Here is a 122167-nt window from a genome sequence, read left to right as displayed (position 1 = left end):
AAATTTATTTTTTTAATTTTTTTTTACGCTCATATACAGTACATGTGCGATAAATAGTTTCTGTATAAACCTGCCTTATTTCCACGATATTTTTAGAAAAATAATATCCAAGTAATTTTCGCACGCAAAATATTCAAAAAACAATAAACGCATTAATGCAAAAATCAGTTTTACAGGCAACTGGACAATCGCGGAATAAAAAAAGGAAGGTTAACATAAGATTAAACTAACGAAAACCAAAATTGAAGTGGTGGAGAGATATGACGTGCTTTCGTATCGATGACGTAATACACGTAAGTGAGGAGCGAACGAAAAACACCAAGTTGAATTAATTAAGTCGGAAAAAACAAAGTGCGCATTATAATCGAGAAAATGCGAGTAAGTTTATTAATCTTTAAAATATTGGTATTAAATCTGTCTTATAAAAACACGACGACTCCTGTAAATCGAGTTATCCGATAAGAATAAAATACAATACCAATATAGCTCTATCGTTGACAGTGGCGTAGCGAACAGAACTGGCGCCCGGGGCACGACACTTTTTTGGTACTCCCCTCCCCCTCCAGAAACACGTATAGTTTGTATTTGGGCGCCCCTCTGCGAGTGGCACTCGGGTGCATGATACACCCCCTTGCCCCCCTCGCTACGCCACTGATCGTTGAAAAAATTCGGTTATTTTTGCTCGGCTCGAGTTTTGCTTAGTAAAAATGGCTAAAAAAATGCGCAAAATACGTCCGGAAATCCGGTATTACAGCGCCACCCGTCTAAAAGACCACTTTTTAAGAAACCGTAGGTGGTCTCCATAGACAGGTTTTACTGTATTTCAGTAAAAAAATTTGTTTACTTTTGGTGAAAAAAGTAACGCGGGTTTCCCAAAAGATTCGATAACAGCTTTACTGTAGTGGGATAATATGTTCTCGTTTTAATTCAAGAGGTTGTACTGTACGTGCTGGTGTTCAAGAGGTTTAAAAGGATACTGTTGTTTGTGTTCCGAAATTAGAGATGTAACGCACTTACATCTCTAATTATTCTCTGACATTTTAAATTTACGAAGAGTAGCGAAAAGTTTTACAGTAATCATCAAGGATAAAATTATATTTGATCTATCGATCTCACTGTCTTGTTCGTAAGATAATTTTCATTTTTGGCAGCCTTACTTACCGCTACTTAGTAGAATCTTAATCAAATTAATGGAAGGACATTCTTTCAGATCTTTAGCTTTCTCATTACATTATCTAAAAAAAAAAACCTTTCCTTACGAAAGTGTTCAATAATATCTTTATAAAGTCAACACTTATTACAGAAAGGTTACATTTCTTCTAAGTTTTATATAATGAAAACAGAAAAAAGTTATAATATTTCTCCAAAATAAAACTAGAAGTTAGATTTTTTTTCAACCTTTGTTAAAATGAGGTTTTAATAGCTTTGTTAAGAGGTCTGAATAGAAATATCATATCATCATTATTATAAGAATCAATACTAACAAAAGTTCTCATCTCAAAGATGTCAACATCATAAGGTCGATTAATATAATTATACTGTTTGTGTAATACATATATATATATATATATAACCTATCGAATCATTCTTCTTCAAAAGAATCAAAATCAATACATATTTTTCCAGAAAGAACTTCTAAATGTATAAATATTACATTATTTTATTATATTAATAAATTATAAGCGAAACAAATTACAAATGCCGTAAAAACATTAGTGTTTATACTTTTAAATTTGGTTAATTGTATTGTATCTAGCCGCGATCTTAGCCGCTAGGCTGGCCCGAGGCTCCGAAATTGGAAAAAATAAAGCAATTTCACCGTTGCAAATGTATATTGTAATTTATTAAATAATACTTTTATAACTACAATTAAACGTTATTAGTTTATGACATGGTAAAATTATATAGACAGCCCCAATCTACTGTGCCTAGAGGCCCGGACGGTCTTAATTCGCCGCTGGCTTTACGTATTATTGTATAATACGTGGTTTTATATTGTATAATGATGCTCATAGACGGCAATTCAGTTCTTCCATCTGTGATTACATAAATAGGAAGCATAAGTTACTAGTGCATCATTTCAAACTTAGAAGAAGAGAGTCCCACGAATTTGAATGTAAATTTTATAGTTTTGTTATTTTATATTCGACATAAAAACTATTATTATTTAAATCAATGTTATGCATCATATTTCAGTGAACTGTTGACATATATACGTATATATACCCGACTACAGTCGATACATGAATATACATCGGTGGCTCGTTCCCAGACTATTAAAGAGCTAAAGATGAAAATTAGAAGTGAAAGAATATGGCAAATTTAACGCATTTTAATCATATATATATATATATATATATAGATTTTTTCGGTTGAAAATATTGATAAATATCACGTGTAAATACTTCTTGTAAAAGTTCCCATTTATATAACGTTTCCTAGCATATTTCAAGGACACGTCGGTTCGTAGTTAATGATTTAAACACCCGAAAAGTCAATAAAAGCTAAATTCAGGCGTCTGATAATGTTTTTAAGTGTCTATTGCTGGTATTATTAATAATTTGATAATTTATCAATGTGTCTATTTTGATATAAATAAAAATTCTAGAATTAGGTTTGTATCTAAATGCCAGCATAAACAGAAAATTCTAGATATCTAAATTTTTGAACTTTTCAGTTCTTTCTCATAACGTCGCCATTACCTTACGAATTTATAGGGAGATACGAATATTTACAATTAAAATATTTACTAGAATATATTAAATTATTTTGCATAAAATATTATAAGTTTAATATTTTCTCCCAACAAAAAGTATTTAAAAAAAAACAACTCGAAAAAATCGATGTTTATGATGCGTAGTAATACATACAGCTTAAAAATAAATCCCAACCGCATCGATTATTAAATAATATTTTAAAGACGTTTCCGGAAGAAATAAGTGGAAAATTAAACGGAATTCTTTATTTAATTAATTAATTCTGGAGTAAAGAGCGAATTGTACCTTGTATCGAAGAATAATTTTGGTACTACTTTACGACGCGGAACGATAAATAGAATGACTGTAGAAATAATTCGGTAGAGCAGTCGACATTTGAAACGGCGCTGGGATCGAAAGCAGACGATCGAGAAAGTGAAAAAATGAAAACGGGAATAAAATCTGTAATTATAATTCGTAAAAATAAACATTTACGTTCGAGTATTTTTAAACGATATCCGCAAAAAATGATTAATTAGTGACAATTTATAAAAACAAACAAAAAAAAAAAAAAATGGCTACAAAACGGAAACCTTCTCCCGCCAAGCAACAACGATTGACTGTAAGTTTTTTCTATTTCTTTCTTAATATAAATTGCCATTTTATATTTATTTCATATAGTCATATATATATATAATATTTATTTGTGTATGTAGCGCTTGTATACTTACGTACAGTTTAAACAGTGTATTATTAATACATGCGATATACACATACGCGTATGACACATGTATATAATTTTGTATATTATAAATTAGGTTATTAAGTAACGTAGTCATACCTTTGTCCCATTTTTTCTTACGTTAATAGAATACGGGTCATTCAATTTCAAAATGTTTAACCTTGTATTGTTTAACCTATTTGCATTGTATTAAATTAATAAAGTATTTAATACAAACAGCGAATATCGACGATGGTTTTCCCCGATTAACTCGTCTATATTGAGAGAAAGATTCGTTTTCGGGGGATGCCGTAGTCGTTTTTATTATTGTAAATTTACAAAATCTGTGGGTATATTAAATACCCGGAATTTTTATCTTATCTCGTTGTGTTTCTCATATATTATAAAGTATAAGTCGTGTAGTGAGTTAAAATTCTTCTATCGATTTCATGTATCGTTTGTATTAATCGCAACGATGCAGTGCAACGATAAATTATATCGCGGTCGGATTTTCGCATAAAATTCGTTAAATATAGCTCGCGCCAACGTCATAATTGGCAATTGTTTTTTTTTAATTTTTCGATCGTAAAAAACGTTTCCCCCATTTCCGTTTAATTTCTGAGAATTTACGGTTAAACAAATTGAGATTCTATACGATTAATGTCAACACAGACTATATTTGTAATACGATCTCTTTATTAACAGGTTGTTTTAAGAATCCGTCCAATATTCTCTCACGAAATAAACAATGGAGCCGGACACATTGCTCATAAGGTGGACGAGAAGGTAATTAATTTCGATGTATGATGATTTCGTAGTGGAAATTTAACAGACACACCCTTTCGACCTTGTAATTTCTCCTAACATTCTATTCCCGAATTAAAAAAAAAAGGTCCAGTTTTCATAATTTGATGAAATTAATTGCAATTAGTAATCTTTTAAATTGTTCAACTTTACCATTTATAAATGGGTGTTTATTTTTAATTATTATTATTATTATTATTATTTTTATTTTTATTTTTATTTTTAAGCTGATAATTCAATAGCTCAAAATGTTTTAATAAATGATTTTTAAAAGATATTTTATTCATTATTGCAGAAAGGGAAAAAACATAAATATTACCTTTGTTTTCTCGTGAATTTTTTATATTTCATGGTATTTAATTTTAATGTAACAAAGTACAAGCATTAAATATGAAATGTAGCCGATTAACGGATACACTCACGTGGATTATTATGTCAAGGATAAAAGCTATATATTATTTTTTTAATTCAATAAATTGATGGCAAAATGTTAATGGAACCACGAAATCTATCGAATGTAATTAAATATCTTAAGGGAAATTTCGGTAAATTACTCCTGTAAATGGTAATTAATTAATTTTTCTTTATATATATATTTAATTATATTATTTTTCTGAATTGGAAGATTGAACTAAAAGTGGTACATTTTAAAATATTATTCCGGAAGTGATTACAGATCTAGCCATGTCGTGATTCGCTAACATGAAGCACTGTCTTTATGGTTTATAGTGGGAGCATTATAATCGACCGACCCGTTTATCTCAATTAAAAATTATTTAATTTTTATCCATAATTGTTACGTTTTTATAGCGAATTGTTTTATATACGTATATATTCGAGTGTTTAAAAATGATATCCAAGTAGTTTTTCTTTATTTGAACGTTAAGTTTAGTCGTTTGTTTATTTGCTACTATGACGACATCGATCAGCACTGTTATCATAATTCTATATTATCGCGAGGGAGGAGAAAGAATTTCTTCTTTTTGAATACATAACTAATAAGCCTGTTATTTTCATTTTAAGCTTTTAAACTAAATTATGTATAGCTGTGACAGTTTTTAATAAATAATAAACAAGCATTTATACAGGTAATGAATCTCTAAAATAAAATGGTGTACAGTTTTCGTAATAATAAAATTTATAAATGTGTAGTTTCAAGAAGTTTTATGATTGGAATTAAATAGATTCATTCCTATTATCTATAGAAGATGCACTTTAAATTGAATAGTTTTAATAATAGCTTTCTATTTTATTTCTATGCATGAACGTAAAATCAGGCATTCAGGAAAGACAGCATTATATTCAAATCAAATACGCTACGCCGTTTGAAGAGGTATGTAAACAATACCAGCTGTTAGTTTAAAATGGGAAATAGTCCATTACACATTTATCAGTGAAATAAAAGTGAATAAGATATCAAAACAAAATGACAAAAAGCCATCGATGTTATTGCAACAACTAAAGATATAAAGGACGTACTTAAACATCTGTCAAAGAGCAAAAAAATATTTCCAGCGTCGCACCAGTGTGTGCATATGGTACCGTATACGCTCGTTAAAATAACCGATACTTAAATATCTATTCACGAACAAAAGAGTAATTCATTTTTTTTTGTATCAACTTCTGCAATGTGTCTTTATCCTTTACAGAGATTGTTCTTTACGCTATATCGTCTTAAATCGATTCCTTTCGGTTTAGTGCCGGTACGAGCCAGCACCACACGCATACACTGGTGCAATGTTGGAAAGATCTCTTTTGCCATTGGACAAATGTTTAAGCGGGTACCCCGCATAAGTGGTTACATTACGAGAATAATTTTCGTTTAATTGGACATTAGAAATATAGTGGTATTTACCAAGGATATCGCGAAATCTATCGGACCGTCGTTTCCCGTTTGTCACTCACGCTACCGATCAGGCTCACCTGTAATAGACATAACTGTGGATGGTTACATAGCCTTAGCATTTTTCGTTAGAAATGCAAGAGAAGGGGACAGCACCAAATTTACCCTAGCGGTTGAATTTGAAGTAAAATGTTTTCCCGAAAATCAAAACCGCATACTCTAGCAGTATTTACATCAAATTTAATTGAGATTTGTTCAATATTGTAGTTCTTCCTGCAGAGAACTCTCAATCTGCTCTTCAGTTACGGTTACTCTGTATATATTATGAACCAAGTGATTAATGCCCGGGCATTATGAATAATGATTAAAATGGCTGCGCGGCCTGATAAATATTGACTGATGAAAAACTTCTGGAATATCATTTTTTGGGATAAATTATATAAAATATTAAATATTTTTTAAGTTTATTTATTTGAGCAATTAAAATTTTGATGACATTCGGAATTATACAATTTTTATTCTTTTTAATTTGCATCTATTAGATTTGCAACCACTTCTGCAGCGGCATAGCCTCGTACTCTAGAAATTGGTGACATTCTTGCACATTCTATAAGCAAAATTTCTGCACCCGGTACATCTTCAACAGAAATAAAGTATTCTTTACAATTAGTAAATTGGTTTCTGGAATATAATAGGTTGAATATGCCATGTTTGGTTCCAGTTTGTAAAGGTTTTTATCTTTAACCGCAACAACGACTCGTAAAGTATTTTTTCATCATTGCAATATTTAAACTTCATCAGTTACATTACTATGTGAGGGTGACATTATCAAAAAAATCTCTTATAATGTTATCTTGAACAGCGCTTGATCCTCCAGAGTTTGCGCAACTTTGACTTTCTTTATCCTCGTTAGTTTTAAAATGATTCTGTAAATCTTCCTTCATATTAACTTTGTTCAACGATTTGTCAAGTGTAAAATTCTTCAGTCCAACTATTATCTTTGCTCTAAACACGGCCTCATAGGATTGCAGTTTATACTAATATGATATACTCGATTTTTCATCAGTAGTACAAAAAGTAATCCTTCCGAACCATTTGTTAGTCTCCAACCAAAAACTAAGCATATTCTTTATACTGAACCCTGATTTTGTGAATTCCTGGGCTTTCCACGCACCATTTTTAACTCGGTCCACGTACTGCGCAGTTCTTCGATGAAAATTATTGGAATTCTATGCCATTATCGCTTTGTAGAATACTCGGTGCACCGAAAATTGTAAAAATGTCTGAAAGATCATTGGCTACGTCTTAAGTCCTTTTGGTTTTTAATGGTCGTACTTGAACGAATTTCGTGAGGGTCTTGGTACACGAGTATAGATTTATATTGCTCGGATGATCATTCCTCACTTTGCCCGACATTTTTGCGTGTGTTAACAATAAGACGAACTGAACTTATTAATGATTGTTCACGAGCAACATTCTAAAAAATAACCTATTTTTAAGGCTTGCATAACCTATTTAAAGATCGAGATATTTTCTCTTTGTTTTGCACGCAGAAAAGATGTTCCACTCACAATACGTCTCCGTCCTTACTTTTCTGTTTTAGCTAACTGTAACTAGGATGCATTCTGCAATTTACAAAATATTTTGAAGGTAAAGTTTTTTAGTGGCGAACGAAGCTTTAACTATTTTAAATTTGATACGGTAGTCAATTTATACCACCGATTTATGAGGTTATAGACCGTTTGATTGATCTATTTATGTAATGTTTACGTGGTTGCTAGGAGCATTGAAATGAATGGCAAGCGGAAAGCGTTTTGATGTAAAAACATAAATATTTATTTAGTTATCGAATAACGAATTTTAATTGTCACGTACCAAATGAACAACAAATACAATGCAAACGTATCACGATTATAAAACAAAACGTAGTAATAATTGCTGTTTAATTTATTAATGAAGCGAGAAGGAAAAATCGTTTTCTTCCTTTTCCGTCTAAAATGCAAATTAATTATTTAACGTTTAAAATCCGAATTAATTTGGTTAACGATGTAAATTCGGATTTAAGAAGTGTAGCGTGTTATACTAATGGTTAAAATTTGGCGGGCGGATATATTTCTGCGAAGATCTAAGAGTATTGGCTTGTTTCCCAGCGGATATCAACCTACAGGCAACTACAAACTCGTATACCCGACTACTAAATTCTCTTTTAGTGTGTTTTCTAGTATGTTTAAGCAGAATCACCGACTATAAAAATTTAGAAACACTCGCGATATTTTACGCTTAACAAATTAAATGTTTGTAAGTTTACTTTTACAACTTGTTGTCTTAGAAATCCGAAAATATACGGTATACAAATACATTAATAATATCGTATAATCAAACTTTTATACGTAAAGATCTATAAAAATTTATTATTAATGTAGTTACCTAATAACAAAGTTCAAAATATCGATTACTAAATATCTTAAAAGTACAGGAACGTAAATAGAAAGAGTAGGAGTGTACAGTACACGTCTTTAAGACGTTTCGATAAAAAAAGTAAAAGCTAATTTTATAAACGATACTGCTTTAATCACGATAAAATCATTTTATTAATTTTTTAAACATTCGGGTAGTCGACTTCGAAACAAATTTCGGTTAATGTTACCTTAGGTGCCAAGATGGCGGCTCGTCTCCGATTCCAGCAAGGAAACAGTGGGACGCACATTCTAACCTAACCTAACCTAACCTATTCTAATAAATTACCATAATAATTAGCAACCAAATTATTAGAATAGGTTAGGTTAGAACGTGCATCCCACTGTTTCCTCGTTGGAATCAGAGCCGCCATCTTGGCACCTAAGGTAACGTTAACCCAAACTTTATATTGCCGAAAGCGATATATTTTTTTAAAAATTTCATTTACATTATATATCAATTCAATTTCGTTGTATTCATTGTGTACAGATTTTTATGATAGTAATTTTAAATCCAATGGTGCATGCAGATGCACGCTGATAAATTAACACGCCCGAGGGTTTCATTTTACATTTATTGTAAGAAATAGTTTTTCGTGTCTACGGCCGTAAAAGTAGCACGATTGGGTCACATCCGATTATTATTTGCCAGATTTTATTGAACAATAACGGGTTTTTTCGTACACGCTGTAATTTACAATGTTAAATATAGTATTGGAATAAGCTTTGTAACGAATCGTTGTAATTTTTTATTATTAAACGTTTGATCTAGTTTGAATATTTAATCGATAAAATAGAAAATTTCACTGTATAGAATAATAATACGCGTTATTAAATGGAATTATTAATGTAATATATATTTTGTAACATTAGATGGTTGTGTTAATGGATCCTCACGCCGGTGATGCCACGGATATTCTTCGAGCAAAAAGGATTCAAGATAAAAAGTATCTTTTCGATTGGGCGTTTGACGACAAAGCTACACAGGTAAATTTATATTTAAAGTAATCTAAATAATAAAAAGAAGAGCTGCTTGTAAGTTTCGAAAGAATTAAAAACAATTTGAAGTATTCTGATAAGTAAATAATTCACGCATTTTATCGTAGCATTCTCACTGAACCGTGTAGGAACTTTGTGACTGTTCGTGCGTTGCCGTATCTATGGTGATGTCCTTTGACGTCTAACCAAAATATTACACGTTTTACTAATCGTTTCGAAAGAAAAATCTTGTTTACGTAAAAGGCACTTTGTTAAAGTTATTTTTAGCCAATTCGTTATTATATAGAGACGTGTCGTAATCGACAAACCTAATTAATTAAATTCTATCAAATTAGAGTAGATCTTATATTTTAAATAACTTCTGTATTTATTTATATATATAATTGAAACGAGTAGATTCAAAATTAATATTCGGATACTAAATTTTTTTTTTCTATAACAAAAATACTTTTGTATATTAGAATACTACCGAAGCCATCGTTCAATTAATAATTTTAGAATTCCGATTGTTAATAGCAATTACACTAGTCGTAATCTCTTTCTTTTGTTCCTTTTTATTGTTAAAACATATTTTAATATTGTAAAATACCATCGCTTTATATAATAAATTTCATTATAAATTAAGGTTCTAATTAAAGTTATTTTTGTTTTGTTACATTTATTTTAGAAAGTTTTTTCTTTTTTTTTTTATACGGTTTCCAGCCATTGCGTGTCTAGAAATTCTAAGGTCAAGATTAATGATTTTCTCTTTAGTACAACACGTAAGGTGTTGTGGAAAAAATTCTCCAAGCTTCAATCGTCCGTGACTGTTATTTCTTTCTGTATATCTTATTCAGCACGATTCGTGTAGTCGTTTTTAAACGATATTTTTAAAGGTTCTTCAATGAATCTTTCTATGCAAAAAGTAATCAATTTTAAAATGCAATATACTAATTTGAAACGTATCTGCACGGTAAGGAGAATTGCGGGTTCACCTCCCGATCCGTGCTTCCAGAAATTTTAAATTATAATTATTAAAATTATCCTGCCTACATCCTACCTCTTACTCGAATTATTTTATATTTAATTATTAAATTTACGGCCCGATAATACGTTAGATCGTTGAAGAGTTTGGTAAATATAGAAGGGAATATTTTATAGCGTTATTGTGTTTATCTAGCTATTACCGTTTCAAATTATCTTGTAAGCAAAACGTGAATTTTAATGTTGAATCTATTAAACATAATAATGCTCTTAAAAAAATAAATTATAAAAATTCTTTCGTATCTTAAATACATTTTGAAAGTAGGAATGTAATGTTACAATAATGTTTAATTTTTTTTTTTTTTTCAATGCGAGAAGGCTAATACATATTATGTTAATTAGGAATTAGTATATGAAAAAACTACAAGAGAGCTCGTTGAAAGCGTTTTAGATGGATATAACGGTACAGTTTTTGCGTATGGTGCAACAGGTACGTCAGTTTTTATCATTTAAAATCAAAGTTTATGTGGTTAATGTTACCTATGGTTCCAAAATGGCGGCTCGTCTCCGATTCCAGCAAATAGAAGAAAGGAAACAGTGGGGACGCACGTTCTAACCTAACCTAACCAAACCTATTCTAATAAATTACCATATTTATTACCAATAAAATTATTAGAATAGGTTAGGTTAGAACGTGAGTCCCCACTGTTTTCTTTCTTCTATTTGCTGGAATCGGAGACGAGCCGCCATTTTGAAACCGTAGGTAACATTAACCGTTTATGTTACATTAAAGCAGTTGATTAATTATTTAAAGGTTCCGGCAAAACTTATACTATGGTTGGTACGGGCGAAGATCCGGGAATAATGGTATTTGCGTTACAGGATCTGTTTTATTATCTCGAAAACGATAGAAACAAGAACACTTACGAAGTAGCAATGTCTTATTTAGAGGTAAGCTTTAATTACATTTAATCACTTACTTTTAGATAATCGTACAGTAAGTATATAAATTTCTTTTTACAGATTTATAACGAAAATATTAGGGATTTGTTGGTGCCAAATTCGGGACATTTAGAATTAAGAGAAGATTCCAAAGGTAATCATCAAGTAGTAGGACTATCAGAAGTTTTAATTAATAATTCGGAAGAGGTACGTTTTAAATTTAATTAAATAAATTTTCATTATTCTAATAAACATTAATTAATTACGACGAAATATATTGCATTAGGTAATGGAATATTTAACAAAAGGTAATCGACAAAGAACTCAAGAACCGACTTGTGCCAACGAAACATCGTCTAGATCCCACGCTTTATTAGTCGTACAGGTAACGAAGAAAAGTCAAGTGCACGATATGGCTCAAGAAATCAAAACTGGAAAATTGTATATGGTAGATTTGGCTGGTTCTGAACGAGCATCGCAGACGCAAGTAAGTAGTACACAAAGTTACGAATAATACATCTTTATTTTACTCTAAGGATAAAATTCTCGCATAAAAGATAATGTAGGCCTATTTTTCTATAAAAATGAAGAGATCTCTTAATAATACGTGTTATTGTTATTTCATTCGACAGACACGACGAATTTTGTTTTAAAATAACAATAAACATTGCTATTAACTATCAGATGGCGCTAGTAGTCAATGCAGTTCTTTCTGAAATCGTATAAAAATCTATCAGATTATTTTTTATCGATGAAAATAAATATATTTTTATTTAAATCGATGTAATTACAGCACTTATTTTAAATTTGGCATCCTTATTTATAAAATTGCTGTAGTAATTTAGAAGTACTAATGTTAACTCTTATTCATCCGGCATTAATGAAAATTATTATCGAACCAAACCTTTTCAATTGTAACTTAAAATTCGTTTGATGTAATTCTTTTGTTTTTTAAATCGTTCATTCAAGTAGTTTACATTTAATTTTCTGAAGATTTTAGTACGCGACACCGGAAACATTTTTCACAACCCGAAAATGCTTTCAAAATTTGATACATCTCTTGCAAATAGTATCGACAATACAGTACTGACACGCAGCAAAACGGGGTTCTTCACTTACCGTTCTTACAAAATGGTGACATAATGGTGACGTAAACAATACCGGATTTATGTCGTTTTGCAATTTGCAAGTTGGATGCGGCATAATTTATACCTTTGCAACAATGACGTACGCTTCTGGGATTCTACTGTACCAAAATGGACCGAAAACGAAGCAGAAAAAGGTGCTAACGAAATATCTAGCCTTCGGACGTGTCGAGAACCTCTGAAATAGCGACACTACTATCAGTTTCGAAGAATACATCAAGGTCCTGCGGAAATGTGGAATGGTTCACAAGCTTATGCCAACTTCCCCAGTTACGCTTCCGAGCAGCTCGCCCGTACCGACAAATCTATTGTATCGAAATTTTTCAAGAAAGCGGCCAATAAAGCACTGAAGTGAAGGAACACTTCAAAACGTCCGATATGCGGGTGATTCTGATCACAGACGGTTGACTGTGAGGTAACGTACACGAGAAATGCTCCGAAAGACGTTATAGAAATTTATATTAGACTAACACTGCTCCTTTGTTTGTTTTGTTTGTTATAAACAAACAGAATACAAACCCAAGCAAAGATATCTTCATTTGAAGAAAGATAATATCATTATCCTCGCGATTCTTCGTACAATACTACCGATAATAATACTTTTTAAGACGTTAGTATTATATCTATCACGCTGTCATTTTTCTGTGAATTAAGTTGTCATCATTGAAACTAGTAAATAATTAAGTATCTAAGGAAATGTATTTCATAATACTTAATTATTTACTAATCTTTTACTGCCGATTCACACCGTCTTTGCGTTTATTGCGTATCGGCCTGCTTTGTTCTCTACAGTCGGAAATCAATCGCGAAGGGGAAAACGCATAAAACACACGAAAAATTGTGAAATAATCGTTAGTTTAGTGTTATTGCTTAGTCTAGCCAAGTATTATCGAGTTAGTCGGGAAAACAACGAATAACACACAGCGAAAATTTCCAAAGCGGCATATATCCAGCGGAATAAATCCGAAACGAAATATATCAGAATTAAAAAAAATAAAAGTATTTTATTGGCATAACTTAGACTATTCAACATAAGTATATTTATTATAATTCTTTTGATTAATCTTTAGAGGAGAATAAACGTATTGTTGCGAGAAAAATCAATATTTTTTTTATAAATTGAAATCGTACAAGTCACGTTTTCTACCGAGCCCTCCAAATATAGTGTTTGTATGCAGACCTTCTGAATAAAAATCATTCGTAGGTTAATGTTACCTATGGTTCCGAAATGGCGGCTCGTCTCTGATTCCAGGGAACAGAAGAAAGAAAACTGTGGCGACGCACGTTCTAACTTAACCTAACCTAACCTATTCTAATAAATTGCCATAATTATTACAAACAAAATTATTAGAATAGGTTAGGTTAGGTTAAGTTAGAACGTGCGTCTCCACTGTTTTCTTTCTTCTGTTTCCTCGAATCAGAGACGAGCCGCCATTTTGGAACCATAGGTAACATTAACCCATTTGTATTTTATTATTACTAAAATTTTATGCAATGGAAGAATCCTATCGTCCATTAGAACATGTTGAACTTCGATTTGTGAGAATCAGTTCACCCGAACTTTTTATTTTGTTGTTGTTTTACTGGTATTAATGCCAATGAGTGGTGTCATTTTTATAAAGTAGAATAAGAAACTAAACTGTATTAATTTACTTACATATTAATTATATTTTAAACAGAATACGGGAAAAAGATTAGTGGAAGGAGCCCACATCAATAAGTCACTTTTAGCTTTAGGAAATTGCATTAACGCTTTAGGTAAGTTGTAAATGTTCTTCTCTATTTCAAATTATATTTGTCTATAAAGTCGTGACGATTATTTTTGGATAAAACTTTATTTTTAAGTGTAATTCTACAGTATTTATTTAGTATTCTGAAGAACGTTTACTCGGTAGAGGATATAAACTTAAATACTAGCTTCTTTTTACTACGATTGGCCTAGAAAGAAAATTTGAATGTTTAAGTTTAAAATTATGTTTAATATATTGTAAATTTATAGGTTACTAGGAGGCTTCGCCCTCCCGGTCGCCGTTGGCGGCCCAACTCTTCGATCGCTCTCCCACTTTTTCCAATATAGATTATTTGTAAAAATATTTCTATAAAATGTGTACGTTCGTCTGTCTATTCCCAAGTGAAGATTCGGTAATATAAAATAAGTTTGGATCCGTTTCGAATTGTATCTCCACACTCAAACTAATTGGAAAACCTCGGTTTTTATTCGAATCACATTAAAAAAATACTCCCCTTTCACATTATCTCCATCAAAATAGAACGTAGAACAGCTTTCAGATTCTAGAACAAAAAGCTATTTTTTTTTTTTTCGTATCGATCAAATATCACTTATCTGTCACGAATTTAACTCTCTCCTCGCCTCGTGGGTGAGAAAATTTCCAAAAAAATCCCTTCTTAATACGCATTCTCGTGGCGTACCCTGTACCAAATTTCAACTTTCAACTCCTTAACTAAACTAAAAATATAGTAAATAGACGAATTAGAACGTTCATTTTGCAAATAGTGGATATGTAAAATGATTGAAATCTTTCCTAGAATGAAAGATTGTATCAATGAAAAATGAAACAATTAAATTATTTCTGTTGAAACACGTTCCATCTTGATATACACGTCAATTTCGAAATATATTCAAAATAATTTCTTTTTAACGCTTAAGGCATATTCTTCTTGTTTAATTGTATTCGAGATCATAAAATGCTTTGTTATTATATTGTTTTTTTTAAAGGAAATATAGGCCCATATAAGCTCTGTTTTCTTATACCTAAAATTTATGAGCGTTATTATTTTGGAAATAGCCTTTCACTAATCTCTTTAATATGATTATTGTTTGTTTTCTGACCGATAGTTACGGATCAAAATTTCATTCGTAACAACAATTCCTTCTAAATCACTGACAAATCAATCCCAACCTCGAATTCATTTGCCTTTTATATTGCTTTGAAATATAGTTCTGAAGATAGACGTTACTTTTTTTTTAAACAAAAAACACTTTAGCTTGGTGACTTGCTACTTTAATTTATTGTCTGTCAGCCATATTGGCTGAATTAATTATGAAAAATATGGAATGTAGTGTTTTTACTGTCTCCTCACAATGTAGTATCCACTCCCCTATATCCAATATACGGACGGTACAGTACCTTGTTAGTGTGGGACGGATCTCGCGAGGAATTATTGAATTTCGTACGAATGTTATCAGCTGTTTATTATCCATAAATTTTACTGCGAAGAACGAGAGAAAGATGACAAAATTGGAATTTTAGATATTTACATTTATGGCTATCCTTAATCGTTTATCATACGTTTAACTTAATCCCTTACGTCATCTCTGCTATATGTTTTCAATCACCTTGTTACATAAATGCAGCTATAACTGCCCTTATGTGCTGCGCTTACTTATTTCCTCGCTCCCAACACTTAGTGAATAAGAAGCTACAATATATTGTTGCAGCGATGAACAGGGCAGGATACTCTTCTATCAAGTTTATTTACATCAATACTAAGGTCACTGTTTCCACCGTCTAATAAATGATTTTAGGTTATTTTATTTATTAAATGTATTTTACTTTAATAAAAATCGTTTTAACGTCTTTTCAGCTGATCGGTCCGGTCCCAGATATGTCAACTTTAGAGATAGCAAACTTACTCGTCTTCTAAAGGAGCCTTTATCGGGAAATTGCAGGACAGTCATGATTGCTCATATTAGTCCCGCATCTATTCATTACGAAGAGTCTAGAAATACACTTTTGTACGCGGATCGAGCTAAAAACATTAGCAACAAGGTATACATGTAGAAGACAATATATTAAGTATTTCGGTCGTAATTTATATATGAATAATAACGGCAATTATTTTTAAGAATTAGTAATTCTTCTGGATAATTAATAATATGTCACTACATTTGACTTAAACAAATCGTTTGTTTTTCAATAGAAAAGAGTAAAATTTTACATTATGTTCTATTTGTTTAAGTAGATAATAACGTGTATTTAATCTTGATTTAATATAAATAGTTACTTGGTTATTTAGGTACGAAGTAACGTGAACGATGTAACCTATCACGTAGCGCAATACAAAACTATAATTTCTGAACTTCGCCAAGAAATTCAAAGGCTACAAACTAAAATTGAAAAACAAGAGATTCGAGGGACTCGAGATACAAATTCTACAACGAAAGGTATAATTAAATTTTTTTAATATCAAATAAACAGCAATGCATAATTCATCGTCTTGTGCATCACCAAATGCGTAATTACCGTCTTATAAGAAAAAAATTGTTATTAATGATGCAAAACGAGTTTCGGATTATCCGTACTTTACAGATACAGAGAGATTCTAAGTTTACCCTACGGACATCGGAATACATTATCTTAGTTCTAGTATTCGTTTAACTAATGGAACAGTCAGCTGTCCAATTCTTAAGCCAATCGTAAACGTCGTCTCAAAATGTTTTTTATTATTATTTTATACGTTGTGATTCTTAATATATCGTGATAATTCACTTACTGTATACAATATATCAAAATTAGCAGCAACGTTTTTACAGAAAGACGTCTGGCATTGATATAATACCCGTACAATAGAGTCATATAATCAGTCGTCAATACACTCTTATATATGATTATACAATAAAATGCTGCACAAAACGATTGATTTTACAGTATATATATATATATATTTACGTAGATCTTGTGTTTACTCGGTATTAATATACAGTGGAATTCGGTTATTATAATCGCGGATAATGTTATCAATATGTTATGTCATAATCATCCGGTTTCAAAACACTATTAACATTAGTAAAAAGAAATCCGCCTATTATAATCAAACTTCGGCGATTGTTATCAATTATAATAGTTATTCTTGGGGACAAACGATAAGAATTATTTAAAAAATTCGTACTGCAAAAGAAAATACTTATACTGTAGATCTTTACTCGAAGTGTGCCTTTGGGGAGGGGATGAGCATCCGTGTTGTGATTTCACTACATTAATTTTGTGATCTGCTGAGTTAAAAACAACTGTTTATAAGAAATGCAGCATATATAAATGTGTACAGTTTGTGATAAATATAAACCGTAATTATTTATAATAAATTGAGTTCAAGAATGAAAATTTTTTTACCCTCCGTTTAATGTTATCACCCATAATCATTGTTATCAAAAGTTGCAAATCCGAAAATGATCATAATAAGCGAATTCCACTGTACTATCATTATTGTAAACCATTATTATACTGTAATGGTATATTAATAAACTTTTTATTATGTTCCGAAAAATTATTTTCTTTAAAATTTTCGTATTTCTATGTTTTTAATACATAATAATCTTAAAAATCATAATAAGAATCTCAACACTAGACAATATTAAATCAATATCGATAGCATATTAATCCGTGAAATATCTTGAAAACTACACGTAAATATATTATTTTCTCGTTTCTGTGTTGTGATCATCCATTGTAATTTTCAATTTAACATATTCAGAGAAGTAGATTAAGAAGAGAACAAAGTTCTTTATGGTTAATGTAACCCTTGGTGCCAAGATGGCGGCCCGTCTCAGATTCCAGCAAGGAAACAGTGGGACTCACGTTCTAACCTAACCTAACCTAACCTATTCTAATGAATTACCATAATTATTAGCAACCAAATTATTAGAATAGGTTAGGTTAGAACGTGAGTCCCACTGTTTCCTTGCTGGAATCTCAGACGAGCCGCCATCTTGGCACCAAGGGTTACATTAACCTTATTTATTTATAGTTTGATTTGGAGGAATAATTTAAAGAATCAGTCTGACAAAGAAACTAGATTTAAGGTTATGTGATTTCTAATTTAACCTAAAATATCGTATATAAATATTTTATAAGAACGTTGTCGATTGTAGAACATTTCCAAGTTATTTAAGAATCTGGGACAATGGAATAAGTTAAGTTTCGATAGTGCCAAATTTTCTCGTAAACCTGCTTTAGGAATCGAAAAGGTTATCCTTTTAGGTAATACAGATATTAATAATTCTCATACAGGCAAGGTTTTTAATGATAAAATACAATTAATTTAATGTATCGTATGATTCTATTGTCTTTATTTAGTTTTATTTGTGCTCTTATTTTTATGTAATAAAGTACTTTAATTAATATATTATGAAGGTGAAGTTAAAAAACTAAGCGACGACGAAATGAAAAAATTAAAAGAAGATTTAGTATCTAGTTTCACGCGTCAAATGGAAGTAAGGTAAAAATTATATTTATATCTATAATTAATATAATACTTTTATAAGATTATAGTAACTTTAATACGAAACATTTTCAACGCTCTAACAGGAAACACATGATGGATATTGATAACAACTTGCTTGCCTTGGGAGTAGAGTTTGATAAACTGGGAATGGTATTAAATGAGTATGTTTTAATAACCTTATCTTAAATATATTGTTGAAAGTTAGTAAAAATAAAACATAACTTTATTATGTTTTAGATGGGAAACAGAAAAAGCCAAAGGAGAGCTAATTGACAATTCGCAAATCGGTAATTCACCACTGTATTTTCGTTATTGTATTATACTTTTTAACACGCTTTTATTCAATTAATACTTTCGTACGCGAAATTACGTTTAGATAATAGTGATAATAAAAGAAATGCAAATCAACAACCACAATACGTCACACAAGCGTGGGAGGATATACAATACGTTCGTCAAGAACATGACAGATTTATCGAGTTAAGAGAAAAGGCGGAAAAAGAATTTATGAATTGCAAAGAAAGAACTTATAGATTAACCGAAGTAATTTTTTTATTACTTTATTTAAAATTGATGATCTTATTTTTGAAATTAATGTCATCTAAATCGTTTTCTTTCAGTCTCTTCCGGACAAAGCAAATTGCGAAGAGCAACGAGAACTACTTATCTTACTGACAAGAGTTCATAAACTAGAAATCGAAAGTATCCTTGAAATGCTATTTTTAGAATCATTACTGATATTTAAAAATCTCAACTTTCTTTTCTGTTCTTAATTCTAAAAATCTTTTACCTTTTTTTCGGCCTAAAAGCCTCTTTACTATGATTTAAACAAAAGTAAAACTATTTCATTAGGTCATATTTGATTGAAACATATAATTTGAAATCGATTCGCGATTATTATCGATTCTCGTTCGATAAATAAGTCCCAGAATTACTTTTTTTTTAATTTACGAAGATGGATGACCATCATCAATTTTAACCCAATACGATCTATTTATAGCATCAAATATGACTCTCGTACAGTCATGCATATTTATATAACAATTAATTTATTATGTGATGTATTTCTTAACCGATAAATACATCGTCGTAAGCAATAGACAAATTCGTATTTCTATTTTAAGGATTCAAGTGACAATGTTTATTGTCACATTTCAAAAACATAATATCAAATAATACAGTAGACCCCCCTATAACACGGTAAATAAGTTTCGTGTTATATGAATCCGTGTTGTACGAGTAACTTAAATACACGAGCCAATCACAGCCCGTGTACCGGGCTGTGATTGGCTCGTGTATTTAAGTTACTCGTACAACACGGATTCATATAACACGAAACTTATTTACCGTGTTATAGGGGGGTCTACTGTATCACAATACGTTAGTATAATAAGGATTTATATTGAATTTAAAGCCTTCGTTGAGAATCGCTATAACATTCGAAATCTCAATTTGTTTTGTAGAAATAACAATTTTATCATATATTGGCCTATATTTCATTGTACAATGCATAAGAATTTGACTTGACTTGTTAGAAATGGAAATGCAAGCAGATCAGTTATTAAGAGAACACGAACTTCGGCAAAAAGATTTGATGATTCTTAGATACGACCGGCAAAGACAGCTCTGTGATGAAATAATAACTAAACAGAGAGCTTTAATAGATGGTAAGTATATTAAATATAAAAAAAAGTATTATTCTTTTAAAATTATTATTTAAACAGTGTATATTTAACTATGCATTTTTATAATTTAATAAATGAACAAAAAATAACGCATTAATAGAGATGGTCGGGTTGTCGAAATTATCGATTATCAAATCAAATTCGTGACTGAAGATTAGTTTTGTCGGTTCGATTATAGGTTTCGAATAACGAGATTTATCTAATGATTATAGGTGATGGCGGGGTAAAAAATTGTTGACCGTATAATTTGCATGACAAACGTTTGGTCAAAATATCAAATGCTTGCTGTTGTTTTTGATTAATCTTCCTAAGTTTTTTTCTTTTATTTTTAATAGGCACTATGAAATGGTTCTGTCAATTAAGATAATACTATTTAGCTAATTTAAAATTATCCCCCAACTTTTATAAATGGTGTTGAAAAGAAAATATCCCTAAAGTTCCTATTATCTATTTGCGAATAGTGTGTGTGTGTATTTGTGGGTACGTATACCCATAACAATTAATAAAGATATTCGTATTTTGTGTATGTGCCCACGAATACCCCATGTATATTTATTAATTATACAAAATACACATAAGATGTTTTAATGAACAATTTATTATTATTATTTTAGCAATGTCAGAAGGAAAATCAAAACATGGTAAGTTTTCAAAATGAAATTTCAATTAATTATAAATAATAAATTCTTTATCTTTTATCTTAATCTTATAAGTAGATGAAACTATTTAACTTTTAACTTCAATTTCATCGATCTATTAATGTTTTAAATGGTAAATATGGTTTTTCAAGCATCAATTTTACTCAGTTTTAGTCAATATGCTGAATTTATAATTAAGCTATTTAAGAAAAGAAAAAAATCTGTGCATTTCGGATGATTAATCCGTTTTTAGAGTTTTTACAAAGCATAAATTATAAGTCTAATAAATGTTAATTTAACAAAATATAAAAGTAACGAAACAGATTACTTTTGTTAAAATAAGTTACGCTTTTTATAAAAACTCAATGTTTCTGTGTTAAATACATACAGTATACGGCAAGTTTTGCTGTATACTGTAGCGAAACAACACGAAAGCAATTCTACTATAGGCTAAATCAGCTGTGGGGGAAACTCCAGTCCTCAAACGTATGTAATCCGGCCCGTGCTCGTTTTCCAAATATGTATAATAAATGGTTTTCAAAATAATATATAATTAAGTTTACTGTAACTTTATTATTATACATCAATTCTTTTCGTGTTGCCGGATATATTATTTTCGTACAGATGACGATAACGACTCATCTGTACATTTATTATTATTGTTGCAACGTCGAATCTTTCTAAGCAGTTTTATATTTACTGATTAAGAATATTAATGTTTATGCTACAAGTAGATTGTTAATTTAAAATAAACATAAGTACAAATAATTTAAAGAACTGATTGATTTATAATTATTAAAAAACAATTGGAGAAAGATTATCACCTCCAAATGTAATTTGTAATAGAATTACAATTAAACAAAACAATTTAATTGTGAATTCTACATACTGACTGAAGCTGGAAAAACTAAATTTAATTCAACAGAAAAATGAATAAAATTATTGTAATAAAGACTTTAAAATAATTTTTGAAAACAGATCTTTATTTTATTAATTTTTTAGGTTAATGTTACCTATGGTTCCAAAATGGCGGCTCGTCTCCGATTCCAGCAAATAGAAGAAAGGAAACAGCACGTTCTAACCTAACCTAACCTATTCTAATAATTTTGTTGATAATAATTATGGTAATTTATTAGAATAGGTTAGGTTAGGTTAGAACGTGCGTCCCCACTGTTTCCTTTCTTCTATTTGCTGGAATCGGAGATGAGCAGCCATTTTGGAACCATAGGTAACATTAACCATATTTTTTTATATCTAATCAAGCGCAAACGAATCACGAATTGAAAGAACTGTATCGTATTTATCAACAAGAACTGCAAGAATTGAATAGCGGAAGAGATTCTGTAGCCAAAAATCTCGAAAGCAATTTTTTCAAGGTAGGTTTCTTGTTAAAATAGAAAACATTTTAGTCGATTTAAAATAAATGGAATCATACTTCCAGAATAATTATTTGGGAAGAAGATCTCTCGGATCCAGCGAAAGTATGATGGAGCTAAGCCATTTAGATAACATCAGCCGGAAGAGTAATAATTATCCGCCGTTTACAGAGTAAGATTTTCTATTTTTACGTGATATACGCTACGCTGATTTCATAACTTGACACGGTTCTAATTGAAATTAGCACAGAAAACGACCAGAAATAAAATTAAAATATTAAAAATAAATTTATTTTCGTGGCATTACAGTCATACTTCTGGCAGATTAATTATCTCTAACACTATTAAACGTGACAAATACTAATTAAAACGGTTAACCTACATTAAAGGTTACGAGTAATTGAATTTGCATTAAAGTATTTTCTTAACGTAGTAGCCCTTTTGTGTTTAAGTCGAATATTTATTAACGCAAGCCATACGGCGTGTCATAAAGGTCTATTACTAGTAAACCTAAACCACAATGGGATCAGACATCGTGCCCTTTTTTTTCTAAGAAAAAACTAGGATTTTTTTTGTATATTTTTCTGTATATTGAGTTTTAAATGGCAAGATTTAATTTCAACCACCCTTTTTTAAAAAGCTTAAAACATTTCCTAAAAACATGAAAATATTCTCAAAAAATTGACAAACTTCAAACATGTTTCGATTTTCTCCATTATTTATTTACAAAATCGGTTAAGTAGAATATAATTTTCCATTTATTAAGATTTTGGCTTTCTCCACATCTTTCCATCCTTTATTTTTATTTAGAACAAATTGGAATTTTTCTTATATCTTTTTAGCCGCTGCTCTTATCTTCGGCGCTTTCGATAAAACTGACAACAATACCCTTTCCTTCCGACGTTACTGTAGCATTTTCAAGAAATTGAAAAATTTCTTTGATGAAGGTTAATTGTTCGCTCACTTTCTAAAACAATTCTGGCCATCTTCTACGCTCATTACATCATCCGGGTGAAAGCTTGAAATGATTGTCTTTACGCCTCGGTAATTATCGGCATTTATCCAGGTACACCATAGGTTGGAGAGGCAGTGGGCTACCAGTCGTACGAATTCTCGTATTCTGGAATGCGCCTAGAAACTTTCTTCACTCGAGATTAATTAATTAATGTTTGTGAAACTTTGGCCAACTTTTTCACAGACACGACTTAGAAGCATTGGCTTTTATTGGATCCTCGCTGGCCATAAAATACGCGTGGCATCATTAACCGTTTTGGTAACGGTCGAGTGATTGATTAGTTTGCTGGAAAAATGGCGCTTGAATCAAAAACGCTTCCTGCTTAGTGTTAAATGCCGAATCTAGCGCTCCAACAAGGACACGGTGTTTTTATTCCCGTTAGACGGAATATCTGTGGAGAAAAACGTAATGTGATTTTACACAAAAGTCCGGTGCCCGGTAATAGTTTAAATAAGCGCGGCGATTTTCAATTATTTTTACGAATTTAAGTGTTGTTAATAATTACGTAGAAAAGTTAATTTAGAGAAGAGACGAATAAGGTCGGTGTTTTCGAAACTATTCGTTTAGATACCAAACGGACGATCGTCTTTTCGCTTTAAGTTCCAGGCCCTTCAGCGATAACGATCACCGATCCGACAGTCACTTGAGTCTGCAAAGTCACTTCAGTTCCGTTCCCGCCTCGCCCACTTCCAAACTTCCGCCGATAAATCGTAAAGAAACGTCCAACATCGCCGTAGTGGCCGCCAAGAGGAAGTCCCAACAAACGGACAAGAACAAACAAGACATTTCCGGAATGAACAGATACTTTACCTGTAAAAGGTAAGGAAGGCCATGGCTTGCGGGTATTTCCGAATAAGGTCTGACTTAAAATGTTTCAGATCCACTCGAGAGAAGCCGGTGACCAAATCTCCCGACTCCGTTTATATAAAGAAAATATTAAACGTTAATAAAAAGGTGAGACTTATTGCCCTACTGTATTTAACAATACGTTTACAAAAGGTTTCGACAATTTAAATAAACTTTTTAAATTTCCGTTTTCGTTTCAGAATCGGGGATTAAACGAAACCTTTCAAAGGAACGGTGTCTTGCCCGCCTTGAGGAAAAACAGTCCGAAACAAGGTATTTAATTACTATTAACACGGAAGACCACTCTCGTTTTTCCATTATTGTAAAAACGTTTTATTGACACGGGAAGGTTATTAATTTAAATGTTATAAAGTAGATTACGCCACCGGCAATTCGAGTGGTGCGAAACTTTCGGTGTTGAAACTGCAGTAACTTATATAAATATAAGCCGTATTTAGCGACGATAATTAATTTTAATAACTTTAATTAGTCATTTGGATTTAGCCCGCTTATCACAAATCTCCCCATCAGCCGACTTGCCAGAGTATTAGTTGTAACAGTCGTCTTTCAATCCGTAGAAATGTTACCTAAACCTCTCTCTTATTGTGACGTTTTCGTCACGAGTAATATTTTAAATATGGCGTATTGTAGTTTTTACCGGTTCGTTTTTATTAACGCGCTAAATTTAAAATCGCAACACGGTATTTCATAATTAGTTGGGCTATAAAATTTTTCTTACAGCACCGTAATAGAATAACAGAGGCGAAATCCTTCCACCTTCCCGCTTCGAAAAGTTCGGATTATCCGGCTTAACCAGTAAACCGACGATAATCGGATAAAAATTTGTCGCTATATTCTTCTACGCGGAATTTAACAAATGAAATTAAGTTGTACGTTAATTCCATTAATTTCGGTGAAATAAATCGGTAACCTGGAAAAATTTCTCGGTAAATCGCGTTTGTATCGACGAGACTTGGGTTTTAGGAGACTGAAAAAGTCTTTATCGAAACGGTTTTTATACGGCGAAACGAAGAAAGGTCGGTAATGAATAGGAAATTGCTCCGATCTTCTGTTTTGTGACCGTGTCTATCGTCTTGTTTTCGACTTTTAACTGCTTTGGGACCGGGCTCGTGCTTAAATTAACTCCCACCGCCGATTGACTAAGAAAAAAGCTTTCCGGTTTCGATTAATTCGGAGGCGAGGCGTTAGGAAGTCTGCATCGGATGGGCGCGGAAATATTTCGCGCCCATCCGATGCGCGGAATTACATCGGAGTTGGTATTTTAGGAAAAAATTTTACAAATAAACGATGGCAAAATAAGAAAACTAAATAACGAAATCGAGCCGTCTGCGCGTTTTTTCTAGCCGGCGGGTACGAAAACCGGAGGGGGTAATTACCTCATTTACTTCCTACAGCATCCGGGGACGAGTGAATTATAGAATAAGAATATTTTTTCGAACAATAACTAGTTTTTATAATTCGAATTTATGAACATTCCCGTCGGATAGACAAATGGCCGACTTACGTCATTCCTCCGATTGGTCCCGGCACATTCGGTTATTAATGCTAACGATTACACGCGAGAATACATTCGCTCGTCGGTATCAATGCCCTCGCCCATTAAGTGTAAGAGTCGACGGGCCGCTTACAATTACTTTTAATGAAGGAGTAATTATTATTCTACGATAAAAATTATTAAAGCTTATTTTCTATATTTAGAAGAAGAAGATCGACGTTCGAATATAGAAATAACGGAGAAATTAAGATCGCCGACGAAAACACGACCTAAAACGATGGAAGAAACAGTAGGGGTGCGATGATTACTTTTTACATTTAAAGAAAGAACGGTCGATACGTAAAGGGACATTATCCTCACGTCGATTTAATTGCCGTGTCATTTATACTTAAAAGATTGTGCCAAAATGACGACGACGTAAATTACTCAGATTACGTATCGGTCGACGGGCGACTAAAGAAACTATTGCTGTTGTAATATAAGGGTATTTTTTGTCTTGTTAACACCGGACGATAGATGGCATTATTCAAAAATTGAAGAAAGGAAAAGATTATTTATTTCAGAAAAAATAAACCTCAAATTCCAAGAAGAATTGTTTAAAACGAGGCTTCCTTTAGAATAAAAAAAAGTCCTTCCTTTGGTAAAAACCCAGGTGTGTTTTTCTTACTTTTATTGTAAATATAAATACGAGAAATTAATTGGAATTTTAAAACCTTAATTACGTCACAATTAAGCGGGTGGCTGACGATAGAAGTTTTAAACGTTACGTTTTATAATAAAACCCGAAAGTCCAATTGAAGTTTAGGCCGTCGTGACCGTAGACAATTAAACGTCTCTATTTATCCACGTCACTGTTTCAATGGCGCGTGGAACATATTAAAGTGTACGACCGGAGAGCAATTTTTCGACGTTTAAGGTCGACACTTTTTTTTGTCCACTCGCGCGCCGACCCGTCGACACGACACTTAATCAAACGACAGACCCGGGTGGGTCGCGCGACCGGTTTTTACAATGGCTTAAATTGTCTCCGAGAAAGTGAAATTTTCGTGGGTTAATTGCGTAATCTTTTCGTAATCTTTCGCGGCACGGACCACGCCTGGTTCGAGCGCCGTCCATTCCGATTTCGGCCTTATACCGTCGATGTTAACTCCCGCAAAAAAGTCCGAGTAAAATAACGGCGGTCGAAAGGTATATTATAATGCGGTGATGGTTTTTTCCGACGCCACCCACAAATCCCGGACCATCTATTTGGGTGGAATGACCGAAATCTTACCGGAGAAATTTTGTTTTCCTTCCGAATACGTCAGTGGTAATTAGCGTTTTTTCTCGCGGGAATCTTCCCGTTTTACTTACCCAAGGTCGTGGCAGTGCTGCTCAAGGTCGTTACCGAGCGCCGCGTGAGGAAGCCACGCGGCGCTCGGTAACGACCCTTTCCGACGGGCGCGGTCCCGGACCCGTCGGAAAGGGTGGAGGACGCTTCCGTCCTTTACAAAAAATACACCGAGAGAGCGTTAAAACACGCTTTATTGTCACCTGCCGGCTACAAACAAGGGGTTTAAAAACAATACAAAAAAGGAGGCGAAGATATTCACGTTATTATACAGAACGGACGAAAGGCGGGGCGATTCCCCCGGGGAAGGCGACGGGTGGGCGCGGAATTTCCTTCGGGTGGTAGAGAGGGAAAAATCAGAGGAATTGGAAGGGTTTCTTGAAAAAGACCCTCATGGGCTTGGCGTTGGAGACGTACTTGAGAGGGAGGCGAAGAACCTTTGACAGAGCGGGGAAGTGGCCGACGATCCCCGAGGAGACGAAGGGCGGAGTGGCGTCCAGGGCTCCGGACAGTATTCTGACGGGCTTGGCGTTGGACAGAAACTTCAGAGGAAGGTTGTAGACGGGCGAGGCCGGCGCGTAGCCCAGGAAGGGACTGATGTAGTTGGGGATCTGCAAGAACCTTCCGCCGGGTGCGGCCCGGACCGCCGCCGTCAGGGCCACCAGCAGGGCCAGGGCCAGGGCGGCCACCGGGCGAGTCGACGATCTGCGGGAGACAAAAAAAACCATTAAATTAATTATCCGCCAACGTAATTACGCGTCTGTCGGACCGACGGCTTCCGGTGGAAAAGGGTTTGGCGGAAGTCGACGGGTCCGAATACCCGGGAAATGGGGACGGACGGGAAGTTTCCGACGGAAGCCTCGAGCCGCGACCCACCTCATCCGGACGTCCGATGGTTAGCGACGATAATAAGCACGCGCCGGTGGTTAGCTTCCCCCTCGTCCCGGCCGAAATACCTCCGATTGTATTTAGCACTATTTCTTTCCGCGGTGTAAATAATTATCGGTTCCGTGCAAATTTATACCCGGTTTTTTCTCTCCTCTCGGCCTGGCCCCATCCGTTCTTCGTCCCGCCGACTTTTTTCTATTAAGATCCGTCGAGACCGGGAGGGAGAGTCTTCTCTCGGTCCCCGTTGGCCTCCCCCGGCCCCGGTAATTTAATTATCTGACGGGAGGAAAATCCATCCGCCGCCCGGGGTTCCCGGGGGCGGAGCGGGCCGGAACCCCGAGCGGCTACTCGGCTCCCCCGCCGCCCGTAAAGTCCCCCCTCGAAAACGGAGGTAGAAGGCACCCCGGCGCTTTTGTGTGGAAGAAGTAGGAGGTGGGCCGAGGAAAGAAAACCAAAGACCCCGGCCACCGCGGGGAGAGGACCGGAGGGGAAACAGGTGTGAAAGGTGACGGATCTTTCCCCAGAACTGGGCAAAACCAATTATCCCGGTCCCTTTACAACGGACCTCCCGCGGAATTGGCCCGCCAAAACGAGAACAAAACTAAAAATATTTCGCACGAGAAAACTAACGGCCGACGACGACGACGACTCTGTAATCCGGCGTAAGTTACGTCGTCCGTAATTTCCCGGACGGCTCGTCCGTCTTTACCGCGTTTTATATTCCGGATTTGGCTTTTTCCCCGCCTTTTCTGCTCGGACCTTTCCAAAAACCGCTGTAAAAGTAAAGTCGGCGGACCGATTAATTAGCGGAGGGGCGGAGGAGCTTACCTGTAGAGCATATTTCGGTCAGGGTGCGTGGCGGGACGATGGCCTACGGTTGCCGACCGGCTCGAGCATATCTGCGACGTAACGCCGGGTGGTGGCATATATCCCTTCCCGCCTCCCGGGGGGCCGACGGCCATTGGTCGCCTCTCGTGTTCTCTCTTTTCTGGTTGGTCGGTTAACGGGACGAATGCCGCGTCCTAACGAACCCGACGTCTCGTTCTTTTATAATTAATTGTTTCTTGGTCTTCTTTTTCGGCGGCGGATTAAATTTGCGGGAAGCGCGCTCCCGCCCGACCGGAAAGGCCTTCCACGCGGCAATCCGGCTCGGGCGTTTCTCCGTTTCCGTCCAGCGCTGCGGATTAATTAATTTACAGATTGGACCGTTTTCGGTTAAAGAATAAAAGTAATGGGAGCGGGGACGGCGGTAGATTTATGGCCATCGGGACGAATGGAAGGGAGAAAATCTAGTTTCTTTCAAAGGACCCCTCGTGCCGGGACACGCCTGGCAAACAACAGTTTCCTCTCTCTACTCACTAAGCCCGTAGGAATGCGGAGAATTCCCAAGGCACAAAACGTTTAGTGAAGAACCCGTCGAAGATCTTTTAATTGGAAAAATATAGGAATTTGCGGGGAAAGAAGGCGCGAATGTCAACGTCCTGGCACTCCGCAAAAACGGGACGATAAAAACGGCGGTCGGCGGCACACATCCACGGCGAAAATTACACCCCGGGACTGCCGCACCGACACTCTACTTAAAGGATTAAGAGCCGGTAGCCCCCGGTGGAGGCATGATCAAAACGGCCTTGACCCCGTGCGCCACGGGTCACTCGTGCTCGAATTCGATTTTTTAATCCCGCATCTCGCTTCCATTCTTTTTTCCCGGCCCTTCGGATCCTTACCGGCCCCAGGCGTGGCAAACGCCCTTCAAACTATATTTATTACCAGAAAATAATCCCCCGGGGAGGATTAATGCCCGGGATTAGTCCGGGTCTTACTTTCTTCGTCCTTATTAACTTTAATCTTTTCTGACCCGGCCGACCATCTTTATTATTCGTCCGACGAAATTTCTTTGACTTTTCTCGGGATAATTAGCGGATGTTTATTTCTTTTGGCCACTCGCAAGGTCAAGGACGACGGTGATATCATCGGATCTTCGTCTCGAATTTTAAACAGGTGATTCGGACTAAACCGCCGGAAACTGGCCAACTCGACTTGTACTCCGACGTTCCACTTGCCAATTAATCGACCATCTTTTCGGCGACGTACGAACGACCCTGGGCGCAAACCGGGCAGCGGAGGTGATAACCTGTAAAAATCCATTTAACACCGCCAACTGGCAATAAAATCGGCGGAACAACCGAAAACCTATCATTGCCGGGTTTATTGGTCCTGTTTCTCGATAAGAGACGCGGTGCCACCGACACCTCTTCTTTTCCTCTGCCGTTTTTCTGCCTTTTTAACACCGGCCGCCTTTTGTGTCTGGCTCGTTTTGAATTTTTCGTAACGTCGCATTCGATTTTTGGATGAGTGAAGATGAATGCGGCCGCATTTTTCTCCCCAAAGTGCGGAAACGCAAAACCAAACATTTTTCCATCTTTTCGTCTCGGGGGTCGTTCGCTTTTCTCCGGTGGGAATTGACAGATCTTTCCGAGTCGCCCGTCCAAAGTCACGCCATTGGCCAAAATTTTCCCAACTCTTTAGGATAATAACAGTGCCGACGAATCGTCCGCCGTACTTCTATCCGTCTCACCCTTTCGAAACGATTGCGCGCCCTCGTTTATCTTCCTTAATTACCCTCTCCTATAATTTAATTGTAAACTGCGCTGGAAAAATAGCTGGGCGACTTCCGGCTCTCTCGGCCTATAAATTATGTTTTTATATAAAACACGTTATAGTCATTCGATTATCTTTCATATAACAATCGGACCGAGTAAATTTATACGTTATTTTCGCCAGACAGGCTTTTGGTTTCGAACGTTAAACCTTTCTATCTGTGTGGAACATCTCGTTACACCACCGTCGAGCGATAAAGCGGGGTCTAATAGATAAACTTGTTAGCCACCGGACGATTCGAAATTTGCGTTTTACGAGGCTAGAAGATCGTCGAGTCCGATACGGGACCTCTTAACACCGCCTCGACCCGAAATAGAATCGTTTAAAAAGCGCAGAAAGAAAAAAAAAAGAAATGGAGATGAGACAATAGTTTAGTGCAATTAGGCGACGTCCCGGTATACCGGGGCAGAATAGTTTACCAGTTATGGAGGGGGGAAAAAATATATTAAAAGGTTGGAAAATAATGAAATATTTCGGGATTTCTTGTTTATCGTCCTAACGATGCGATTGTTTTCCATTTAAAAAACGGTTTTTATAAGTTATTATTATCGTCGTCGTCCCGGAACACGTACCCTTATTGTTTATGTTTTAAACACTCGGTTGGGTGTAAATTGATCCGTCTTTAAGTCCTATTGTTTAGAGTTTGGCGAAAATTACTACATTAATAAGATTCTTCTTTACCTTTCTCGGAACTTATATAGGAAGCCGATAATGGATATTGTTTCCGTACGATTAAAAAATGGAAGAAAAAGTCGTCCGAATTAATAACAAAAATGGTGTTATAAATATCGAGACCGCCACCCCACGAATTAGAGCGGTTATCTGTACGAAAATCGATACACCAGCTAGCAACGTCGTTTTTTCTCGGTCGTCCCCCCCGCCGTTAATTTTTTAAATCTACTTAATTGGAATCGTTCCGTCCTTTACTAACCTCTTAATTAAGCTCTATAGAATAAAAATTGACAATCATTTAGCAGGCTTACCTCATATTTATGCCTTTTTTTGGGTAGATGCGAGTGCCTATCGACGTGGTGGTTCGGCCGTCCTTATTTATAGCAAAAATTGAATGGGAGGCCCGAGAGGAGGTTTCGATACGCTCTACCGATGACGTAGGATTTGTTTCTGTAAATTTCTTTCTAAACGATATTCTTATTGGCTAAATCCACTTTTCGAAAGTTTCGATAAGTTAAAGGACGGGGCGCTTTTGTTTCGAATGGAACCGTCGTTTATTTTTATCCACTTAATTGTTCTCCGATAGGAAGTTCAGTGGGCCACCGTTAATTTAAATCCTGTTATAATAATTAGTTTTACCCGTACCGGAATTTACATTCTTGCTGGTTAGGTATGAAAGACACTATTTACGGGATACCTAAGGGTCGAGGTATCTTAATAAATTTAATTTAAAAAAGAACGAACACCTTAAGCATCCGGTAGGACTTCAGGAAAAAAAAAAAATCATTTTTCTGAAATGAACTGAAGCGATGATAATTTAATGATGTTTTTCGTGAAATTTTGCTAATAAGTAGGTTTACAAAGATTAATTCTTATATTAAAGCTAGTAAAATACTTTTGATTGCCACCTATATAATCAATCATTGTTGAGTCGGATTTACAAGAGCTGCGGGCAATAAAAAAAAGGGCTTCATTGTCAAGAAACGGCTTAAAATTCGGCTCCTTAAAGTATTCATCTCCGGTTTTTTAGTCGAGCAGAATTAAACTCATTCCTTTTAACATCAAAATTGTATTTGTAGAGTTTCATTAATTTAAAAAAAAAATAGCAGAAGAAAAGGGAAGTTGCATCCGAGACCTCTTAATTTAAGCATTTTAATAACTTATTAAGTCATTAAAATTCAATTATTTTTTAATGTAAATAACAATGGATTTCGAGGGCAGGATTAAATAATTAGAGTTTAATACAATACCCACCGTCTCAGTCATTTTATAAGGCTATATATATATATATATATATTATATATATACAGGTAAATCTAAGTTAGAATTCTTAGAAAAATAATTTAAAATGAACTATAATAGTTAATTTTATTCGTGCCTTTAACAAGATACTTTACTGTACTGTACGTGTGTGCTCTGTTATAATCTATTCAATTATAAAAATCTGTACAAAAATAATCCGTAAAAATATTTTTAAAAAACCGAAATCTCTTTTAAATCCTTAAAAAGTTTTATTTTTGACGATTTATGTTTAAAACATGAACTGGATTTATTTACCGCTGCATTATAAATAGCTTTCTAGCAATTCTATTAAGATGTAAATGGAAACTTCAATTTTCTTTTTTAAACCTCGATAATCTAATATTAATCATTCCAGTCGAAAACGTAATTAAAATGAAATTTTCCTAGAATTATTACCAGAGAAAGAGAGAATATTTCCAGAAGAAGAAGAAGAAAAAAAAAAAAAAAAAAGAAAAGAAACAGAGATTCAAGCGATGGCCTTGAAAACCACGTGACATATAAACCTCAATATTTGTCAGGCAGTGAACAGAGGTGGGAAATGTCAACAACCGATTCCTTTGAACGAGCAAAGTAGAATGGAACCCACCTTCGACTCGTAACGATAACTTTAACAATTAGATCGTACGTAATTCCGTAAAAGGGATTAAAAACTTTAATGGTATTGCTCTTAATCGCGTAATCGTAACCCGTTCGCGCGAAATGGAAATACGCCCTGGATAATGGGAAAAAGCAGAAACGAACAAATAAAGTATTCTCGCGTCGATGGGTTGAAAATGGAGCAAAAATGAGCGCGCGAAAGATCGTCCTGAATTATGTCGACAGTTTTCTAAAAGGAGAAACAGGGAAACCGTTTAATTCTTCCTTACAAGGACAGATCGGGTAGAGGATCGTTTCTCCCTTTCCTTATTTATGATTGACAAATAAGGTACGATGTTTACGCGACTTTCCTTAATGCATCTCGCCCTCGAAAATTCTTCCAGGTGGACGCACTCCATCCCACCTGGAGAATTTGAATTAGGAACTCGGTGGGACCGACCGTCGTACTTTCTCCTCTCGTTACATATAATTGGAACGATGACTGGAAACGTTCTTCTTCTCACTTTAATTATTACATAAATGAAGAGTAGAAAAAAAAACTAACCCCACTCCACGTTCTAGTTATTTATTTTCGTTGGTATCGATTTGAGCATCGGAGCAAGGGCCGAGGATTATTTTACAAAAGAGGAATCACCTGGCCGTAGCTTTAAGGATGAGGTGCTCCGAATGTGTCCCACATACGGCCAATATATGGAACTACACAACTTCAGACTTTCCGCCCTGATTGCCAAGAACCTTCTCGACCTTCCTGTTCCGCAGGTTTGCTTCGTAATCGATGGAATTATTGAGATTTTTGCATGAACGACTACATAATGTTCGACTTTTTCTCTCCCCCCCTCTTCGTCGTCCCCGGGTCGGTGTCGGAAAACAAAAAATTATATGTTCAATTAGGCTCGATTTTGTGTATTTTAAACGCGCCTGGATTTTACCTCCGTTTCTATAAATAAAATACCCATTACGTTTCGTTGCTCCGGGTCCGGATTTTAATTAAATATACGTCCAGTTATTAGTTTGGGGCGTTAAGAAAAATCGACGGTTCAAGCCGGGGTGACAGAAAAGGTGTGTTTACCATCGGGCGGTCCGATCGACAGACGTTTTCTTTCTTTGCTGGAAACGAAACGAAAGTTAGAATCCGATGCGAAGAACCCGTTTCTTCTTACAGATCGACAGAGGAATATCAATTAGACAGGTTCGTCGACTGGCGAGGGTGGATGTTATCCGTGTTAAAAAGGTCATCTCGTGCCACGGGTCATAATCGTATTCGAGCTCTTTTACCCACTTATTATGCGCCGACGAAAATGTGCTTATTCCGCCGGTTTTGTAAAAACAAAATGCCGTACAATTTCCAATATTTTAATTGCTCTTTACAAACGTTTTCGGCTGGACGAATCGTATTTTATGGTTCTTTAAATATTTGTAGCCGCAATCAAGATAATTTCACAGAATGTTAATGATGCATATTTAAATCAATCATTGGGTTTTTTTTCCATCCGACTGCGAATTTTCTTTTCGTCCAACCGGATTATTTTTTTTTCCCGATGCTCCGATATAATTTACGACTGTTTTTTTTCCTTTCTTCTGGTTTGGACGAGAAGGCTTTATTACAGTCGACGAGATACTCCATTAACATAAAAAACAATGTATCCGTTTTTAATGTATCGACCCCGTCTACGCTTTGTAAATAGATAACGAGCTCCTTATTGTATCCATTCCGTCGGTTTTCCGGACGAAATTCGTGTTAACGGGGTGACGAAATCTAACGAACGTCCCGTCGACGGATGCGTAGAGAAGGAAATTACGCGGGAGACGACGGGGAGGTCACGTGAAGAGGCCAATAAAAAGATGTAAATTTCACACGATTGTCTGATAGGTTGGAAGAGCGACGTGTCAAATTGTCAAAATTAAAAGAGCATGATATGTAATTTGTTAGACGAAACGGACCTGTCATTTTGTGTTCCACGTTACTTTCTGTTTCTGATTTTTTTTCTGCCGATAAAACAATCGCTGGACGTGTAGTGACCGCCGAACAGAACGTTTGATGTACACGTTTTAAGTGACGCCAGCCATAATTATCCGAGAATACGGCGTAACTATTACAATAATTTTTAGAAAAATTAAGCAAATTTCGTTGGGCGAAAAAGGGTCACGACCACCGACCGACACCATACGCGGTTACGCCGCGTTAAACATAAAAAAAGAAGCCAAGAGTGGGAGAAGAAGGCGAAAAAAAAAATATATGACACTGGCGAATAATTTTGGTGTAAACACTATTATGATGCGAACAACAGGAACGACACTCCGGGCGATAAAAATCGCTGCGTAATTAAAGTGGAGCGTAGAACCATATGACATTTTTGTTATGGATCCATATATTAATATTAGGGCTCGGTTACTAACCATGACCTTCCACTAATAGGTAGTACTTACGATATGTATCGTTAGTCATGTGGAAACGTCTTTAAGTTTTACCTTCTTCAGAAATGAGAGCACGAGATCGAGAAACGATTTTTTTTTCCTATCATTTTTTTCTAACGTTTATTACTCTTTAATCCTCCCAATCTTCACACATAAATCTATATTTTTGAAATAAAATATCTGTATGTTTGTTTCTTGCCCTGGATAAGCCATTTGCCAAGGTCGTCGTCCTACGCCGCGCATTTTGTTTTTCACACGCGCTCGTTGGCTTCTATCTATGATTAATAAAGGCTTTTTAAACTACGGTATTTTGTTTTGTTGGGTTTTTTTTTCTTTATAAAAGTTATGGAAAATTCATATTTGACTTTTTGGGAAGTTACACTTGGTTGCTTCATTGGATGGCGGTATTTGGCTTTTCAATTTTCTTCATTTTTTTTTCTATTTTTCTCCTCATTTGTCACGCTATCGTTGGGCCGAGGCACACATTTAATGTTAAATAAGGGTTGGATGCTTTTTTATATCATTTAAACTGGAGAATTACGTCTATCGATAGTTGTACACGCTTAAAATTCGGTCAAAATACGCTAAACTAGTGATAAAGCGGTTTGAAAGAATGAATAGTTTAATAAATATTAAAGTTTTTCTTGTAATTTATATTAAAAAAAAGTTGCTAAAGTATCGAAAATTGACGAGTAAGAGGGATAATTTTCCACACGATCCGAGTTCGAACGACTTAAATCACCGTATGAGAATGAGGAAGAGTAAAATGTATAGGATGCTCCAAAATTTTCGTTGGACTAAATTACATAGTACACTATATTCAACCTATTTACAAAGTGTGAAGGTTAACGAAAATCGATAGACGACCTGTCGGGCCGTTTAACCAGAGAAAATAATAATAATAATAATAATAATAAAGCAACTTTGTTATTGTAAAAGGTGGCTTTTAATTTTCTTTCTTGTGTTTTTTTCGGGAGAAAAGATTTCCCCGTTATCGAACAAAAGAAACGAATTTGTACAGTTCGATTCCAACCGAGCGAAAATTTTACATTATTTAAACGATGGCATTCAATCAATTTAAATTAATGGGCTGGCAAAATGCGCTTCTTTGTTACGAGAAATTACGTAAACGATTAAATACATACGCGGACGCTCACGTATTCGAGAATATAATCCGAACGTCATCGATTCTAATCGGATATTTCTGCTCGATTTTTCTAAGAAAGCCGAAAATCGAGATCGTTTCGTCAAATTTAATAATGGATAAAATTACCGAATGGTCTCGATAATTAATTGGCCCACGTCTATTTTTATTTCGACCAGTATTTACTTGGATAATTTCATCAAGTGGGTTAACTATCGATGAAAATAAATATGTTTTGTTAATTAAAATGGAAGTAAACGTATTGTTTTCCGTCCGGTAAGTTTTAATTTCTTCTACGAAAGAAAGAAGAATGGCGCAGGAAAAAGTCTATTTAATTGTAACGAACTTATATTTCTCTAGTAAGAAATTATGTAAAATAAATATCACCGGTTTCAATTGAGATAACGAAGATATAAACAGGACCGAGAAAGGTTTTTCCATAAAGTTGTTGAAATATTATTAAACCGCTCGTCTCTCCATCGATCAAATATTGTAATTTCGGCGCTCGAATTTTAATACCCCCGTATTTTCTAATACGAGTTTATCGCGATAAAAATCACCCGGAAATCACGAAAATGCCATTAAGAGGTGCGAAAAACTTTAAAAATAAAAGAAAAAAAAACAACGTGTAGAAACCTTTATAAATTTGATAAAGGATAAATGACTCGTTTGGTAAACCAGATTCGATAAACAATCGATAAGGATATGCTTTGTAATAATCCCGATTTTATTTCTATAAATAGGCATAGAAAATTATTTTTAAAAAGAGGGGATTTTGTCGATTGGCATTTTTTTTTTTTTTTTTTCAAAATCTCCTCAATTATTTATAATGGATATTGTGTTTTCATTGTGTTATTTAAAAAGATTATTAAAAGATTTTCCTTCAAAAATCAAGAATAAAAAAATAAATAAATATATATATAAATCCATTTGTAAAGTATCACGAACAAATTTCTCGATATTATCTGTGAAGGAAGTAGGCCTAATCGAAGACAAATGGGCTAGATAACGAAACACGAGCAAATGGCCGTTTAATTGTTTAATGACACAAAATTTATCCACGTAAACGAAGTTATTTTAAAACAACGCAAGTAAAACGTCATTAAAATGCATTTTTTTTTCCCCCACTCTTCTAACCATTACTCTGCATCAAACTAAAGTCTACTTAGTGAATAATTTACGAGACGAGTTGTGTTTAATTTGTTGACGTTTCGACTTAATACCGAATGCCTTTCTTGTTTAATTCAAAGTTAATTTTCGGACGTGACTAGTTATACAAAGCGGAGAAACTGGAAAATATAGTTATATAAAATAGGAAAATACTGAGATAATAAAGAAAGGAGAAGGGGAAAAAAAGGAAGAGGATAAAGTTAATAAATCAAGCATTAAAACTGATTTATTTTTTTTTTATGTCAGCGCATAAAGCGTGAGTTCTCGTAATTACGACTTCTTAGATAACTTTCAATATAAATTGCGTTTTCTCCGGGTATAAAGCTCGGACGTCGACTTTATATTTTGTTCTGTTTGAAATGAAACTTTTGAAAAACTAAATTTACCCGTTTTCTATATGAAAATAACGCAGATTTTTTCCGGTGTTATAACCAATTATTCCACCGAAAACGAGTGAAAAATTACATTTCGATTTATGGGTGGGAGCCAAATTGGTTAATTTTTTTCAGGTTAATGTTACCTTAGGTATACAAAATGGCGGCTCGTCTCTGACTCCAGCATACAGAAGCCAGGAAACAGTGGGGACGCACGTTTTCTAAACCTAACCTATTCTAATAATTTAGTTGCTAATAATTATGATAATTTATTAGAATTTCCTGGCTTCTGTATGCTGGAGTCAGAGACGAGCCGCCATTTTGTATACCTAAGGTAACATTAACCTTTTTTTCAGTTGGCGGTTTATTGCCTGGTTTACATTTGCGGATATTAAAGCAAACTTTTTGATCTTTTATTTGGGTAATTTTACCGAAATAAATAAGCTATTCTAATACAAATTTTATGGAGAATTTTAAGAGGTAAATAATCTGTCCGGGCAGCGATAATTCTCGTAAACTAAGTACTCGTAATAACTTTTTTCCGTCGTCGATTTTCCATCGATCTGTTAATATTTTCGATCTTTAATTAAATGCGTTATTTAATCACGGCCGCTAAACTCGTTTGTATTACAATTAACTGGTTAAACTTGGCTCGGTCGGACGACCTCTATAACCGGGCAGAATGACTCAGAATTAAGGAGTCGTTCTCGTCACTTCGTAACTCACGACTACGATTAATTTTCGTACGTCGTCTTTTATTCTCCCGTTAATCCTTCATTTCTTCTGTTTTTTAATTCGTCGGAAGTTTCATTTCCACGCCAGGAAACTCGGCGTGAGTCCGACCGAACGATGAAAAATGATTGGTTACGTTACTAGTGGAATACGTTTCGACTTTAAGTTGGTGCAGTTAATGGATAAATCGTACACCCGAAATTTCTTGGCGTAGAAAAATTGATGATAAAGGGATTTCGAAGACAGACTTTATGCATTTTTTTTTTATACCAAATTGAAGCGCATTTGTATACACTTTTACAAATACATCTTTATCCATTCGATTTCCATCATTGAAAAACTCCAAATGTAACCGGCAATTACTTATTGTGGCAATGCCGGGCTGCAATTTTTAATCATATTTTTAATTTATTTAATTTGAAATATACGCTCTCCACCTCAAACTAGCAGTGGCTTGCCCGTGTACTGTACATCTCATCCATACTTTTCCTTTTAGAGTCGTGCCGGTCATCTAACATCTTTCACGGGAAAAGTTTTGAATTGAAATAACGTGACTCCCAGTTTGCATCAGAACTTCATATATAGTTAATTGGGTCCTCCGACCCTAAAATAATAAAATGTAGTTAAAACTTCCAATGGGAATATCTCTACGTTTGTTTCCTAATTTTTAACTTAGAAATGAGCGTGAAATTCTGTATGGCGCGACGGAAAATTCCCAAAATCCTCTCTGGTCTTTGGTATTAATTAAACGCGGAATCGACGGAACTTTATCTCCCATCCCGAGAAGCCTAGCTGTCAAATGGGCAGACGTCGGCGGTGGCGCCACCCGTCGGTCGATACTAACGCGTTTTGTTAGGGACAGAAAGACGTTTAAGACGGAAAATGTTTTGTGCCCGAGAGGAAACCATTATTTTATTTATTTAAATACGCTTTGGTCCTTGGGCTATTCGTCTTCTATTCTACTTTGGTCTTTCGCGGCCGCCCTCCCATTAATATTTATCGGCCGCCGTATCTCCGAAGAGGGGAGGGAATTAATTTACTCGGCGGGTACCGAATATTTCGTGGAAAGTACCTTTCGGAATCTACCGCCAACGTATTTAAATTACGTTCAATTTGCCGCCGCCGGTCCGCGTACGGGACGGAAAAAGCGCGCTTTCTGCCCCCCGGCGTATAATTACGTAAATCGCCAAAACTTACAATTTAATAAATTTTCGGAGGAAATTAATTACGACCGCCGACGAAATCGGAGTGGTGGTTACGAAAACGGTAAATAATAACATAAACTTACGGCGGGTGGTTGTTACTTATTTACAAAAGATAAATAGAAAACGAATATACCGGGTAAGAAGTTTCGTCCAGAAGTAGTCGAATTTACATAGCGACTTTTTTTTTTAAATCTATTTTCATCGTCCGTCTCCGTGATTGATGGACCGAGTTCCTCCCACGAATCATCCATTGTCTGTCGTTTGCTAGCGACGGCCCAAGTTAGCCTCCTGGTTTTATTTTTTACTTTCTCGTTTTGACTGTTTTGCTATTTGTTCTGTCCGACTCCTGGTTCTTCGACCTTACGATTTTGTCACTTAACTTCTTTTATTGCTGCACTCGCCTCCTTTAAACTTGACTAAATTTGCTATTTTTTGGCACTAGCGTACGAAAATCTGTAACCTACCGGTTTACCCGTATGATCAGGCTCGAACGGCGGACATTCAAAAATTTTCATCGACGTATCTTCTCGTAGCCTTAGCGAGGTTGAGGCCGAAGTTTTAAACGCGAAAACGTGTACGTCGGACGTTTGGCGCCGTTTTCCTGTAATCCTAGAAGTTTGACAATGGCGTTTGGAAAGTCATGTTTGACATTCCAAACGCCATTGTCAAACTTATAGGCTTACAGGAAAGCGGCGCTGAACGTCCGACGTACACGTTTTCGCGTTTAAAAGTTCGGCCTCAACCTCGCTCTTATCTCAGACTCAGACGTTTAATCCAACCCATCTTGTTGGACCCCGGTATTTAATAGATGAAACTTCGTACGGGGAAGGCAAGACAATTTCAGACTTTTCACCTTTTCTGTTGTTGTTTTAATCGGACTCGGGCCTAAGTAATAAGGAATAATTCTTAACGGCATCCTAACGAAATGGACGTTTCGAAGATGGCCAAAATGCCGAACCGACGCGTTTCCAACGAAAAAACAACGCTCAAACCTAAGTTTTTCTTTAAAAGAATTCGTAATATACCCGAGATTTAAATCTTTCGTTTGTTCCTACAAATTGCGGGAAGATACCACTTTCGAGAAAATGAGAGATAATCTAATAACGGCATTTTAACGTTCCGAAATTTTTGGTGAATGTCTGTACAAATACCCTTTACGAATTCAGATATTTAATTCGAATAAAAGTGACTAATTAATGTACTTTGCTTAGGTAAGTGGCCGATGCAAACGGAACTTCGCCTATTAGTACGTTACTTTTTCGGAAGGTGTCAATGCGACTAAAGATAATTAAGCGTAAAGAAACTAAAATGGCCCCTGCAAGCGGTCCTTCTTCGGTAAGATATAAAAATGTTGGAGTGAATACAAATCGATGGAACAGTTTTGTTCCATCACTTCTATACTTTCAAATCTTATAATACAATCGAGGTGGATCGATAATAATAATAAGCGCAGAGTCCAAACGGTTAGGAGTCGAAAGTTGAAATTTGGTACACAGAGTACCCACACTAAGAAGGAATCTTTGGAAATTCCCCAGGAGGGGGAGAGGGAGAGGGTTGATGTTTAAACTAAACAATAACTATGCAAATATGTATTGTTACCGGTTTAATTTCATCTTTTCCGATACGTTTAGGCTTGCTGGTAACTTTTCGGCGATAACAAAACCGAGTTTTTTAAAGGAACAAAATTTGTAAGATATCGGTCATTTCGAAAATGTATTATTTTGTATCCGAATCCAATAATACACGCACGCATAATTTCAGGTTTAATCTAAATCCTCGAAACAAATTTCACTGGTATAAGGTTTCGATCGATCGTTCCTCCATCCAATAGGCCTATTTCCAACAAATTGTTAAATTTAAATTCGGTAGTCTTTACGACACCCACCCGGTTTACCAGTGGTATAAATGCCTCGGTCGTTTCTACATCCAACTATATACTTAAAACCCGAAATTATGACCCGGTTTAACGAAGACATTGCCGAAAGCCGGTAAGCGGGAAATGTACCGTATTTTAATTGGTAGGAAACATCATTACACAATCCACGATAATTTAAGAGAGATTGGCTTACTTGTCGTACGTCGAGAAAATATTAATACTACTTTTCTTCATAAAAAATCTATTTCCTTTCTTCCAATTCGCTTTTATCGGAAAGAATCCCCTACTATTTTAAAATACAGCACGTAAGACATTTCATTAAATCGCAAACCGAAAGCCGACTGGACACCGAGCGGCCTTTCGTACCCGTTGGGCCAATAACGTTTAAGTTACATAAATGTGCGGAAATATCGTCCGAGCAAAAGTTACCAATCGATTTTTAACTTAAAAGTTTCTTTTTGTAAATTAACACCAACCGCCGTACACGTATACATTATTCTAAAAATAGAAGACTTTTAATCACAGATCGATTCAGTGTTTAGAGTATATTCTATTTATAATGCTACGTAAGCGTTGAAAATATGCGCGTATAATTTAATACGTTTATCATTATTAGAGAGAGACTCTCCCAATTGTATGCGTATTTCGTTTTCGTTTTTTCTCGCCTTTCGATTATAAAAAGCGTTTCTTTCCACTTCTCGTAACGTATCTAAACGTAAACGGCTATTTCTTCCCGCTTGATGATCGATTACGCGTAGATTTTCATTGATTTATAACCAGCGCTTACCTTTACAAGATGGCGTCGTGGGTAAGGAAAGCAGACGACGATTACAAAAAGACCCGGATGTAAACAACAGGTTGGCGTTATCGATCGGTACTTTAACTCGATTGGTCGATAAAATGGCGAATATATATATATTTTTTTAAAATTAAAATTAGGGCGAATTACTGGGATTTTAAAAAGTTATAATTTGATTATGGTCATTATTGAAAGTTAACGCCCCATACGCAACAGCCGGACGCGTGTATTTTCGTCTTCCGCAACATCCACGTTGATTTAAAACGCGATCGGCGATTCGTTCCCTCATTTTAATTGCCCACTTAAGTCGATTTTTGGTGTTCTCGTCAGGCACGTTCGCTAGCCAAAGCCAAAGGGTTCCGCCTAGCCAATTCGGTTCCAAAATGGGTTTTTCTGTCGCAAAAATTGCCTAGTGCGGGGGGGCACGCGTGCCATAGATTGGCCACGTGTACCGCCTTGGCAATCCACTCGCAGCCTAATGTGTTCCTAAAATTCTTTAGAAATATGCAGGTTTCTATTTTAATAATGCGTTAAACCCACGGTTATTTATCGTTAAAATTTGGAGTATTTTCCCATTGGAATTTTACTTTTTTCAAGAAATTAAAGAATAGTTCGATCGACTGCATTGTTTTAACGAAATACTTCAAACAATTTGATCTTTCTTTGTTTAAACAATTTAAATAGTGTTAAAAACTTTATTCTAATTATTAAATGTCGCTTAGGTATTAAAACAAAGCTATTTCAGTTATCGGGTTGCAATTTTCAAAAATTGTATTCGTACGGTCCAACGTCACAATAAATGCAAAATTCGGTATTATAAATTACCTCGAGCGCTTAATTTTTCGCAAAAAATATCGAATTTCACTTAATTTTTTTTAAAATGGGTCTTAGTCGATAAACGAATACGAAGAGTGATGGGTCTGAGAAAAGTAAAATGGCGCGGGGCAAATTAAATGCCGAAATGACTTAATTTGGCGATTAATTTGTCAAAATGGCGGTCTCCCGACGGAGAACTTTCGGTTTGAATTAACGTTCGATTAGATTTTCTAATCGCGTTAACGATAACCACGTTAACTTAACGTTTAAACCATCGAATATAGAATTTAATCAAAAATTTAAATTAGCCTAACGAAATTTAATTATTTAACGACGAATACAACTCCTCGCTTCTCTCCCAAACGTTATTATAAAAACTGGAAGTTTTTAAGGCACGGGTAGACGTAAACGTGAAAAAATATAAAAATTGAAGTCGTATTAAAAGATTTCTTTATTGTTTAATTTAAAACGTAATATCAAAAGTGCCGTATTTAATTAATTTCTAAGGACAAACATTTTTTTTTTGCCGTCGAAAGGATTCTCGAAAATTGATACGGGGTTTAAAAAGGCATGGTTTAAACACGCGACGGATGTGGGATATCGACGGAGTGAGGAAGAGGATAAAGAAGTGTAAATATACACTCAAAATTTTATTGAAGATGATTTGGTGTCAACTTTTACACACCACTGTTAAGAGAAATCATCAATGATTGTCGTGTGAGCTCAAAAATATAATCGTACGTTTACACAAAAAGTATCCGTGGCTAGCAGTTTTCTTCTGTTAAAACTCGAAATAAAACACAAAAGAATTATAGGCCAACCCGCATCCTTCGTCCGAGATAATCTTTTAAAACCCAACTTTGTATTCTTAGACGAATTTCAAGGAAAAAAGACAACGCTGCTAAGAAGCCGGAGACGGCAACCCAATTAACTTTTTTTTGCATTTTAGAAATTTTTTTCGATTATGTGCGTCGAGACAGTTTCTTCAAACGGTCGAGTGCAGATTATTGTGCTTAAAAAAGTTTTCTTTTGTATTTTTAAGAATTCGAACTGACGATCCATTCTTGTACTCTCTGTTCTTTAACGTCTTTAGCGTCCTCCTGTTCTTTAGGCGGATCCAAAGACGGATACTCTAATTTCGTGGCTCCTCTCTGGATGCTGGCATCAACCACCTGTCGTTTAGGTATTTGTTAACTTCCGTAATGGGATATCGCTTGGAAGGTTTGGGATCCATCATTCTTCTGAACATCCTCAGCAATCTCTGACTGAATTTCTTAAAGTCTTTGGGAATTCTCGTCGATTTCCTCTTTTGCCACTGGACGAATTCCCTAAACCGAGGGTCGGTGATGTCCGCTTTGTCCCAGGGAAATTTGCAAGACAGAGCTATGAATATCATCATGGCCATTTGCCACACGTCGGATCCCACTTCCACGTGATAACCCTCTAAGTGGACGGTTTCCCAAATTTCTGGAGGACACGTGGGAAGAGATCGCGTGCGCTTCTTGACTAGCGTTCCCGCTCTTCTCGTCAGACCGAAATCTGTCAGTTTAACGCGCGTAAAGTCCTGTGTGAAGAGCAGCACGTTCTCCGCCCTCATGTCGCGATGGACTAATTCTTTGCTGTGCATGAATTCCAGGGCGGAGCATATTTGTTTCACTACGGTTTTCAGATCTTTTTCCTCCATGCCTCCGTTTTCTTCGATGGCCTGCAGCAGATCGCCGTGCGGTGCCACTTCTTGGGCGAAATAGTAATATTCGCTCGTCTCGAAAGACACGTCGTACGTGTCCAGGATGTTGCGATGCGGGGACAGGAAGTAACTGTAATGGAACTCGATCAAGAAATCTCTGACCGTGGTAATGGACTTCGGCACCCCTTTCAGGGCCACTTCTGCTCTGGTCGGACGATGACGGGCCAAGACCACCTTACCGTAATCGCCTTCGCCTATTTCTCTGACGATGTCGTAAGTGTCTTCCAGTTGGACCACTTCGAACTGCAAATCACGAATCGTATGAATGCAGCTTTGTTTGTTCGAAGACATGTCTCCTCACCCACCTTTAAATATCTGAAAATAGCATAAAGTATGCAAATTAAGTGTCGATAAACAAAGTAAAACAACTCGATTCGGGTGTTTTAACGCTAGAATTTAACAAAATGCGTTAAATCTTGTTGTTTCTGACACTCGTAACACTTAAAATACGGTTTGAATCGCTAAATTTAATCTCCAGCTTAAGATAAATAAACAAATAAGAGACATAATATATTCGAATCCGCACGAGACGTCCATGTTTACAAGAATGTCATTCATTTTTCGTCCCCCGTCGACGCTTGGATCACCTGGAAAGAATTTGCTAAATATAACTAACTTACTTCACTATAAATGGAAGTTTATCGGGAGGAATATCTTTCTAAGAAGTTCGCGCGAGGAATTAAATATAGAAACGCGGTGGAAGAGAGAAATTACGATTTGTTTTTCTTTCTTCGCCTCTCACAATGTGAAGCGAAACGGGAAATATAATTTAGTAAAGGTCTAAGCTATATATAGAGCCCGAGCAATCAATATCGTGTCATAACATAAAGATATTCGGTTGCAGCCGATGTCGAGATATAGACAAACTATTCGTTCTCTTCCTTCCGCCAGCTTCCTATCGATTGGGGATGCCTCATTTGCATAAAATCAATCATATGCTGCGTTGTGACATTTTAAAGTCCGAGTCCAAATGATGAGGAAATTGAATGACTCGAAAGAAAAATTTTTATTTTTTGATTTTTGTATCGAAAACATGTTGCTTTTCCTTGTTGACCCAATCGATTTTTACCGCAGATGAGGAAAGAAATGGCGCTGGTTGTTGACAAAATATTAGTTTTTTTCTAAATTAATATTCATTAAGAGGTGAGGGATAAAGGGGGCGAGTTTGTGTTCTATCCTGAATGTTTTTAGCATATTTTTTTCACTTTTTATAAGTGTTTACCGCTATATAATGCAATTTTTTTTAGGTCTTCCCGTGTTAATTTTATTTACTATACACACACAAAGATTCTACGGTGAAGGGGTAATATATTCCTATAGGTATATATACATATAGATAAAAGTAAACATATATTCGTATATTTTACGCCTTCACAGTAAAAATACTCGTGTATATTAAGTTAGTGCGTAAAAATAACACAGAAAAGCTTTAAAAAATCACATTCCTGCAGAAGGAATATTCGTTACAGCGTAACACGGAATTACGTTACGTAATAACGAACGGGAGAAATTACAGCATAACTAATTCGATTAATGCGAGATGCCATAATAATAAATTTGAATTAATGACGGGCAAAATATCGCGTAACATCTGGGCATTTCACATTTGAATAAATGTATTTTCGGACGGAAATAAAAACATAAAATTCTTATAAATTAAAGGGCCTTTTTACAAATTACTATTTTGATTTTATTCGTCTGTCAGACACAAATTCGTTACACATACAACACAAATTCGTTATAATAAATATATGCAGGAATATTCTTATACAGTATCTAATTTAATACAATGCAAAATATTCGTTCTATTTTTAAAATCTCTTTCGAATAATTTAAACAAATAAAAATATATTCAATTTTATTACACTTGTGGTGTGTGTTAACAGAAGGATACGCATCTCTCACGATTTTTAGAAATTAAATCACTAAAAAAATTATGTAATTTTATAAGAAAATTATACAAGATTGACTCATAAATGACGTGTAATTTTCTAGTTAATTTAACACGTGGCGTAAGCCAATTTGTTATTCCGTCTATTTTTATATGTAAATTAGATCTCGCGATAGAATTGATTGCAATTTGCCACTTTTTCACGAGATACGAAAAAAATTAAAAAAGGAAAATTACAAAAGGAAAACTTCGTGGATTTAATTAATATTAAAAACTGGAATAAATCTATAAAACTCTTTTCCACAGTTATTGATTTGCTTTCTATTTCCTAATTTACAATTAAGTTAATAATTATTGATAAAACAAAATATATTTTAGTGAATTTTTTCCATGATAAAATTCCATAAAGTAAGGACTTTATTTACTCGCAAGTACACACACACACACACACACAAAAAACCCGAAAGTTTTGTTTATTTTTGAGTAAAGTTTACTTTTTATCCTTTGTTTTCACGAAGCTTATTCATGATTTTATAAAACAGTTTTTTTTTTTAGAGTTTAAAAATAAACTTCGCGACAACAAACAGTCTTTTATTCGTGATATTTTTTTTATATTTAAAAATAAACAAAAAAGAAGTTCTTGTATAAATTTTCGAGGCAAAAATTTTATGTTTATGAAATTCTTTCGTGATTTTCTAAAATAATTTTCCGGAAAATCGTGAACGAACTTCATAAAAAATTGTTTTAACAAGATACATTTCGAAGAACTAATCTATCACCCTGCACTAATTTTAAAATATTTACCAAGAATTTTAATCTCGAAAAAAAAAACATTGAAAATTTCTTCAAAAGACATCCTTTTTCTTCTTTAGAACGAACTTTCGTAAGATTTTTCGCATTTAGATTGGAGGCGGTTTGGACAGAATTGCAGGATTTCTTCTCGACTTAGCAGAAGAGAAACAATCTAAATAAAGAAACCGCCCCAACTTAGAAATAAAAATGACCTTTGCCGGGCCAAAACGGATGATGTTCTTTTCAACAAAAGTTGGCAAATGAACTTGCCGCTCGTGTAAAGTACGACACTTACTGTCAATCACTGCGAATTCTTTTCCAATTTTGCTAAAAGGTATTAATAAATCACCCCCAGATCCATCAATCAATTAAGTATTAAGCTAAGCATAGAGGCCAAACTTAAAGGTGATAAATTACGTAAAAAAAAATCCTGGAATTATCTGGTAAAATTTTGCCTAAACTTCTGAGAGAGGAAGGAAAAGAGAGAGAGAGAGAATTTGCAACTGGTGGTAAAGAGTAGTTCGGTTCAACCTCTTAGTTTTAACCTCTATTCTATTATCAATACTGGGAAAGTTCCAAGGAGGAGACATAAAAATCTCACTTAAATTCTATCACAATAGGTAAATTGTTGGAACTCTTCCTAAATGAAACACCGCGTAGTAGATCGTTATCAAACTAAAGGAAACCCTTTAGTGAAGTAAGAGAAGAATTCCCTAAAGGTCGACTCAAAAATAAGGTAATATATCAATCGGCGGATTTATAAAACACAGGAAACTGAAGTAATTTCTTCAAAAAATGTTAAAGTGTTGGCGAATTTTTGGTAAATTATAGAAACGATTCGCATGTTGGATCATCTGAAATCAATTTATTTTCGATTAGAAGCTATACAAATGCAAACTTTTATTGGTACTTTTCAGTATTAGGCTTATATATCAGCACACAGGATTGTGACGTAAAATTTGTTTTAATAAATGAGATACGAGAGGAAGAAAAGCAGAAAAATATCGTATTATACTATCAATTTTGATTGTTTTTTTTTAAATTTACGCATTCTTTTTACGTAAATAAACTGTAAAAAATACATTCTACGTAAAATATTTTGGAAAATAAATTTAAAATTTTTTATTAACTTATAAGTTGTTTATAGAAAATGAGTTATAAACGCTTCTTTACCGCATATTTAAACCGATTAGCGATAATTATGCAAAAATTAATTCGGAAACTCACCGCACGGCGAGAAATAGCGCTTTATTCGCTACGACAGTCGATCTTTAAATACTTCTAGACAAGACAACACGTTTAATGTCGTGTTTTCCTAGACTCTGGATGTCGAAATCAAAACAAATGCCTTAAATACTATGTTAAGAGACTTTTTGTCGGCCAAATTCTGAAGTAGGTAGAGTTTAATTCCCATTTATATAGATTTCCTTAGGAAATTCGACAATTGACGAATTGTTATTACTTTGGTAAGTGTTTGACACTATGGAAGCCACCGTTGCGTGCAAGAAAAGTACGAGACTCGACTGACAACAGAACTTTGTATAATTGTAAAGATTCGTGCATAATAAATGATTTTCGTTTCTCCAACAGAAAATGGTAAACCCGACACGAATAAAGCGCAATTTCCTCACTCTTCGGCGAGTTTAGAAGTTAATAGTTCCTTCTGTCTAAATCATCGTTTAGAATTTAAAATCTTTCTTACCGAAAAGGACCAATCTTAACAATAATCCTCCCGAAATACGCACATTAATTTCGCGATCCGGCAAAAAAGATCCCCCCAGATTTTTTGACTCATGACCCATGAAACGTCGATAAATTCGGGAGGAGGGTAATTTCTGTATGTGTGGATGTTAGTGTGTGGGGAACGATTCTGTTCACCCTCTTTGAAGCTTAACTCCCTTTTTGTCGAAAGTTTCTGAAATTTTGCAGGGAGATGCTACTATTAGAGGGATTGATGCTGTTAAATTTTGGTGTTTAAAGATCGAGGGGGTGGAGAGATAATGGGAGTCGTGTGTATCTCCAATAGGATCGGACTTAATGACGATTTTACTCGTTATTAGCATTTATAATATTATATATATATATATATATATATATATAAACCTCGTCCCTACCCTCAAAATTAAGCTTTTTGCCGTTTTATAATATTTAAAAATATAAAAAGTTTTAATAATTAAATATCATAACAGATGGCGCCACTAAAATTTTAAATGTTGCTGGGAAAGTTGAGCAACTCGTTGCTGGTTTACTTATTACTAAATTATCGCGGAATCTCTCTTCGCTTTACCACATTTATTAATGCTTGTTTTGTTGTTTTATCCTACGCGAATGTTGAAGTTGTATTATGAAAGATAATTTTAAATTAATCAAACTATTAATGGGCGCAAAATACGTGATGTTTATCTTAAACATTTGCATTCTAAATGGGTTATACGTTCAAATTTCGTATAAATCAATCGGATTTTATACGGAAATAGATCGCGACGAGGTTTAAACCTTTGAAGAAAAAACGCGTAACAGTTAACTGTTACGTTTCCATTCATTCGTTGGTATGAAACTGTTACGAATCTATCTGTTCTACAGTATTATGTATATGCTTCTATTTATTTTTAAGTAAATTGAAACACCCTAAAGTTTTAGATTCATTTTCGGGAAATTTAATCGTCGTCTCCACGCGAATTTCTCATTTCCAGCAACGATAGGGAGTGAATTGTTACGTAAACAATTATGTGCAAATAGAACCAAACAAAGAGATTAATTACGTTAATTTCTAGAAATTTGGTACATTTTCGACGTATCAGGCAGAGAATCTCGGGCCTTAATCAAATGTGGCGGATTCTGTAGTCGAGGATCCATAAATCTGTCATATAAATTTCATTAATATCGGGTCGTAGTGATAAAATTTTCAGATTTCGCCAGCATTTTCGGAACCGAACAATTAAGAATTTTTATATTCCATAAAATTACTCGCTAACTAAATGAAAATGATAATCTATGGAGATGAATTTCAATCGATATCTTCATAATCGTTATGGCTACTTTATTAATTTAATTTCCTGTTTTTTTTACCGCTTCACTTTGCTTCCTAAAGTTAAACTTGTGTGTTTTATTGAATTGTAAGACGTAACATATTACGATTTACGATTAAAAGGGAATGTCGACCTCATATTAAAGTATAAAAAACAATTTTATAGAAGTTCGTGGCCTCCTAAAAATAAGAAATTCCATTTTCTGATTCGAAGAGTAACTTTTTGCCTAGTAATAAATTCGTATAATCGGCAATTTTATAAGCTAACCAACGCAATGGCAAGCTTCCAACGCTATCGCACTCTATATTAATTCTCCAATTTCTTAAGAAATTGGAAGATTGGGCTATATATTTTTTTTTACATTAAAAAGTAAATCTCTAGCATTTTATTGCAACAAAATCATAAATGTTAAGTGCATTCTAGCGTTGGCTTTTCCCCATTCAAAACTGCACGATCGATATATTCTTTCACTAGGTGCAACCGAATTAAAATATAAAATCCCGGACAAACTTTTTAAGTAAAGCACTTCTCGTAAATAGAAAAAAAGTATTAAAAAAGTAAAAGATTTTCTACTTAAAGAACTCGAGTTTTTTAAAATTTAATTATCTATTTTCAATTAACAACTCATTCGAAACGGCACAATCGATTCAAAATTATCAAAAAATGAGCTGTTTTTTTTAAAGATGCAAATAATTAAAAATCCATTAATTAACGAATTAAATACGAGATTTGGCTTGGAAATTTATAAATATGCCCAAAATTTAACAAATAAAACCACTACGACGACTAAAATTGAAGTGTTAATAATTAAATTAGACAGAAAGAGGGGGGAAAGGAAAATTTGATATTGAAGGTGAGAAAATTATAAGGTATTATCTAAGGAAATGAAATATTTCGCAGATAATACAAACTAATTTAAGAGGCGTAGACGAAGAAAACTGCTCTTTGGTAAATTTAGAAATGCAGTCAGAATAACATCTCGTTAGCACATGGTTTTCATTTATTTTGGGAAGGCGTCGGCCACCCGATTGAACAAACAGAAAAATAACCTCAAAAAATACCGAAAAACAACATTAAATAAAGTAATTGTAATTAAATAATTAATTAATTAGATCTCGATAACGTTTACAATTTCCAAGCGGCTATAACAACCAAAAATAATAAGTAACAGCAATCGATTGGGAAGAGGTACAGTTAAGGCGCGTTATTTAGCTTCTAAACAGCTCTAAAGATTAAAAATTCATAATTATAATTAGAGATTATTATTATTTAAACGCACATTAAATAAACGGCTAAGAAAATGTTTTGTATAATTTTAAAAAATTAAGGTTTAAAGACAGGTAAATAATGTTAATCATTACAAAAGTTAGTTCAAGCCAAAGTTACTAAAACGGTTTAGGAAAGCTCGAGGATATTCTTGTGTCGATCTATGTTTAGCTCTTATCACATTTTGTCACCTGTTAGACCAAACACGTACAACGTTGCCAATTCCTATCATCAAAATAGAAACAGGCAGATTTATTAAATATTAAAATGATCGATAATGACACAACACGTTAATGTGCTTACATACACGCTGAAAATATTTAAATAATTATTTTTTCCCCCTAAAACCGCGCCAAATTATTTAAGTTTTTTTCAATTTTTTTATACTTCATACCACCTAAATTTACCAAAATAATTTAAATCCGTTGTTTATTTGTTAGAGTACAGCATTTTTTTAAAGCTAATTATAGTGAGTAGGTGTGTATGTTTATGTATAAAAATCTGTTTAAAAAATTAAATAGACGTAATAATAATTAAATTAAAGATATAATTTAATTATAATTTATTAATTTTTTCAATTTAAACTCTGTGTAAAGCCACAAATATCCATTCATCTTTCTGCATGTAAGCAGTTACTATATATAAATATCTAGATGATCATTATAAAAAAAAAAGTATTTATTTATATTTAAGAAATAAATACAAAATAATTACCGGTATTTACAAAAACATCTTTTATATTTATTTAATGATAACAAGAGTTAAAAAATAGTAACACTCACTTTATATATTCACCTATCGAAGCGATGTTAAAGTATTCTTAATGATATTTTATGAATATTCACACGTCTGTGATGAAATTCCTACGAAAATCTTGCATATCGGAAGGGAAAATCCAATATGTCCTGGCTTAGAAAGGTATCTCGATCACTGGATTCTTCAGATAGATGACTAAACGAACAGACAGATGCAACAAAGATTGAAGACGACTGCATTTGCGCATGTCTGCTTTTATTTTTATTCTTTTTTAACCTTAAATAAACGTTTTTCTCTCTTATTTTATTTTTTTCTTAAATAAAAATTAAAATCAATTTTTTTTTATTTCATTTTAAATTAATAAGTATATATATATAATTGTTATTTTATATAAAAAATAATTAATATTAAATTATTACTCACGTTATAATGATATTCATTCGTAATTTTCAATGCATTTTTTTTCGAAAAATAATAAAGTTCTTAATTAATTATAAAATTACAACAGCATATCTAGAATATTTAAATGAAAAAATACATTTCTTTTTATAATTTAAATTTAAAATTATATATCAATTATTATTATTATTATTTTTTTTTTAATTTAAATTTAAAAAAAAAAATAATTTGGTATATAATTTTATTAAATTTCTAAAATAAATTTCTGAATTTTTAAAAATTTTTTAAAATTAAATATAAAATTTCTAATTTAGAAAATTGTTTCGTATGTTAATTTTGCAAATTTTTATGTAAAAAAAGAAAAGTTAAAAGATGTAAATGATAAATGTAATGGTAATAAAATAATATTTTTATTGGTTATCCTACTTTAATAATTTAAGGCATATAATTCCACAAAAATTATCATCAAGTGTTGTTATTTTGTTTATTAGGTACACAATATTGTTATGTATTATAAAATTTTTAGTTATCAGAAATCTTGCAATGTTCAAGTTTTATTTCTATTAAATAATAAATTAATTGTGTAAATATAATCCAAATTGGAAATGTTGACAGACCATCTGCCTGTCTCACATAACAAATCCAATTCTTCTATTATTTGACAAAAATTATATTTTAAATATAAAATTAACTTCATCTACTAATAGTATTAATGGATGTGTTGTTTACAATAATAATATACTACACATTATGTAACTTGTACCTTTGCTAATGTAAGTAACCCCAAAACTTCTCTATGCGCATTTATTATTTTGTATTAATTGCATTGTATGGTATTAATTTTTCTTTATTCTATCATGGTAATGAATGGATTATGTAGTTTCTAGTAATAAATACCACTGGACAACAATAATGATAAAATGATCATTTTTATTGTAAGAAATATTAGTGAACAAAATGGAGTGCATTGACCATATAGACTGGGAGACAGATGAAATCAGTTCAATGGGAACACTGACACTAGAAAATAGTTGCTATTTCTACCCATCTTCTATAAGATCAATAAACAAAAAAATGAATAAAAAAATTTACAACCCCATTGAATTTTTTTTCTTTCCATTTATACGGCTGTTCGAAAACAAATTTAGTTATCGTCTGAAAATCAAAAATCGGGAGACTTAGAATTCACGTCGATGATATTTATCCGGGTCAAAATACGAAGTTACTACGACACGATTGTTAAATTTCCGACCGGTTAGGTTTTGTTGTGCTTTCTGACAGTCTATGACTGAATTGAATTCCACAAATACCTATAATAAAATATTGATATTATAAAAATAGTGTTATACATTATATAAATGAAAAAAAAAAAGCTAGAAACAATATTTCTAAAAACTTACTTTCCCACAACCAGGTACTTCCACACCTTCTATGGGCCTTGGTATTTCAACACTCTTCACTACACCATACTTATTACATTCTTCTTTTATATCTTCCAGAATATCTAAAAACATATGCAATATTTATAATCAGAGAATAAATATTAAATAAATTAAAGTTATAATGTAAAATCTGCTTATTATAATCAGTTTGGGATTTATATCATTATTAATAACAATAATCATTCAATAATATTAAATGAAATAAGCAAATATGATTAATGAAAATTCAGGTTTAGTTGACACTGTCATTAAATGGACATGTTAAAACAATTAAAAATTGTATAACTGAAAGATTTATTTATTCTGATTATTACTATTATTAATTATAGTAATTCATCTGGTATTGTTTGTCTGCTGTTTTTTGCAGTACAGCCTTTAACAACAGCTAGTGTATGATTGAAGAAATGCCAACAATTTAAACTATTGTACTGCAAGCAAATAACGATTAAAACAATTAACATTTAAAGAAATGTCTAAGACTGATAACGATTGCACATTATCAGCTATATGTTGAAGTTGATAATACAAAAATACTGTTTAAAAAATATATTTGAATATATTTTAACTTTATCTTGAGGGAACCGTGTTTTATGTTTTCTTTCTTGCATAGACACAATGCAGTGACAGTTGATTTAAAACACTGGGCAAATTTTCATCCTTTATTCGGTTGGCAAATAAAGGATGAAAATTTGCCCAGTGTTTTAAGTCAACTGTCACTGCATTGTGTCTATGCAAGAGAGAGAGAGAAAAAAAAAAATATTTTAACTTATTTAAAAATATATAAATGTTTGAAAGCAATGATAACTATAACTGAATTCTGACTGCAAGCAAGTTTTTATAGTGTATTTTAAGTGTTTTAAGTTTTTATGGTGTTATATATGCAAAAATCACTTTAATCCTGATAGGTTGATTTTTCACAGCTAGTTCAAGTGACACAAGACTATTAGATAACAATAATGATGTAAAGATATACTTTAAAAATTTAATGCAATAAAGTCTTGTGTCACTTAACTTGGACTAGCTGTGTGAAAAATCAACCTATCAGAATTAAAGTGATTTTGCATCTACCAACAATTATACAGCACCCATACCACATAGATAGTGTTGTATGTTTTTGGACTTGCTAATTCTGATAGCATTTGATGAATGAGAGCAATATCCATAATTACAACAAGCAGATTCTACTGTAATATTACAGTTGTGAATAGCACACAATTTTATATTCTTCAAAATCAAATTCCACATATATCAACATATTAGCTATTGCAGTTTGTTGCAAAAGTTTTAAGAATAAAACAATGTAGGATGATGAAATATCAATACATGAGAACAAAACAGATAGGGTGAGAGTTGTTAACAAATTTTTTAGCTTGTGGTTCTTTCATGGTGATGTGTAACAAAAGTCACAAGTTAATGAACAACAAAAAAAGCAGAGGTTTCAAAATAAAGATTTGTTTTGACTTTTGCTAAGATTTCTTCTCTTTGCTAATCAGAAACTTCATCAGTATAATAAGTTCGATTAATAAACAAAGTCCAAGTAGACAAATATATACACAGAAATGTAAAACAGTAAGGTCAAAGAGGTAAAAAAGAATCAACTTTGTTTTTATTAACAGTAAAATTGTATTTGACCAACATTGATTCGCATTTTGTGACACTCTTTTTCACCGAATGACTTCCCACGGGACTGCTCTCAGGCTATTCACCATTCCAATCGCCAGATGAATATAATTTTTGCAAATTGTGAATTTTGTGACAGGCAGTGCAACTCATGAATTACAAGAAAAATTTCAAAAATAATAAATCCAAACATGTTTCCAATTTGTAACTGGTAAATATAAGAAATCAAACAAACGGCATAAACAGCTATTTAAACAATTCAGAACATCAGCCTTTGTAACCTAACAATAATATTTTATTAATAAACATTTAATGTTTTGTTATAAAAAGTTATTGCTGAATTAAAAAGATTTTAAGATTAAGATTAGTAATGAATCAATTTTATTCATTATTAAAGTAGAAGTCAAAATATGAGCCAAAGACCAAAAAAGTAAAGCAAGCATGAAATACTGGAAAGATAATCATTAGTTTATTGTGAAACTAACTAACACCAGTTGCTCTAGAGACAAATATTTATTGCTGAGTGACGTTATCATTTGCAAGTCTTCAGAGTAATTAAAAACAATTGACCACTTTCAGCAAAAATAGCTGAAGACAAATTTACATAGCATTCATCTCTATCATATTGCATTTGCATATGCTTATGAAATAAATGATTTTCACTTGTTTTATTTTTGTAATTTTAAATCATTTTAATTCAAAATGAGACTTTCCATAACACTTGAAATGGTAGTAAGTTTATTATTATTATTATTATTCAAAAAAATCAACTTGGATTATCTTAAATTTATCAATATGAGATATAAACCATTCAGTAAATTTGGACCAATAACCAAAAGTTTGATCACTACCTGACAAATTTAAAATAACAAAATGACTTTTTTGAATGAATTCTTTCAAAAAGCAATGTAATCAGTGTATTGGATGTATGAGGGACATCCAGAAAAGAACGTTTGCGCATAGCACCATGCACAGTTAAATTACTGCCATCAATTCAAGGTCAATTAGTTCTCTGATGTGTTAGCTTAGCTCTAGAGCTTAGCATACATAGAATTTTGATAATGGTAAGTTTATTTTTACAGTTTTTGCAAGGGTTAAAAAGTGTACAAAAATCAAATATCCTGCCAAATGTGAAATATTATTTGTTTTCTAAATGTGAAGAAAGTTTATCCTGTAGAAATCTGTAAACAAATCACAAAAGTGTATGGTGATCACATTATGAATGAAGCAAATGGGAGAAAATAGTGTTTAACGTTTAATCAAGGAAGATAATGTGCAACTGCACTCTACTGCAACCATTCAAGCCATACTTCAGAAATTTGGTTGGGACATTTTCAAGTATCCACCATGCAGTTGTGAAATGGAACCTCCACGACTTTCACCTCTTTCCCAAGCTGAGAGAGTTTTGGGTGGATTTGGAACGAATGACAAGATGAAAGAAGTTGTCACTAACTGACTGAAGGAACTGGTGGCGGAAGTCTACAACAAAGAAATCCAAAAAATAGTGTCACACTACAAAAATGTTTTAATGGTAATGTAAAAACATAACTGGTCTTGTAATAATGACTTAATAAAACTTTTTCCTATCCTTACTGTTTTTTTCTCCCTTTTTTTTATAGCCAAACTCTCTTATTTTCTGGATGCCCCTCGTATTTAAATTGTCATCTTTGTTGTGCATCTTTTAAAACATTATACATCTTCTCTTTTTATAAGTCATTAAACATTTAACTATATATGAACTTCTGATGCAAACTGGGAGTCGTGTTATTTCAATTCAAAAATTTTTCCCGAAAGGATTTAGATGACTGGTACAACTTTATTATTAAAGGAAAAGTATGATGTACAGGGGCAAGCCACTACTAATTTGAAATGGAGAGCATATATTTTAAATTAAATTAATTAAAAATATGATTCAAAATTGCAGCCTGGCATTGTGACAATGTCAAAATAAATAATTGCTTGTTAATTCTAAAATTATATTTCTACAAAGTTTATTTTAATTACTTTCTTTCGTGCATTATTTTCTAATGCAAGTACAGTAAGACACCGCTTAATGCGGGGGATGTGTTCCTAGATGACAAAACGCTAACCGAAACAGCATTAAACGAGATCATTTTAACATAAAGTAAATAGGGGAAGGGGAACACGCAACCAAAAATAAACAAATTTTACTTTAATTTTAAGTTATTTTTATATTAATTTGCATAATAATATATGTTAAATAACACACAAACATATGCAGACAGAAATGTAAAGTTCATATTTTGCAATGAAGGTCCTGGCCTTTATGAAATTCTTGTTTTTAGCGACAAAGTCGTGTAGTTTCATTTGTCACTTTTTTCACGCCTCATTTTGTTTTTGCACTCCTTTAAAATCTAGATCATTTGCTACAATTTGATCAACGATTTTGGTTATTGTTACCAAACTTTTACTAAGGAAAAGTGTAGAGAAATTCTTTGGATTCTTCATTTTCAGAATCTCTATTTTCCAGTTCTACACGAATTCCTTGTTCTGCCAGTTCTTGAAAGTCGTTGTTGGTAAGGCTCTCACCAGAAACCTGCAGTAACTCTTCAATATCCTGCTTGTCTACATCTCCTATTACTTCTGTATCGATTAGGTTGACAATTTGATCAACCTAACCATACAGTGATAGGCTCTTCTCATCGAGAATTCTTGGATACCTCCAACCATACCTTCTTCCACCCTCCATTCATGCATTTATCACTTAATTTTTGCCAAGTGAAATCGATATGTATCCATGATGTTATATTTTTTCCAAAATTGCACAAAACAAACATAGATCTAAGGGAAGTACAGAGCTATGACAAATTTCCATCTTTTGCCGATTGGTTCGTGTTTGGGAATAATCATATTATATACGAATCAATGAAATGCCATGTTAATTTAAATCAGTGTAAATTTTGAGCATTTTTTAGGCTTCAAGCAGACCGCCTTATATTGAATCAGCGTTAAGCGGGGTCTTACTATATTAAAGATGAGACAGACTTTAAATAAGTTTTTAGATGTAAATAATTTTATACTGAATAAAATAAAATAATTTTTTAAATAAATTCTGACTACAATAATTGTTTTCCTGTCAACAGCAACATTATTTTTCTTCAATATTCAAATAAAATTAAAATTTTTATTACATAATTTGCAATATATTTTAATTATTAATTTTTGAAGCACAAAAGAAAGAAAGAGGAAAAAAAAGCATATAATTAGAGATATTTTCTTTATCAGTTTCCTTTCTTTGTGACAATTATCTAAAAGATGCCTGATACAGCAAATGTTGATAAAGATTTTTTATATGCCATTTAATATATTCTCAGTTTATAAGTACTATTAATCCTAAAAATATTTATATTAATTATATATTAAATAAGTAAAAAAGATAAAGTAATTAATTACAAATTTTGGTTATAAGAAATATAAATTATACATTCACACAAGCAAATGATTTGACTTAATAAATAATAGCAAATGAAAAAATAAAGGAACAAGATTAATTTCTTTTCATAGACAATTTGGCTATATAAGTTACTTTATATCTTAATTTATCAAATATAAATTAACAAGAATTTAATTACAGATTTTTGCAAGTTTTGTCATAATTTTATTAATGACTTGTTAGAACTGATATAATAATAAATTTAAAAAAATGATTTATTAATGAATGTTAATTACAAAATGAAAATAATTGACAGATGTAACTGGAATGTGTCGAAAAACTTCATTTGTATTTTAATCGGAACCATAGCTTTTTAAAATCAAAATAGTTTGTTCTTTAACTTCTATAAATTGTTATTATTGTATCAATAACATAAAAATGTATTAATGCACGAGAAGCATTGATTCAAAACAGCTGGCCACATTTTATATACTGTATTTACTCTAATAAACAGTGCAGTTGCAAGATAGAAAAGGTTACAGACCCTCTAATAATAAGTGTCTATTGAAAGAAGATATGGCTTATTTTAAACTAGAAAAAATTTCACACATTATTCAGCATTGTCACACTTACTGTAAGTTGAAATAAAGTATTGTGTTGTTTATCAAATAATAATATGAAAAAAAAAAAATCACCAAATTTTTCCATTGATAGCAGCCTTGAAATAACAGTCACACCTAACTTCCAAAGAATAAAAATAATAGTTATCTTCTACTGGTAAGTGTGCTGTTTATTAGAATAAATATGGTAATTAGGAATTGAATGATATTGTTTGATGTATGTATTAAAAATATCATCAAAACAAAACAAAAAAAGTTCACATTAAATGCAAGCCTGTACATGTATTTTCTATATGTAATTAAAAGTAAAAAAAAATTGACAATGCATGGAATATTAAGTTTACAGATGTAAATCAACAATAGAAAACTATTTATAATTTTATATATTAGACCAGATTATAGTCAAAGAACTAATAAAGGTAAATAATATAAATGATCTGCTGAGTAAATAGTTTCATTTAATTCACATGTTTCCTGAAAAATTTACATGATGTATTTCATTATTTTTAAATTTATTACTGCAATGTTAGTGTTATGATTCAGCATTATATTATATTTGAAGGACTTTTAATGCAACTGTTATATAATATTAAACTTTTTTTGACAATAAGTAATAATTCAGTAGATATTTAAATAAACTAACCTTCATACTCTTCTTCATCTCTTAATTCCTCGGGAATGACCATGTTCATGAGACACAAAACTTCTGTGGGTGGACCAGCTCCACCAGTAAGATTAAGACCTGGTACCTGAACTTGCACTGGAGCCTAAAAAAATTATTATTATAATCATGATAAAAATTAGAAATATTTTATATATTAAGAGGATTATATCATCGTACATTCATCTGACTGTTCTTTGCGCCAACACTTGCTCTCTGAACTATAAGTTTCTTATCTCCCAGTTGCATCCCATTCAGTCCAGCAATAGCCTGAAAAAATTAAATTAACAATGTTACAACAAAATAAAGTACAGCAAATAACTGGATGGTTTTATAAATAAAACACACAATAAACACCAAAATTCAATTTTTAAACTTTCAATAAAGATTATTATTCTTATAAGTAATATACTAATAAAAAAAATAGAACAATTTCCAAATAATTATTGTTTCCAATAACAAAAAATCCAGCAATAACTTTCCCAGCAACATTTAAAACAGCTTTGGGCACCATCTGTTACAATATTTTATTATTAAAAATTTTTCATAATTTTAATTATTGTAAAATGGAAAAAACTTAATTTTGAGGGTAGGGAGGGATGGGTTTTATAAAAAAAATTGTAAATGCTAATAATGAGGAAAATTGTCATTAAATCCAATCCTACTCGAGATAAGACACATGACCCCCTTTATCTCCCCATCCTATCAACCTTTAGACCTGCCACAAACTACAGCTTTGCAAGAGCAAAACACTAGCAAACGTGCACTAGTACATCCGATAATGTCAAAGGCCCCATCCCTTTCTTTGCATCTGTGTAGTTATCCCTTTGCTAGCAAGTGATATGAGTGTGCGCTCACTGTTGACCGAATTCTGATGTCAATCTATTTTATGTCAAAATATGCCCTCCACACAGTCGCCAATGAGTCCATTTCTTCAAAATTGATGGCTGTTCCCCTCTTGAATGCTTTAAATATCTCCAGGTGTTCGAGATATTTTAGGCTGGCCTGGTGTTCACACCGTTGTATTAATTGTGCATTATCAAAGTCCACCCTGACGTTGTCATCAATGGCAAAAGAAGCCAATGTCATAGTGGAAAGGCATCTTTGAATGGAGTATTTATGCTCCTTGATTCTTGTTTTAAGGCAGCATGTGGTAGCACTAATATATTCACCCAGACGGTTCACCCTGTGATCATAAATAGGGATAAAGCATATTCCTGGGATACTGTTTCGATAAAATCGATCCTTAGTGTTTCTTAAACAATTTGCGTCTTTTGCCATTGATGACAACGTCAGGGTGGACTTTGATAATGCATGATTAATACAATGGTGTGAACACCAGGCCAGCCTAAAATATCTCAAACAGCTGGAGATATTTAAATCATTCAAGAGGGGAACAGCCATCAATTTTAAAGAAATGGACTTGTTAGCGACTGCATGGAGGGTGTATTTCGACGTAAAATAGATCAACATCAAGTTTGTCTGCATAATTTATATAAACATCAAATATTTTAAAATAGGAAGCCAGTTTAAGGACTAATTTGTTAAAGTACTACATTGAGCATGAGCATAACTTCAAGACGTGCGATTTTCAATTTTTGGAATAGGCATTCTCTTACAAGCATTCCAATGAATGGAAACTGATCATGACTGTCAAAAACGGAAGAAAACATTCGTTTTGAAGAGAATTAAGGCTGGTTTTCAGTAATTACTTATTTTTTTATTCATTCTGGGCTTTGCAAATAAAACTCTTAGACCTACCAACATTCAGATGTTCACATTTATTCTTCTTTTTGTTGGTAGATTTGTCAAGAAATCAATCAATTGGTACTAAATAATGAATTGGACAGTTAGAATCATGTTTTGATCTCATCATTGCATAACAGTAGAGTAAAAACAAAAATTGGTGCTAAAATCTGGTAGCTTGCACCAGGGTCAATACTGACAAAACTAATTTATTTAAATACTTTTATTGTCTATCTTAGTGTTGAAAAGTACATGTTTACTTTACTAATACACATTTTTATAACACACACACATACACATATATATATATATATATATATATATATATATATATAGTTCAATTTAAATAGATAGTCTAAGTTTTTAATTTATTAATTTAAAAAAAATAATGCAAAAAGTCTTTCAATTAACTTGTAATTAGCAAAAATAGCAGGAATTCACAGTAGGGAAGTGAACACTGGGTTGACCTAACAGTTAAAAAAAAGTAAATCGCTAAATGGTGGGTAAGCATCAGACACCTAACTTTGTATTTTTGGCACTCCATCATGCCCAAATGGTTGTGAATTTTTCATTTCTGATTGCAAATGGTTTTATCTACAGGTCAAGGACTTTATTTTGATACCTGAACAATGTCTGTACCCTCACTGTTCTCTGGAATGAAACCAGAGAGTACTTGAAGCTTACCAAATTAATATATAGATTCTGTAATAGTAAGAAGGTTCTCTTATTAAAAAAAATCTTATTTAAAAATTAGATGTTAAGATCTTACTTTCAGTTGTAATTCTACATTTGTGTTTTTGTCTTTTAAAACTTAATCTTGGTAAATTCATGACGAGAATAAATAATTTATATTTGTATGTATTTTCTTTGTCTATGATAACATAAATATAGCCAAATTTCATATATGATAAAATTAAAAACTGATTTGAGATAAATTATATGAAGTAACTAATATTGATAAAATAGCTGTATCTTCTTTTCCCTTTCTGTATACCTCATATGATCCTGTTTGAATAAAACATTACATTTATAAAAATTGGTTTCTCACAGATTTTACTTGATTACTTATGTTATTTTTTTCATGTGACTGCTGCACAATTAATTAAATTTCACTAACCTGATCAGTTATTGAAGTATCAACATATTCACAAAATGCATATCCTTTAGAAAGTCCAGTTGCACTATCCTTGACCAAGTTAAATGCTCTCAACTGGCCAAAGGACATAAGCAGTTCTTTAACCTGAGAAACAAATATTAAATATATATATTATTAACTAGTTATTAAGTTTGATTTTAATTTAGGTGCTTTCTATAATACAGCTAATTAAATTATTAAAATTTATAAAAATTTTAAGACAAAAATTAAATTTTTTTATACAGTGTTCCCTTAGTTTTAATAAATATTTTAAATTTACAGTATTGTAACAATTTCAAGAATTGATATTTAAATTATATGTATATATGCAAAATACATATTTATAATTTTATTGGAATATTTATGGAAGAAATTACATTAAAAAAATAACTGTAATGTCAGTTGTTCTTTCTTAATATCTTTCTAAGTTTTTTTTTTTACTTAAAACTTTTCGTTTAACAGTGATTTTTTAATATCTGTAGTTAAATAAAAGTGAAAAACAAAACTTAAAACATTAAATATATTTTTCCTCACTCTAGTAATTTAATAAATTTATTTCTGTTCTATTTCTGTTAAAAATTTTGTGATTTTTCTAAGGTTTACTGAACTGTAAGGCTTCCAATGTTCTGAGGTTCATATTACTGAAGATTGCATAGTTATAAACTAAACTTGTGTTTTATTTATATTTCATATATTTGCTGATGTAATTTATTAAAAATGTTTGATTCATAAACTCAGTTATAACAAATTGATCTTTAAAATATTAATTACTTTTTTAAAACTCTACGCTGTCATCACGCATACAAACAGAATACTATTTTGCATGCATATTTAAATGTGTGGTCTTTGTAAGTGACTTATTTTAATTAATTTTTATAAAAAGTTATAACTAACATAATCATACTAACTGATTTCTGAATCATATTTTTGTTTTTATAATCTCAATAATCTATTTTGTAACTGTATAGTCCCAGATTAAATGCTATATAAATTAATTACGGAGGGTTAAAATATATTATTGATATAGTATTTTGATTATATAACTATGAATTTAATCTTCCATTTCTTACACATTATGCTTTTTTCTGAGTAAATTTATTTATTATAAGCCAAACATTTTTAAGCCTATGACAATTTTTAGAATATTAAACAAACTTTATTAAATGAAGAACAAGAATAAAGAAATACTCGTCGAAAAGTTTAAAGTGAATATAGCAATATCTAACTTAAATTCTTTTGTAACTTCTAATTTGAAACTCTTTTTAATTAATTTTCCCAATTTAAAAATAGGTTTTCCAATAGTTCACATTCAATATGCACAGTCCTCATCATTTACAACTTTCTAGTACAGTTCTCTCCAATACTGCTATATTGGCAACATTTCAGAAGCAGTTGATAAAGACATCTTTTTTGCTTTCAATATTATTAATATTCACATTTTTTCTATCCATTCATCAATCAAAATCTTTGTATATGCAATAGATTAAAACACTATTTGCATATAATGTGTTCAAAATGGTCTGTCGATCATTTCAAAATGTCCTAAATGTATACAAATATACTATTTTTAATGGAAAAATGTGTCAATAATTAAACAATAAAGTTCAAAATTTACACTTACATTCTAATAACTGTGCACAATAAAATAGAAAAGTAATAAATACAGCATATATTTAAATTTAGTATTCATATACTAAATATACGAATGACATTGTAATATCAATAATAATTACATTCAAATTTTCTTTGCATACCTTAATTAAATATAATACTTTTCAGTTCAGAATATATAAATGATTTATAAAGACTATTTATTATCTAAAATTTTTTCTAATCTTCAACATTTTTTTTTTAAATCTTACAATCAAAAGTTATAACAAACAAAACCCAAAAAAATGCTATTGAAAATTAAGGTATTAATTATTAAGCTTGACTATTTTTAATATCCAATAAAACTTATCTTGCTTATAAGGCCTTGGCTACACAAAACAATTCAGTATACAACTATATAAATCAATTCTGCATATTATGAATGATGAATGTGATGAAAAATGTGAATTTTTGAATCATTTTAAGATGATAAATCCTATTTCTCCTTCCTGTAGTGTAATTTTGTATAATAAATATTGGTCAATTTCGATTTTAAATATAATTTACGCACCATTTTTCTGAAAGTGAATTTATCTTACGATCCCAATCATCTTATATTCAAAAATTAAATGAAATCAAATCATTGTTGTTGTGTTTCACTTAGTATAAAATTAATACTATTTTAAAAGAAAATTCAAGAAATTGCTACAACATTAATTATATGTTGTTATTACTATTACTTGTAACTGTAGTTAATAATTTATAATAAATAAATCAGATATTTTTATCACATACCAACATTACATAAACTCTAAAAATTTGTCTTATTAAGTTCTTTATTTGAAAACAGAATTCAAAATGCTGAATCAAAACATTTTAAGCATAGAAGATATTAAAAGCAATTTTAATGTTAAACATAAATCTAAATTGGTGGGTTATTTCCAAGTTGTATTAAGGTTTTTCTTCTAAAATTTTTAAATCGATTCATAATTAATTTCTAATCGTTAATCCATTTACACAAATGACGACTATGCCATTATCTTAAGCCAAATTTCTATAATTAATTAATTAAATTTAACCTTGATATAACCCCGGAAACAACCCAACAATTTAGAATTACTTTTCACAATTCATTCAGGCTTCGGTTGTGTTGTATTTTTAATGTCGGTATATAATATAAACATCCGGAAACTTTTAAAAAAACCTTAAAATTTATAATTACACAAACTTCGTCTTCACCCTCAAAAGCATTTTTATTTCTAAGTTTGTTCTAATAGGCTTTAATTTATTTCAAATAAAATTGAAAAATAAAAAAATTTCAATTAAAATTATTGTATATGCATTTAAATAATAATAATTAAAATTTTTAATTGCATTATTTTAAGAATTAATTAATTAATATATATCAAAACAAATTTTTAATAATACAATCAATAATAAACATATTAATCACTTAAGCACACACAAAAATCTTAATTAATTAAATTTACTAAGAAATTTGTTACTATCCATTTTTCTTACAATTTAATGTTTTCGGATACCCATATTTTCATTTTTATATTGGTAATAAATTAAATAATATATAATGGTCATATTTTTATAAATAATTATGACACTGGCAATGCTTATGCCATTGCCATTATTATTATTATTATAAATAATTGTGAAATATCATAATATTGGGTTTATACAAAGTCAATATATATAAAATCACAAAGAAAGCTCTTCAGGTTAACAGCAGGCATTACACAAATGTCTGTATTGCAAGTTTTTCGGTGAGAATATTACTCTGATTTTTGTGAAAGTTATTTAAACATATGACTTATTTTATGTATTCTGAATTAAATAATTACACCATATGTAGAGAATGCCTTTGCGACATACACTATAATTGTTATTTTAAAAAAAATATATATATATAACTCAAAATCCTAAAAGGAAGATAACTTCAAAAAAATAAAACAGCCACTGCGGCCTTTCAACAGTCCTTGAAAGGACTGCTGAAAGTATTTACAATAATTTAGCAATTATTACTGATGACAAATGCAAAAATTTCCATTTGTATTAAATAAGAAATGAAAATTTAAAATTAAAACAAAATGAATTATTTGGTTTGTAATTCATTTTGTTCCAATATCATTATCCCTCATGTATATAGCTAACAACTTATATATTGTTAAAAAGATTTATAATGGATTATAAAAAAGCCATCAATTAAAATTGGATATAGTTATTTAAGTTTGAAAAAAGTTTTTTTTATGACAAAAAATGTATGGAAATTTAAAAATATTTGATAAAGGATATAACTATAATCTCAACATACAATTTAACTAACTGATTACATATAACTTTTTAAATTCTAATTTTATACTGGAATGTATTTAAGGCAAGTAACTTTATTTAACTAAGCAGAAATACTATTTTAATAATTTATTTTTTTGCATTTGTATATCAGATTCTAATGTAAAATATCCAGACTATATGATGAAAAAACAGAAAGCTACTGTTAAATAATGCATGACAGAGATGCAAAATCATTTAATTTCTTAATTAATAAATAATTTTTTTTTAAATTCAAAACAATCTGCATTAATGGTTGGCATGTCTCAAAGTACAACACAAATATTTTCCTGTTGCATTCTGGCATGAGCAATACAAATTATAATACAGAATGTAGACGAAAATATTTTTGTCTACGTTCGTATAAGTCATATTGCATCAAGCTATATCTTGCTTCTGCTATGTATTAGTTAAATACAAGTGCATGAGAGTAAAAGTAATTGGCATTCAATGGCATATTCACCTTGCACTCCCGACTAACCTTCTTATGGAGCAAAATCCTATCTTTGTGGCCTTATACACTGTCTTGAGCATGTGAGGCAGTATAGAGAAGCCTCACATGGGTTTCCCATTTTTTTTACAGTGCCCAGCTATATCCCCTTTATGTATTTTAACTGAGCAAAAAATCATTTTTAACTAATTTTAAGATTATCTGCCATTTTATGATTTAAATTGCACTACTATCTTTCATAGAAACCAAGACAGGATTTGACCCAAAAAGAAGAGAGCTCAGGCTGCATTGAAACTATGCCATCAAATAACTTACCAATTTACCTATACTCTTGTATACTTGTATCTAACTAATATGTAACAGAAGCAGAATCTAGCCTGGTGCAATGTTTATGCCTACATTTTGTAAGAATGTAGGCATAAACAGATATGTAAATATTGCCAAAATACATTTTAATATTTACTAAAAAACTTCTTAATGGAAAAAAGTTCTTTTATTAAATGACTTGATGGTAATTATCAGGTTTGATTTCAGTTATAATAGCAACCAGTTTGAGAATAATTAAAATATATTTCAGATCAAGATGATAGATAGCTTCTTAATTGACAAACATACATGAGCAACCTACCAGATAATTTACATATACTGTAAATAAAATCTGGTTTATTAGCTGATTAGCTAATCTATTTAATTAAACAGATGATTAAATGAACAATCATTTGCAATATAACTAGTAAAAGTTCTATTTAGTATCTTTCCAATTAATTTAATATAATCAAATGATATTATAGCCCAATAAGAATCCAGCTGTATCACCTGGTTATTAACATGGAAAAACGTATCAGGTTTGGTTTTAATGTAATTTACTTTATTAATTATTTCTTCATGATTAAATCAGGAGAAAAAGAAAAAAAATTTTAAATGCAGCAATTCATTTTATTTCATTTCTTAGATATATTTTAAGTATTTACTAAACTAAAGATATAACAATTATTCCAGATATATGTGCTTAAGAAATTAATAATTATATAGGTATATATATAAAATGACTATATTAGTGATATTTAAACACTAAACCAATAAAATATATCAGATTTCCCCTTAGCATAATAACGTGGAACACTGTTCAGTAAAAAAAAAAATAAATATATTTATATATATAAATACATATATATGTTAAATACAATTATTAAATTATCAAGAAAGCACCCAACATTCTCAAATGAGTACATAATAGAGTAAAAATTAAATTACATGAATTTTTTTAATTGTTTGACTGGATTAAATTCAATTCCCCCAACATTATCAATGCAATAATTATGCCATTAACTATATTAATAATTATATGCTGCTGTCATGCATATAAAAAGGATTCTCTGCCTTTTCGTAGAATAAATAAATAAAATAAAAAAATGACACCGTGATTTTTACGTAATTTAAAACAACGCACATTCTTTAAATATTTTTGAAGAGAGAAAATTTTTTAAAATTAAATTAACCATAAATTAACAGAGAGTGATGATAATTAAGATGACAGCAGCAATACATATTTTAAAGATAAAATCTAAATGTCATTTTTCACTTATAAAAAGTTAGTGACACCAGTAGATGGCAGCCTGTCCGAGGCAGCCCGTCTTAAAATGGGCAAACCTGTATAACTTGCCTGCGCATGGCCACAATAAGTCAGGGAGTGACGTTTGGATGTACGGTATGGTTTAGCGACTAGGTTGGGGTTACCACCCTCGAAACCTTCGCTATGAATTAAAATGGGGGAAGAGAAGCAAAAACAGGTGAGTACAGTTTGAAGGATGATTTTTAAAAGTAATAATATAAATTTTTGTATTTATTAAAAAATGTGAATTCTTAATTACATTTAATGATTCTGCTTAACCTTATACTTTAAAAAAAAAATCAATTTAAATATTAGATATATAAATAAAATAAAAAAAAATAATAAATTCTTTTAAATTTAAAGGGGATAAAAAAAATCAATATTTAAACTTATATTTTTAATATAAAAATTTTTAAGAATTCATTAAAAATGAAATAATCTAGTCTACAATTATATCCTCCAACTGTCACAATACTCACCTTCTTCCTGATGTTATTAAGAAATGGAGGGATTACTAAAAAAAAAGTTCTTATATATCGCTGGAGGTATAAAAGTAGGAATTTAATTTGAAAAATTAATCAAATATTGCAAAATTTGCTCAACCAAAGCATGACTTTTTTTTAATATTTCCTAAAACTAAAACATTTTTAAATACATAATTTTGAATAATTTGATTATTATTAAGTAACAAGCTACTTAAAGACCTCCATAAAATACAATTTAAACTTGTAATTTGCATGCAAAATTTAACCTGTAGGGAAATAAAGAAAAAAATTTTTATGAAAAGTATCAAACATCCCTCCAATTCTGCAAAGTATTCGGTAAGTATTTAAAAACCAATTATCTTCCAATTAACAATGACAATAAAATCACTAACATTCAACTGTCCTACCTGATCTTCGTTCAAGTAGTTTGGCAATCCACCGATAAAGATCTTGTGAGGAGAATCCTGGACCACTGTAAGAAACATTAATGTAAATAAACATACTGTCGAAAATCGATTTAAAAAATTAATTTTACAATAAGAATAAATTAAAGAAAAATCTGAAATGGATCATTTTAAGTAGTTCATTCATCAAGTAAACTACTTCATTCTTTGAATGGATTTAGCATTGGCTTAAATAAGACAAAATTCGTTCTTTATATAAAATGTCATTACTAAATATTTTAATTTTACACGTTTTGATCTTAACCTGATATCAATTCAGCTCTTACATTACTTATTCTTCATGAAGATTTATATTATAAAATACTAAAATTGAAAGCACACTTAATGCCAATTTCACAATAAACACAAATTAATAACTGTCTTTCGGCATTAAAACTCATTTTAATTAACACAAAATACATAAAAGCGAGCACATTTGATAGTGCATTACCATCTTTTTCAGACAAAACTGTTTGGAATGGAATATTAGAACACCTAACAAAAAATTCAAAGGAGAAAATATAAATTAAATATTTTAACATATATAAACTCTTAATGATCCTTTTTTTATATCAATTCTATAACAGACCAAATGCAAAATGGAACAAAAAAAAAAAAAAAAAAAAAAAGACGTAAAACAAGTTTTAAATATCAAAATAAATTTTTTTAAAACTTACGCAGTACGATTTAATAAACAAGACATAGTCTTGTCAATAAGCTTTCCATATCTGGGTTTGATTTTCATCTAACGCTGTTGTCAAGATTAAGGAATGGCAAACAAACTGATGACAGGCATACAACCACAGTGGGAATCTATAGGTTTGCAATTTGAAAACTGCAGCCCAATAAACTTCTCTGTAGATTGTAACACAATATATACATTTTTAACTAGGACATTGCACAACTTTGTCATATTGCAATAGAACTGAGGCAGAGCTGATAAGAAAGAGGCTATCCCTGTACCTGCTGGGCATAGAAGATACAATTCTGAAACTTGCCATGCACAGAGAGATGATCGTTGCAATGCTGGGCTGCAATTTTTAATAATATTTCATTTAAAATGTGTGTTCTCCATCTCAAATTAGTACTGATGTGTCCACAGTACATCAAACTTTTCTATTAACAATAGAGTTATGCTTGTCATCTATTAACTGCTTTCAGGGGAAAAGTTCTGAATTGAAATATCATGACTTCTGGTTTGCGTCAGAAGTTTGTATATAGTTAATTGGGGCCTCCTGCCCCTAAGGTTTCCATATCTGCTCTCAACTTTCATCTAACTCTGTTCTTGAGATTAAGGAAAGACAAATGAACAACAGTGAAAATTAAAAAGTCTACAATTTTTGAAATTGCATCCCAATAATGTTAATTGCCTGGGCAAAGCCCTGGCTACTGGGGTAACCATATAAACTTTCTTGTGAGAGTTTTAAAAAAGAATTCCCACATTAGATTTTGATGATTTTGGTGTCAAAATGCTTGGTAAAACCCTGACATGTGAATAAATAGTTTTTGGAAAATATAATTGACTCTGAAAAAAGATAGATTCAAAAACCGAAAATGTCTACTTTTGCCTCTTTAACGCTTAATAAGAAAAAGTATTTTGACATTTTTGGGTGCTGTTTTTGGAATATAAAGCCAGACACTTGATTCATATTTTTACAGAGGTTGGCGTATTTCAGTTGAACTATGTAAAAGTTATCAGAGTTCAAAGAAAAAGGAACCAGATTTACGTCCCTCATCCTCACTAAATGGCATCACGTTACTTAGCTCTTCCATTGTCTCTGCTGTAAGCACAGGTTCTCTACCAATTTAAATCAATTGCCATTTCCTTTCATCCACATGTCAGCAGTTATGCTCACTCTTTCCTCTCATCCCACTGCAAGTTTTCAACTTTTATGTAACTATTTCAAATCTATGGTTTTCAGCTGTGTCAAGCGACTCACTGACATTATGTTTGCGACAGTTCCTTCCGTCCAGACTAGACAAAATCTAAAACACAGATGCCTTTAATGAGCAACTCCAATTTATCCAACACTTTTCCCACTTAAATGCCAACTGATTTTATTTTATTATTATTTTATTTCTTACTTTAGTTTAGATTAATTTAATTTCTTTATTACATTTTTTTTATCTGTACTTTTCATCACATTTTTTCCATCAACAATTAATCATTTATAATCTTTCACTTGTGACATATTTCTGCTCAAACTGCTTGCCCAGGCTAATTACAACAATAAACATCGCTTTGCATTTCTTGATGTTACCTATCTAGTGGTATAGTAAAATAATAAAGTAATTATGTTACACATAAAAAAAACTTAGAATCTCAGTGGCTCAAACTTACATCGAGTGAATCCAGTGCATAGCCTGTTATCCACTCAGCTATCACCACTCCTAGTAAACATGAAATCCCGAAGCCTCATAACCTAAACACTCAATTTTCAGAGGCCCGTTTTTTTTTGGAAATACTTGAGAAGTGAGTCCTATTATTTGGACAAGGAGCTATGTGTGTTAATGGCTACACACACTCATCAAGTTTCATTTGAATTGGAGACCTGAACATCTGGCCCTCTCCGTGTTAGTGAATTTAATAATATATAAGAACTTCATTTATTATAAAGCTATTATACGAGACATATACATATAACAGTTCTAAAAATAAAAATATGCATTACAGTAGTTACATTTAAAATGAATGGTTTGTTTCACATTAAATTTAAATGATAAAAGGTAACAGAAACAAATCATTTTAAACTTTCTTTTATGAATTACAATATAAGAAGAGTATCTATTCATTCACTTACAGGTTTGCCCTAGATAATTGGGGTCCTATTGTATTACTAGACATTTCAGTTGCTTAATATACAGGGTGATTAACTGGTGGCATTCAGTAGTTTTTTTTTTTCTCAGAAACCATTGGAGATAGGAAGATGGGGCTAATAATGTAACCCTTGGTGCCAAGATGGCGGCACTTCCGGTAATCTCGAATACGAGTGTTCGGAGTCAAATTTAATAGAGGGAGCTACTAGAAAATATAGTCACGTAACACGTAAATTTGATCAATGATTTGGAAAAAATTACTATGAAACTTTATGCAAATTTAATCATTGTGACGTTGGATTTGGAGAATTAATGTTGTCATACGCAAATTAGATCTGTAGAGAGGAGTGTTCTCTGTGGTGAAAGTCATTCTAAGTGCTAATTTTGACGTTTTGTTTAAAGAATTAATTTCTAAAGTGTTAAATTGGTAAAATTTTTGAAACTATTTTTTAAATTAATGTTTAACTAATAGGTTCAGTGTAATTTTTAAAATACATTTTAATTTTTTTAATTAGTCGCTAACATTGAGAAAATGGGTGAACTAGATTTGAATTCGGATGAATTTTGGGCAAAATGTTCTACACAGCAGTTTTATAAATTAATGGAAAATGATTATTCGGGATTAGGATTGAATCCAGCTATAGATAATGCTTTTAAATTTACAGTCAAGTTAGGTATACAACAGATTGAATCGAGTTGTTCTACGTGTAATAAACTCTGTAAAATAAACTACAGAAGAGAAAGACAAGAACGTTTTCTTAGATGCAGTTCATGTGGGATTAAATATTCAGTGTACAAAGGAACTTTTAGAAGTAAATTTGGCCGTTTATCCTGGAGTACTATTTTGTCCTTCATATGGCATTATGTATGTCTTGAATGTAATGCAACAACATCAGGTTTAGCTGCAGTGATCTCTCAAAAAGCCAGTGGAGATTTGTCCAATCATATATGTTTTGTAATGATGGTTTCACTAAGTAACATGACAAGCTTCAAAACAGGTGGGCCAAATAAGACTGTCGAAATCGATGAAACTGTTACATGTAAAAGGAAGTATGAAAAAGGCCGTTTAATGAAATCGACTAAATGGGTAGTAGGAGGCATATGCCGAGAAGACAAAAACTGTTTCATTTCTCAGGTGAATGATAGATCCGAACAAACATTAAATTGGATAGTTTACAAATAAGTTAAATCAGGAAGTTTAATAATAACCGATGAATAGAAAGGGTATAATAACTTTGATGACATCGAAGGCGTGGAAATAGTACACAGAACTGAAAATCATTCTAAAAATTTTGTAGATAAGACTACTGGCGACCACACCCAAAATATAGAACAATTATGGGGATATCTGAAAAATAAAAAACACTTGCCAAAACATTATACCAGTGATTTGTCAGACTCATATATGTATATGTTCATGTACAAAAAGTTAATGGATTGGCTGCAAAAAACTCTGGGTGAAAGATTCAAAATATTCGTAAATCACCTGGCTAAGATTTTTCCTGGAACAGGACAAACTCCACAATGGCTAGAACCTGAAACTGTACCGTCAGCACCAGTTCAAAATATTGATATGAAGACTAAAAAGAAATCAAAGAAGGTGTTTGAAAAGAAAACAACAAAAGTGAGTAAAAATACAAATAAGAAGTCATCTAAATGATGAAAAGAAATGATGCAGATGAAAAGAAATCAGCGAAAAAAAAGGAATTTATCGAACGTAGTTAAATGTACCAAAGTAGCAAAGGAATGTAAGAAAGGAAAATGAAAGTTATTTAATGTAAGTATCTTTTTTCTTTTTGTTTGTTTAGTTTGTTTTGTTTGATATACTTTAGTAATAGTAGTTTAGTATAGAATAAGTCACATGATCTCTGATCAAAATAGCGCTAAACACGCAGTCTCCAAAACAATCCAAGATGGCGACCGGAAGCACCGCCATCTTGGCACCAAGGGTTACATTAACCTAAAAAAGTTTAGAGAGCAGACAGGGACAATTTTTAGTGATCTTAAATATCAGCAGTTTTTGAGATACAGAACAAAATAGAGGTTTTTTTTTTTTTTTTTTAAATTATAAAGAGTGCTTTTGAGCCATTATTTAGATACTAATGACAAAATAAACATCTCTTATAACAACACATCTTAAACCTGATAGTGTTCCAGATATTGACCAGTTTCTTCTATACATCTGATTTCTCTTTTCCAGAAAGTTTCTATCCTGGGAACTAAGTTTATCAGTTTTCATTCTTTCTCCAATCATATCAGATAGTTAAACAAGCAGATTTTGAATTAAAAGAATTGAATTGTTACTTTTCAAATATGTGAATAATTGTGCTTTTTGGGGTGATCTTTTTCAGTCTTGTATATTTGTTTGTTTCCTCTGTATTCATTAAAATGAATTATTGAAATAAAGAAGCATTTAATATACTGATGGCTTTCCTTCTAAGGTTCTAAATCACATGGTTCACGATAAAACACCTCCTAGCAATAGTAGCACTACTATATGTTTGAACCAACACACCAAAAACACACCGCACAATATAAGACTTACTTCTAACCAAAACCAAAACGGTGCGTAATTCAACAAATACGTCTTTCACTAACGTTTTCAAGCTGACAGTTCTTCAGGTGAAAAAACAGACAAAATAAAACAAAATTCGATGGAACAATGGGCTTCCTCCGAAATTCCATTTCAGAAATCTTTCGAAAAAAAATTTTTTTCATTGAATTTTGTTTTATTTTGTCCGTTTTTTTGCCTGAAGAAGAATCGTTGGTTCGAAAATGTTAGTGAAAGACATATTTGTCGAATTACGCACCATTTTGGTTTTGGTTAGAAGTAAGTACTATATGTTTGTGTTTATTTATTGACTATTTAATTCATTATTATTTATGTACTTTATTTTAATCCATTTATTCTTGACGTTTTACTTTACATTTTATTGTATTTTGTATTAATGCATAATTTTTGCAAACTGCACATGGGGGACAAATAATTTTGAAAAAACATTAGTCGATGTTTGGATTCTTTTTCTTAAATTCAAATGTCTTGTTCTCTGAAAACTATAACAACAATTCTGCCTCAAGACTGTCATGTAAAGCTTTGTTGATAAATAAACTGATAAACTTAATTTCCAGCATTGAAACTTTTGGAAAAAAGATAAATCAGATTTTTAGAAGAAAGTGATTGATATTTTGAACACTATTAAAACTTGCATCTCATACTATACAAATCTAGATTGAAAACATTCACATTAGAAAAAAGAAAGTTATGCTAGTGGAGCAGCTCAAGGATTACATTCATAGAATCACCAGTAAAGTTGAACTGGTGTCCAATTTATCTAATATTGAACTAACAGGCCAAGAGTACCTAAATCTGTTTGACTTTGTGTCTATGCACCCATGTTCTCATACTTTAAGAGATTTCCTGTAACACCATTGTTTAAGAAAATGTGACTTATCATAAAAGATTTCAAAACCTCATACTCATCAAGTCATGTACTGTACTATCAATAGAATGATTCAAAAGTGTCCCTTCTAATTTAAAAAACCTTATTTTGTTTTGTATCTCAAAAAGTGCAGATTTTCAAGGTTGTCCATGGTAACCAAAAGTCATCCGTCTGCTCTAAAAACTTTGTTATTAGTTCCACTTTCCTATCTCTCAATAGTTTCTGACAAAAAACTACTAACACTAGCAGTGAATCATCTTATATATATATATATATATATATATATTCTTACTTAAATAAGCATTACATTATATTTGTACATAAATACCATATTTGCTTATATTTACCTCAAAACTCAGCTTTATTACTATTTTAAGAACTTCTCACTACAGATTATGGCTTGTGATAATTTAAAAATCAATTTTTTTTTATTTAAATACCTTTTAAGATGTTTATTATTATAATTTTCTTAATCATTTATGTTTAATAAAAATTTAAGTACATGAATCAAACTTTATTACATTAAAATATAATAATAATTTTATTATTATTCTCTATAATAGACTTCAATCCTATCTTCTCCTAACCAATTTTATGTATACAGTATATGTTAATTGTTTCAAATTCTAATTTCATTTTGCTGCTGTGATGTCCGAGAAACTGTTCATATTAATTATTAACATGAACAGCAAACTAGAGTTTAAGATTTCATTATTTGTGAAAAATCTCCAAATTTAAGGGATCGAACCTATATTTGTATCTTGTTTATCATTAATCTATTGATTTTATTTTCACTCTTGACTTTATACTTATTTATTATCTTTTTACTGATGCCTAATAATAGTTTAGCAATTAGTTCTTGCTCAAAGACAATGAACAATAATAACTAGTAATATCAGTAACTGACAAACTGCCCTAATGTTTTTGCATTGTTTTACTGCTTATCATACAATATAATGATGATTAACGCTAAAAAAACAATTATTCAGACGTATTGCAAAAGACTATTTTTATCTACAAAAAAAGCAGGAGTTACTAAAGCCATTTGTAGTAATTAATTTTTTTTTTACAAATCCACAAACCACTACTTCAATAACAATGAGTAGTCAACAGACTATATTTAGAACTCTGTCTATTTAATTTAATAGTAGCTTAATTAGATAATGATAAAAGCTTGTTTCTTCAACTGAACTACTGGCCAACAGAAATATCACCAATATATGCTTAACTCAATCAAAGAACTCAAAATTTAGGACCAAGCTACCTGTTACAAATTTAAAGTTTATAATTTACTCATAAGTAATGAGAAATATCAAATTTTCTTTAAATCATAATAAAAAAAATCCATCTCTCAAATTTTTCTTCAGTTTCTCATCAAAATCAAATAATTTAAGCACTAAAATATTAAAGATTAAAACTAATTTCATAATTTATTTTTATTTAACTTATTTTAGTTATTAAAAAAAATAATGTTTTAAGATACATACCTGGAATAGTTCCACCTGAAAAATGACAGGAAAAAGTGTTTAAAAAATTTTTTTCAACAAATTTAAACATTTTTTTAAAAATATAAATAAAAAATACTTTAATTATTTTTTATTATTTTATGTTATAATTAAATTAAGATCAGTATTTAAATATTACATCAACACTTGCTTTTCTTTCTGCAGATGAACATACCATCAAGTAAAACACTACTTGATGTAACACCAAGAAGGTTTTTACACTTATTTGTAGAGAAACTGCAAAATATACAGTTTGCATTAGAAATATGTTCAACTTTGAATTGTTTCTAAACCAAAACTATTATTTTTATAGTGTTGTTTGCTTTAAAATTTATCATGGCACAAACTTCATTCTGATATAATATTAATAAAAACTTCATTTAATTTAACATTTATGTAATGGTATAATAATAAAAATTAAAGTTTAGAATTGCCTGTATCGAGTGAAAAATTAAAATTAATGTCGATACATTTTCAATTAAATGATCGGAAATTTAAAATCTGAAATACATACATAATAACATATAATTAGTTTTGCACAGTTATTTCCCCCTCTCTTTTAAACCTTCAATGACTAATGTTAGTAAGATATATATTTTCAACTTCTTTTAAATACAGTAAAATCTCACTAAGTCAAGTTGTGTTAATTAAAAGTTAACTACAGATCCCAGGCACAGTATAATAAGGTTTTCAAAACAATACAATCTCATTAAGTAAAAATTATTGGTATTTTTAACTCAAACATATTTACCCATGTATCTCTACCCTTTGATAATGCCTTCATTTTCTTTAATATTCTGTGTGAATACAGACAATTAAGATAAACACTACAGCTCCACGCTGAAAACAATACCATGCCATTACAACCTCACATAAACATCCTTTTACTCATACAGTAACACAGTATGTTACTGCTGTTCTGATTGGGACACAAGGAGGCACCATAACAATGCACACAAAAGCACCATAAACTTTATACAATTTTGTAATTATCCTATAAACAGATTCTTGAGAAATGGTTTGATAACGGGAAATTTACAGGGACAGAAAAATTTGAGAAAATCAAGTATTAAACTCGATAACTCAAAGTTGGGATTTTTACTTATGAACTCAAACATCAGTTTACGAATAAAAATCTTTAGCAAAACATGTTTCAAAATAAATAAATAAATAAATAAAATTTAAGAAGATAACATTCATTCCAATAAGATAAAGGAAGAAATAAAAAAAAACAATATATGCACATAAATTTTATTTTTATTCTTTTTAATTAAAATTTCAAAATATTGTTCAAAGTATCAAACTTTGTATAAAAGCTAAAATGCTTTTCTACAGAAACCCAGCAGTAAAAACTATTCAATCCAATGTTCATCACAAAATTTCAAGTACAAAATGGCATGGATGAATCAATTATGAGAAAACTGAATGTGCCTTTTCAAAATAATATTTTATTTTTGAAATTAAATAAAATTAGACTGTGGTAAGATTACTAAAACAAACATTATCAATCATCTTCAATGACCATTTTCAGGTTTTCAGTATTACCTATAATATTGGTAATATTAAAAGCCTGAGGACGTTCAATTAATCAATATTTTCAAACTATTTTTATAGTATTCACTTTTATAAAACTTTCAAATGAGGAAATACTTCCTATATATATGGTGCACAATGGACCTTTTTAGGTCAATTTGCATTTGGTCTAGGAACAATGACAATAAACTTTATATGTCATTTTCAACAATATCAACCTTCATTCAGAAAATATAACTATTTGGCATAGGTTATAAAATAACACAATTGTATCAGATCTGCCAAATTCTATTTAAAAACTGCAATTATTATTTCATAGGTTTTCAGATAAATTGGACGATAACATTTTAATTACCTGTTTTATTTAAATAATAGCCGCAGTTACTATTTTAAACTACGTACTCTCTCTGCAGTTACTATTCAAGGGCAGTTAGTATTTCCTCTGCATGTATCCATTTGACATCTATTATTAATAAAGTATTTAAACACTTATTTGTAAAAGTTTGATTTTTGAAGTAAATTATACTTAATATGGCAACTGAAACATCTTTCCTTATAAAAAATAAAGTTAGCACATTAGATGTCCTAGATAATGAGTGTTACTTTCTACGTATCAGTAATAAGAAAATAATTAAAAAGTACAGTACATCTACAATATATTGTACATTTTACATTTTTGTTTGCTAAATATGGTACCTACCTACCATAGTTTGTAAATATTTATTAATTTTATATTGTTTTTCTAATTTTTCATAGAAATTATTCAAACAGTAGACATGGCTACTATTCAAATAAAACCAGTAAAATTGGAAGAATTTATTTAGTAATAGCAAGTGGTATTTATTAATACATTCTATTGCAATGTTTCTAAAAATTCTCTTTAATTACTATGATATAACCTTTGGGTAAAATTCAAGCTAAAAGTAGGATAAAAAGTAGATCAAGCTTCAGAAACAACACTACTTGATATACAGTAAATACATATTACGTGATGATATTTTACCATATTTAATTATTTCAAGATCATCAATATATCTATCCCAAATATAACACTGTATAATATGCAAGATTTTTATTATTTATAATATAACTTAGTTATATTGATAGACATACTGTTCTACAAGTTATAGCAAATGTTATATACTCAATATCACCTTTTTCATACTTTTTCTTATTGATCTGTAATTTTAAATACATAATTGCACAATACAGATATTGATGTATAACTAACATTTTCTCTTATTTTTCTAGTAGATGAACTCTTTTGTAGTTTGAGTGTTTTTGTTATTTTTATAACGCTTGTCTTGGGAATTATTGGTAATGATATTTTCTTTGCTATAAATTTGTGAAATTAATCCCTGTAGTTAGAGAAATTATCTGATAATTTGTGAAAAGTTATTAACATTGGTATTTTAATCATTTATAGGCAGTTATTAAATTTTATTATTTAAGTATTTTGGATAGTTCTCCCAGGTTAATCTCTGGTATTTTACATCTATATAATCATTATTATATTTTGATTCTACAATAATGTTTTATATTTGTGCTTTATATTATTACTATTATGGTTTTGTAATTAATTCATTATTTACTGTAACCTTTGGTGAATGTCACCTCACAACAAAGGTATTGTATCTAATATGCTAAATATATAAATAGTACATTTGCGATACTTTTTTCAATTATGTTATGATGAATGATCATGTACTCAAGTATCTTATAATTTTTAGAGATAATTATAAATTCGTTCTGATTTCTTGTTATTTTAAAATTTATTCAATGTTGGAATACTGTAGTCAAAAATAAAACTTAGATTAAAAAAGATTAAAGTACTTGAAATAAAATATATTTCAAATCTAAAAGACTTTAAAAAAATATATTTGTATGTTTATGTATTGCATTATTATTGTTTGGCATTGGGATTGACAAGGAATGTCTTTATTGTGATAGAATAAATGCCAATAAATGCAATCCAATTCCTGCCAACAAATTTGGAATATTTATACAAATATAAACGAGTTCTAAACTTATTCTAAATACATTATTATTATATATATTTGAGAATAAAATTGAGATGTTATTGAAAAATGTGCATAAATTTCTGTGCTGTAATGTTCTTAATGTTACTTTACATAAACATTCCAAATTTATCAGCTTGCCAAAGTAGCTTTGATTTACTTCATACATTTTAATTTTTAGATCTTAATATTTCAATGATCTAAAGGAGCAGTGGGCAACCTATGGCCTGCAGGCCAACTCTGGCTCCTGAACAAAATCCAGGCTATGAATGTTCAAAACACACAAAATAAACAGTTTGCAAAATAATGTGCAATAAACCTAATATTACTGTTGTAAGTTTTTATTATACACCAATTTTTTCTGCGTTGACAGATAAATTATTTTTTTTATACGTGTCTTTTTTTTTTACCATTTTCAATAAACTGGTCAATTGCAATCAACTTGTTGACCAGGTTGGCTATGAAATGGGTGAAATGGGCCAATTTTATAGGTTTGTATGCAATCATACAAACTTAGAAAATCTGGTCCTGTGCATTCACTTTCACATTTTATTTGGCATGCCATTTAAGAAGGTTGCCCATCAATCCAAAGAATCATACAAAATATCAATTTCATAGAAAATAACTATTCTGAGAAAAACAACATTAAACAGAAAAATTTTAATACATGAAAATTATTCTAACAAATCTAAGATTTAATATCTGTGTTTATATCTTTATATATGCAAATTCATAATAAAAGACAAAATGTTATACAGATTCCTATATTATCAAAAGCAACAAGTCTTGCATATAGATATAAAACATAAAAAGGTAGAGAACAAACTTTGAAGAAAGTTTGCTGAACTGACTAATAAACTAATTTTCCTTCTATTTTTATCTAAGGAATTATGCAATGATTTTATTAACCCTCAGTTTTTAAAATAACTACAAAATAGTCTAAAAAAATCTGCAAACTTCTAACAAATAACACAAATTAGTACAAATAATATCATTTCAGTACTTTATGAAAGAAGTTTCCAGATGTGTGTGTATTTAAAACAAACAATACCATTAAAGACTGATTCATACTTTATGAGAATGGATCTGCTCTCTTTTCTATTATTTTTCCATAAGCATTCATACTTCAAAAGAGAATTGCACATGCACTTTTGATACTTACAGTTTAAAATAAAGCTTTGAAAGCACAGCAAAAGTGAAACCAGAGTCATAAAATTAAAGTAAATGTGGTTAATTAATTTGAGAAGAAAAGAGAATGGAAATTATTATAACCTTTTAACAGAAATAAAGAAATAGGATACTGAACCTGGTTACCAAAAATATTTTAGGTAAGTTTTAAATACATAGACATATATAAAGATAACATCTATTTGGATAGGTTTAACTTAAAATAATATAAATGATAAACTGTAACTCATAAAAAATAATTCTGCTCTAATTCTAATCATTTCAATTTTATTGGTCTCCATGTTAAAGGATGCAAAAGGTTGTGGACTACTAGAGTGAAAAGTAGAATGTCTGTCAACTTTACTCTCTTACAAAAACAGATGCATGCATGTCACTAGTAATGTGCAAAGTGACATACACACAGTAAGTTTAGTGCACGAGACTTTTACAAGTATTGTGCACTAAACTTATTTAATATTATTTTTCTTCCCTTTTCCATTACCGCAAAGTATAAACCAGCCTTATCACACGATACTTGTAAAAGTCAATTAATTATTATTATTTTATTAAATATAGCACTAAAGTTATCAATGGTAAAAGAATGTTCAAATATTCTTTAAGCATTTAAAAATTCTTTGCTGGCATAATCATCATCATAATTTATTGCTTATATATTAAATTCATAAAGTTTTTAAAAAATGTTTAGTCACTCAAATACAGGTAGGAAACTTGATAAATTAATAAAAGTTGGAGATTCATTCCTCCTCCATCATCATCGTATTTTTCAGATTAAATCAAACTTAAATTTAAAAATTATTTAATTGCAATTATAACAGAACAAGCCCTATTTATGGAAGTCAAGCAATTTGAACAATTTGCCCAAAATTTTCTTAATTAATTTAAATTAAGAAATATACAATTTTAGTGATGATACAAGAAAACAGACTAAAAGGCTTTACAATAAGCACTTTTGCCTTTTTTATTTAAGGCTTATTCAGATTAGAACTTCATGACATTGGAACATCAAACAGATTTTAAATTAAAATTAAGAACTAAATGCAAATTAATACATTTGCTAGAATATAAAGTAAATACAATAAATAAATATTACATAAAACTAATAAATAAACTAAAAGATGACAAAGGCTTTTATATAACACGTCTTCAAATTTCCAACCAATTTAATGTCAATATATTGCTTGCCTTAGAAATTTAAGATTGTTTCAGCTATAAATAACATCTTTTCATCTCCTGAAGAAAAAATCACTTTGGCTTTGTCTCATTCTGGATCATCAAAGTAATTTTTTTCACCAAGGAATGAAAAGATGTTATTTATATTTAAAACAATCTTAATTAAATTGTATAATGCAAGTAATATCTTGACATTAAACTTATCAGAGATTGAAACTAGCCTGTCAGTCACTGTTTATTTTCTTTATTTTTTTTCTTGTATCATTAGTTTCACATAATTATGAATATTTATTTATTGTATATAATTTATATTCTAACAAATGCATTACTTTCACATAGTTCTTAATTTTAATTTAAAATCTGTTTGATTAACTGCATTTTCCAATATGTAACGAAATTTGAATCTAAAGAAGCTTTAAATAAAACAAAGGCAAAAGTACTTATTTTAGAATGTTTTTAGCCTGTTTTTTGTATCATCACTAAAATTGGGTATTTCTTAATTTGGAATTTTCAGAAGAAATGTGTTCATATTTTGATCTATATAAATTATTATAAAATAACTATAAAAAATATATAGTTAAATCACTGCAAATAAACTGACTTGGCTAATACAAATTACTTTGTGTCATAATACAAATAAACTATACATTACAATACAGGCAATTCTTAATGGTTTTTAATCAACACATTTTACTAATGAGTATCAGTGTCAAAAAATTCATGTTCACAGAATTTATAACAGCACTGATGTGAAAAATAAAGTGATAAAGTAATTTTAAAAATTTCCTAAAATGGCTTAAATTTGGTACAAGGTACAATGAAAGATTGTACAGTACTTCTTCTACTTATATTCTACCCACTCTTTTAATGAAGTAGTAAAAAATTCTCTATCAGCACTAATAAAGAAAGACTAGACAAGACTGTAAAAAATGTCATTTTTATATACAAGAGATATTTTAAAGAAATTCATGCAATTAACTCAATACTGATGAAAAACTCTCAATAAAATATACAGATATCTCCTGCAACAAACTATTTTCCTATCATGGATCTAAGAGGTCAATAAAAAAATTTCCTTTCCGCATAATATTTTGTTACTCCATATTCAAACAATCTAATTTCTGTAAACTCTGCAATCATATTAATCCAATTAAAAATATTTTCACAAATTCTCAAAACCACCTTGTTTTTCATAAAAACACTGCTATGAATTCTATGCTTGTGAATTTTTTTATCACAATGTATAAACACTTCATCTATCAAAAACGTTTACTGCTAAATTAATTTTAAAATTGACAGAAATTTCCTTAATAACAATATCCATATATTAAAATAAATATTTGGAATAAAACATATTTCAGATCTAAAAGGCTTAAAATGTTTTTATTATTTGTGTAATTATAAATATTTCACAGATATATATTCTTGTAAAGTAGAAATTTTACTCCTTTGGTATATCCAAACAATTGCAAGAACGCTTTAACAATAAGTAAATATAAGTTATATATTATTTAGCATGCAAAAAATAATCAATATTAAGTAGTTTATATCTTTTTACTAGATATATTTTAAATTTTATCTAACACAATTTTTTCTTATAACGTTAAAGTTTCCATAAATGGTTACATAATTTAACAGTTATATTTTAAAATAAAAAAAATTATAGAATACCTTCAAAAATATTCTATAAATTCCATTATTTTTACACTTTTAAAAAATAAAGAAAAAAAATTTGACATTACTAGTTAAAAAAAATATTAATAAACTTTTACTGAAATGCTTTTTTGTAGGAACAATCTTCAAACATTTATAATAATGTATTGAATAAATCAAATAATAAATAACAAGTTGTTTATTATTTATTTTATCAAATTTAAAAGAATGTTTTAGAATCTTTTTAATAAAAATGATAAAACTTTATTGCTTTATCATTATTATTGTGATGTATTTGTGAAAGATGGACTTTAGAAAAATATTTCAGTAAAGATTTATGATTATAACCAACAACGTCAAATTTTTGTTTAGTCTATAATTTTTGCATTCTAAAAAATTGAGCTTTTAAAATTTCAGGAGACGTAAGATACCCTCAATCTATTATATAAAAAAAACTTACTGAAAACCAACCTCAAAACTTACAATTATTAGGAACTTAAGGCAATCTTTCCGTTAAAACATTAAGATTTTTACCTTTTCTATGGTCTTGTCTATTGAATACAGGTTTGTACAGATGATGCAAAATAAAGGAAAAAAAAAAAGATAGTTATTTTCATACACTGGAAATCGAAATTAATAAAGTATGCTGAATAACGATGTGAAATATTAGACAGAAATATACTTTCCTTGATTTTTATCTAATCTCTGAACTACACCAGAAATCTTATAAATGAAATTTGACTTCATGCCATCACTATCAATTCATATGTATAAATTCTAGAATAAACTGATGTAATTGAGGCAGAAATTAAAGTCACATTACATGAATCTGAAATTTATATAACAGTAGAATAAATAAGAAAATATATTTATTCTACTATTACATAAACAAAATAGATATTATATATTTATTTTATTATTATAAAATAATAATAAAATAAATATATAATATAATTTAGTAGTACTTCCCTTTATTCACAGTATCAATTTTTTAACAACATAAAAATAAATTTTAAATTTGCATGATGAGCAATAGCAATTTGCATTTAGATAAAAACTACCTTCAAAATATAGTTTACTAATAAAGAAATTTACAAAATGTAATTTAAGCATAGACTATCATCTAAATAAATGGAAACTAAGAATAAGTTTCTATTAAATTGCTGGATTCTTCAGGCTATAATGAAACTATTAATTAATTATTAGAAATAGTTACGTACAGTCATGTTAGACAAATTAAATTGTTTAAACAATTGAAGCCCTGAGAAACATATAGGCTAACCCCCAGAATCACATCTCTAAAGTAACTGAGTTTGAATATTCAAAAAAGTCCTAAAATTGTATGAACAGATGTGTGTTAATATTTTTGCTCTCCAAATATTGCTTGTAGATGTGACTGTCATCTCATCATTTTGGGATTTTTCATTTTAGCATTTTTTTCAAACATTCAAATTCAATTATCTCAGAAATGTGATTCCGAGGGTTAGCATATAGGTCACTGAGAGCTTCAATTAATTAGTAGCCTCAATATAATCTGAAAAATCTAGCAGTTCTGTCACTGATTAATAATTGGCCATGATGATTGTTTGTGCATAAAAATAAGTGTATTTTCATATCTAGACGGTTTAAATTTATCAATGTTCTGTTTATTCTAACAATTTTGTGAAAGCTTTAATAAATGCATAGATCACATGAAAGATATAGTAATCAATATAAAAAGTAATTTGATTTTATATATCCATATATTTAAAATGTATAGTACTGAATACTTTTATTAATAAAAAATAATATGTAGATGTTTAAATATTGACAACTTTCTAAGTAAAACTTTGATAAGACTTATTTATTCTGTTAATAATTTTTAAAAATTTATACTGGTATAGGGTGATTCAAAAAGTCTTAGACAAACTCTAAAGATAAACCAGGAATACAAAAACAAACCATTTTTACCTAGGAACATATACCTGCAAATGCCATCCACAGTTGATAGAAGTACACAAAGAATCACACAGAAAGGAATACATGTAAAGTATACATGTTTATTAGAACACAGGTATCCCTTAATTAACGCAGTTAATCCCTCGATGATATCACATATATCAAAATAGTGTTAATCAAATAGAGAAGTACTTTGGTTCTCGATCGAACAATCACCACCCATTAAAAAATTTCTGATTAATAACAAATATTTTTATTTTAATAAATAAAGATAGCAAATTTACCAACACCTTTTTTGCCAAGAAAAACATATCTACATTAAGTAAAGACAGCTGTTAAAGCAGTGTTAATTAAAATTTCTTCTGTGTATAAAAAGGATTGCTGCAATTAATTTCTCTCATTAATCAAATCCTGTGTTAAGCAAGGGATACCTAAACTAAGGTGATGTTTGCAGCTATATGTTCCTAGGTAAAAAATAAATTTTGTATTCCTGACCTACCTTTAAAATTTATCTAAAACCTTTTGAATTACCTTGTATATCTACTTATTAAGGTGATAACAAATACATTTTTATGTAAATGTTCAAGTTAATATATCAGAATTTGATATGTAAAATAGTTTACAAATAGTTACATAAATAAAAGTTCATCTAAAGCTATTAATATTCCTATTTAAAGAATTCAGTTAAGATTTGTGTTTGAAATTTTTATAATAGTTTTGATTTTTGTAATTGCCTCAAAATTTACAGATCATTACATTACAAAAAGAAACAGTATTTTGCAGAGCAAGCTCAATAAATATAATTAATGTTTAGGTTATTATATCTATCAAAGAAAGTAAAGCAATTTGATTTACCTGGAACAGTTACAGTTGGAGATTCTGACATTCCAGGCATTGGTTGATAATCATGTGGTCGTCGAATTTTCAAACTCTGTCCTTTAAAATTAATACCATCAAATGCCATTGCCTGAGTTGTTTCATCAATTGATCTGAACTACAGGGATAAACATTAACAAAACAATAAAATGTTTTTATTTATTTATGCTTAACATATTTTAAAAATTCAAAAATTGCTGTACATAGAATTTTATTTCAGCAATTTTACTTTTGTAATTCAATACAATAGAACTCTGCAAACTTGACTTAGGCTTTGTTCATACTGCCGACAACAACAACAAAAACCAATGTTTTTATCGTTCGTCTTTGTCTGTAAATCATTCACACCAGTCATTATCATTGGTCTTTTATGTTAGTTGTTCACTGTTCCAAAAGTTAGCCAAGGTTCAACATCTGTCGTTGTCGTAACAGAATTGGCCAATCAACGTGAACTTCTCACAATTCTTTCAACAAGATGAAAGAACTGCTAATCTCTCATGTTGAAGAAAGAAGACTTATGAAGCTTAATAAATGGTTTGAAGTATTTAGAGACATACAAAAATAATTTTAAAAATCCTTGATATCTTTTAATCATAGTTCCTAGACCAAAGCATGGAAATCACTTTGTTTTTCTCTCAATATGAACAGCTATGATTACCATTGATATTTTAATATTTTCTTTGAGGAATTTATAAATTTTGTTAGTCAAAGTTGAAGAATTAACATTTTACTCTGCACATTCAATTTTAAAACAGAGACAAGTCCGGTCTAAAAGTGTAGAAAGCCACAGAATAATGTTATGCCTAATGTAAATTGCGCATGCTCTAAGACAAAAACCAATGAACAATGTGAATGCTTTGGCAATGAATGAAAATGGTGAAAGACAAGCCATTGTTACCATTTAGGATCTGTGATCATTGTAGTCGGCAGTGTGAATGCAGCCTTAATATGGACTAAGAAGGTAAAAAGTTACCAAAAATGATGAGTTTTTACAGAAAAAGTGATGATGCAAGTCTAAACAGCAAAATTTTCATAAAGGTATTGTATGTGCAAATTCATATACATATTAACTATGTATCAATAGTGACTATTTCTATTTGTGATTAAAATTTAATTAAAAAAATACTGGCTATTCAATGGCTATTTGAAAAAAATTGTAGACCTATAAAATCCCACTGCCATCCGTCTGTCCTTAATCTCAAGAATGAAGTTAGATAGATGAAAGACAAGACCAGATATGGAAAGCTTAGGGATGGGCCCGATTAACTACATGTGAACTTCCAATGCAAACCAAAAGTCATGTAAATTCAATTCAAAAATTTTCCCCTGAAAGAAGTTAGATACATTTTTTTTTTTATAATTATTATGCCTTTTTGTCCTTTCTAACTCTATTTAAAATTTATTTTGTATACTAGTACTTTCTATATATTAACAGGACTTATTATACTGAAAAATTATGGATGCAGATATTTAGTCTTACAGATCAAAAATAATGTTCTTTATTTAGTTCACCAGGTGAACTAAATAAAGAACATTATTATTAAAGAGTTTATGTAATTGTGATGTTTCTTGTTTTTTATAGAAAAACTCTCGCAGTGACTGTATTTGTTTGTAGTGAAGGTTAATTATGTCAATCAGGCCACGTCTGCCATCTTTACGTGGAAGGGTTAATCTTTCTGTGGTGGATTTAGGATTATGTTGTTTATGCTTAGTAAGTGTTGTTCTTGTTTTCCTTTGGAGTTGCTCGAGATCTGTGTGAGTCCAATGTATAACTCCAAAAGAATATGTGAGTACTGGGGATGACATATGTGTTTATTGCTTTAACTGTGTGTTTTGCATTTAACTGTGTTCTGAGAATAGCATTTAACCTACTTTGGTATTCTTTAATTAATCTTTGCTTTATTTGTGCATGTTCTGTTAGTTTGGCCTGTTCAAATCCTAAATACTTGTAGAACTCGCCCTCTTCCATGGATTCAATAACGTCTCCATTTCCAAGTGCAAAATCTTCTTTCTTCAGGATTCCTTTTTCTATGTAAAGTGTTTTTTTGCATTTATCTAGGCCAAATTCCATTTGTATGTCCTTGGTGTATGAATGTGTGATTTGTAGGAGTTGATGAAGTTGTTTTTGTGTGGATGCATGAAGTTTTATGTCATCCATGTACATGAGATGTGACAGTGTAAACTGTGTTGTTTTTTCATGTCTGATATTGTAACAATATTGCGTGTTGTTTAACATGTTGGATAATGGGTTCAGGGCTAAGCAGAACCAGAGAGGACTTAAGGAATCTCCTTGAAAAATTCCTCGCCTAATAAAAATTTGGTTTGTTTGTATGGAAGTGTTATGAACCCTGAGATGTAGTGTTGTTCTCCAGTGCTGCATAGTGTTTTGGAAAAATGTAATGAGTGATGGATGTATTTTGTGCATGTGTAGAATATGTAGCAGCCAACTGTGTGGAACACTGTCGAATGCTTTTCTGTAGTCTATATATGCCATGTTATGTTTCTGTGTTGTTTGTGTGCTTGCTGTAGAATGACTGAATCTATGAGTAACTGTTCTTTGCATCCCCTGTGATTTCTACGGCAACCTTTTTGTTGTTCTGTAACAATGTCGTGTTCTTCAACATGTTTGTATATTTTGTTTGCGATACAGGATGTCAATAATTTGTAGAGTGTTGGAAAACATGTAATTGGTCTGTATTGTGTGGGGTCTGTGGTATTGTTGTTTTTAGGTTTCATGTAGGTGATGCCCTGAGTAAGAAAATTTGGCATGTCTTGTGGATTGATGATGATGTGTGTTACGTGTTTAGCTAGTTCCTGGTGCAGTGATGTAAACTTTTTGTACCAGAAATTGTGAATGTTGTCTACACCAGGTATCTTCCAGTTGTGTGTTCTGTTAACAGTGTATTGGAAATCATGTATGTTTATTTCAGCACAGGGCATAGTTGGTATGTTCTGCAAGTTTCTGTTCTCCTCCTCAATCCAGCCTGCTTCAGCATTGTGCGTGACAGCACTGGACCAAAGAGAAGACTAATATGTTGTGAGTTCTTCTTCTGTTAATGTGCCACTGTGCTGTGTATCAGTGTTTGCTTTGTTATTAATTTGTCTGTAAAAGAGTTTTTCATTGTTTGTAAATAATTTATTTTGTTGTTTTCGTAGTGTACATGTTTTGTATAGTTTGAGTCTATGTGCTTTGGCAGAGAGTTTTTATTTTAGTGTATCAATGTATTCTGTAATGCGTGTTGTGACATTCATGTTTTGTGTGTGTTTTTATTTTCTTGAAAATGCTTTTGAGCTGTTTCCTTAATTTGGGTGTTATGTTGTTTTTAGTGTATTGTGTCAGCCTGCCTAATTGCTGTCTAATGTCATTTATTTGTGTTTCTATTCTTCTCTGCCAAACAGGCTTGTGATAGAATTGTGTTTTCTGTGTATTTGTCTGTGATTGTACTTTCAGTCCATGGTGTGTCACTACTGTGACTGCCCCAACATAAACTAATGTATGAATGTCTGAGTGTGTAGAAACTGAATGAATGTAGTGTGGTAGTAAGTGAGTGTTTACATAATTTAGTGTTTTTCCTACTTCCTTTGACGTGTTGATTTTTGGTATTCGTGGTCGTTGTGTGGGATCTGTGCCTGTATATTTAGTGAGTGTTTCCTGAAATATAAGTGAGAACGTAATAACTAAATCCTTGTCTATGTTATCAGTGATGGATGAGGAAGTGTCTGTAGTATCAATAGTGGTAATTGTTGTATGTGTGTTATTATCAATGCTTGTTGCTGGATTATCCTGACAGGTTACATGATCTTCATTAATGTTAGATGTTTCTGTCTGTTGATGTATTTGATCAGCAACCTGTTGTTTGTGTGGAATAAGGTTGTTGTGTATAATTGTTCTTTTTTGATCAACAACCCTTTGTTCGGTGACAGTGAGATGAGGATACTGTTGTGTGAATCTATGGTGTAGTTGTTGTCTGTATGCTGTCATGTTTGTTTAGAGTTTTGTGATTGTGTAGTAAGTACGGATGATAAACTCGTTCATTTCTACTGTCCATTTCATCCGTTGGCGTGGTTTTCCAGCCTTTGTGGTCTGTGGATGCATTGCCACAGAAACACCAAGGCTGGGTTGGTTCCTCACATCTGTTGAGGGCATTGCAGTAGCCATGCTTGGGCCGGTGCTGCTTTCGCCACCGGTAACAAAGGGAGACTGTGGCCTATTTTTCGAACGTGAGCCTCTGCCTAACCCACGAACGCGGACCTTGTTAACCCGGGCAACATCCGAGCCCGTATCACACTTTGATCTGGTTATTACCACAATAAATATCTCCACAGAATGTGGGTGTGGTCACTCTTAGCTTCATTTCTCCCCATAGACCTTACTGGCATGGGTGTCCCTACCAGGAGCTTGTGCTCCAGCCTGCATTGCTCTATGGATCAGTAAAATTACTGGGCTCTCCCACCACGACCAGGTAGTGACCACGGGAGAGTTGTTGTTGTTATTATTATTATTATTATTACAGAGTCCCATATGGCACCTTAAAAAAAGAAGACCAATTTTAATGATTTTAATCAAGTTTTTAAACATGAGAGTCATAAGAAGACTAAATCCAAAATTAAAAAAAAAATTTATTCAAACTATTAGAACTTTATAGTGGTCTTCATACAAGATAAAGGAGACGAAAGTGAATACAGCACAAGCCAAATGACTGCTGGATTAAATTTGGCTATATTACCTCTACTATTAATAATTAAATAATGAGTAATTTGGCCTAGAGGTAGGCATAAGACATTATCTCTTATTACATTTATTAACAGTAGTAATAACATTGCCCAATTTAATCCACTAATCATTTGGCTTTAATATAACTATCAGGCTTAAAGATGTTTATATATGTACTGTACTGTCAAATTCCATTCTGGGTAAATTCTTTTCTTGTAGAATTTTCTAAATTATTTAATAAAATATTAATTTAATTATAATTATTAAATTTAATAAGAAATGGTACTTAACACCTACCTCCAGGTCAAATTACTCACAAGGAAACTGTCGGAGTGTCTTCTAATAAATTTTAATAAAATTTAGTTAATAATTACGTTAAAACTATACAAACTCTATGGCAAATTTGTAGTATTCACTAAAAGTGTTAATCAGAGTTATTAGCAATCAAATGTCGTACTATTTTATAATAGTTTAACACAAATATGCAAATTTTTAGAAGTGAAAGGGTCGTGGAGGAAGACGGCGATATTACATTTAGAATAAATTCTGGAATTTTCGAAAATGGGAGAAGAATTAATAAAATTTAGTTTAATTACGTTAAAAGTATACAAACTCTATATTAAATTCGTACTATTAACACAAATATGCAAAGTTTTAGTAGTGAAACGGTCGTGGAGGAAGACGGCGCTATTACATTTAAGAATAAATTCTAGAATTTTCGAAAATGGGAGAATTAAATGTAAACATTTCAAAACATTATAGCAGAATTTAAATGTTTATGTGATAATGTTTGGCCTACAGAAAAGATTTGTAGGCCTAATATTTCAGACTTTGATAAACAGTTAGCCAAACTGCTTTTTAATGCATTTAGCAATAGTTTAAGTAGTTATGTAAGTAGAGATGACGAAGAGTTTTGTCAGATGGAAAATAATAATTTGATTATAGATGGGCCTATTTCAGATAATAAAATAATACGTCTGCTTCAAGAGAAAGAAATTGATAACGCAGACACTGACTGTGAATCAGGATATTCAGATGATGAAAAATCCGATAAGAATATAATCTCAACAAAACGAAAAGAAGAAATTCTTAACTTGCATAAGAAACACCCAAAATGGAAATTACACACATTACAGCAGAAAGGAGCTAAAGAATTAAAACGTTTTAGTGATTTATATAAATGGGAAAAACAATTTAAATCTCGAAAGCATAGAATTGAAACGTTGAAAATCATTAAAGAACATACTAAAATGTTAATAGTACAAATTTAATATAGAGTTTGTATACTTTTAACGTAATTAAACTAAATTTTATTAATTCTTCTCCCATTTTCGAAAATTCCAGAATTTATTCTAAATGTAATATCGCAGTCTTCCTCCGCGACCCTTTCACTTCTAAAAATTTGCATATTTGTGTTAAACTATTATAAAATAGTACGACATTTGATTGCTAATAACTCTGATTAACACTTTTAGTGAATACTACAAATTTGACATAAAGTTTGTATAGTTTTAACGTAATTATTAACTAAATTTTATTAAAATCTATTAGATGACACTCCGACAGTTCCCTTGTCAGTATTTAATTATTAATAGTGGTGGTAATGTAGCTTGAATTAATCTGGCAATCATTTGACTTTAATATAACTATTAGAGATGTTTATATATGTACTAGGTTTATTTTTAAACTTATATTTTTAACTGCAGTAATTGGCATATTCTAATAATACTTTTAACAATTTCCAATATAAAATTTTAGTTCTTATAATCTATAAAATCTTTTGAACAATATAAAACAATGACAAATATTTATAAATCTCTTCTAGATAGAATGGGTGGGATAAAGAAATATTTGGAAATTTTTCTCATTTTGCATATTAACCTATCAGTGATAGTTATACCTGGAATTATCAATCTCAGTGATTCTTGATGCATGTTCAAGATTTTGAACTAAACTATAAAAATATTATCTGTACACAAAAATAGTTTGATTTTGACTCTTTGTTACTATATTACATCTACTCAATTTAATACAATATATAGTTAAAACTGAAACTAATTAGGCTAGTATGTCTAAACATCAAAACTATTTTAAATAAAAACTATAATTTAAATAATAGACACAAGGAATGCCAAATCTGTCTGTTAGTGAGTTATATAAGAATTTAATCTATTCATGAAGTTATAAACACATATAGAATATAAAATCACTTATCATAATAGATAAAATTAAAAACATTACTTTTGTAAAATAAAACAATCTATAATTATTTAAATTTTAATAATAATAAATTAATAATAGACAAAAATTTTTAAATCTTTGTATCAAATATAATAAATGACAATTACCTCCAGAAAAGCAAAATTTTTATCTAAATTGATCTGACATGCCAAAACTGGATTTCCTGGTGCTTGAGAAAATCCACAAGCATGCATTTGTGTATTGAAAAAGTCCATCATTTCTTCCTACAAAAATAAATATTATAATAAAAATCTCTAATAGCTGGTATATAAATTAAAAACAACATACCATGCATACAAAATTTCCAGCAAGTAAATACATATTATTTGCTGGAAATTTTGTATGCATGGTATGTTGTTTTTAATTTAAATATATTAATTTAATTTTTTTTATTATTTACGTTTGGAAATTAAAAACTAATAAAAAATTTTATACAAACCAATATATATTATGACAAATAAAAAATCCATCAAATATAAATTAAAATACATATAATTTGACTAATAATTAAGATACAGGCATGTAGAAAATCATTTAATGATTTCTGATCAAATTGATTGTTAAACACACAACAATAATAAATAAATTATTTATTTGAAAAATAAATTTTATTAACCACAACATACCTCAGAACAACCAAAAGGAATGTTCCCAACATAAAGCCGACGAGCCTGCCTTGTAATTGTACTTCCTACAATAGGAACAGGTGCAGCACCCGGTGCTGCCAATAATGTTGCAGGAATCTGACCAGCAGCTAAATTATTTAATAAATGTATTTGTATTGGATATATTTTAAATATATTTAAAAAGATTAACAAAAACTATTCTTAACTTTTTGTATTTACCAAAGTCGGGCTACTAAAAATTACATAAAATTTGTAGTTATACTCTTCACTTTAACTTTTCATTTGAGGTGAATGTTAAGATAACTATAAACCAGTATTGAAAAACTTTAAAACCATTACTTTATGCTATGTTCTTTATTTTTCTCATAAATACATTTCAATCTTTTGATCCTCATCAGTATCTTATTACATATCATAGGACATAGTTTTGCCTATAAGTTGGGAATGGATATATGGTATTTTAAAAGATTTTAAAGAGAAGATTATATGCCTAGAACATTGAGACTGTCAAGAAATATCACAAAAATAATACAAAATCATGATGCTAAAAAATAAAAAAAAATATAGTAAGATCAGCTATTAGATATAAACTTAAAAAGATACAATTAATAAAAATGAGGATTAAAACATTAAATTTAAAAATGAATAATTTTCAGATAGAATAAATAAATACATACAAAATAAAAAAAACAACAAAAGTTAAAAAGATTATTTGAATATCCTACAAAAGATGAGAAAGATAATTGGAGAAATAATATAATCTTAAATACAGAAATAAATATTCCATTGCAGATAAAGAAAATAATAGTAAAAGGACAAGATTTTTGTAATCCAATAAATAAACCAGCATTATCCATGTTTAATGCTATAAACAAAATGTTTTCACAAGTACTTTCAACCTTTTCAAAAATGTCTTCATCAGACAAATGGCAAAAGAACATTGTTTGAATGTTGTTATAAAATTTTAAATTTTTAACATTGGCTCATTCTATATAAACTAGTAGTAGTAATAGTAACAGAGGTAGAAAAATTATTTCAACACATTAAGATCAAAAATGAAGACAAAGCAAATTTTTAAAAATGAAATTATTAAAAACTTAAATAGTTTAAAACAATGAAAAAACAGTGAGATTTACATACAACATAAAATAAAAAATATGATTATTTAAATGAAAAAATAGTTAACAAGTTTTTAACAAATAATGACTTGTCGATAATTCAAGCAGATAAAACAAAACAACTAGTGTTGGTTAAAAGAGAAGAAAGAAGTTATAGAAACTGGAAACAAAGAAGCTGAAAAAAAAAATTACAAAACTTTATAAAGAGGAACTTATAATGGAAAATGAGAAAAGCAAGATTTTGGACATTAATATTAAAATACTAATTCTAAAATTAAGAAGTAAAAGACACAAAATAGGAGATAAAGTGTGACCTTTAATAGGTAGTAAACTAGGCTGTTTATATAATCTAAAAAAAAATATTTAAATATTAATCTACTAAGTAGGCTAGAATATTTGAAATATAGTATTCAAAATACAAATGTGTTAATTAATAAATTAAGTAAGATATTAATAATGAAAAAACTGGCATTTATAGGACTAGATATTAGTTCCATGTATCCGTCAATAACAAGAGAAATTATTTATGAAGCATTAAAAAAAGAAAAAATAATAAAAGAATGGAAAATAGAATTGGTAAAATTTGTATTTGAAAACAACTACTTTCAAAGGTGGCAAAAAGAAATTCTGTATGCAGATAGGTAGAATTAACGAGGACAGTGTAATTGGACCAAAGCAAGCTGAAAGTCATAAAACCAACTGATAAAGAAGCAAATAAAATTAAAGGTATTATTCATTATTTCCATTATGTAGCTGATATATTAACATTATATGATAAGGAAGAATTAAAGACATAGAAATATTAGAAAAAACAAATAAATTAAATAGTCATATTAAATTTGAAATGGAAAGGAAATTATTACACTCAAACCTGTTTTTGTGCAGTCTTTTTTGTGCTATTTGTTTTGTGCAATTTTTTTTTGTGCGGTATACCAATTTGATTGAAATTCATATACTGCACAAAAAAAATTGCACAAATCAAAAAATCGCACAAAAACAGTTTGAGTGTATAAATTCTTGAAATCCAGTAAGAGATGTAGATTATAGATTCCAGAGGAACTGGGTAGTTTTTACTATAGCTTACAGTGACTGTAAATGAAAATGTTCAGTTCCATTTTGCGCATGCACATGGGCAATAAATGGAGTGAATGGATCATTATGAATATATAATGTCTGAAAGACACACAAAACATAAGCACTTCACTACTATAGTGGAGCATGCTAAAATACTTATAAAAATATTTACTTAATGATTATCCTAAAATTATTCTTAAAAAATGGCAGGATGAATATGAAAAAATAGATATTATGTGAAAAATAAAAAAACTAGACAAATTTTATAAATTTCCATATATTAAAGGACTGTTTGAAAAACAGAAAGAAAGATTTAAACAAGTAAGACATCAATTGAGCCGCACACTTGCCAAATCAATTAACTCCATAAAACAAAAAATATAAAAATTGATAGTATAAATTATATTTTAAAATTCCTTTTAAACTTATTTCAGAGAAATAATAATAAAAAAAAAAAAAGGGAAAGGAAAATAAGAGAACACTTTGCTATTATAAAAAATTTAAGACATAAAAATGTAAATTTATTAAATTTAAATACAGATATAAATGTGTTGACAGAATGGTATAAGATTGTAGATGGTGCATACAAAAGAACTTGAATGTCATGGGAAAGTTTTGTAAAAGCGGCAGTTATATGTTGTTTAAAAAATATTACGTGCCTATGTATTTTTAGTTTTATGATAGTATTTATTGTTTATAGGAAAAAACTGTCTTATATGTGTAATAACTAAGGTCTGGATTTTTGAGTGCAGTGTTAGAATGGATTGGGTGCTCATTTAGGTTCTTTTAAATGCTGTATTATTAAGACAAAAACCAACAAGATGTACTATATTTACAAACTACATAATTGTTTATTGCAATTTACACATAAAGATGAGCATTGTAATTTACAACAGTAATCATTTCAATGTTCTTAAAAGTGAAGTTTTCTCGTTTGGAGGATAGAATGTCTTTATATAAGGAAAAAGGTTTTTTTACGTTGACCAAGACTAAGGGGACATGTTTCAGTTTTACTCAGAATTCTAGTTCAGTGCAATCCAGAATATTTTTCAAATCAAGATTTTTTGATAAATTAGATTTGAGTTTGTTCAGGGCAAAACTATCCAGTACATCAAGTGCCTGACTTACCAGTTCAATGTTCAATGAAGTTCAATATCTTTCCAGCTAGTTGATTTTATCCACCAATAACTTGTACAAATGCACTCTGTGGTCACTACTGGATCAGCGACCAGTTTCTCGACACTGTCAACGGCTGCAGAATCAACAGGAGGAAGTTTGTTGGTAAACACATTAATTTTCTCGAAGTTCTTGTAGTAGAATACCACACTGTTTATCCAAGACCCCCAACAGATGACAAGATATTAGAGTTCATTGAGTTTGTATTTTCAAGTTGGTACATTTTGAACAACATTGGTTGTAAATAGCACATGGTCAGTGCTGCAACAAGAATGTTCAGCAGGTACTTTTTTGTGGAATCCATTGTTTCTTCCAGTATAAAGACTACAGGATTGTCTCCAACAACATCCAGGTGCCCCTATAAATATATGCTCAAAATTCCTCCTTTTTTTGTTTTGCCTTCTCTATGCTTTTCCAAACTTGTGTGTCACTTGATTTTCGTTTCTTGGTGTTTCACATCAACCGAAATCACATAATCACAAATGGAACAGCAAAGAACTTTTCCATCTGCGCATAAGCCTTCATCTTTAAACTTATTTGCTAAAATGTTCAGTTTAGATGCAGTCAATTTTGCCATTTTCTAATGTCACCGACACCAAACAAAAGAAATTGGAACTGTTGTGCTCACAAGTCAGGGTAAGGTGACCTCAATACAGAATTTTCTAGATTGTTCTTTTCTTAGAAAAGAAAACACATGTTGAAGATTTTCAGTGAATGTGTTTACATTCTAAAACAACCCTAAGGCTTAGTTGTTTAGTCCAAAAAATTCCACTTTGCCCTCTTTTCTCTCAATAAGAGAGTAAGCTGATTATCAAATTTTTTTCCTCAGCATATGTGGTCTGGTTTAACAAATTTGTTTTTTCCCCCTCAAGTGAATGAATAAAAACCACCAAAACAAGAGATAATTGTCAACATATTCTTTGAAAATGTAAAAAAAAGTGGAAGCTGGGTGCAAAATATATAGTTTTGGTGCTAGTTACTGTTTTGGGACAGGTTTGCGATTTGGGTGCTAAAATTTGGCAATGAGTGAGCCTACTGCACTAAATCCAACTTAGTTTGTCTTTTTACACTCTGCCCCCTTTCAAAAATTGAGTGGGTGCAGCACCCAAAAATCCGGACCTTAGTAATAACATACTGATGAGAATCATAAAATTGAAATTCATTTATGAGAAAAACAAAGAAAATAACATAAAGTAATAGTTTTAAAGTTTTTTAATACTGATTTATGGTTACTTTAACATTCACCTCTAATGAAAAGTTGGGAAAGTGAAAAGGATAACTATAAATTTTTATCGAAGTTTTATCAAAATTTATAATTTTTAACATAATTTAAACTGGATATATTTTAATAATAATGATTATCATTATTATAATATTTAGTGTTAAATGAGAAATAACCATTTAATAATCATGATTCTTCTTTGTAATATTATGTTTAATCTTAGTATCACAACACAAAAAATTGCAATGTATTGGAATATTCTAAACATTCAAATTATCTCAAGTATCCAGTTAATAAATATTTAGATACTGTACTTAGATACATGTATCTCCTGCATTTAACACAAAGATTATTATTTTAAAATCTGTTATGAAAATCTTACCTTGCATGGCTTTATACTGCAATGGAGTTATGTGTTCAAATCCTGGAGGAGGAATATCCCAATAAAGAGAAGGTTTCCTACGTCGTGATCGCCTCCTATCTCGGCTTCTGCTTCTGCTTCTACTGCTACTCAGAAGGATATTTTAATTAAATTAAATAGTGGCATATTTTTAAAATAATAAGTTAATAATACCAAATATAAATAATGCACATTAAATTGGAAAAAAGTTCATTTAAATACAGTAGAGCGTCAAAAATCGGAATCAATTGGAGACTGGGGTTGTTCCGATTAGTCATTTGTTCCGATTACCGACTTTGTACAAAAAAATATATTAACCTGTCCGATGTTCAAACTTTTCTCTGTTGCGTGTCGCTTCGTGTTGAATTTTCGTCGATTTTAAGCCTAATTAAAATTTTTATAATAATAATCGAGGCTATCGTATCATTAAAAATTATTTCTTCATTTTGTACAAACGAAATAAATATATTGAAGAATATAAAAAACATGAAAATTATACTTTAGAAGTAAATCTAGTATCAAAAATGTTCAATTCAGCACGACACAGTCCAACTGAGAATCGTTCCGATTACCGGCGTTCCGATTAACGACGCTCTACTGTATAACCATGATCATTTAGACCAGGGTTGTCCAACCTTTTTTCCTAATGGGCCAAATTAGAAATTTATGTATATTCAGTGGACCACAAAGGTACTTTATATAAATATATGCTTTTAAAATGTTCAAATTGTGAATATCAAATTTTAATAACAAATATATAATTAAATAAAATACTGTATTATTGACAGTAAGCAAATTATACTCACACAAAATAAAAATAAAAATTCAATGTGATTTTTGACATTGCATTCCTTTTATAATATTGTCAATATCTGCATTTATGGTACTAGTCTTAATTCTAAGAATGTTAGTTAAATGGAAATCACTCAACCTATCTCTTTCAGCAGTTTTGATGTTTTTCATGCATGAAAAGAATTGTTCACAGCTGTATATTTTGCATGTTGGGTAGTACAGTTTTCTAGCATCAATTACGTCATTACAACATCAAAGTGTATCCAGTGAAATGAGAATAATTTTTACGACATTCTTTACCACAATAAATGAATATGTACCTAAATATTTTAGGGTGCAGTGGGCCGCAATGCGGCCCGCGGGCTGGACATCCCTGATTTAGACCAATTCAGAACTTTTTCATAATAATATAACAATACACAGCAACTAAAGATAACTACAAGGCAGAGTAAAATTTAAATGGGAATTGAAATGTCAGTTGATTGTTCTGCATGCTACAGCTGAAAATTCAGCATATAATAACATGTTTTGACAAGCTTCATTAAGCAGGCTAACTGAGATATGAGAATACTACTCCAGTAAGAATAGTACAACAGGTGGCTGCTTCTGAAATTGAAAAAATTGAAAAAGAAAGAACAGATTAACATTTAATTTTGCTGTAAGCTTGATATATCTTGTAGCAAAATTCTAAGCAAACTGTAGCAAAGAATAAATCAATGATGAAGACTACAAAGAGATTCAATGATAATACAAAAGATGTAAAAGATGACCAACATCCAAGGAAATCTAGCAATGACAAGAAATAAAGAAATTAGTGCTACAATAGCTTCAGGTGAGACCATCAGCAATCAATAGACAATTTGGTTTACACTAAGGATCACTAATATGGGTTCACACACAAATCCACCATAACAATCTTAAGCTACAATGCATGTGTGTTGCATATAAAATTTTCAAATACCAACAGTATCAGATTTCTATGCTGTCACAACCTCCTCCACTGATCTGGCTCCAGCAAATTTTTATCACTTCTTAAAGCTAAAGGAGCATCTGAAGTCATTTTGCATTGTCACAAGCTATCTGACAGATGTTCAAAAAACAGGATTTAAATCGCTTCCAGTCATGATATGAATATTGGCAAAAATATGTAATAAGTTGTCAAATACTTTGTTATCAGTGATAACAAATGTTTATTATTTCAGAGAAAACATATTTTAATTCATTATATCTACTATGAAAACATTGTTCTTATCCCATTTATTTTTGATTCTACCTTGTGTGTGTGTATATATATATATAAAATAATAATAATTCTCTTTTAAATATCCTTTTCACATCACAATAAAAATAATATATTTCCTTTATTTGAAGCTACCATAAAAAACTAATTGAATAGTTTCCTTTAATCAACACAAACAATTCCTATTTAAAAAAAATGGGGGGCGTGTACTAGCCGCTGGAGGTACGGGTGAACTTTTAGTGAAGCTTGATAATTCTGTTTTGAGTGAATTGAAAACCCATAAGAAGCCGAAATATGACAATTTTAAAGAAGTGGTTATTTGTGAATAGACTTTCCTTGATTTTAATTGTGTGTTTATTAATAATTGCTGGGATTGAGTCCAATCCAGGCCCTTTCCCTCGATCTCCACAACAAATACGTCAAGAAGATATGCAAAGAAGGGGACGAGGCAGACCTTGCAAGAATAAGCTTAAAGAAAAAGAAAGGCAATTGAGCGATACATCTAGTGAAGATTATTATCAGTTAGAGGATGTTTTTAATAAAAATAGTCCTGGGACCTCGAGAGCTACGAAAATTTACGACTACTTCGAAACTTCAAGAGATCTAGGGCCACAAGTTCAGGAAGAGTCACAATTTACATTGAAAGCAATATACGAGCTAATTCAAGATAAGTTCTCTCTTCTTCATACTGAACTACAAGGAATTAGAGCAGAAGTCATTGCTTTGAAAGAAGAAAATAAATATTTGAATGGAGAATTGTCAAAATTATCCCAAAAAGTAGAAGAATTAGAGGAAATATCTAATAAGAATTGCCAATTGAAAGGTATGTTAGAATTTGAAATAGACCAGCTAGCTAACGTGAGAAATAATAATAACATTATAGTTTTAAACTTTCCGTTCAACTCGACCGATCATGTAAAAGAAATTAATCAGTTTATAAAAAAGGACTTGGGAATAATTAATAGTCACATAAAAGGAGTGGTTAGATTAACCAAAAGTGAAATCAATCCCATAGTGAAAATATTATTGGGGTCCGTATATGATAGGAATCTGATTATTAAAGAATTCTGGAAAAAGAAAGGCGACTTCAATAATAAAGTGAAGGAAAAGATAATAGTTACTTCGGATTTATGCATGAGATCCAGAATGAGAAGAAAAAAATTATTGGCAATAATTAAAGAAGAAAAACACAATGGGAATAGAATTATTATAAAAGATGATTATTATATTAAAGACAACATAAAATATACATATGATATTAATCTAGATAAAGTAGTCCAATTGAATGATTTTTCGAGAAGGAATTGATCGTCATCTTAGTTCTGATTATGGCTAGATAGAAGAAATAATAGTTAGTTTGAATGTTTAAATGCTAAAACTATGGTAATAGAAAAATTGAAACAGATTTGGCCTACACTTATTCCTTATGATAATCATTATTAAAGTTTTTTCTAAGTTAGGGGATCGAAAAAATATCAACTATTCCACCGAAGTCATTATATCAAGTACATAATTGATATATTTCTCCTGAATTCTGCCTATCTTAAGATTGTTCTAATCTGTCAAAATCTTGTGTGGTATAATATAATTTCAGAACCTTATATAGCAACTGATATGTTTCAGAATTTTTTACCATTAAATTTCTCCACCTGGCTAAGATTTAATAATAAGAAGATAATTCAATAATAATAATTATTATCTTGCAGTTGGTGCTATTCTAGATGTAGGGGTTTTTATCCCCCAAAAATTATAAGTGTCGTTTTATAGCAAGGCACTAGTGTTACGAAATAGATATAACCTCCGTGCGACAAACAAGATCAACAATGAAATACTAACTAAGCATTTTGTACGTGGAAAAAATTATAATTTGATGATAATTTGTATAATTTAAAAAAATTTTTTGTAGTTATGTAATGTGATATAATATATCAAATACATATGTTTGCAGTATTGCAAATATATATTAATGTTGAACAAATTAGATATTATTATAAGACGTCAATATTTTATAATTATTAAATAACAAAATCAACTATGTTGGTATCAACTGATTCTCCCCCTTGTAACAGGTATACCCTATTACAATAAACTTTACTTACTACTACTACTACTATTTAAAAAAAATGGAACTGCCATCATTTGAAAATGAATAATTCCATAAGAATCATTTAGTTTTAGATGACAAATGCTACATTATGATGCTAATAATCTATAAAAACAAACTATAAATACTGTATTTGTATAAATCCAAAACCAATAAATAATCTTTAATTTCTTATATATAGAATGGTCCAAAATTCAGTTAATCATAGTTTCAGTTGGATTTCAAACTGCTCCCACAAGCTATCAAAAAGTTAAAAAATGCATTAAAGCATTGTAATTTGTGTATTAAACTAATAGTACTTCATTTTGAAATTTTTTTGTAAAAGTAAAGTAGAGCTAAACAATTGCCATAATATATTGGGCTTTTTTTCTGCTATGTACTATTAATAATTGAAGTTTTAAGTAATTTGGTATGAGGCAGACTTTAGGCACCATAACTTATTAAATTTAATAATTATAATAAATTAATATTTTATTAAATAATTTAGAATATTCTGGAAAAAAAAGAATCAGCCTGGAGTGGAACTCAAACCCACAACTCCTGCTTACCATGTGGATTTGCCAGTTATGCTACCCAAACCCCAAGCGATACTTCACTTCCAGACATATTTAATTATCAATATAACCATCCATGATTACTCAAATGATGCCAACTGAAAATGACTCCTATGCCCACATCCTATATAATCATCCACTTTTTTTTTTTAACTTTTTCTACCCTGTGGGCACCAAGAAGGACTCTTAGCAAGCCCATTATGGATTTGGCAGGCCCACAATGGGGCAACTGGGTGGTGAGGGACAGGGGCCAACATATCCAGAGTACCCCCAAAAAATTCCTGAGGATTTTTTGACCCATCTGGATTCAATTCTGGGTCCCTTAGAGTGGTAGACTGCTACCTTGACCACTCGGCCATCTGGCTGTCATAATCACCTACTATGGCACTCAGCCAGTTATCACTTTACCCTAGCATGGTGTGTATATATATATATAAACATCTTAAATCCAATGTTATTAATCAAAGCCAAATGATTACCATAATGTATTGGGCTATTTTTCTGCTACTATTAATAATCAAATTTAATAAAATTATTAAAATTAAATTAAGTTATATAGGCTATGGGCATAGGCATTTTCCTCAGTTGACACCATCAGTAACTGCAGATGGTTTTATTAATAATTTGCTTCCAGACATATTTATGTCTGGAAGCGAAGAATCACTTGGGGTTTGGGTAGCATAACTGTTAATGCATCCAAATGGTAAGCAGAAGTTGCAGGTTTGAGTTCTGTTCCAGGCCAATTCTTTTCTTCCAGAATATTCTAAATTAGTTAATAAAATGAAATACCAATGATTGCCTTAAAAATTGGGCTATAAATTGGCTAATTAAATGATTGATATAAAGTAATTTGTTACTAGAGTTAGACGTTAGGCACCATCTCTTTTCTAAGAGATGGCGCCTAATGTCTTTTTAATTAGCCAATTTATAGCCCAACTTTTAAGGCAATCATTGGTATTTTATAATATACTCATTGGGCTCAGTTTATTTATATTAGTTAATAAAAATTATCTATATATATAAATAAAGATTTGAATTTAAATTGTCAACTAGGATATATCTATTATTAGAACTTATTGTACTAAATAACTGGTTCTGCAAATTAAGTAAACAATATCAGAAAAAACAGTCTTAACACACACACGATATCTTTGTGTTTTGAATTCGTTGGTCCCTCATCAGAAAGTTCTTAACCGATAATCAAACTTTCTTTTTCCCTTGAACATTTGATGATGAGTATAGTTGCAGTATTATTTTTTGTTGTATTCATAGATGAATTTAAAAACCCAGAAATTATATTGTTGTTAAGTATGTGCTGATGAGGGACCAACAGGTCTGAAACACAAAGATATCATGTATGTGTTATGGCTGTTTTTTCTGATATTGTTTACTTAATTTGCAGAACCAGTTATCCAGTATAATAAGTCCTAATAATAGATATGTCCTAGTTCACAATTTAAATTCAAAGTATTATAGTAAGGGCACAAAGGCATATAAATTGTATATAAATGAAGATATTTGTTTGTTATACATGCCTAGGTTGTTCAACCAATTGCTGCAGAACTCGGTAGTTACAACTTAGATAATGTCGTACATTCCACCCCTAGTATGCCATTACTGCAACAGGTAGCACATACGACTTGCCTGCAAGGAGTAATGTTTTGCCTCTGTACTTTTCCTGTTAGCAATAGAGTTGTGCTAGTTATGTATCTATCTCTGTTTGGGGGAAAAATTTTTGAAACAAAATGACATGACTTGCGGTGCAAACTGGAAATTCATATATAGTTAATCTGGGCCTCCTGCTCTTAATCTTCCTGTATCTGGTCTCGACTTTCATCCATCTTACTCCATTCTCGAGATTAAGAATGGACAGACAGTGGAAATTTATACGTCTTATATTTTTTCGAATTATAGCCCAATAAGTACCCTCCAGTAACCAAGTGGATGAACCCACCAAACACCAATAGTCTGTTGTGGGTTTACATATCAGCAACAGATTGGCCACATGGAAATTTTTTTGTTTTCTCCATATTACTAACACTCAAATAGGGACCAGCTTTAAATAAAAGTCTTCTTGGAATGCATCCTCCTTTGGCAGGTTGCTCGTGTGTCATGTTGCCATAACCAAATAAATCAAATCAATTCTATTCATTTTTCTATAAACATGATATTTACAAAGACATACTTCTCACATAGTTTATACAATCTGTTGCAAAAATATAAACACTTTATTACCACACAAGAAAGTTCTAGAAGGAATTCAGAACAAAGAAACAGGAAGGAAGGCTAAGATTAATTCAAATAAAATATACAAATACAGTAGAGCGCCGATAAGTGGAATGGCCGGAAAGTGGAACGATTTTCAGTCGGACTGTGTCGTGCTGAATCGAATGTTTTTGATACTAAATTTACTTCTAAAGTATAATTTTCATGTTTTTTATATTCTTTAATATATTTATTTTGTTTGTATAAAATGCAGAAATAATTTTTAACGATACGCTAGCCTCGATGATTATTATAAAAATTTTCGTTAGGCTTAAAATCGACGAAAATTCAACACGAAGCGACACGCAACGGAGAAAAATTCAACAGGAAGCGATACGCAACGGAGAAAAATTTGAACATCGGACAGGTTAATGTATTTTTTTGTACAAAGTCGGAAACTGGAACAAATCATTAACTGGAAGGACCCCAGTCCCCAATTGGTTCCACTTATCGACGCTCTACTGTATACAATATTATGGCCAATGGCCACACTATAATCAAACAAATATGTAATAACAAATTTGAATTTAAATGGTTCGAACATTTGGTTAAAAAATCATAATATGTAAATATTGTACATTTGGAATTTAAGTTATTACCATCAGAAACAAAAAATTGCATTTGAAATAGTACAGAAGCCATTCTTCTGGTTAAACCTTAATGCTCTCTCTCTCCCCCTGCGGGGGAATTTTGAAAAATCGCTTCTTTGTGTGCATTTCCAATCAGTGAATCATGAATCAATCAGTCAGTCAGTCAGTCAGGACAAGTAGTTTTATATATTACCACATAAAAGCAATTATTCTCACATTTTTACAAGATTGTTTTATTTAAACAAGTTTTTATGAAGTCTTTCTGAAGTTAAGGTTAGCAATTTCACCCATGTGTGCAGCCATCACAACCTATCCAACACACACAACTTTTCAAATATTAATAGTAAACTGGTATTGTCGTCGTTGACCGTTCTCTCTTCCAAGAAGAGGTCAACAACTACTTAGTCAAATTACTTCAATCCTCTTCAACAACAATCCCAAACTTCTATCAAACCAGCAGTATGATGGCATTCAAATAGGAAAATTGTATAATATGAGGTTACCAGCCAGCACAAAATATGTTTTAAGTGGTTTTCAGTTGTCAAACTTAAACATTTGGTCTGTTTTTTTTTTTCTTTTTTTTTGCAAAATTAGATACATTGGCAGACCACCATTTGATATTTAGCTGTGAATGGTACAGTTTCTTAGAGTTAACATTAGGAAAAAATATGGTATCTTAAATTTTTTTAAGATATTGTATTTTTGTTTCTGTCTACTTGACCAATGAAACTCTGCTATTTCATTCCATCCAAGTACCATGACAAACATGACAATGGTAGACCATATAGAGTGTGGTTATTTCAGTCTACCATTGTCATGTACCATATGTACAGTACATTAACATAACAAACATTAAAATGAAGGTTTTCATTTTAATGTTTGTTATGTTATAGTATTTGATTTATATAACTACAAAAGTTATCTTATGTAAGGGTTTATCACACCAAGTGACCAATCTAACACATTTAAAATTCTTTCTTTCTCTACTAAACACAATTTAAAAAATTTTTCAAATGTGTTAAGATTGGTCAGTTGGTGTGATAAACCCTTATGTAAGATAACCTTTGTAATTATAAATCAAATACTATAATATAATTTAATAGAAGGGTTAAAAGTACAAAATAATCTAATAATTAATCTAATAATTTTAATGTTGGTTCTTATTTTTTGCCCAGGCAACACTGGGCTTAACTCTGGGCTTGTTTATTATAATTATTAAATTTAATAAGAGAAGGCACCTAATGCCTACCTGTAATTCCAAATTACTTAAAATTTTTAATTATTAAATATATATGACTTATCACTTGATAATTTACTCAAGTAACAGTAAACAAGGCATTAATCTGAATTATCAGTTAAAAAAAACTAAATATTTTAGTATACAGCCATCTAGCTTATTAAATTAAAAGGCTAATTTATATCACAGTATCTACTGAATGTAATAAGAAATTATTTACAAAGTATTTACTTATGTATATACAGTATAATTCACATCTTAAAATTTAGTAGTAATAAAAATCATTAAAAATATATGTAAAGTTGGATTCATACAATCTGGAAAATATAGCTCAATGAGATGCAAATAGTTTAAGTGAAAATATGCTTGCCTAGCACACAATCCTAAGATCCACAATATCTAATATTATGGATCTGAGTTTCAATGCAAGATTTTTTTCACACAACTCTTAAATTAGTTAAAAATTATAGTAGTTAAAATAATTATCAGTATACAATGACATAGCAGTTATGAATGATTCTAATCATAAATAAATTAGCCAAAATAAAAGTAATTTAAAATGTGCAAGCCAATAATTTAGCATTTATTAATTACCAATGAGACTGTTTTGAAAATTAATAAATTTTATTATTGTTACCTTTTCATTCATTTAAAAGCTTTCAGATTAATGATTATTTGTTTAGTCACATATTTATTAAAATAATATATAAATGTTTTTAGTTTTATAATGCAAATCAATTTCATAAATTATTATTATTATTATTATTAATTTTTAAATGTTTTAAAACAATTTAATTATTTGTTAAGAATTTAATCAACACCCACGCTTTCCTTTTATCCCTCGAACGAGAACGGGATCGTCTCAATCTTCTGTCTCTACTTCTTGAACGTGACTGAGATCTTGATCGACTTCTTTTTCTATCTCCACGGCGTCTATCTCTACTTCTATCTTTATCTAAAAAAACATAAATAAAATTTTTAAATTATTAAAATATAAGACCAACAACTACACTATCTAAAATCAAAACTACAAAAAAATTTTTTAACATTTTTGTGCTAATGGCAGTGCTAATTTTGATATTAAATTTATTGCTAGAGTTACAAGGTACTCTGTTTATTCTGTTACTTATTCTCTGATTAAATCTTATTGATTTAGTGCTGGTTCATATAGCAGTTATAGAAACAAACTTTAAATTATACTGGAAATTAAAGGTGCTGTTTTTTCATAGCAGTTATATGAATCAACTATATTAATAATAATAATAATTCTTTCTTGCATAGATATCATACCATATATACTACAAAACATTAGGGTTTTACTTCACAATAGTACATACATAACACTACAGAAGGCTGCCATACTAAACATATCAAATAATTAGGAAATTCTTAAACATACACATGTATACAAACAGCACATAAACAACATTTTTTCTGTAGTCATGTCTTGACTTTGGTCTGGCATAGCACTAGGCACCAGTATGTCGCGGAGGAAATACTCCAACACCACAATGATAACGACAATGACAATAATAATAACTAATTATTATTATTGTCATTGTCGTCATCATTGTATCAGCTATACTTTTAAACTGATATTATGTAAAACAATAAATACAGTAGGTGATACTTATAATCACTTTGGGACTAGTATATACTAATAACAATAACAAAATGATAACATTATGTGATGCAACCAGATGATTATGTTGATTTTCTTCAATTTCTTTAGAAAATTCTCCAGAGCCTTCTTCAATAATTTGGCACAGTGTCTACTATGATGATTTCTGATATCATCATAGTAGACAATGGAATTTCCTTGTCAATTGCCAATCAGTTTTTAAACTTTTAACATAACTTTTAAATTATTATTTATAATTTCCTGTCCAACAGACAACTTCATATTCAAATGTCTCCATGGGTCCTATTCTGAGCTTTTCCAATAACTCAAGGAAAGCAATACATGAGACATTCAATAAGTCTCCTTAGCAAAAGGCAGTTAATAAACCTTAGACAAATTGCTACTCTCTGCTCTGTTAAGTGGGTTTCGCTACAGGTAATCAGTTGAGATGCATCTGGGTTCTGTGCTATTGATAGCTGTTATGCTTTAACCAATCACAATTTAGTCAACATTGTCTTTTTGTCACATGACTGCAACCCGGTGTTTTCCAAGCAAAGCATGTTTTTAGCATTGTCATGTACCAGTGCTAGCCAAATATTTGTGTGTTAAAATGTCATCAAAGAAAGAACAACGGAGCCACCAAACAACTTATCAGTTCAAGATGTTAGTTAAAACCCTTCAGTTCTAGCCAGGGCTGGATTTAGGCATTTTGAGGCCCTAAACTGAACTTTGTGTGAGGCCCCTTACCAACCCTTTACAATTCTAGAAGTCAATCATATAAAAAAGAGAATTAACATAAACATATTAATTTTAATAATAAATGTTTTATTGTTAAAAAGTATTTGTAATAAATTATAAAATAAGGTACAATTTTAAAAAGGGAAACACTACATTTTTGTTTTCGTAATTTTTTGATGGCAAAAAAAGCTTTTACATGATTAACTGACAGTTTTTAAAACACCTGACATTTACCTGATCTACCTGACCTAAGATATAAACTTCTTCATTAAGCAAGGTGTAATTTTAAAAACAGCAGTCATGACATGGTTAAAACAAAATGACTGAGGAAAGACAATGCTGATGCAGTGGCATATTACCACTTTTTAAAAGAAAAAAATTGATTTGTATACTTATTCAAATTGATATTACTTATTTTTATTATATCAAAGCATATAAAGGAATTTTGATTTTTTTAAATCAAAATTCCTTTAAAAATTAACAAAAACTGTTACAATTACATACTTTTTTTAATTTTGCTACATTAAAACACATTTAAATGGCAATTTAAAAAAAAATGCTATGCTTAATTTCCTTCACTTGAAATAACATCTCACATTTAAAAGTTGCAGGCAAAACATTGATGACTACAATAATTCCTCTCAAACCTACAAAACTGCAAGAAATGACAAAACTACCCTTTGATTCCAAACATGCATCTACATATATTACTCCACACACAAAAATCATGACCTACAAATTGCTTTGTTACGATTCCATCTTGGCTCTTAAGACACTTAAAATAACTATAGTATTTGATTAATTTGTTATCACTACTAATAATATTATACAACTATAATATTATTATTATTATTATTTACTTTCTTTTTAGCACACTCCACTATAGTGGTAAAGTGTTTATGTTAGGACTTTTGTCCATCTGTCAGATTTCCACGTACATGCGCAATAACTTCACTTTTGTTACCTAAGTGTTATGTTCTGTTCAATCCATTTATTGCACATGTCCACATGCATGCGCAACAACTGCTTGATTCCAAAAATTTATAAAATTTATTTTAAACAAAATTAATATTTGATTCACTTTTGTGGAGTATGTTATCAGATCAGCTTGACCAAGTTTGTTTTGAAATGTCAGGAATGTAAAATACCACATACTCCTACAGAATTGAACTGAACAAAATCATCGTTCTACTCAACAGTAATGAAGCAAATCCTGAAATATTAAACTGCTGGACTAATTTGCATACTAACAGATAATAGCAAGTTATTTACTATATAAAATTTTTTCTTATTAAAAATAAGTAATTTTGAGATTAAATACAAAAAAAAAAAAATATTTCTGAAATTTTTGAAACAAATATTTCTTAGTCAGGTTTTAATGTTTTCAAACTAAATTCCTCATTTGAACTAATTTGTTATTAATTAGGCTGAATCAGTTTGTAAGCAAACAATTCCTTATGTTTCAAAGTACAGCACGATGTTGAAATGCAACATGACAGGCATAGCTTTAAACAGTTTTTGTGCAATGTCACCCAGCATTTCTAGATTGAAGATTTTTTTATTGACCAACAGAAAATTTCAGGAATTTTCTGGGGGTGACATTTTTTTTAATCTTTTTTTTCAGTAGACTAAAGCAAGAGTGGGAAATATGCAGTAAAATTCTATCATCATTTTCTACAACTTAGTAAAAAGTAAAACAAGAAATCAGCTTACAGACTCACATCCAAACTAGCAATGACTAATATTTATCCAAATAGACATAAACATGTAAAATACCGTATAAGCATCATGATTAAGTATGTTATTCAGAATTAGTCATTAAAAAATTATTCAAAAATAATTTCTATTTCTAAGTGACAACTTAACATGTTACTTTTGCTTTCCAGACTCCAAATTGATAAGGCTACCAGCATCTGCATTAATTAGTAAGTAAAACTAATGGCAATAAATAATTTGAAGTGGTGAAAAAATTTGAAACTGACAAAATGATTGATGATTTTTAAAAATTTTCCAGAGTGACCCTTGGTATATACAGTAGAATCTTGTTTTAATGGATTGCGGAACAATGGATTTTTTCTCAAAGTCCTGCCAAATAAATGTAATTTTACCTCCTTTTAGCAGATCTGTTATTCAGAGTAACAGATTTTTCTCCCTAAAAATCTATTGTAAACTTCACGTTTTTTTCAATGTTTAGTTTACATTTGGGTGTTTCTGGAAATGTGTAGACTTTGATGATGCACTTGTTACATTTGGGATATGCACAATTGAAGAATTGTACAAAGAGAATCAGAAGGTTGATACAATTGAGGAGTCACCTAGTGAACACTGTTGCTGATCCAAGTGTAGTGTCGAAATTTAGCAAGTTCGTCGAATATTTCCAAGTCGTGAAGACCTTCCTGATGAGTTTCAGCATAAACGAACAAGCTGTACTGTACTGTACATGACATTATCAAGCAGTGTTGTATTCAATACACAGAAAAATGGCAATGAAAATACCAAAATGGACAAATTTTTTAAACAAATCATGAAGTCAAGCAAAGTGCTAATGAGCATATGTAATTTGCTTCTTTTTATGCTTATAGTATGTACAGTTTTTGTCAGCTTTGTTGTACACATGTATGTTACAAACATATATGTTTCTATAGGATAAAGAATAGAGATCACAAGAGACTGAATAATTCAAGTACTGATATTTCTTATATATAGAAGTTATAAAATGATATTTTTTTGAACAGATATTTTCCTAAGTGTGCAGAAAATCTGTTGTTTGTGATATAATGGATTCTCAGAACAATGGATAATTTTTAGCTGCCCGAGCAATCTGTTAAAACGAGATTCTTCTGTATATAATTTATGAATCCATAATTTTTTGGAAACGTGTTTGCATAAACGTATCTTTATTTTTGGATGCACATGTTTAATGCTTAGGCATCCAAAAAGGCAAGTATATGCAATTTTTTTGTCAGATGATGAATAATAATAATAACTAATTTTTACATTTTCTGAAATCTAGTCTAAAGCTAGTTATTATGACCAATTCAAATATGCTGTTAAATAATAAACTCAAAAGACAAATTTAGACACTTGGATATGACATAATACAATAAAGTTATTTTGTTTAAATATGTTTAGTGTTATTTTTCATGTAATTTTTTCTTTTTTCCCATAGTTTGTTATGAATTATTTATAGTTTCTATTACTGTGAAATTTTTGATATTTTTAATTCATTCATTTATTTTGGTTTTTTTGCTGAACATTCAACTTCTGAAGTCCCTTTTAGAATATTTCACCAAAAAACATCTCGCATCTCTGCATTAAATGAAGTTTATTTAGTCTAGATATTACATATATATTATATGAACATATAATTGATCAAACTACTGTTTTCATAAAAAATTAAATATATCTTTATTGTCTTGTAACTGTAAATTAAAAATTTATAGTATATAAAACTTTTTAATTTAAATAGATTTCACTATTAAAATCAATGAAATTTCAATAGATGGGTGACACTCAAATGAGATAAAATCAATTAGCCACAATGAAATCTGTTCAAATTACAGTTAACAGATTTAACATGCCATAATACTGAAAATGATACTACTATCACTTAACATGTTTTGCTTCAGAGCTCCTCATTTATACTTCAAATCTAATGTGCACTTCATTTTTCAGCTTCTCAAAAAGGTGAAGTGTGTCACATTAAAATAGAATATGGTAACATGTTTCCAAAGGGACTCTTAATGACATTTTGCAAAAATAGTGATAAAAAAAAATTGACTTTTAGTTAAAATAGTGACCAGTTCCAAATCATGTAAATTTTTCCTTTTATGTCTTAATATTTTTCTTAATTAAGATTGTCCAAAAAGGATTTTACACCAGAGGCTTTATTTTACAAGTTACATTAACACATTAACTGCCACATGACTTTTCAGGATTCTGTTGTAAAACGCCAACTTAATTTAATTATATTATATTATTAAAAACTCTAATCAGAGTACATAGTAATAATCAAATAGCATATAGAATGTGTTTTTCTTAAAATAAAGGTATTACGAATTATCTCGTAGTTGGCTTATGTAACAGAAAGCTCTTCGCTAAAGCCAAACTACGAGTTAATTCGTGCACAGACACGATTCGTCCTGTCACTTCGCTACAGCCAATCGGAGATGTGCGTCTAAATTCATTAGTAATAAATCGGATATAGAGGCGAGCACATCACATTTACGTCTTTTTTGAGAGTGTTATTTTTTATTTATTTTTATAATCAAATTATAAATATCCCAAAATGGATAAGAAAAGACTACTGACTAAAAAACAACTTGATTACTACACTAATCTAAGTGATTCAGAATCTGACAAAATTTTTGGTGAGGATGGGGGAGTTTATTTGGCAGCGAAATGGTCCTGTTACTGTATGTAAATGGAAAGACAAACGAGAAGTCCTTACCATTTCAAACATGCACGTTGTTGAAATGGTAGAGGTGTTCAATCGCAATGGAAAATGTTCGATGAAACCGAATATAATTCGAGATTATAATCATGGAATGTCTGGCATTGACCGATCAGATCAATGCTATCGTACTACACAGCTCTAAGAAAGACTATTAGATGGCCCAAAAAGGTTGCATTACATATTATAGAAATATATATACATAATGCGCACAAACTCTTTCAAAAAGCAACTTCTTCTAAAATAAAACTTATAAAGTTTAGAGAAGCATTCGTCAAAGCGTTGATTGGAGAAGAGATTCAACCAGTTTCAAAAAAAATTAAATTGCAGAAGCTTCACTATTTACAGAGTATCCCACCTACTCAGAAAAAACAACATCTGATAAAGCCATGTCGAATTTGTACCAAAGCTAAAAAACGCCGAGAAACGCGTTATTTCTGTCCAATCTGTCTAGAGAAGCCAGCTCTTTGCATAGAAGATTGTTTTAAAAATTATCACAAACAATAAAAATATTGTTTTGCTTTCGATTTTAAATAAACTTTTTATAATTATATTTTCTGTTCATTTATTAATAAATGTTCTGTTCATGTAAGCCAAACTTGATTTTTTGTTCTTGCCTCTGAAGCTATCTATTCATATTTACACTGATATACTATGAATTACATCGTAGCTGCACAAATATGGCAAGGAAACAAACTACGATATAACTCGTAGGTGGCGTCCTAGGCAGAAACGGTAACTACGAGTCATCTCGTAGATGGCAGTCAACGTGTTAAAAATCACATCTGTTACCATGGGATCAACCGTCAACGTTAATTTTTTTTCATTTTGATAAGTCTCAGTGTTTCTTTCTTACATTATAAATGACGACTTTTGTGTGGAATCGTTAAATATTCATTACTGATTATTTTTTATTTGTTTGTGAAATTTCCTGATTGTTCCCAGATGAATCATCATTTGACAAACTGCTGGAATTATACTGTTCATCCACTTATATTATAGCAATATCATCATCTGAGTGGTCTTCATAATTATTGTAGTAGATGATAAATGTGAAAGTGACCAAGAAGACATCTTTCAGATGTCTTCTTGGTCACTTTCACATCTATCATCTACTTTCTCAAACAAGGTACCAAGCAAATATGACCAAAATGAACATCTCTGATAAAACATATAATTGCATCTTCTACTGAAAATAGAAAAATCACAAAAACTGGTTGTCTTTTCCAACATTCTCAACATCACTACTCTAAATAGTGATAAACATGATAGCATGGATATGCATGAACCCAAATTGGACTGAAAAAAGGGGTTTAGTAGAAGGTTATTTCTCTTGAAAATAGAAAAATCATGGTGAAGAAGTCTAGCAACAACACCAAAAACTGCCACTTTACCAGGGAGATGTAAACTTGGCCTAGAAATGCTTTGTCCTAGGTCAAAAAACAGGAAGCTTCACAGGCTTTAAAAATTAAGTAGATGCAAAACTATGTCGGCATGAAAAGCTTACTTTTGCTTATCTTTCTGCAATAGGATAGGATTTATTTCCAATATATATTGTTGTATAATTTATTATGACCACCTATGCAAAATGAAATAAATTGCACTTTTTAGGAGAAGTAGCCACATGATTAACAGGTATTGGTTGTAAGTAGATAACTGCAGGAGTATTGCATCTATTTTTACACAAAACATGAACAAAGGCAAGGACCTGAGGAATTGTGAAGGAGATAATTATAAGAGCCAGATGGAAGGGTGTAAGCATTCCTATAACCAATAACCTTGTGGATTGTTCCACCCACTGCTGCTCTAATAGTGACAACTATCTTCAAAAAATGGCAAAGCCACATAGAAGTTTTCACCAAGCAACTGTATTGTGAACAGTCAAGGATTATCATTGTTCAAGGCCAGCAGAGTCTTTGACCTGCTTTATTAAGAACAATAGATGCTTTACAGTTACTTCTCCTGTACTGCAGTTAAATCTGATAATCCTTGGCTAATGCCGGACATAACTATTGAATAGACCCTGCTAGGAAAGTTCTCTACCAATAGCCAGCAATTTCTTTTTTAAAACAATTATTATGCACGATTAATTTCATTAACCAATAAAGTTCAGCAAGTCATTTTTTTTTATTAATTTATTTATTTCCAAAATGAAATTCAAATATCACATTAAAAAATTTTGGTTGGATTATTGCATTAAACATCAGTTATTTAATCTAATGATCAAGTCAAATTTAGCATTGAGCTCAGCTACCCGATAAGCCCAAAGGATTAAATAACTGTATAAGGAAACATGCCCAAATCATATTACTGCTCAAATAATTTGAGCTCAATAATAATCCAGATCGATCATCGGATTAAATTACCAATTATTACTAAAATCTATAAAGTTTGTAATATTTAGTAATAATTACAGCTTTAACCTAACACGCATTTGCACTGAAAAGGAATAATTAACCAATTCGTCGACACAAAAACAAATAATTAGCAATTTATTAATTAACCAACATTGACCAGAAACAAGAACTCTGAGCTCGGCCTAAATCATACGAGAACCAAATTCGAAACTTATTTAGATGGCCAAAATTTCTTACGAATAGAACGGTTCGATGTATCGTTCCCTTCTCTCATCCACCACGGTCGATCCCAGTACACGTCTCAAATTCAGCACTTTCGAGGAGGCATCATAAGGACACGCACATGGGAAAAAACACTAGTAACGAGCAAGTAACGAGGCTGAGGCGGTCCGCGCGTCAACGCGGCCCTGCCCGTAACAGATGGGCACGGCCAACCAGTCTACGTTGCCGTTATACGTTAACATTAATGCAATCCATCATTTGATAAATTGGTTAAATTCTACCTAAGTAGTCCCAATGGCAGCACTTTGGTTAGACTAGGTTAGGTTATATTAACTATATTTTTAGGTAGACTTTAACCGATAAATTTGTAATCTGCACAATTTTCACCACACAAAACAGAAATCATTATAAACAAGTGCATTTATACACACATAATTCGAACAAACACTGTAATTTCATAATTATTGGCTAATATTTTATCATTTAACGCTAAAAAACATGATATTATGCAATGTACAACAAATATTTATTGCTTAATAAACAAAATACAAGTTAATTAGATTATTTTTGTGAAGTTTAATTCTTTTCAAATTAGCCTGCCATTTTATAAATGCACATTTTTTAATATAAAGAGAAATCACTGGAAGTGAATTATTACATATTTAAACGGCGATCAATACATTTTATAATTAGGCTTACCTTTGTCATTATCTCTTTCTTCTCCCATGTTTAAAGTAAAATTTTTAAAGACTTTGCAGTATTAAATAATCTATCCCGAAATCTGTAAATGTATAATAATTAATTACGTGATTATTTCACCCGAAATATTCATGATTATGGAAAAAATTCTAAATATTTTAAAATAAGAAAAGCCTACCAACGACTAAAGTTATGGAAAAAACAGTTTAGTACGAGATTAAGAAAATCTCGTCTGTTCTCTCTTCCCGAATTCTCTAGTAGCGTCCCTACATCAATCGTCAAAAACATTCCTTTTTCAAATATTTTATTTTCTCAGTTTTTATAAATTTTATTATTTCGAATAATATGAAAACTAAAAATATTTTATAAAATTAATAAACAAAATAAATATATATATATATTTGTTTACTTACACACTCACAAACTTTTATATATATATATATAAAAGTTTGTGAGTGTGTAAGTAATTAAAATTATATAAAAAATTATTAATTAAAATTATATAAAAAATAGTAATTAAAATTATATAAAAAATAAAATTAATAAAGTGGAACCTTTTTTATCAGATACTACTCCATAACGTACGCGTTTTTTGGTTCGATATAAAAACGCATGTAACTTATCACGATTGACCTCTCTAAGTGTGCACTCTTCATTTCCGACACACTACGGTTGATATGGGCGGATGGCCGGCGGTCAAGGTGGTCTGGGGGACCCGGAATCGAATCCGAACGGGTCGAAGGTTTCCAGGAATTTTTCGAGGATGGTCCTTTCGGATATGTCGGGCCCCTTCCCTCACCATCCGGCCGCCCCATTGTGTGTGCCTGGCCGAACCCATAATGGGCTTGCTAAAAGAGGCCCTCTTAGTGCCCACAGGGCGGAAAGAGTTAAAAAAAAAAAGTTCTACTTTGGATTGGTCGCTGAATGAGCCATTCCGCCTTCTTCGAGCGATGCTTGAAACGCTGACAAAACACTTCAAATGTATCTTCCCAGTCGTTTCTCGTGTACTTGGAAACAGACTCTATCATCAACAATTTAAGAGTTGTTTCCTTAAAGCCGGATCTAATTTTTGTTGAAAAGAATCCAACAACGAGAACACTTATAATTTTGTGGCAATTATTGTTAATTAATGATATGAAGACGATAATAGGACTGTACTATATATTACCACCTAAGAAATTTCTATAGTTTCCTCGATAATAGTCTTTCACTCTCTGAGATTCAAGAAAAGGAGAATAAAGGCAATGGTGACGAAAACAACGACGGCGACGGCATTACAGTCAAAATGACACTGCTATGAA

At 31.1% G+C, this 122167-nt stretch overlaps 4 protein-coding genes across 8 annotated transcripts; 1 reads left to right on the top strand and 3 right to left on the bottom strand.

The window, feature by feature from the left end:
• Positions 1–3097: 3097 nt before the first annotated feature.
• On the top strand, positions 3098–26535 carry Kif19A (Kinesin family member 19A). Its single transcript, XM_067281039.1, has 23 exons — positions 3098–3318; positions 4123–4203; positions 9394–9507; positions 10885–10972; positions 11297–11433; positions 11506–11631; positions 11711–11911; positions 14249–14327; positions 16176–16360; positions 16608–16755; positions 18722–18806; positions 18896–18973; positions 19050–19099; positions 19189–19355; positions 19433–19514; positions 20348–20479; positions 21112–21138; positions 22387–22511; positions 22577–22683; positions 24094–24345; positions 24405–24480; positions 24573–24645; positions 26092–26535. The coding sequence occupies exons 1-23, from the start codon at positions 3271–3273 to the stop codon at positions 26190–26192; spliced, it is 2562 nt and encodes an 853-aa protein (XP_067137140.1). The 5' UTR covers positions 3098–3270; the 3' UTR covers positions 26193–26535.
• Positions 26536–27394: 859 nt separating this feature from the next.
• LOC136984127 (uncharacterized) lies at positions 27395–42512 on the bottom strand. 3 transcript variants are annotated; one of them, XM_067281061.1, is made up of 2 exons: positions 42445–42512; positions 27395–27923 (listed from the first exon to the last, which is right to left on the bottom strand). In XM_067281061.1, exons 1-2 carry the CDS (start codon positions 42483–42485, stop codon positions 27575–27577), a joined length of 390 nt encoding a protein of 129 aa, XP_067137162.1. In that variant the 5' UTR covers positions 42486–42512; the 3' UTR covers positions 27395–27574. The 3 variants fall into 3 exon arrangements, with proteins under 3 accessions (XP_067137162.1, XP_067137163.1, XP_067137161.1); XM_067281062.1 differs by lacking the exon at positions 42445–42512 and adding an exon at positions 31748–31928; XM_067281060.1 differs by lacking the exon at positions 42445–42512 and adding an exon at positions 28935–29323.
• A 1787-nt stretch (positions 42513–44299) lies between these two features.
• On the bottom strand, positions 44300–53639 carry LOC136984102 (serine/threonine-protein kinase meng-po-like). Its single transcript, XM_067281027.1, has 2 exons — positions 53374–53639; positions 44300–45928 (listed from the first exon to the last, which is right to left on the bottom strand). Exon 2 carries the CDS (start codon positions 45902–45904, stop codon positions 44999–45001), a length of 906 nt encoding a protein of 301 aa, XP_067137128.1. The 5' UTR covers positions 45905–45928; positions 53374–53639; the 3' UTR covers positions 44300–44998.
• Positions 53640–54656: 1017 nt separating this feature from the next.
• U2af50 (U2 small nuclear riboprotein auxiliary factor 50) lies at positions 54657–121170 on the bottom strand. Of its 3 annotated transcripts, none has more exons than XM_067281054.1 (14): positions 121045–121170; positions 120867–120948; positions 111602–111731; positions 101977–102101; positions 97005–97132; positions 96486–96602; positions 89403–89541; positions 79030–79044; positions 71235–71314; positions 64347–64469; positions 61664–61753; positions 61466–61589; positions 55147–55250; positions 54657–55056 (listed from the first exon to the last, which is right to left on the bottom strand). In XM_067281054.1, exons 2-14 carry the CDS (start codon positions 120892–120894, stop codon positions 54925–54927), a joined length of 1335 nt encoding a protein of 444 aa, XP_067137155.1. In that variant the 5' UTR covers positions 120895–120948; positions 121045–121170; the 3' UTR covers positions 54657–54924. The 3 variants fall into 3 exon arrangements, with proteins under 3 accessions (XP_067137155.1, XP_067137157.1, XP_067137156.1); XM_067281056.1 differs by having other exon boundaries at positions 71250–71314; XM_067281055.1 differs by having other exon boundaries at positions 101977–102098.
• Between the last annotated feature and the right edge of the window lie 997 nt (positions 121171–122167).

This window comes from Centruroides vittatus, unplaced genomic scaffold (assembly GCF_030686945.1).
Source record: "Centruroides vittatus isolate TY-2023 unplaced genomic scaffold, ASM3068694v2 contig_904, whole genome shotgun sequence".
Classification (NCBI taxonomy): Eukaryota; Metazoa; Arthropoda; class Arachnida; order Scorpiones; family Buthidae; genus Centruroides; species Centruroides vittatus.
This window is presented reverse-complemented; position numbering and strand designations above follow the sequence as displayed.

Excerpts from the sequence above, each read along its gene's own strand:
- U2af50 (XM_067281054.1), bottom strand. The coding sequence starts at position 120,894 with ATGGGAGAAGAAAGAGATAATGACAAAG. Across the intron at positions 111,732-120,866 it reads AGAAAGAGATAATGACAAAG|ATAAAGATAGAAGTAGAGAT; the intron begins GTAAGCCTAATT and ends ATGTTTTTTTAG. Across the intron at positions 96,603-97,004 it reads TTCCTTTTGGTTGTTCTGAG|GAAGAAATGATGGACTTTTT; the intron begins GTATGTTGTGGT and ends TTATTTTTGTAG.
- Kif19A (XM_067281039.1), top strand. The coding sequence starts at position 3,271 with ATGGCTACAAAACGGAAACCTTCTCCCGCCAAGCAACAACGATTGACT. Across the intron at positions 3,319-4,122 it reads CCAAGCAACAACGATTGACT|GTTGTTTTAAGAATCCGTCC; the intron begins GTAAGTTTTTTC and ends CTTTATTAACAG. Across the intron at positions 11,632-11,710 it reads TAATTAATAATTCGGAAGAG|GTAATGGAATATTTAACAAA; the intron begins GTACGTTTTAAA and ends ATATTGCATTAG.
- LOC136984102 (XM_067281027.1), bottom strand. The coding sequence starts at position 45,904 with ATGTCTTCGAACAAACAAAGCTGCATTCATACGATTCGTGATTTGCAG.
- LOC136984127 (XM_067281060.1), bottom strand. The coding sequence starts at position 29,068 with ATGGCCGTCGGCCCCCCGGGAGGCGGGAAGGGATATATGCCACCACCC. Across the intron at positions 27,924-28,934 it reads GACCGAAATATGCTCTACAG|ATCGTCGACTCGCCCGGTGG; the intron begins GTAAGCTCCTCC and ends TGTCTCCCGCAG.